Source organism: Myotis nattereri, assembly GCF_964212035.1.
Source record: "Myotis nattereri genome assembly, chromosome: 2".
Taxonomy (NCBI): domain Eukaryota; kingdom Metazoa; phylum Chordata; class Mammalia; order Chiroptera; family Vespertilionidae; genus Myotis; species Myotis nattereri.
The window spans coordinates 193,197,671-193,325,359 of record NC_138076.1 but is presented as its reverse complement, the minus strand read 5'-3'; the positions used below and the strand labels follow the sequence as shown (position 1 = coordinate 193,325,359).

The 127,689-nt window shown below is 41.9% G+C and overlaps 3 protein-coding genes and 1 pseudogene across 18 annotated transcripts; 1 reads left to right on the top strand and 3 right to left on the bottom strand.

Moving 5' to 3' along the window:
• The first annotated feature begins 25,172 nt into the window (after nucleotides 1-25,172).
• On the top strand, nucleotides 25,173-48,339 carry PHC1 (polyhomeotic homolog 1). 2 transcript variants are annotated; one of them, XM_081082941.1, is made up of 15 exons: nucleotides 25,173-25,310; nucleotides 28,185-28,342; nucleotides 29,418-29,528; nucleotides 30,483-30,563; nucleotides 31,081-31,230; nucleotides 31,814-31,969; nucleotides 37,823-38,318; nucleotides 39,962-40,731; nucleotides 41,478-41,625; nucleotides 42,104-42,315; nucleotides 43,118-43,232; nucleotides 45,456-45,564; nucleotides 45,779-45,929; nucleotides 46,332-46,563; nucleotides 47,351-48,339. In XM_081082941.1, exons 2-15 carry the CDS (start codon nucleotides 28,229-28,231, stop codon nucleotides 47,503-47,505), a joined length of 3,000 nt encoding a protein of 999 aa, XP_080939067.1. In that variant the 5' UTR covers nucleotides 25,173-25,310; nucleotides 28,185-28,228; the 3' UTR covers nucleotides 47,506-48,339. The 2 variants fall into 2 exon arrangements, with proteins under 2 accessions (XP_080939067.1, XP_080939066.1); XM_081082940.1 differs by lacking the exon at nucleotides 25,173-25,310 and adding an exon at nucleotides 26,604-26,650.
• Nucleotides 48,340-48,429: 90 nt separating this feature from the next.
• On the bottom strand, nucleotides 48,430-60,983 carry M6PR (mannose-6-phosphate receptor, cation dependent). 14 transcript variants are annotated; one of them, XM_081082942.1, is made up of 9 exons: nucleotides 60,690-60,983; nucleotides 56,306-56,478; nucleotides 55,780-55,981; nucleotides 54,316-54,482; nucleotides 52,601-52,710; nucleotides 52,202-52,332; nucleotides 50,323-50,449; nucleotides 49,739-49,857; nucleotides 48,430-48,747 (listed from the first exon to the last, which is right to left on the bottom strand). In XM_081082942.1, exons 3-9 carry the CDS (start codon nucleotides 55,956-55,958, stop codon nucleotides 48,711-48,713), a joined length of 870 nt encoding a protein of 289 aa, XP_080939068.1. In that variant the 5' UTR covers nucleotides 55,959-55,981; nucleotides 56,306-56,478; nucleotides 60,690-60,983; the 3' UTR covers nucleotides 48,430-48,710. The 14 variants fall into 14 exon arrangements, with proteins under 14 accessions (XP_080939068.1, XP_080939075.1, XP_080939076.1 ...); XM_081082949.1 differs by having other exon boundaries at nucleotides 56,306-56,481; nucleotides 60,690-60,850; XM_081082950.1 differs by having other exon boundaries at nucleotides 55,780-55,959; nucleotides 60,690-60,836.
• An 8,462-nt stretch (nucleotides 60,984-69,445) lies between these two features.
• On the bottom strand, nucleotides 69,446-125,262 carry LOC308513992 (alpha-2-macroglobulin-like; the record flags this gene model as incomplete). Its single annotated transcript, XM_081084028.1, has 36 exons — nucleotides 69,446-71,205; nucleotides 71,548-71,589; nucleotides 73,162-73,264; nucleotides 74,812-74,880; nucleotides 75,555-75,645; nucleotides 77,676-77,803; nucleotides 77,966-78,184; nucleotides 86,970-87,193; nucleotides 89,280-89,460; nucleotides 92,358-92,432; nucleotides 92,707-92,863; nucleotides 94,165-94,252; nucleotides 94,593-94,769; nucleotides 95,225-95,308; nucleotides 99,369-99,420; nucleotides 99,858-99,979; nucleotides 100,337-100,463; nucleotides 101,491-101,719; nucleotides 102,736-102,874; nucleotides 104,778-104,892; nucleotides 107,435-107,599; nucleotides 109,125-109,274; nucleotides 110,099-110,241; nucleotides 111,614-111,677; nucleotides 112,134-112,361; nucleotides 114,563-114,724; nucleotides 116,655-116,764; nucleotides 116,915-117,029; nucleotides 117,780-117,900; nucleotides 118,435-118,519; nucleotides 118,948-119,116; nucleotides 119,392-119,412; nucleotides 121,521-121,624; nucleotides 121,735-121,894; nucleotides 122,717-122,900; nucleotides 125,180-125,262. The coding sequence occupies 36 exons, from the start codon at nucleotides 125,260-125,262 to the stop codon at nucleotides 71,189-71,191; spliced, it is 4,503 nt and encodes a 1,500-aa protein (XP_080940154.1). The 3' UTR covers nucleotides 69,446-71,188.
• LOC308512715 (small ribosomal subunit protein uS8-like) lies at nucleotides 76,088-76,494 on the bottom strand (annotated as a pseudogene). The gene has a single exon. The product of its transcript is annotated as a small ribosomal subunit protein uS8-like (transcript).
• Nucleotides 125,263-127,689: the final 2,427 nt, after the last annotated feature.

Genomic DNA, 127,689 nt, shown 5'->3' with positions numbered 1-127,689 from the left:
AAGCCAGTGAATGGAGCACTGTAACGACCAGAATGACCGGTTGCTATGACACCCACTGCAGCCAGCAAACTGGCCCAATCTGGGGTGGGGCTGACCAGCCAACCTCCTGTGGCCCCTCCCCCGGCTGGCCCTGTTCCCAATTGGCCTCTCCCACCCCATCAAGGGTGGGGAAGCTGCTCAACCACCCATATAGCCCTTCCCCCTGGCTGGTCCCATCCCCGATTGCCCCCCTATCCCAGTTGGGGCTGGCACCCGCCAGCCAATAGCCCATGGCCCCTCCCCCTGGCCCTGATTGGGCCCTGATCAGGGCTGGGCCAGCCAGACCCCAACTATGCATGAATTCATGCACTGGACCTCTAGTAAAAATATATTTCAAAAAACTATAACCAAATCCTTTTGACCCACACTTCTCAAAGGATCATTTTAAAGATTCAGGGAGGAGTCAGTAGAGAATCCTAATTGAGCAGCTGCATATAGTAGTGGCTGTCACTGTAGGGCATACAGTGATTGATATTTCTGCTTTTACCCTGCATGACCCCCCAGTGCTAACTAACACACATGGGAACCCATCATTGTATAAACTCTTCCTTGGTGCAATGGTTTTATTTTGGAAACAGGTTTGGAGGCAAAGGGATGGGGGAAACATGGGTGATATTTAAACAGAGAAGATTCTCTAAATAATTACACTCTTTACCCTAGATATCCACACTCTAATATTGCTCTTGAAGACAATATACTCTGAATGACAGAGTCAGGGAAAAGTAAGTCCATGATGTAGAGATATCTTCCTGTGCCCAGGGCCTCACAGACTATTCATTCCCTGTCTCCTTCACCCAAGACTCTGCCCAGGTCCTCCTAGGAGTTCCCAAAGTGAGAAGAGAAGGGGGACACAGCTAAGCAGGCCACCCCAAAGCTTGCCTTACCCCTCAGGTATCACAGAAAGAGAACAGAGATAACTCTAAAGAACACTTGGTATTATAGTACTTATAGTAAGTACTCAACACATACATTTACTTATGCCAGGTACTTTATCAGGCCTGGTAATGCAAAGATAAATAAAATGAGGTTTTAATCCTCAAGGAGCTCACAAACTGTGGAGGGCAAAAAAAACAAATTAAGTTAAAATTCAGTGTGCCTTGCCAAACCGGTTTGGCTCAGTGGATAGAGCGTCTGCCTGCAGACTGAAAGGTCCCAGGTTCGATTCCGGTCAAGGGCACGTACCTCGGTTGTAGGCACATCCCCAGTAGGAGGTGTGCAGGAGGCGGCTGGTCGATGTTTCTCTCTCATCGATGTTTCTAACTCTCTATCCCTCTCCCTTCTTCTTTGTAAAAAATCAATAAAATATATTTAAAAAAAAATTCAGTGTGCCAAAATATTGGGTGTCTCAAAATAATGTATATAAATACTTTGACTAATTATAAAGGCAGTGTTTGTTAAAATAAATTTTGTCTTCAAAATTGAGCTATCAGCTGTTAAGTGTATATATATATTTTGGGGACACCCTGTATATTGACAGAAGAAAGTACAAAAAACTATGGGAGTACATAGGCCTCATCTCCAAATGCAATCATATTGAGGATTAGAGTCAACATATGAATTTGGGAGGAACACAATACAGTCCATAACACATCTTCAAAGAAATTTTGGACTGACTAATCAGAACCACCAATTTTGTTTTCCGTGAAGCAAACATGAGAAAAAACATGAACTTTATACATTTTTTTAAATTGCATATCTCCTAAAAGAACATTTTAAAAGCATGCGGAAGTTCCCTTGAGTACTTTCAACATCAAGAATTTCCATCTTTGCTGAAACCGGTTTGGCTCAGTGGATAGAGCGTCGGCCTGCGGACTGAAAGGTCCCAGGTTCGATTCCGGTCAAGGGCATGTACCTGGGTTGCGGGCATATCCCCAGTAGGAGATGTGCAGGAGGCAGCTGATCGATGTTTCTCTCTCATCGATGTTTCTAACTCTCTATCTCTCTCCCTTCCTCTCTGTAAAAAATCAATAAAATATATTTTTAAAAAAAAAAGAATTTCCATCTTAAATTTAAATAGTTAAAAGGATTTTATTTCTGGATATTATAATGTTGGCAAGAATAAAACTGTTATATCACTTAAGAAATGTTATCCAATGTAATGTAAAGTCCATACAACTTGTTACCCACTAGCCATTAAAAAATTACACAAATAAGTTCAATAGTCAGAATTTTGACATTGTTCCTTTTTCCCCTTCAGTTTATATTTCCATCCATTTCATGATGGAATTTTCTTTCTAACATATTTTATGCTTAAAAGTTTTATTGATTACCTTATCAAATGTTCTGTAACAAAAATACATACATAACTTGAAGTAGCAAAGAGTTTATTTGTATTTTATAAGACTCAAAGATATTCAAGAATTCTCATGGATTGTCTTAACAATAGAATTATTAAGAAATATAATATGAGCCCTACCCAGTTTGGCTCAGTGGATAAATCGGCCTGTGGACCTAAGGGTCCCAGGTTTGATTCCGATCAGGGGCACATGCCTGGGTGGCAGGCTTGGTCCTGTGTGCAGGAGGCAACCAATCAATGATTCCCTCTCATTATTGATGTTTCTATCTCTCTCTTCCTCTCCCTTCCTCTCCCTTCCTCTCTGAAATCAATAAAAATATATTTTAAAAAAAGAAAAGAAAAGAAACACAATGAATCAAAACAGAACAACTTTTGCCTGGTCAGTGTGGCTCAGTGGTTGAGTGTTGACCCATGAACCAGAAAGTCCTGGCTTAATTTCCTGCCAGGGCACATGCCTGGGTGATGGGCTCAATCCCCAGTAGTGGGTATGCAGGAGGCAGCCGATTGATGTTTCTTTCTCATCTATGTTTCTATCTATCCCTCTTCCATCTTCTCTCTAAAATCAATAAAAATATATTTTAAAAATAGCTACACTAATAAAAGAGAAACATGCAAATTGGTGTCACTCCACTATGCCCACTAGCCAATCAGAGCAACTATGCAAATTAACCCAATAAAGATGGCAGTTAATTTGCATACGCAGGTGCAGAGCGAAGAACGAAGGCTCTGGCCGGCCAGAGTGAAGACTGAAGACTGAAGCCACAGCGGAGAAGCCACGCCTCGCTGCAGCTGGAGGGGAGAAGCCAAGCCTTACTGCAGCTGCAGCGGAGAATTCTAGCCTCAAGGCTTGGCTTCTCCACTGCAGCTGGACCAAAGGCCTGGGTCCCGGGTGCCGGAGGGAAACTGGTGCCAGCAGCCAGGGGAAGGAAGGCCTATTGCATGAATCTTTGTGCAACGGGCTTCTAGTCTATCTAATAATAGGGTAATATGCAAATTGGTTGGGACACCATCATGTAATGACCTATCAGCAGGCTGCATGCGCAGCAGGGGTGGGTGGGCGGAGACTTGCAGCATCGGGGACGGGGGTGGGAGAGGCGGGGCCTGGCGGAGGGCGGCCTGTACTTCCCACATGGCGGCAGCAGCTGTGAGTGCTCCCAATGGCCACTGCCGTATGCCCAGAAGGACAATAGGTTCCTTCTGCCAAGTGGCAGCAGAGCCACTCTGCTGGGAAACCTCCGCATTGGCAGTGAAGGCAGGTGAGCGAGGGAAAGTCCAAGCTCCACAGCTAAGAGCTCCTGGACCAGCCACGACCCCCGTGGCCTCCGGCACTGCGGGTCAGGGGTTCTGAGAAAGGCAGCTCCTTCCTGCAGCTCCTCAAACTCCCAGGCCGCCTCCATCGCCCTCAACGCCCCTCGGGTCAGGGTTGGGAATCAGTGGAGGCCTCCAGGTGTCCAGGCAACCAATATAGGGAATTTCCTCTAGCAGCGGGACCCAGTGACCCAGGGCCCGAGGGAGACGTGTACCCTCCCCTGCAGCCAGGAGAACCCTGGAAGACGCGGTCTGCCCATCACCGGATGAGCACACCTGATTGGTTAAGCACAGGGAAGTTCGTGGCCAATGGCCACTGCCACTTGCCCAGGGCCAGCCCGGGGCTCCAGCAAAATGCCGATGGCCGCTGCTGCTGCACAGGCCCAAGGCTCAGGCAATGAGGCCCAGGTGAGGCTCAGGCAAGTCGCAGTGGCTGCGATGGCCAAGGCTCAGGCAGCCTGCGGCTGGCAGTGGCAGCAGCAGAGGCATGATGGGGGCATCACCTTCCCCTGATCGCTGGGTTGCCTCCTGCAGAAGGAAGCCAGAGGCAGCAGCAGCAAGGGGGTGATGGGGGTGGTGCCTTCCCCTGATTGGCTGGTTGCCTCCCGCAGAGGCGACATCCCCTGAGGGCTCCTGGACTATGAGAAGGGGCAGGCGAGGCTGAGGGACCACCCCCTCCCAGTGCACAAATTTGGTGCAGAGGGCCTGTAATATGCAAATTGTTTGGGACAACCTCACTGATAAGCAGGCTGTGTTCCCGCTCCCTACACCAGCCCAGAGGCATGAGGCTTGCATCCCTGTCCCTGGCAACAGGCCCAGGATGTGAGGCTTATGTCCCCACCCCCTGCGCTGCCGGGAGCCGGTCCATGCTTGCTGTTTCAAGGGACCTGGCATATATGGCATACTGTTCTTAATATGTTTGCTCACCTTCTTGGCACTATGTGTTTTAACCAAGGTCTCTGAGAAAGGTTGTTTCCCCAGGTAGGGATTTTCCCCTGAAGTTAGGGAGGGAATAAAACCCCTCAACTAAGTGCCAGGCGGGTAATTAATCACTTTAACTACCAACAATCATGCTTAAGCTACATAATCTTTACTCCCTGGAATGGAGATAAGAAACGCCCTAACCTTTGTAATAGAGATTGATAGGATTGAATCAACTGGTATAAATACAGATGTAACAAGACAGCAGGAGACAACTAAGGAGAGAGACAGAACCTAGGCACAGAACCTACACAGAACGTTCTCTACAGACAGAAGAACTTCGCTGGAAAGAACATGGCAAAAGATCCTGGACTGAACCTGACTACAGAAATTGGCAAGAGAACCTGACTAGAACCTGGACAGAACCTGGCTGGAGAACCTAGCAAGGGAACATGGCTACAGAACCTGGCTGGAGAACCTGGAGAACCTAGCAAGAGAACATGGACACAGAACTTCGCTGGAGATCCTAAGCAGAACCTCTCTGGAGATCGAGACCAGAACTTGGCTGGAGAACCTAGCAAGAGAACATGGACACAGAACCTGGCTGGAGATCCTAAGCAGAACCTCTCTGGAGATCCAGACCAGAACTTGGCTGGAGATCCTGGCTGGAGATCCTGGCTAGGCTGCTGATCAACTGAACACTGTCTCTGTGTCCTTCCTTCTTCGCCGACTCCGTCTATGCCTTTGGGGACCCCTGGACCCGCTGGGGTTGGACCCCGGCACTGCGCCAGCCCGGGGACTTGAGACTTGTGTCCCCAACCCCGGCAATGGGTCTAGGGATGTGAGGCTTGCATCCCTGCCCCCCTGTGCTGGCCCAGGGGTTCACAGGCACATGGAGAGGCCCTTCCGCTGCAGGCTTGGCCAGGGGTCCACAGGTGTGCGGAGGTCCACAGGCCTCCGCTGTGGCTCAGATTGGGTTCTCTCTCTCTCTCTGTCCCTTCCTCTCTCTTTGTCAAATTAATACATTTTTAAAAATTAAAAAATAAAGCTTATCTATCCCTAGCTGGTTTGCTTCAGTGGATAGAGTGTTGGCCTGTGGACTGAAGGGTCCTGGGTTCAATTCCAATCAAGGGCACGTACCTTTTTGCAGGCTCTTCCCCGACCCAGGGCCCTGGTCAGGGCTCCTGCAGGAGGCAACCAATCAATGTGTTTCTCTCACATCGATGTTTCTCTCTGTCTTTCCCTCTCTTTTCCACTCTCCCAAAAAATCAATGGAGAAGTATCCTTGGGTGAGGATTAAGAAAAAATAAATAATAAATAATAAAACTTATCTAGAAGGAGGGATGATAGTTAATATGACACTAATTTTAGAAAGACATTTAAAAATATATTATTTGGCATTTAGAAAGTATTCCATAAATATTACGTGTTTTTGTGAGGCAAGATCCTGGGCATTTCTTTCCAGGAGTTAACATTTTCATTCTCATTTAGGTCCTCTGCTTTGTCACTGAGGCCCTCCTGTCATCCCTTTCCCCAGTCCAGAGTGAGCTCAGATGGAGGCAGCTTACACCTAGGCAAGGAATGACACATTTAGGCCAGAGAGGAGAGTACACAGTGGTGTCTTCTGCATTTTTTTTTTTACGTGTTTAAATTTTGTTCTGTTTTATCATTTATGTTGGAATAGATAAGACATACCAATGTAAAGATTCAACGGTACAAAAGAACATCTTTCACATCTTTTCTTTCCATTTCCTCTTCAGAAGTAACCTCCATTAGCTTTGTGAAAACACTGCCCAAACACCCACTGGATAAAGCGGGGTTTATTCAGTGAGGGAGGACACTGCATTGAAGGAGCCTTGGTCATGTCTGGGAGAGGAGGACGAAGTCAGGATATTTATGCAGTTTTGGGGACTGGTTTAAGGGAGGTGTCTTTCAGTGTAGGGGTTTGATTAAGACTGGGTGAGAATCATGGTTACGTTTGTGGACATAGTAAGGTGAGGGTTTTGAAAAGTCTTAGAGAATAATTATTTGATAACTGTCTATTGAAAAGCTAAGCAGTTTGAAATAGTTTTTCTGGATGTTTCTGAAATGAACAATACAATTATTTGCAACTTCTATCTTCTGAGCAGGAGTTTCCAGGAATATTAAAGTCCTGTTGATGAAGACAGTGGAAAAGTAAATGCAGACTGCGTGGGTGTTGACGGTTCTCAGTTTCTTGTATATGTTTTCAGAAATATCCTGTGCATATTCAATTTTACATGTGCAAATTTAAGAATCTTTTACCTTATAATGGTTGTTGTAGAAATCCAGAAATTGAGTATGAGATAGTCCTTAAATAATAGCTATCCAATAGCAATTGCTTCGCAGTTATATGCAGTGTACTTTTTTCAGAGCATGCATATTTTAAGCATTTGCATTGAATAGAATTACTGTTTGAAGTATTCTACTACTATTTCCCCCCTCAGCAATTTATTTAACAGATTATGGTTTTGGCTAAACCATTGGGGCACTTTCACTAATTCTTGGTTTCTTCTTTCCCATCATAAAGTGTAGCTACAGGGCGGTGTGGCAGGGGAGAGAAATATTATTCCACAGCACTGAACTAGAAAGGCAACCAGAGAGGCCTTCGTGAAACATATTTGTTGGGCGGTACCGTGCCAGGCACAAGATGAACATAACTATACTCTCTGCCCTTGAAGGGCTTGGAGCTTAGTGAGGAAGGTGAATGCCGAATGTATAGCTATGAGTAGAATGAATGTAGCTAAGGGCAGGGGTTATGGGAACCTAACCTAATCTCAGGGCTGAAGTCAGGATTCTTAGAGGTGATGCTTGCTCTGCAGGCTGAAGGATAAGCAGGAATGACATAGGGATAGCGGTGAGGTATGGAAGGACTGTTCCAGACAGAGCAAATACCTTATGCATCCTCTGGAAATTGAGGTTGTTTTCCTGTTTTCTGCGTCAGGCATTTGTTCTATGCATCTTGTGATAGTGCTTCTAAATATTTTGAAGGGAAGTGTACACATACAATTTCCCAGGTCCAAATCATCATCCTGAATACATGAGAATCTATCCTGTGACTAAAGTCCCTCATCAGTGTAAGCCTTTCATGTTAGCGGTCTTAAGGGAGAGCCAACTCTGGACTATTTCTCAGTTTTCAGGAGATGCAATGAAGATCATTGTCCGAATCCTGGATAAAGTTCAAGAACTGCCCTCTATGGGCAGAAAAGAGAATTACAATTTTTAAAAATTAAAAGTTTGCCCAGCATGTATGGCTCAGTGGTTGAGTGTTGACCCACATGCTTGGGTTGCAAACTTGGTCCCCAGTAGAGGGGGGGCAGGAGGCAGCAGATCTATGTTTCTTTCTCATTGATGTTTCTCTCTTTTTCCTTTCTCTCTCTCTGAAAATCATTAAAAAATATTTTTTTAAAAATAAAAGTTTCGCCCTGGCTGGTTTGGTTCAATGAATAGAGCGTCCGCCTACAGACTGAAGGGTCCCAGGTTCGATTCTGGCCAAGGGCACATGCCTGGGTTGCGGGCTCAATCCCCGGTTGGGGGCGTGCAGGAGGCAGCCAATCAATGATTCTCTCGCATCATTGATGTTTCTATCTCTCCCTCTCTATTTCTCTCTAAAATCAATAAAATACATTTTTTAAAAAATAAATAAAAATAAAAGCTTCTTTAGAAATCACCTAGAAAGATCTCTTCAACTGAAAAAATCAGGAAACTGAGACCCAGAGTGCAGACTTCTTTATGATCCTCAAGACAAGCAGCACAGGAAATCTGAGGGCTACAGACATTGAACAGGTTACAAACTCACAGAAGATCTGATGTGCTGGTAGGTCTCCCCAACAATTAGCTATTTGCAAAGTGTGGGAAATAGAGATGATTTAAAATAAAGGATAAGGTATCCTCGGCACCTGGTTATCTACTTACTTATTTACTTTTTTAACCAGAAAAAAAATGTTACTCTGGAGACATTCTAAACCAACGCCCAGAGGTCTTTTACCTGGGGATGAGGAGTTTCTTTAATTAGGTCCCAATGTTGTTCCCTTGGAGGGACGCCCAGTTCATGTTCTCTGTGATTATGGCTGCCCCCTATGGGAGCTCTGTTTTTCCCTTTATCCTTCTTGGCCACGTCTGGAGATGGCTTTGGATTACTGAGCAGGTTTTATAACTTGGCTCGTTGCCTGCAGAAGATTAAGAATCCAGGAGTCATTTTTCAGTGACAATTTTCTTACCCCACATTCATGGTTTCAAAATTTAGTTAGCTTCTTATCTATTTTACGATTGCCAGCTCCATGTGTCAGTAGATGCATTTATAATTCATTCTTTCAAAACTTAACTCTTTCTCAACTTAACTGTGAGTACTTTAAACCTATTAAGCTTTGGTGGAGAACTAAACACTAAGCCATTTTTTTTTTCTAACTGAAAGAATTTGCTGGGTAATACATTTATCCATCTGAGGTTTTAACAACTAATATGACTACCATACTTTGATTTGATCTTTGCCATACAACTAAGGTTTAGCTGGCCTGCCTTTATCAAAAGCTTTCCTATGGAGACATATGTAATACTTTAAACCAGTGGTTCTCAACCTTCTGGCCCTTTAAATACAGTTCTTCATGTTGTGACCCAACCATAAAATTATTTTCGTTGCTACTTCATAACTGTAATGTTGCCACTGTTTTGAATCGTAATGTAAATATCTGATATGCAGGATGGTCTTAGGCGACCCCTGTGAAAGGGTCGTTCGACCGCCAAAGGGGTTGCGACCCACAGGTTGAGAACCACTGCTTTAAACAATAAAGAATTTTTTTTTTTTTTAAAAAAAAGCTTTCCTATGAAGTTGCCTCTTCCAAGCTCATAAGTCTTCAAACTTATAGACTTGTTCTTGCCCCTACTATTCCTGATTGAAAACTGGCCAGTTCTTTGTTATGGTCATCTCTTGTAGTGCCTTGTCAAATTCATTTAAATGAAGTAACCAAATACATGCTACTGACATTCTATTTTCCAACTTCTAGAGCTAAAAGATCATTAAACAGCTGATCTGACTTTCAAATTATTGTAGAAAAAATAAGAACATATCGTCCCAGACTTTTGGTTTCCACTAAATTTCTTCATCATCTGCTGGCTGGTCCTTCAGCGAAAGTTACATATTTTAGGAACTTAATGAAAAGAGCACCTTCATTTTAGTACCAGAGTAACGACTGGTTAGGTTGCCAAAATGAACAACCTCAAAACTTAGCCCTTAAAGTAAAAATACTTATTCCTCATTTATGTGTCCACTGAGGGTTGGAGAGTGCCTATGTTCTTCATTCCAATAACCGAGGCGATTGAACAGCTGCTACGGTGAATGTTGCTCTATATTGCGGCAGAAGGAAAGAGAGAACAAGGTTAATCCTGTGCACTGGCTCTTGAGACTTCTGCCCAGATGTGATGCATATCATATCCACTCATATTTCACAAGCCACATGGCCATATATGAGTTCAAGTGAGCAGGGAAGTATAATCCTACCATATGCCTGGAAGGAGAAAAATCTGGAACTTTTGTGACCAATCTTAAAGACTTCCTCAATATGGTATAAACAGTAAGAGATTTAGAATTTGATATTAGGGTTTTGACCCCTGTTCTTATATTTATGTTATCATCACAAGTCATTTTGCATATCAGTTTCGGTAACCTCATTTAAAAAATTAGAGAAAGTAGTCCTTAATTCAATGAATGCTTGAGAGGATTAAATAAGATATCACATGTAAAATTACTTAGCCCAATAAGTAATTTCCTTCTTTTCTTCCACTTACTGCCCAGAGATAATGTATCATATGGTTCTAATACTTTTAGTAAAGAAAAATTTGTATGTGTTGGTTGGCTGCTTCAACTTACATCAGTAATTTCCTTCTACCCTACATTATTATAAGCTTTTTGAGAACAGGGTCAATGTTTTAGAGTTCTTCTGTACCTCTTATACTGCCTCGCACAATGTCAAAAACATAATATGTATTAAAATTACACGTGTTGATTATTTGCTCCTGAAAAGTGTCTTACTTCAGTGGGTTAACTCTTAAATAAAGTCTTCAATAAATTTTAACTTTCTCTCCTAGAACTTTTGTTTCATAGCCTTTTCCAATTAATTATTTTATTTTATAATTACAATATCATGGTGACACAAATGATCTTACACTTATTCACAGTAAAAAAATTGAAATAAGGGGAGCTTTTGTGGATTCATTTTACATTTAACCTTTTGACAAAAAGAACCTCAGTGGCCTACAACCTAAGAAACCACTGACATGCTTTTCCCATGGTTGCCAAAGGACAAGGAGGGTCAGTCAGTGGGAAGGTGCTGCTTATCTACAGTGGTTCTTCATGGGATCTGGCTCCGCCCTAAGGCCTTCCAGGAAACCAATCAGAGGCAGAGTTTGAATACAGGCTCACTAATAACCCCCCAAACATAGATGAGACACTGTAATGATGACCTCTCAGGATCAATGGGAAATTAAATGGATAACAAGTAAAAGTCATCTAGCATAGTTAATTAATGTAACTATCTGTTGAAGTTGTCATTTGGCCAGTTTGATCAAGAGATAAGATTCTTAAAGATTGTCCCTCTGATTCCTTCATATTCTGACCAAATCCTACTTCAAACATTATTTTTCTCTTTTTCTTTTTTTCCCCTCTCCTTCTCCCTTTTGCTGACCAGATGGGGACATGGCATTCTTGAGTTAGTATAACCTTCTTATAGAGCTTATCACCATCTGCTTGCACTGTAGTTGTTAATATCAACAATCAATTATATTGAATGCTTTCCAAGGACAATCAATGGACTAAATGAATTCTGTGTAGCATTCACTTAATTCTCATAACAACCCTGAAAAGGTAGATAGGCCCCTCATTTTACAGATAAGAAGAATGAGATTTACAGAAGTTATGTTCCTTGCCCATGACCATGTAAATGGCAGAATTAGTAAGTAAGGAGCATAGTCAGGATCCAAAACCAGAACTCAAAGCTTGTGCTGTTGGTCACATGAAGCAATATATACACTTGACTTTGTTTCCTAATTATATTAAGTTACTTGAAAGGAGTGAACATTTTTTTCATTTTATTGATTTTTAAATTTTTTTAGAGAGACAAATGTGGGGGGGGGGGGGGAAGAGAGAGAGAGAACATGGACTGGCTGCCTACCATACCCACCCCGACCAGGCACCAAACCCAAAACCCAGGAATGTGCCCTGACCTGGAATTGAACCCACTGCCTATTGGTGCACAGAAAAATGCTCCAACCAATGGAACCACACCAGGCAGGGCAGGAGTGAATATTTCTGTTTATCTTAGTATGTTTACAAAACCTAGCACAATACTTTGAACAAAGGGAATAACTAAATCATGGGCGATATTTACTAATTCTCGAAGGGATGTTATGTTTGTGCAGAGAATAATAGATTCAGGTATATGAATTTAGGTTTTCTGAGTGGCACACTCCAAAACGTGCCATATTGGCATAAAGATCATATTGAGCTGAAGGCAACTGAGAAACAGCAGATGCAAGAAAAGCTCTCTACCGCCCGCTGTCTGCCAAAAATCAGGGCATAAATGTCCCTTTGTAAAGGTGTCCCCCTTCCCCTCACCATACCAGGAAGAAAACAACTGCTTCTGGGGAGACAATAAGGGGAAGATGGCACTTAAATGGGTCTGCACAAATAAACCTTCTTAAGGTAATTCTTATTTTCCATTTGTTTCCCCCATATATTTACCTTCTCACAATTTACTGCACCTAGAAGCCCAATAAATTTGTGGGAAAGTGCTTTTCTTTGTCTTAGCACCTTCCCACAAATTTATTGCCCTTGTGAAAATGATAATATAAGCTCCCAGGTCTAACTGCTTTTTGGAATTTTTGGTTTTTTTCCCCCCATGTGCATACAAAATAAAAACGTTCCTCCTATTAATCTTTTTGTCAGCCCAATTTGCAGGCCCTAGCTATAGAACCTAAGAGGGGAGAGGCAAGATTACTTTTTCCTCTCCTACATACTCAAAGCTAAGAAATCAGACTGTTTTTGTGACACTCAGACAGTGAAAAAATCACCTTTAGCAGGACTACAGAGCCATTAGGTCCAGAAGCCATTTCCTGCCTGGGATAAATGTTGTTGCTTTCTCTACTTGAGTCATCATTATACGTTGTTCCCAAGACAAAAATGAGTGACACACTGGCCATTCATGTGATCTTACAGTTGATACTTCAAAAATCTAAACTTGTCTTCATCTATATACATGTCAAGTTTGAATGTATTGGGGAAATGGTTGAATTATAAAGTGTAGAATTACTAACGCTGAGCACATCTATACAGACCCGGGGGCAATACTCTCAAACTTCACACTAATACTCTTTTAATTTTTAAAAGTATTTTTTATAGTATATATTTTTATTGATTTCAGAGAGGAAGGATGAGGGAGAGAGAGATAGAAACATCGATGATGAAAGAGAATCACTGATAGGCTGCCCCTGCACGGCCCCTACTGGGGATGGAGCCCACAACCAGGGCATGTGCCCTTGACCAAAATCAAATCCAGGACCCTTCAGTCTGCAGGCTGATGCTCTATCCACTGAGCCAGACTGGCTACGGCCCCACTAATACTCTTGATGCCAGAATCCATTTGGGCTTACTTTTTCTATTTAGTAATTTTGGTTTATGTGCAGAAAACTCATTCATAGTCAATAATATACTATTCTCAACCTAGCTAGCATTTTGTAAACATATAATGTTGGTCCAAGAAAAACAAAAGCTCAGCATAAATTTATTACATCAAACAAAACTATCACATGTGTGTATTCTATTAATAATACTTCATCTTTCTATGGGAAGTATAGCTTATCTTCCTCTAGCAAGTGTCCATAGGAGATGCGTTTTATGTGGGTGGAGGTGAGAGGATTGGTGGTAGTGTGTATAAAGGATTAGAAAGGTTGCCAAACCGGTTTGGCTCAGTGGATAGAGCATTGGCCTGTGGACTGAAAGGTCCCAGGTTCGATTCTGGTCAAGGGCATGTACCTTGGTTGCGGGCACATCCCCAGTAGGAGGTGTGCAGGAGGCAGCTGGTCGATGTTTCTCTCTCATCGATGTTTCTAACTCTCTATCCCTCTCCCTTCCTCTCTGTAAAAAAAAAATCAATAAAATATATTTTAAAAAAAAAGAAAGAAAGAAAAGAAAGGCAGAGAGGGACAGAAAAAATTTAAAAGATGAAAAAAAATTAAAGATGAAAAATAGCCCTGGCTGCTGTGGCTCAGTTGGTTGAGCATCATCCTATGCACCAAAAGGTTCCTATTTTGATTCCCAGTCCGGGCATATGCCCAGTTTGTGACTTTCATCCCCAGTCGGGAGGCAACCGATCGATGTTTCTCTCACTTGGATGTTTCTCTCTCTTTAAAAATCAATAAAAATATTTTTAAAAATCTTAAAAGATGAAAAAAGACTATAAAATTACAAGGCATAGGTTAGGAAGTCTTCTAAAACATAGGTTTTAAACTATTCAGCTGCCACAGCATGTTCAAGAAATATTATTTTTACATGCCATCCCTACCCTGCCTGACTCATCTCTATAAGGGGCCTAGGATTATAGCTAATTCTGGCTGCCAGTATTAATTTACTCACTTAAGAAAATATAGGAGTACAACCTCAATGGTTAGCAACTTTGTAATAGTTATCCTATGTAATAAAAGCCTAATATACTAAGTGTCTGACCATTCATTTGACTGGTCGCTATAATGCACACTGACCACCAGGGCACAGATGCTCTGACTGGTAGGTTAGCTTGCTGCTGGGGTCTGGCTGATTGGGACTGGGCTGGACATGCCCTGGAGCCCTCCTGTGGTCCCTCCCTGGCCGACCAGCCTCCCGTAGTCCCTCCCCAGCCTGTGGAGATTGGGTCGAAACTGGCAGTACGACATCTCCTGGGGGGTCCTGGATTGTGAGAGGGCACAGGCCAGGCTGAGGGACCCCACCGGTGCACGAATTCATGCACTGGGCCTCTAGTTGATATACAAAACACAAATGCAATTACCTAACAATTGCACTTTAAGGTTCTGTTTTACCGTTGTGCTTATGTCTCTGTGTACTGATACATGCTTAAGGATACCATGATTAGAAAATACTACAAATAACGAAAATGTCCATCAATGTATCTATATTATATAATAACGAAAATGTCCATTTGATATATCAGCACAAGGGAATACTAAGCAATTGTTTTAAAAATATGGCAATGGTACACATTCTCTTATAGAATGATCTCTTAGGTTTATTCTTAGGCTAACAACCTTGGAGGCATGTGTGAGCACGTGCACGTGCATGCATGTGTGTGTGTGTGTGTGTGTTTCTTTTTTCTCACATCCCACATCCATTATGTCAGTGAATCCTGTTGACTCTAGCTTCAAAATTTTTCTAGCATATGGGTTACCATTCTCACCGTCTCCACTGTTACCACTCTTCTACATTGCAAATGCCTTCTGACTGGTCTACCAGCTTCTAGCCTCACCTCTCACGCCTGTTCTTAACACAGCAGTCAGAGGGCTCCTGTGAAAAATGGAAATCAGATACTATTACTCCTCTACTCACATCCTTCCAGTATTTCTAAGACTAAAAGCCAAAGTCAGTTTTTAAATAATCACTATCTGCTTTCTCCCTCCCTCACCCTCTCCTCCCTGGCACTTTCACAATTGTTTACAATGCTGACCTCATCTCCAACTCCTGTCTTTCTATCTCACTTTGGTCCAGACACAATGTGCTTGCTGTTCCTTGAGGGGAGGAAAAAGTTTTTCTCGACCCTCTTAGGATCCCTGGCTGGGTCTGAAAATTAAACTGACAAAGACAGGTTAACCGAAGGAAATCATACAAATGTATTCAATATAATTTTGATGTGACTTGGGAGCCTTTATAAGGAAAGAAAGGCCTGAAGAAATAGCTAAACCTGAGTATATTTATACTAGGTTTGATGAAGACTAGACAGTTGAGGAGAATATGATAGTTCAGAGAGTATGAGGTAAGTACAGGGGAAACTTGGTAAGGCCTGTTTGTTCAGATTCTTCTCAGCATCCCTTTGATGTCAGAGATAAGCATGTTCCTCTTTTCCAGGTATACACAGGGCACATCTCACATGAGGGTTTATGATATGTTTCAAGGGAAAATGGTGGGGAAAAGGTCACCCTGATCTTCCTCTTTCTACTGTTCTCTAAAATCCATTTATCTTAAAAATACCCACCATGCCAAGGAGTCATATTTTGGAGTAGTGTGTCTTGAACCTCATCATTCCTCTAACACAGTGGCACATGATCCCTCTGCCTGGAGCAAATGTATCTGTGAAGTCTTCCCTGACAACCTTATTTAAATTCTAAGCCTCATTTACCAACTCTCCCAACCCCTTTCCATTTCAAAAATTTCCTCAATTGTACTTATCTAACATTCTATAAATTTTGATTTACTTATGATCCCCCCAACCCCCTGCCCCCCCCCCCCCACACACACACACTAAAATACAAACTCCATGGGGTAAGAATTTTTGTCCAGCCCTAACCTGTTTGGCTCAGTGGTAGAGCATCAGTCTGCAGACTGAAGGGTCCCAGGTTTGATTCCGGTCAAGAGCATGTACCTTGGTTGTGGGCACATCCCCAGTTGGGGGTGTGCAGGAGGCAGATGATCAATGTTTCTCTCTCATCAATGTTTCTGACTCTCTATACCTTTCCCTTCCTCTCTGTAAAAATCAATAAAATATATTTTTAAAAAAATTTTGTCCATACTGTCTACTGATGGACATTCATGATAGAAAAAAGTGACTGTCTTATAGCAGTTCCTTAAACTATTTTGGTTAAATCTGAATAAATGGATGAATTAAATGTAGGCTATGAATTAAAGAAAAAAGTCAAGGATGATTCCGCCCTGGCCAGTGTTGTTCAGTTGGTTGGGTCAACCTATGCACCGAAAGTCTCTCAGTTCCATTCTGGGTCAGGACACATGCCTGGGTTTCAGGATCCATCCTCAGTAGGGGGTGTGCAGGAGGCAGCTAATCAATGATTCTCTTTCATCATGGAAGTTTCTATCTCTCTCTCACTTCCCTCTCTGAAATCAATAAAAATATATTAAAAAAAGGAAGGAAAATTCAAGTAGAGTGCTCTGATGGGGAGATTTAGTCTCCCTGACTCTGGCAACTCTTTTTTTTAAAATATATTTTTTATTGATTTTAGAGAGGAAGGGAGAGGGGAGAACATCAATGATGATATAGAATCACTGATCAGCTGCCTCCTGCACGGCCCACACTGGGGTTCAAGCCCACAACCTGGGCATGTGCCCTTGACCGGAATCGAACCTGTGACCCTTTAGCCCACAGGCCAACGCTCTATCCATTGAGCCAAACCAGCTAGGGCTCTGGCAACTCTTAACAGTTTCTTTACTCAGATTTATAGCTATCAAAAAAAAAAATCTAAAAGTTAGAAGTGGAACCTAGAGTTTACCACTGGACTTGATTGAGCCTTTTGCTGACTTTCAATTGACTGGTTACTTTACAACTCTGAAGAAGCAGAGAATTACTCATAAGTGCAAATAGTTTCTGCCCTGTAGAGGAAAAGATAATTCTTAAGGGTACGGTTTGTGAACCAATTTTGAATCCAAACCAACAGTCTTCTCTAACATTCTCTTATTAAATTGCATGTAAATACCCAGTTTCTCAAATGCACTTTGAACTAATTTTAATATCTCACTGTATTTTTCATGAATGGAGTTATATAAAATCTCTGATACATGTTCATTTTATATTTGCATGAGAGTTATTAATTCTACCTTTTTGAAAATTATACTTTAATAGCATTTTTCACCTAACTGAAAAGCTGTCCCTCAAAATGATCCCAAGCACCTACTCACAGATTAGTCGAAGCATGCGATACAATACATTCTCCAGCTGTTAGCCCACAAAAGAGCAATGAAGTTGGCAATTGGCTGAACTTTAGGCAGCACAAAAGGTCTAAGATTAGCTGCTGCTTTTTGAAACAGTGATTAGCTTATGTGTTAGTTTTCTATTGATGCTTTAACAAGTTAGTGGTATAAGACAACACAATTTTATTACCTTACATTTCTGTACATCAAAAGTCTGCATGCTACTGGGTGAAAATCAATGAGTCATCAGGGCTGTGCTCTCTTTTTGGAAGCTCTAGGGAAATCTACCCCCCCTCCCCCTCCCTCTCCGGCAATCCCCAGCTACTAGGCTTCCTAGTTTGGCCTGCCCTTCCATCTTCAAAGCCAATAACGGAAGCATGAGTTCTTCTGACATCACATTACTCAACCTGTCTCTTCTACCTCATCTACACTTTTAAAGATCTTTGTGATTGCATTGGGCTCAGCCAGATAATTGTATATAATAAAAGTGTGATATGCTAAGTGTCTGACCGTTCAGTTGACCACTTGACCAGTCACTGTGATGCGTACTGACCAACAGGGAGCAGACGCTCTGACCAATTTACTGCTTACTGCTGGGGCCCGGCCAATCAGGACTGGAGGAGAGATCTGGACACACCTTGGAGCCCTCCTGCAGTCCCTCCCCAGCTGGCCGGCCCCCATCAGCCCTGATCGGACTGGGTGAGATGTCCCCAATAGGCCCTGATCGCCAGCCAGGCTGAGGGACCCCAACCATGCATGAATTCGTGCACCGGACCTCTAGTCTAGGATAATCTCCCTATTTTCAGGCCATCTTTTTATAACCTTAATTCCATCTGCAGCTTTAATTCCCCTTTGCCTCAGCATAACACATTCACAGGTTTCATGAATGACATCTTTAAGGCCATTATCTGCTTACCATCCTAATATATATAAAGAGCTAGGTGCCCTCACGACTGAATGGGTGACCAGTCACCATGTAGTGCATGGAGCACCTCTCGGCGCCCCCCCTCCCCCCAGCCTCTGAGTCACTCACCGTGAGGGGGGGCTGGGACTGTTGAGCAGTGGTAGCGGGCTACTTTACTGGATGGCCATGAGCTTAGGGGAGCAGTCACCCCGGAGGCAGCGAGTTTCACGAAGCAGTCTCTGGGCGGGGGGAGTTTCACGGAGCAGTCTTGGAGTTTGCGAATCAGGCTAGGGGTAGGGGGCAGGCTAGGGGTAGGGGGAGCCTCGCGGAGCAGGCTAGAGGCTGTGAGCATCGCAGAGCATCCTGGGGCGGGGAGCTTCATGTAGCATCACAGGGTGGCAGAGGCCATGCGATGGAGGCCAGGCTAGGCCTAGGGACCCTAACACACATGTGTGCGCTGGGCCTCTAGTAATTTAAAGCAGAAAAGGGAGAAAACAGACAATTTAGGGAAATAACACATATACATCTCTGTTTGCTGAGACATCTCCCTAGTGTCTTTTGTGGACTGATAACCAAAGCTATTTCTATTGTTTACAAAGTCAGAATGGGCCTTCCATTGCATGTATTGACAATGGCAAATGCCAACCTTCTTTGTACAAACATTTATGTGTTGGCTAAGCATTTTAAATAGACCTGCATCACTCTACTTTCACACTGTGAATGATGTGATGTACTTATGAACTTTGGGGTCAGACAGACCTAAATTTAAATTCTGACTCTATTGCTTACTACTCCCATGAACTTGGAACAATTTGTCTAACCTTCCTGAGCTTTGATTTCCTCATCTGTAAATTAAAGATTAATAATAGCTAACAGAGAAAGATTATTGAGAGGGTTAAGTGCAATAATGTCTGTGAAGCCATGAACAGAGAGAGGCTCTAAGTATATTTTGAATATTTTTTCCCTTTAGACTTCTTCCCAGGGGTTTAGCTCTCTGGGCTTAAGATACAAACCCAGATGGTATAAATAAATCAATTTGTACCTAAGTCCTGGAAAAGTAGACCAAAGACACACTTAAAGTCCCAAAAAGGTAAATTTTGTACACAGGAAAAATGGAATACTCTTTTTAAATAAAATTATAGCAATAAGGGGATCAGAATATGCTGCCCTCAAATATACCACTTGGCATAAATATTATTTTGAGCTACAAGCAATTGAGAATTAACAGATCCAGAAAGAGTTCTCTGCCTAATAAATTTCCCTTTGAAGAAGGTCCCCTCCAGTTCTCCACCCCAATCCCCACCCAGGGATAAGAGCACTTCTCCCAACAACTTAGCATTTTATGCCCTGGAAAGCCCCAAATCTTTTTCATTTCTTAAGAAGGGTATAGAAGCTCCCCTAACAGTTTGAGTTTTCTTTTCTGTGAACACCCATACAAGTAAATATTTATAAAAATTGTGTGCCTTTTCTCCTGCTAATTTGGCTTTTTATAGTTTAATGCACGGACCCTCATTAATTGAATCTAAGAGAATAGAAGAAAAGCGTTTTCTCCTCGACAGTAAATTCATTAACTCATAAACTTATTATCTAATTGTGAGTTTAGAAAGTTATGATGCAGGCTGAAAAAAAAAGTGATTTAGGTACATTTGGTGATGATAAGAAATATACTGGGTTACTAAAGGAAACTAATAATAGCTTGAACTATGTCAGACACTGTATGAAATACTGTACAAACATTTCATTTATTCTAAAAAATACTGGGTGTTATTCCCATTTTACAGAAAGAAAACCAAAGCTGAGAGGTTCATGATTTGCCCTTAATTGATGGTAACTGTTTAAACTGTTGATGCTTTTGTTATTGTCAACCTTACCCTACTGAAGGATGTAGGAGTGTATGTCTCTTTTGAAGGTAGTGATACATGGAATATTGAGTTGAACCTATCAACATAGTAATTTTAAACTTTGGTTCTAAAGAAAGGGAGTATGGTGGGTGTAGGGAAGGAAAAAGCACTCCTCAACCCTTAGGGTCCCTGGCTGAGTCTGAAAATTAATCTGACAAAGACAGATTAACAGGAGAAAAGCATACAAATTATTAAAAGAATGACTACAGGAGTCCTAGCTGGTTTGGCTTAGTGGATAGAGCATCAGCCTGTGGATCAAAGGGTCCTGAGTTTGATTCTGGTCAAGGGCAGGCTCCTCCCCAGCCCAGGCCCTGGCAGGGTTGGTGCAGGAGACAACCAATCCATGTGTTCCTCTCACATCGATGTTTCTCTCTTTCCCTCTTTCTTCCACTCTTTCTAAAAATTAATGTAAAAATATCCTCGGGTGAGGATTAACAAAACACTAACAAAAAGAATTGACTGAAGGAGACAATTTAGGTGACAAACTTTATTTAACACTTTATGAAGTGGACAGTCACCATTAGGAGAGTGCAAGGCAGGAGCTTTGTAGGATAAAGAACAACGAAAAAGGTGGTAATATACAGCCCAGAGTTGGCCTGGCATTTGGGGACTGGCTGACTGGATAGACTGTTTCTGGTCAAGTGGAACATTTGCAGGGACATGAACGTTATGCAAGTTTCAGTTTGCTGGCCGGGAACTCTAGGCAGGAGTGGCTCCATCTTGGGCCTACAAATTTATTTCAACAAAACTTATTGAAGTTGTATGTAACACAAGAGAACCTTCATGAAGAAATGAAGAACCAAAGCAAGTTAGATTGGTGTATTTTTTAAAATATCTATTTTTATTGATTTCAGAGAGGAAGGGAGCAGGGAATAGAAACATCAATGATGAGAGAGAATCATTGATCTTCTGCCTCCTGCATGCCCCACACTAGGGGTCCAGCCCACAACCTGGGCATGTGCCCTGACCTGGATTCGAACCATGTCCTCCTGGTTCATAGGTCACTCAACCCTGAGCCAAGCCCGTCAGGCTAGACTGGTGTATTTTTATGCTGGGTTGGATGAAGTGTGCATAGTCATGAAGGAATATCATAAGTTAAGGAGCATGAGGTAAGTGGATTCCTCTTGGTGTTCTTTTATCTTCAGAGATAAGGATCCTCCATTCCTTCAGGGGAACCTCTCAGAGGGTTTTTTGACCTGGCTTAGGAAAGAAGAGGGAAGAAGTCAGAGTGACTTTCCTGTTTCTACCTTTTTCTCAAACTTCTTCAGTTTAAATAACTAATATATGAAGGAGGTATATTTGGGGCATGTCCTGAACACCATCATGGGTATTAGTGGTGAGGAATGAGAAGTCTCCTTATATGTTTTAATTCCTTTTTTCTTCTTTTTTTTTTCAGCTGAAAGAAAGGAGAGCATCTAGGAAATTAATTTAATTAACAAATATTTTTGGACATCTATTTGCCAAGTATTATAAAATGTTCCCCTTCTACATTCATCTTTTAGTCTTCAATTTTCTCCACTCAAAATTAAGGGGCTTGGATAATTTTAAAGTTCTTTTTTGCTTTAAATATCTAAGAGTCTGTAAATCCCCATTATCTTCATTTCATCTCCCAACTGGACGTTAAAGTGGCATATAGAATTGTGGTGGGATGGGGCGGGACATGCATGATGGTTTACATCCCACACTGCTGCTGGTTAGAGTAAAGGTTTGGATTTCTCCCCCCACCCCCTTCCTACTTCATCCTACCCACATTTGCATAAAAATGTGATCACCCAGGTTTACTTGCTTGGTTACTTGTAAACAGACACATTCCAAGGATACTAATACCTCTAGGGTTAAGGAGCACCTCTTCCTTCACAATTCATTGCACAATGCTGGGCTTAAAAGAGAAGCTTGAAACATTCAATGCTCAGTTGATATACAAAATTACATTAGCCTATTTTCTATTCTATTTCGTTTAGTGGCTTCTAAACAGTTGATTTCCTTTCAAATCCTGATATTTCCTTATTTAGATAAGTTTGCAGGGGGAGGGTTCTATTTCCACTCACCAGATAGAATGCATTTCCTTTTCACCTATTTAGGCTAATGACTTGCAGTGTTATGCAGAGTAAAGAAATTATTTAGCCTCCATTCACAGGAACTATTTGGTTTGAAAAAGAAAAGACTAATTCCAGCAGGATCTTTAAATGAAAATGAGAAAGTTTAGAAAAAATATAAAAAAAGCCAGTTGTGCATTTTCTAGGAATCACAAATTGTTTTGTTCCATTTAGGTGGAGAAGCAATTCCGTACCTGTTTCCCAGCTAATTCTGCCCACGACGACGACTGTCTTATGAATGGAGGTTTTCTACTACTTCACTTTACTGTTGGATACATTTCTTTTTCATGCTGAATTTTTCTTTGGGAAATTGCTTAAACCTATGACCCAGAAAGACTCCTGTGTCTTGGAGAATAATGAACTTGAAAAGAATTACGGCAAAATACAGAGTAAAGCCTCTACATAAGTTAAACCACTAGCTCATAATTAATAAGGCATGCTCTGTGACAGAGTATCCCTAGCCTAGATTTATATCAGTCAGTGAACACAATTATACTTCATCACTAACTTATCACCTGACAGCATCTAAATTCGTAACTTTTAGTAGATGTAGGGGCCGAAGATTCAGGAAATTAAAAAAAAAAAAATCCTTAGAGGTGGGATGTGACTAAATGAATTGGTAGTGGGTTCTGCTCCATATCTAATGGGGCTGAAATGGCCAGGTCCCCATTAGGTATGCAAGTTCCATAGGCGATTGGAAAAAAAGACACTGGTGGCATCAGGACTCCTTATCCTTGAGATGTATTACAGGCCTTCTGTAGACACTTGGTGATAATTCTCCCACGGAACCCATGAAAACACATGAGTAATGTTTCTTGGCCTGCATATCACATAATCGGAAAATTATCTATAGGTACAACTTGTTCTTGGTGCTCGGATATTCAGCGTGGGCTCAGTATATCCATTCTAAGCCTCCACAAGGAAGCTTTCAACTTTGACGGGCCACAAATCTAAATGACGAATGCTTTACCTAGTTTTCACCACTAATTCTCTGCCAGAATCTTTTCCAATTCATCCCCAGCCAAAGCCTGTCATTCACCCTGGCAACATACCCTTTCACCCCCCTACACCTCAGGTCTGCCCTTTTCCAGCCTTTGGCTGCCCTCTTTCTCCCCTCGCATCCTTGTCTGACTGGTTCCTTGAAGCCTGGCAGAGATTCTTCTCTGGCACAAACCTGGCTCCTGCTCATTAAGAGTCTACACCCCCCTCTCTCAATGCAGATCTAACTTATAGACAAGGGGAACACTTCTCTATCTTTTGTGAAAACAAATCACGCCTTGGCTTTTAAAGGCGAGAATAAAGAGTGGGTTGACAAAGAAAACCACCGGATAGCGCAGAGGTGAGAACAAGATATGAGGTTAAAAATAATGAGTGGACTATGCCAGCAGCAGAGGAAGCATCACCCCTCGTTACTAAGCCGCAAGGTGTCCCCCGGCCCCTTCGGTGAAGGTTAACGAGGGCGATGATCTGCGCGCCCCGCGCTGGTGTAACCCGAGCTTCCAAAGCAGCGAGTGGCACATCGCAAGTGCCCTATGGACACTTGCCAAGCGCTCAAAGTTTAAAAGAATAAAAAACGCATACACGACAAAGGCTACCGCCTGAGCAAATGCTTCAGCGGTTCTCCACCTGGGGGTCGCGACCCCTTTGGGGGGGGTCCAACGACCCTTTTCACCGGGTCGCCTAAGACCATCGGAAAACACGTATCTAATTACATATTGTTTTTGTGGTTCATCACCATGCTTTAATTATGTTCCATTGGTAACAATGAAATTGGGGGTCCCCACACCATGAGGAACTGTATGACAGGGTCGCGGCAGTAGGAAGGTTGAGAACCGCCGGGTCGGTGCTCCCAGGCCCAGCCCCATTGTCTACCCTTCGCGCCCCGGCCTTCTCCCCGGTTTCTGTCCTCCTTTCACACCCACATTTCCAACTAAGACCGCGCGCGGACACACAGCCCCGGGAGGACAGACTGGAGCGTGCCATGCGCAGCCAGCTGTGTGGGGAGGCGGCTTGGAAGCGAGGGCCCCCGGCCTCGGGGAGCGTCCTTTCCCGCCTTCTCCGTCCGAGTTGAGGTGAGCGATGCGGCCATCGGCACGCTCCCTCCTTCTGCTCGGCCCTGGCTGTTCTTTCCTGCTCGCTCCTTCCCCGGCCCATCGCTGCCCCGGGGTCGCTGCCTGCCCTTCCTCCCCGCTGCCTGTTGGTCCCTTTGATTCTTTCTTTCCATCCCCTATTCCCAGACGCTCCAGGAAAATCCCCGATGTTCCCCTTTCTCCACGTCACTTCCCTCCCTTCTCCATCTCCCTCCGTTTCTCGGAGAGGTGCCTTCCCCACTAGAGGCCAGCACTCGCTCAGTCTCGCCCCTCCGTCCGCGGAGCCGCACTCGGAGAGAAAGAAGGAGGAAAAAAAAAAAAAAGAGGAGAAAGGGACGGCGAACGAGGGGGGAAAACACCACCCCGGGCCGGCAGCGCGGAGGCCCGGGAGCGCCGTCGCCATGGCAACGGGCGCCGGCAGGAAACGAGGGACCCGCGGAGGGAGGGGGAGGAGGGCGCCGAGGGGAGGGGGGGAGGGGGGCCGGGGGAGGGGTCCACTGCCCCGGAAGCACCTCCCCGCCAGCCCCCTCCTCCAGCCCGGCCCGCAGCCCCCGGCCGGCCGCCCCCGCCTCTCGGCCCGGCAGGAAGTGACAGGCCCGGAGCGCGTCCCGGAGGCCTGGCAGCCCGCGGCCGGGCCGGACCCGGAGCGGCGGGAGGGGCGGGGTGCTGCGGCCGCGCCGGGCGCCTCCCACCCCGCCCTCGGCGCCCCCGCCCCTCCAGGAAGGGGAGGAGGCGAGGGGAGCCCGCCGCCGAGGCCGACGAGCCCCCCGCCCAGCCTGGGGTCCCCTGCCCATGAGGTGGACGCCCCCCGGGAGCCCTCGGGTGCGGAGCCAGGCGCGAAGGTAACCCGGCGCCCGCGGGCTGGGGAGGGGCGGACCCCTGGGGGCTGGGCGGCGCGGGGAGGCTGCTCCGGCCGCCCCGCCGCGGGCGTGTGTCGCCCCAGGTACCTCCCCCGTCCACCCCGGCCCCCCCCCACCCCGGCCTCACCTCCAGCGCCCGGCTCGGTCCTCCGACTCTGCCCGTCCTCGCCTTTCTGCTGCTCCCGTCGCCGTGCGGGATGCTGTCTGTCCGGCACCCTCGTTGCTTCTGACCGCTCGCGCTCCCATTCATTTCTCCTCCTCGGACTTCGGGTCTCCCCTCCGAGCACGCTCGCTGTCTAGTTCGCTCCCCGCTTCTCAGGGTGCGCGGGGTCCCGCAGCCTCCGGTCCCTCGGCTCCTGCCTGCCGCGCCCCTGCCCGGCGCCCCGCGATCGTCAGCACGTCTCCCCGCTCACCCGGGCCGGTGCGCTCCGCGGCCGCTCTGTCTGCCCCCTGCCCCGCTGCGTTCGATTTCTCTTCGGAACCTCCTTGTCATCAGGGTTCTCTGTACCGGCGAGGACCCCGGGCGTCTGCTCTCCCTGTTCTCCAGGTCACTCCCATTTGTTTGGCACGGTCTTCCCCGGACCACCCCCTTCTCCCGCCACCCCGTCCCGCGCCCCAGCCTTTCTGCACGACAGTTTCATGCTTCGGGACCCTGATTCCCTTCAGGTAACTCCTGGTCCGTCGGCCCTGCACCGGGTCCACGTCAGTTCCCTTTCCTAGCCCCTCGCCAGGGGGATCTGTGCTCCTACCCACCCCACCCATCACACCCCACCCATCACACCCACAGACTGACTACCTTTCAGGGTGACCGTGGGCTAGCTGTTCTGGGGACCTCTGATGATCAGCGTCTCACTCTTTCTCCCCCTTTAATTCTGAAAACTTAAAAATTCACCGTGCCGGCCAAACTTTTTGTCGTTTTTCTTTTCTGTGCTTCTGTCTTACAATTCAACATTGATCCCTGAACGACTAGATTTATGTGCCTGGGATCCAGGACTCCCGGTTTTGATAACTAACTGCCCTGGATTTTTATTAAAGACTTCAAAGCCTGTCCCTTTCCATCTCTATACTGTAGTCATGTCACAATCGGAAGAAATTAATAGGAAGGATTGTACTCTGGGGGGAGTGAGGGATCGATCGTATGGTTTATTAGCATTTTCACCTATGAACATAGGAATTAGTGGCCCCCCCAACCCCCCAGCTAGTCAAGGGGTCTCATGTCTCCGAGTCCAGTGAACTGAGTCCCGTGATAGATACAACTGTGCGTGCTGCCTCTAATCCTTACCCACTTTTTTTCTTCACATGCTGATAATGAGGATTCATGGGTCTGTATCTGTTTAGTGCTTTGATATTTTGGCAAAAGATGTGGGGAGAAGATAGACTGGAGTTGAAGCTGATATGATTTCTCCTGTATTCGTCCTGGGTTGTACTCATGTTTTCAGTGACGTTTGCTATTCCTAAATGAAACCGAAGAGATGCGTAGTTCTTGGGGGATACTGACGCGATCAGGTAATATTGGGAATGGAATAACAAGAAATCTCCCCAACTCTGTTTAGTAGGCCAAGCGAATTGATTTTATTTACTTTGTTTGTCTGTTTTGGAGGCAGTCATTAAGCTAAACCCATCATAATAAAACTGTTGACAGCCCTTAGCACAAATCCTGGTTTGATGTTTACATTTGTAAACCAAAGAGTGCTCTGCTGACCTAATATTTCTAGTGGCCCCTGTTCCTCAGAAGTACAGAGTATAGTGTCCAGGTTTAACAAAAGAGAAAAAATAAGAATGAACAAAGACAAACCTTGTCATTTAGTGCTGCTTTGGAGGTATACATGTCTTCTTGTTTCTTTTTTATTTTTTTGCCTGGTTTTTACCAGTGAATGTGAGTGTACACCCCAGAGGGTGGATTGTGATCACTTTAGTAGGCTAAAAAAAAAAAAAATTAAATCTTACTCTCTTAATGATTTTCATTACTGTCTATTTAATGTTCAGTACCTGGGAGTCATTTGTTAAAATGACATGTTCCATTCAGTTGTGAAGCCTTTGCAAATGGGGAAACTGAGGTATAAGAAGGGCAAGTGTTATTAGTAACCTGAGCTGGAACCAGGCGGCCATTTGGGCTCTCTGGGCTGTAGCCTACCTCTCCTACCTCCTAGTTTTATGACTTTCGTGATGTATTTAGCATATCTGTATTTTAGGCCCCCTCCATAAAAGGAGGACAATGAGTACTCAAACTGAATGACACTGCCTTAATCACAGACGTTTTTCTGGTTTTGAAGAAGAAGCATGTGCTAGTGTAAAGACTCCACACTCACTAGGGCAACTTCTTTCACTTCAGAAAACCTCATTTCCACAGTTGTCAGGTGGGGATGTGATTGTTTACCTAACGGCACTGGGAGAGAGAATGTATGTGAAGAGAGAGCCTGGCCCTGTGAGAGGAGGCACCTAGTGGCTTCTTGGTTATTAAGATGATGCTGATAAGAATGAGATAAGCATAAGTTTTAAGCAGATGCAGATAAAAATGAGATAGCTATAAGTTTTAACGGGGAAGATTTTAAATTATTACAAAGTGTTACAGGAATGTAAAGTGGCCTTAGTATTATGAGGTGCTGTCTTACATTCTGGCTGTTTTATGTTAATGACAGCTATGACGGAATATGGAAAGGCTGTTTATTTTGAGACACTGCATAACTTCAAAAGAGGGTGTGTGTGTGGGGAAGAGTGTATTGCAGATTTGGTAGTAATAACACTAGAAATTGTGGATTATGGAAGAAGAGGAAGATTCTTCTATCTAATTTAAGTAACATGAAATAAAAGTTTGAGATCAGGTGTAAATATTAATCCTTGGCTCCTTTTCTCTAGGTCTTGAGTCAGAGCACCAGCCTTGGGGACCCTGGACCACTGTCATGGAGACTGAGAGCGAGCAGAACTCCAACTCCACCAATGGGAGTTCCAGCTCTGGGGGCAGCTCTCGGCCCCAAATAGCTCAAATGTCACTGTATGAACGGCAAGCAGTGCAGGTGAGGCTCAACTCTGAGGGGCTGAGATCTGTGAGCACTGGCTTGGGGTAGGCAAGGGTGCTGGAGGATAATTGCCCTTAGTTGCTTTCCAGGACACTGGGGGAGTTGAATTAGGTGATGACTAAGGTCCCTGCTAGCCCCGAGAATCTTAGGAATTTATAACAATCTGAGCAAGCAAACAGAGAATGAGATTCAGTCTTTAAACTAAGGTGTTATTTTTTGTTTTGTTTTGTTTTTATACCATTCAGTTCATAGAGCTAGATTCTAACCATTTCTCCTCATGGATTGGCAGGTTTTTAATCTTCAGTCGTTTGTATAAATCATTCTGAGTAATGAAGTGTAAAACTCTTTAGACTAAAGCTGTATTTTTAGACAAATAGTAAATCCCACGTTTTAAAAAATCTGGGAATGGGCCTGTTACTTAAATATTTAGGTTACTAGAATAACTATGCACATCATAAGAATAGCTCTCATTATTAGAGAATATTAGTTAACACTAAAACTGAATTACCAGTATCATGTTTATAAACACCCATTAGCATTATACTGGAGCTATTTGAAAATGCCAGTTGTTTGAAAATTTTACCTGATAGAATCTTTCATAAGCTACTACTTACTCTTATTTTTTCATCATTTTCAACCCCTTAGGGCTCTATTACCTCTATTGTACCCCTAGAATATGGTCTTTTATTTTCTTCTCTTTACATTAATTGACATCTCATTGATTTTTATCCTGTCTAGTCCCAATTCTTTTTCTTGCTGTATTATGTATTTCCAGATTCCATTTTGGGAAATAAGCGTTCATGTGAGTTACACTGCTTTACTTTTCTTTATATACAAGAATAGAATAGAGCATAGCAGAATTAATTGCTTCTCCACTTTTTGAGAATTATATGAACTTACTGGTTCTCATATAAACAAATTGGACAAATCAGAAGTTGATGATTTAGCCAGACTCCCATCTTCCTTTGTTTCTCTACTTGCCACGAGTCCCTTTCACAGGATCCCAGCGATGTGTGTAGGATAGGAGTGGGGAGTGAGTCTGAGTGGGCTGACCTTCTCTTTCTCCTCCTAGGCTCTGCAGGCGCTGCAGCGTCAGCCCAATGCGGCTCAGTATTTCCACCAGTTCATGCTCCAGCAGCAGCTCAGCAATGCCCAGCTGCATAGCCTGGCTGCCGTCCAGCAGGTGAGAGGTCAGCAGCCAGCTGGCCCAAGAGGGAAGGGATTGGTGCTACAGGTGGGTAGGGACACACTGCATCCTCCACGAAGCCAAGCTGGAAACAGTCTCCTCCTCCTACGTTCCTCCCTCCCGTAGGAGTGTGAATGGGTCTTAGCTCCAGGGGCTGCAGTAGGAACTGTGGAGAAACTCCCTTTCAGGAGTAGGATGGCTGTGTCTAGACCTGCACTGTGCAGTGTGGTAGTCACCAGCCATGTGTAGCTTTTGCTCAAGATGTGGCTAGTTCAAATTGGGGCTGTGCACTGAGAATTTGGATTTCAAAGCCTTAGTAAGGGAAAAAAAAGTAAAATATCTCAGTAGTTTACATTGGTTACATGTTGAGATGAGATATATTGGCTTACATAAGATAAAGTGGAAGAGGGTATAGGAGGATAAATGGTGATGGAAGGCGACTTGACTTGGGGTGGTGAGCACACCATACAAGATGATATATTATAGTATTGTACACCTGAAACCTACATAATTTTATTAACCAATGCCACCCCAATAAATTCAATAAAAAATTAAAGTGTACTTTGCTTATTTCTTTTTTCTTTTAAAAAATGTGCATACTAGAAAATTACATATGTGGCTCGCATTATATTTGTATTGGACAACTCTGGGTTAGGCTTACCAGTGACTCACGATGGGACCTGACCAAAGGTTCTTCCACCTAAAAGAAAGTGGGAGGAGGACAGCTTGCCTGGCTGTCCCAGGAGGGTTATGTGGGAGTTGTTGGGTTACCGCATGTGGTAATGTGAGGGTTATGGGCATAGTGAGTATACTTGTCCTTGCTCCACAATAGTCTCTCAGTTCTTATTGGAAATGTCTGTTATGTTTTGTGCCTCTGATTTATTACTGGAAGATTCACAGGCTTTTCCTTTGTTTTCTCTGCTCTTTCTTATTTTCTTTCATCTCTAACAGGCCACCATTGCTGCCAGTCGGCAAGCCAGCTCCCCAAACACCAGCACCCCGCAGCAGCAGACTGCCACCACCCAGGCCTCAGTGAGTGCTGCTTCTGCCCACTGAGTGGCTTCTCTCTTTGGGTCTTTGTCTCTGGGTTAAACTTTGTGCAGCTGATCTGGGAGTGTTCATTGAGCCGTCGGTGGTATTTACTGCCCTTATGTAGAGCATGTTTGTAAAAGGCAAAGTGACCCACTTGGATCTGCATGAGTCTTAATGAGGAGGTCTAAGAAAGGAGAAAGAAAATCCTGGGGAAGGAGCAGACATAGTAAAGGGAAGGGACTAATCTCTGGACCCTTCAACGACAAGTAAAATTTGTTCCGTTTCGTTCCTTTGCCTTCTCAACTGTAACGCTAGTGATTAGGCCCAGTTTGTTTACTTTGGTAATACCCTGGAGTAGCCAGGATGACAGTTGTGGACAGGAAGGTATTCATTTCCCCGGACTCTATGAAAGTGAGATATTCTGTTCTTGACCGGGTCACTCTGAATTTATCAGTCATTTACATTTCCTTTTATGTCTCCTAAATCCTCAGTCCTGGTTCCTTTCTGTACCGCACAGATCAATCTGGCCACCACGTCGGCCGCCCAGCTCATCAGCCGATCCCAGAGTGTGAGCTCTCCCAGTGCTACCACTTTGACCCAATCTGTGCTACTGGGGAACACCACCTCCCCACCCCTCAACCAGTCCCAGGCTCAGATGTATCTACGGGTAAGCCACAGACACAACTGCCAGTGTCCCAGGGACATAATGGTTCTGTCCCTGGCGAGGACTTGAGCAAAATTATTTTATTTAACCATAGTTACCCAGCTGTTTTAAGACAAGCTGATCTACTTCTTACTTACTTACCTTTAGAAGCAATGCTCAGTATTCACAGGTAGCCTGCAGATGACATTGAGATCCCAAGTTAGAAGATGCTCACCTTAACATTGACCACATTAGCATCAGATACTCTGATCCTTAGACCTGTGGCTCAAGCACACAAACCCTAAGTGCTCTTAGCCTGTCTGCTTACTGTGCGTAAAGACTTGTTCTGGAATTCTCATTGTCTCAACTTCTTGCATGTTTGCTCTTTGTTCTCAACCTGTAGTTTTGTGCACATTCCAGGTTTTCTTCTGGATGATTCATCACGTATGGAGAATAAGGGTCTCCTGGGTTGGTGTGGAAAGGGGCAGGACTTCGCTGTTTCGTATCTTCTGTTTATTTTGTCTTGTGGTCCTTCCCTTCCGTTTCTTCTGTCTTTCTTCTTTTCCTCTTGTTCTCTTTCCTCTACTCTTCCTCCTCTCCTTGCCAGCCACAGCTGGGAAACCTATTGCAGGTAAACCGGACCCTGGGCCGGAATGTGCCTCTAGCCTCCCAGCTCATCCTGATGCCTAACGGGGCAGTGGCTGCAGTCCAGCAGGAGGTGCCATCTGCTCAGTCTCCGGGAGTTCATGCAGATGCAGATCAGGTCAGTGGCAGCATTGACCTGTGGACGGGCACTGGGGAGGATGAAGGGAACGACCACAGACCAAGGCCCACCCTTCTGCCTCGTTACCACTTTTCAGGATTCTTTTTTTTGGTGTTTTTTTTTTTTTTTTTTTGCCTTTAATTTCTATAGAACTTGAATCCCTTACAACTTTTGAGTTATTTGAATTAGGGAGAAAAATAGATTTGACTGAAAATAGCCCTCTGGATCTGGGAAGTCTTATTTTTAACATAGGGCAGATTTCCTTAACATTTTTTTTTTTTAGCCCTTGATGGCTCAGTTTATTCAGGAAGTCTTTAATTCTCTCTTCTTGTAGTACTGTCTCTGGAAGATGAGGAATGGTTGAGGGAATTCTGTTCCATAGATGTTAAGCTGACATGGCTGAGTTGCTGGCAGAATATTTGATTCCTTCTCTTTATGAGTTCCTGTAGCTCTCTCTGCTTCTGCTCACAGTGTAGTCCCAGTGAAATCTTTCTCACCATTGCTTCTCACTATACCTTATCTCCCTGCCCCCAAATGTGTGTGTGTGTGTGTATATATATATAAAGTGTTAGTGTTGTATACAGATTTTGAGCCAAATTTTTATCTTCTTATGAACGGGATATAAACTGGGCTCTCATAATACTTATTTTTATTTTAGTTTATCAGTTAGCAAGTAAATATTGGGTTTTCTATTGCTGTGCTCAGATGTATATTAGAAACTTAGGAGGGCTGGAAATAAGTATGTGTCAAGTCTTTATAAAGAGCTTGGAGAACCAAGAAGTACAAAAGTAAATTGCTCTAACTCTGAGTGACACAAGTAGAGAAGAGTAGCTGCATTACTTCTCAGTGACTCTTGGGATACTTGAGCAAATTTTTAGAGGACGGGTATGATTTGATTTGGAATAAAAGGAAACTGTCCTGGAGACAGAACAGTAATGTGTAAAGGTATAATTTCACATATGTGACTATGAATTGGGGCGAGTGGATTAAGAGGCGACAACATGCTTGATTGTAGAAAAGGTCATGTTAGGGAGAAATCTGAAAGCCAAGTAACTCCATAGGTAAGAGGGGTCATTGCTGGTTGTTGAATAGCTGATTAATAGGCTAAGGCAAGTACTTTAGAAAGAATCACCTAGAAACATGTGCCTGGAGAAGAAAGAGAAATTAGGGAACCTACTAAGAAATGATTGGGGTCGCCCTAGCTGGTTTGGCTCAGTGGATAGAGCATTGGTCTTCGGACTGAAGGGTCCCAGGTTCCATTCTGGTCAAGGGCCCATGCCCTGGTTTTGGGCTTGATCTCCAGTTAGGGAGTGTGCAGGAGGCAGCCGATTGATGATTCTCTCATCATTGATGGTCTATCTCTCTCCCTCTCCCTTCCTCTCTGAAATCAATAAAAATATATTTTGAAAAAAGAAAAAGAAATGCTTGGGGTCATTTAGTAAGAAGGTAAGACCTTTGTTTTAGACTCTGGTAATAGCAGTAGGATCAGAGGATGAGGTTGAGACTGCTTTCCTATCCAGTGGTTTCATTTATCCATCTGCTTGTTGAGTGTCAACATGTGGAGGGACAGAGTAGTGGTTAAAAATGTGAATCTGATGTTTGGCTCAGATTCCAGCTTCATGACTCAAATAACCTAACATCTTTTCGCCAGTTTCTTCATATATAAAACATCTATGAAATTATAAAGTATATACCTCAGGGTGTATTGTGGGGACTAAATGAGTTGATATATGTAAGTGTTTGAACAGTGTCTGGACATAATGAGTGTTAAGAGTACAAACTATCATTATTATATATCAGACATTCCTTAGCCTTGAATGCCCAAGAAAGTCATAATCCCTAGACTGATAGAGATTACAAATCACTGAAGCACCAGACATTGAATAAATAATCACCTGGATGGTTTGATAATTGCTTCATTAGGAAGTACTGAGTGCTCTGAAAGGGAGTTAATGGAGCCTTGGGAAGGCCTCCCTGAGAATGACAGTTAAATTGGGTCTGTAGAAGTTGGTCAGGTGAAGACATTGAAGGAATGGTGAAGGCAGAGGAATCTCATGTCCAGAGATCCTAGGAGGGCAGGAGTATTATATATTTGAGGAATTGAAAGAAGACCTGTGTTCCTGGAGTTTGGCAAAGAGGAGTGGAGATGATGTTGGAGATGGTCGGAGAAACCTCATCTTGCCGGACCTTGGGCGCTGTGTTTAGAATTTGGAGCTTTATCTGAAAGGCAGTGGGAAGCGTTGGAAGGATTTTAAACATGGAAGTGACATGAGAGATTCGATTTTTGATTTTTTAAATTTGCAAGACTGTTGGCTCCTCTATGGAAGATAAAAGGAAATGGCTTGAGTGAATATGGGGAGAGTAACACCCGTCATAGGTGGTAGTTGTTGAGATGGACAGAAATGAATAGATTTGAGAAAAACTTAGGAGGTTTTTAAAAAAGGAGAACTCATTCAGTGGTAGAGAGTTGATGGAGAGGCCTGAGATGAGCTATGGCACTGCAGAGAGATGGCTGGTAGTGATATTTACGAGATGAATGTTGGAGAAGTGGATTTGGGGTGAAGTTCACTTTTGGAAATGCTGGCTTAGAAGTGCTTGCTACCCAGAAGAAGATACTGGATCAGCAGTTTTTTATATGGTGCCTGAGCTCTGAGTTGGAGGTAAACATACAAGAGTAGTAGGCATATAGATAATTGAAATCAAGAGAGTGTTTGAAATTTCTTAGGGATATGGTATGGATTGAGAAGAGAAAAGCCTTTCAGATGGAGCCCTGAGGGTTAGGATGAGCCCTTAGAAAAGAGAGCAGTTCGAGGTTGAGTAAAGGGTGATGGCTGGCAAAGGGGAGTAGGGAAGAGTGACTGACAGAGAGGCAAGAAAATCTGGATTGTGTGTCATGAAGACAAAGGATCAAAATGGAACAAGAGTGGCAAGAGTCCTTCATCAAGTGCAGTAGAGATGGCAAGAAAGATGGAGTCACCGACATGGATGGGAGCTATTTCAGTGGAGTCATGGCGTGAGGCAAATGACTGGATAGTGGGAATAGTTGCAGTGAATGTAAATAGTTAAGAGTTTAGCAGTAGCCCGGCTGGTGTGGCTCAGTGGTTGAGCATCGACCTATAAACCAGGAGGTCATGGTTCAATTCCTGATCAGGGCACATGCCTGGGTTGTGGGCTCAATCCTCAGTGTGGGGCATGCAGGAGACAGCCGATTGATAATTCTCATCATTGGTATTTCTCTCTCTCTCTCCCTCTCCCTTCCTTTCTGAAATCAATAAAAAATATTTTTAAAGAAAAAAAAGAGTTTAGCAGTAACAGGAAAGAGGATGAAACTGGGGGCGGGGAAGTGGGGTTCCAGGATGCTGATGGAAGGAAGCCAATAGAGGAGAAATTGAAGAGACAGGAGAGAATTGATTATATAAGCTTCTTGAAAAGTAGGAAGGATAGAAGGAGAGAAGGGAGAAGTAAGTGATGGGTGCTTATGCAGCTGAACGTATAGATTTGGTGGTGGAATTGATGAAGCATCATGCTCATGTAATGGTTTTATTGTTTCCACAGGGGTGGGTGAGAGGGGAAAGAAGAAGTGGTTCTCATGTATAGGGAAAGTAGCAATGTTTTAAGTAGCCATTATGGAAAGGAAGCTGACTAAAAAAAAAAACAAAAAACTGTCTAATTGCCAGATAATAAGTGCCCCAGCACCCAATCCTGATGATTCTTGTAAACCATTCTCTAAAGCTATCATCTCTTCTTCTTTGCTCCTATTGCCTGAATCCAGGTTCTTTTCATTTTTCACCTGAATTACTGTACTAGTTTTCTAATTGGCTTCTTGACTTAAGCCTTTCTCTACTTCTAATCCTCTTCCACATTACTGTCAGAACAAGTTTTCTTAGAAAATATATGTTGTTACTAGCATTTTAAATTGTACCTCTGATATGAAGAATTTGATCAATCATAATCCTTGGCTCATGACATTCTCTCATTAATGGCCCATTCAAGGTGCACTTTTATTTATTTACTCAGTAAGTTTTAAAATACAATAAGCAATCCCAGTTTCATCTACTGCCTGCCTCTACCCAGGGTGAGGACATTCTGATTCCTACTAAATTCATCCTTCCCTTGTGTCTCTTTTTATATGGTTTTATTGTATTTACATATAATAAAGACATTTTTATAATGGAAAATTTTAAACATATAAAAAATTTGAATTTCTACATACTTACCATCTAGCTTCAACATTGATGAACACATGGCCAGTATTTTTAGGCCTTTCACACACACACACAGACACACACACACACACACACACACACTCAGGGGTGGGCAAAAGTAGGTCAATAATAACAATAAATAATATAACAAATAAATAATACAAGAATAAACTTTTTAATACTCATAACTGTAAACCTACTTTTGCCTACCTCTGTATATAAAAATAAAAAATAGAATATATAAAAAATACATATTTTATTTTAAAGGTACTTGTGCTCTTCTCAATCCATAAAGTACTGTATGCAGTCTTTGAGAATGCTTTCTTAATAGCTTATTGTCATGATCCATCCATATTGTTGTATGTCATTGTACTTTATTAATTTTGATTTCTATATAATAGTCCATTGTGTGAATATATTATAGTTCATTTATTTTCTCTTCTGATAATGGCCATTTGGGTTGTTCTAGGCACTTACTACTATGAATAGTGCTGCTGTGAACATTTTTATACCTGCCTCCAGTTGTACACAGCAAGGGTTTCTCTTTAGGAATTCCTGGGGTGTAGGGTGTGTGAATGTTCATTTTAAGATATGATGCCAAACTGTTTTCCAAAGTTGTTGGACTGATTTCATTTATATTTCCATCAGCAATGTTTCAAAGAATGGTTTCAACTGTAGATTTCATCATGTTTATTCTGATTAATATTCTCCAATAGCTTCCTGTCATCAATTAGGTACTCATCATTCCTTCTCTCTATTCATATTTCGGAGTACTTACTATGTGTCAGGAACTGTGCTAGGTGCTGGGAATACAACAATGAAGATGATAGATACACGTTCTGTTTCCAAACTGAAGTTCAGACTCTCCTTATTTTAACACACCAAGCCCTTCATGATCCGGCACCTTTCTACCCCACTACCCTCAGCCCACTTTCCTGGTTTCATTTCTTGCTACTCCCTCTAACTCCAAACATAAAGGAAATATTTATAATTTCCAAAAATACTATTCTTTTTCTTGGCTCAATGGTCTTGCAAATGTTACCTATATTTTCAAACCCTCACCTTCACTATTACCGATTGGGCCTCAGGTCAAGCATCACCTGTGTTAGGAAGCCCTCCCTAATCTTTGTATTCTGAGTTAATCTTCCCATTCTGGGCTCCCACAGCACTGTGTGCATACCTGTGCATAGTGCCATATTGTTATTGGTGATTTTCTTGTCTTTCTTTTCTAGTAGAAAGTACTCATTAATAGCAGGGATTGTGTCTTTCATCTCTGCATTCCCAGTACCCAGTGTAATACCTGAAGCATAGTAGGTATTTGGTAGATATTAAATGAATGAATGAATGAATGAATGAATGACTGGAAAGAAAAGGGAAAATCTGAGACACTTTGATGGAATAAATGACTGTACTTGGTGATACATTTGATACTGAATAAAGGAGACTGAAAATAAAATTTGATATAAGAGTTTTTCCCTGGGTGACTGGAAGGCCTTTAATGTATATAATTGGGAAATTGAGCATACAAGTTGAGGTGGGCTGTGGAATATCTGCTGCGATCCTTGCTGCTTCTGAATCTGTCACTGAAATCTTTGACCCTAGTGCCTCTTGTTCACCTTTTCTCAGTCTTGTTCTTCTTGTCTTTCAGGTGCAGAACTTGGCAGTGAGGAACCAACAGGCCTCAGCCCAAGGCCCTCAAATGCAAGCCTCTACTCAGAAGGCCATTCCTCCTGGAGCATCCCCTGTCTCTAGCCTCTCCCAGAGTTCCAGCCAGGCCCTAGCTGTGGCTCAGGCTTCCCCTGGGGCCTCAGGCCAGTCCCTCAACCTTAGTCAAGCTGGTGGAAGCAGTGGAAATAGCATCCCAGGGTCCATGGGTCCAGGTGGAAGTGGCCAGGCACCTGGAGGCTTGGGTCAGTTGCCTACCTCAGGAATGGGGGGTGGTGGGAGCTGTCCCAGGAAGGGCACAGGAGTGGTGCAGCCCTTGCCTGCAGCCCAAACAGTGACTGTGAGTCAGGGCAGCCAGACAGAGGCAGAAAGTGCGGCAGCTAAGAAGGCAGAAGCAGATGGGACTGGTCAGCAGAACGTGGGCATGAACCTGACACGGACAGCTACACCTGCTCCCAGCCAGACCCTTATTAGCTCAGGTAAACGGTCACTTCTCATGTCATTAGTCTCAGAACCATTTGAAAGCTCAGAATACATTTCTTTCTTTGCCTTTTTCTTGCTTCTTGTCACATCACCCTTGATCATATTAGTTCAGGGAGGCAGGAGGACAGGTAACAGATCTTTTCTGTTTCCACCAGGCAGCAATCATTTTACAAGTTGCCTTAGACCCTGAGTTCTTTAGTTTACTTACTCTACCTATTCATTTACCCAGTTCTTATTCAATTGCGTACTATGTTCTAGGAGGGCTAGAGTTACATCTTTGAAAAATAGATCCCCTGTCTTCATGGAGCTTAGAATCTAGCATAAAGGATGAATACTCCTCATCGGTGTTTGATGGTGGTTAGGTGGCCTAATGTAGAGCAGAGGTGACATAAGTGTCCTAGGGCACTTAGGACTAGCAAATAGAGCCCTGGTTTAATATAGTCAACTTGTGCCTGGCTGGTGTGGCTCAGTTTTTGAGCATTGACCTATGAACCAGGAGGTCACAGTTCCATTCCCAGTCAAGGCACATGCTCAGGTGGTGGGCTGGATCCCCAGTGTGGCGCATGCAGGAGGTAGCCGATCCATGGTTCTCTCTCATCATTGATGTTTCGATCTCTCTCCTTTTCTCTCTAAAGTAAAAAAAAAAAAAATACACACACACACACACACACACACACACACACACACACACATAGTCATCTTGTGATCATCTGTGTCAATGATAAGGGTGAAGAAGAATAAATAATATAACAACCCAAATAGTTTATACTTGCTTTCAGACTCTGGTTAGATATAGTTAGGTATGTATACCTTACTTGGTAATGTTTTTCTTTTTACTTGGTAATGTTTAGTTTTACCTTCCTTGTTTCTAGCACTTTAGTTATTGCTACATATGTATAATTTATTTACAAAAGTTAATTATTGGTTGTAGTGCTAATAACTTAGTATTTACATACTATAGCAGTTCTGTTTCCAGAGTGCTTTCATAACAAATATGTTTTCTGGACAATCTGGTAGGCGTATGAGGCGGGGAGTGAGGTTGTCAACTCATTTACAGTGGTGGAAACTGGGTAAAGTCAGAACCTTCGGCTGCTGACTCTGAGACTTCTCATGGTGGGGATCTAAGTTGATGAGTCTTAAAAATTAACATTCATGGGAAGGTGTTGGTATATTTACTTCCAAGGACATTTATTCTTTCAGTGACTGTTAAGTGTTTCTAATGTGCTGGATTAGAGGGATGTAAAAATGAATAAAACATGGACTCAGCCTTGAGGAACTCAGAGTCCAATCACATAGAAGATGAGCCAACTTACTTGACTGAGTTCAAAGTAACAGGATTTAAGTATAGCAAAGAAAATAAGTTAGATACATGTAAGAAATTACTGGAGGTCATTAAATGATTGAACAAGGGAGTTCTTCTCTTGAGATCTTTAAGATTAGAGACAGTAATATCTGATAATGTCTGACTCAGGAAAGAGAACGAATGAGGTGATCTCTTAGGACCTTCTAGGTTGGATTTCCATCCATTGTGTGATTCCAAAACTGAGTACAGTTTGGAAAGGCGATTTTTACTTCCCATAATGATGATTATTTCCTGCTTTTCTTCCTTTTTGTTCCATTCTGGGCGTGGTTCCTATAGCCACCTACACACAGATCCAGCCCCATTCCCTGATTCAGCAACAGCAACAGATCCACCTCCAGCAGAAACAAGTGGTGATCCAGCAGCAGATTGCCATCCACCACCAGCAGCAGTTCCAGCACCGTCAGTCGCAGCTACTCCACACAGCCACACACCTCCAGTTGGCCCAGCAGCAGCAGCAGCAGCAGCAGCAGCAGCAAGCCACAACCCTCTCTGCCCCTCAGCCACCACAGGTCCCACCTACTCAGCAGGTCCCACCTTCCCAGTCCCAGCAGCAAGCCCAAACCCTGGTTGTTCAACCCATGCTTCAATCTTCACCCTTGTCCCTCCCACCTGACCCAACTCCCAAGCCACCCATCCCTCTCCAATCCAAACCACCTATAGCACCGATCAAGCCTCCTCAGTTAGGACCTGCTAAGATGTCAGCTTCCCAGCAACCACCACCCCATATCCCTGTGCAAGTTGTGGGCACCCGACAGCCAGGGACAGCCCAGGCACAGGCTTTGGGGTTGGCACAGCTGGCAGCTGCTGTGCCTGCTTCCCGAGGGATGCCAGGTACAATGCAGCCTGGTCAGGCCCATTTGGCCTCTTCGCCACCATCATCCCAGGCTCCTGGTGCACTGCAGGAGTGCCCTTCCACACTGACCTCTGGGATGACCCTTGCTCCTGTGCAGGGGACAGCACATGTAGTAAAGGGTGGGGCTACTGCCTCCTCACCTGTTGTAGCCCAGGTCCCTGCTGCCTTCTACATGCAGTCTGTGCACCTGCCGGTGAGTGACGTCTGATGGTTTTGAGGGTGCTGTCACTCTCTTTTTTTAATTAAAAAAAATTGATTGATTGACTTTAGAGAGATAGGGATATGTTGCTACACTTATTTATGCATTCATTGGTTGCTTCTTCTATGTGCCCTGACCAGGGATTGAACCCACAACCTTGGCTTGTCAGGTTGACACTCTAACCTACTGAGCAACCCAGCCAGCGGGGCCACTGTCACTCTTAAGAGTGGACCTGTGGCTGAGTAGAATTAGAGCTTCACATAGTAGGGGAATGAAGAGTTTAGAAGGTTTTTATTTGTTCCTTTGTGAGAGATTAATGGAAACTTAAGATACTAATATTCTTTTTGTAAGAGAGAGCGATGTTAATGTATATAATATCTGAACTTCATACTCCTAAATCTGCTACTGAAGTCATTCTGGGTTTTTGGATCTGTACTGGGTTTGATCAAGATAGCTGTAACCACCTAAATAATCTTTAGAAAACAACAGTTCTTAGTTGGGCCATAATGAATCCAGGGTCTCAAGGTCTATGTCAGGACTAATGAACGTTGCATTTTCTTTTGTCCTGAGGTGGAAGTTACACTTCTTGGGAATGACCAGGAATTTTAATGTACCATGAGAAATATACAAATTGGGGAATCTGGAACTAAGGAAACTTTATCTGAAAATATGGAGTATTTATGGTTCCTTATCTTCCTTTACTTAAAACTCTTGATTTCTTTTCTGTTCTTTTCTTATAGGGCAAGCCCCAGACATTGGGTGTGAAACGCAAGGCTGAATCTGAGGAGGAAAGAGATGATGTCTCCACATTGGGTTCAATGCTTCCTGCCAAGGCATCTCCGGTAGCAGAGAGCCCAAAGGTCATGGAGGAGAAGAGCAGTTTTGGAGGTGAGAGACTGTCTTCTGCAGTGCTGTTGGAGTACACAGAGATTAACGTTCTGAGTGAGTGAGCTAACAGATAAGTCTGGTTCTGTAGAGTATGGGTCTGCAGTTGGTGGACAAATGAATAGATTGAAAAAAACAGAATCCAGGGTGAATGAGCAAAGGTGAACATGCAGCCCGGATGATGTGGCTCAGTGGTTGAGCATGGACCCATGAACCAGGAGTCACGGTTCGAGTCCTGGTCAGGGCACATGCTCATGTTGCCGCTCGATCCCCAGTAGGGGGCATGCAAAAGGCAGCTGATCGATGATTTTCATCATTGATGTTTCTATCCCTCTCTCCTCCTCCCTTCCTCTCTCTGAAAAAAAAAAAAAAAAAAAAAAAGGTGAACATGTATTATTGTGGAAGATTAGGCTGGCTTGGCTAATAGAGGGGTCAGTTACGTTATCCCATATCTATTCCTTAATTTGTGTTTATTTTCCAGAGAAAGTTGAATCAGTGACCAGTGTGAATGCTAATACCCCAAACAGTGAACTAATATCCTTGGCACCTGCCCCATCAGCACCACCTCCTACACTAGCCATGGTGTCCAGACAGATGGGCGACTCAAAACCCCCACAGGCCATTGTGAAGCCTCAGATTCTCACCCACATCATTGAAGGCTTCGTCATCCAGGAAGGAGCAGAGCCTTTCCCGGTGAGGGCAGGGCCGGAAGATGGGGCTTTCAAGTGGGGACTTAGCCTGACTGTTGCCTTTTCAAATGCCACTAAACCAGAGGGCTCAGAACTAGTTAGTTACTAGAGAATGGTTCAGTTCTGCTGTTCATTTGGTGAGTTGTAAAAGGAAGGGAAAAAGAATAATATGTGGATCAGAAAATGAAAATTTTGGGAAGAGAAGAAAAGGCAGGAGGTGACCTTGAAAGCTGTAATATTTTATTAGACCAGGGGTCCTCAAACTTTTTAAACAGGGGGCCAGTTCACTGTCCCTCAGACCGTTGGAGGGCCGGACTATAGTTTAAAAAAAACTAGTCGGCTGCTAAGCAACAGGCAGCGGCGGCAAAAACACCCGGCGGGCCGGATAAATGTTTTCGGCGGGCTGCTGCGTGTGGCCCGCGGGCCATAGTTTGAGGACCCCTGTGCTAGACAAACTAGGTTTGGTTTATAATGAAGAAAATTGTGGTAGAAAGTTAATGGACTATTCTAAGTACCACAAGTTGCAAAACTAGAACATAGGTATCCTGATTCCTAGTGCATTCCCTCAACTTAGGAAGGAAAAGGACAAAACAGGGAGCCAGGGTAAGACTCTGTTCTCCAGTGTTTGTCTGAAAAAAGCCTCTTAGAGACTCTTGATTCCCGTATTGAAAATGATTCTCTCTGAAACAGACTTGACCATTAGCTTAGAAATCCAGGCAAAGACTTAATGGTGAGAAACGCTGGGAAAGCTATGGAGAAGCAGAAAGGAATTAGGCTAACTTAACTGTGACCTTCTTCTGGGACAGGTGGGTTGTTCTCAGTTACTGAAAGAGTCTGAGAAGCCTCTACAGACTGGCCTCCTGACAGGGCTGAATGAGAACCAGTCATGTGGCCCCTTGGGAGGGGACAGCCCATCTGCTGGTAAGTATTTACTTAGAGACCTGTCTGGGGAAGGAGGCTCATGCAGATGTGTTTGAAGACTCAGTATAAAATAGTAATAATCAGTTTAAAGTGGGACTTATATAATGTCCATCCAGACACACATACTATATCACATACTAGAATATGTAGAATCACATAAAAGGAATTCCACAGGATTAGGGAGATTTTTATCAGGCTAAAGTAAGCTGTTAAATTGTCTTATGTAATAAAAGGCTAATATGTAAATTGACCAAACGGTGGAATGACCGGTCGCTATGATGTGCACTGACCACCAGGAGGCACACACTAAATGCAGGAGCTGCCCCCTGGTGGTCAGTGCACTCAACAGAGGGAGCACCTCTCAGCCAGAAGCTGGGCTCATAGCTGGTGAGCACAGCAGTGGTAGTGGGAGCCTCTCCCACCTCCATGGCAGTCGGACATTCCCTGAGGGCTCCCGGACTGCGAGAGGGTGCAGGCTGTGCTGAGAGACCCCCCATCCTCTGAGTGCACAAATTTTGTGCACCAGGCCTCTAGTTTAATATAAGGGTATATTTTTCAAAAGATAATCTAAATAAAATAGGATATTTCTAAATCTCCAGTTCTCTTTAGGTTTTATAATCTACTAGAGGCCCGGTGCACAAAAATTTGTGCACTCGGGGGGCGCGGTAGGGGGAGTCCCTCAGCCCGGCCTGTGCCCTCTCTTAGTCTGGGACCCCTCAGGGGATGACCACCTGCTGGCTTAGGCCCGCTCCCCAGGGGATTGGGCCTAAGATGGCAATCAGACATCCCTCTGGCAGCCCGGCAGCCCTTGGGGGATGTCCACCTGCCAGCGGGGAGCAGGCCTAAACTGCAGTCAGACATCCTTAGCGCTGCTGAGGAGGCAGGAGAGGCTCCCACCACCACCGCTGTACTGGCAGCCATCAACCTGGCTTGTGGCTGAGCAGAGCTCCCCCCTGTGAGAGCGCACTGACCACCAGGGGCCAGCTCCTGCATTGAGCGTCTGCCCCCTGGTGGTCAGTGTGTGTCATAGTGACCAGTCATTCCCAGTCCTTCTGCTGTTAGGGTCAGTTTGCATATTACCCTTTTACTATATAGGATAGCAGCCTGGTGCACGGGTGGGGGCCGGCTGGTTTGCCCTGAAGGGTGTCCCGGATCAGGGTGGGGGGTCCCCACTGGGGTGCCTGGCCAGCCTGGATGAGGGGATGATGGCTGTTTGCAGCTGGTCACACCCCCTTCAGGGTGGGGGTCCCCACTGGGGTGCCTGGCCAGCCTGGATGAGGGGATGATGGCTGTTTTTAGGCTGCCCGCACCCCCTTCAGGGTGGGGGTCCCCACTGGGGTGCCTGGCCAGTCTGGGTGAGGGGCTGAGGGTCATTTTCAGGCTGGCTGGTGACTGAAGCTCCCAGCCTCTCCTTTTTTTCTTTTTTTTTTATTCTGGGATTTATTTACCTTCTATGGCTGTCACTGGAACTGAGAGCCGGCTTTAGCTCTGAGGCCGGCTCCAGCTTGAGGCCTCGGCTGCTGAAAGCAGGCATCTGGGTTTGTTTGGGTTCTATAATTGAAATATTGTTGCCATCACTGCCGCTCTAAGCTCCGAGGCAGGCTAGTTGAAAGCAGGTTTCTGGAGCTTGTTTCGCTTCTATAATTGCAACATAGTTGCTTAGACTGCAGCTCAGAGGCCGGCAGCGGCAGGCGGTGAAACTTGGCTTCCTCTATCACTGGAGCAAGCAAGCCTCCTGTTCGCTTCAGCTGCCTGGCTGCCAGCTGCCATCTTGGTTGGCAGTTAATTTGCATATCACCCTGATTAGCCAATTGGAAGCATTCAGGGATATGGCCAAGTTGCATGTTTCTCTTTTATTAGATAGGATATTAAAGACTCTTATTTACATTTCCTTTCTGCTTTTGGGAACTTTTTGGGGGAGGGATATCTTTCTAGGCATTAGTAATTAGTTCCTCTCTCCTGTTCAGAAATGCAGTCTTGGCTGAAATCTGAGGGTGTGATTGGGATAAAATTTGTAATCAAAATAGAAATAGTCTAGCTTAAGGATAGGAAGACTAAAATGAACGTGCCTTTGGGATTCTGGAATTCGAACTTTATGTTTTAGGGTGGTGTAGGTCTTTGGGGGCAAATTCTGAGAGTAATTAGAGTCCAGTTCTGAGCCTACTGATGGTTTGAGCAGCAGCAGAAACCCCTGCAGCTTTCGAGTGATGCCTTGTTTTTCAGAGCTAGATAAGAAGGCGAATCTCCTGAAGTGCGAATACTGTGGGAAGTACGCCCCTGCAGACCAGTTTCGAGGCTCCAAGAGATTCTGCTCCATGACTTGTGCTAAGAGGTACTGGGCACTCCCCCTCACTTTCAGCAGTGGTTTTTTCATCTAATATTATAGCCCTTCCCTAGGATCATCAATCTCACAGCTGATATTTGAGTGTCTCCTTTGTTTTTATAGTCTTCCCCAAATCAGCTCTTAAAATACCAACTCACAAGCTTAGGGTAACAAGGTAGTTTTCTGTAGCACCTTTGATCTCTTACATGTGCCTGACCTGTAGGTATAATGTGAGCTGTAGCCACCAGTTTCGGCTGAAGAGGAAAAAAATGAAAGAGTTTCAAGAAGCCAATTATGCTCGTGTTCGTCGGCGTGGACCCCGCCGCAGCTCCTCTGACATCGCCCGAGCCAAGATCCAGGGCAAGCGACACCGGGTGAGCTGCTGTCCCAGTGCCACCGTTAAAATGGGCCTAAACTGTGTGAGATCACAACTCTGGTTTTGCATTGATTGCCTTACTCCAGATTCCAAGATCCTGACTTTTTTTTCTCTCCTCTGATTACTGGTTTATACATCCATTAATCCTTATATTACATTTGAGTAGGGAAAATCTAGATCATTGGTAGAAGGGGAGAATCAAGAGTTGATAGTTTATACTTGAAAGGCACTTGAGAGTAGACAGGTGACTGACTGGACATTTGCAAATGAAGTACAAATTACCTCACTTGTGGTGAGATTCAGTGTTCCTCCATGCCCGATATGAACCCAAACCCAGGGGGGTTGGGGAAGGCAGAGGAAACTTATTCATGACCTCACTGTTTTTCGGTTTTCTTTATAGGGTCAAGAGGACTCTAGCCGGGGTTCAGATAATTCCAGTTATGATGAAGCACTCTCTCCAACATCTCCTGGGCCTTTATCAGTGAGAGTGGGGCATGGAGATCGAGACCTGGGGAACCCCAATACAGCTCCACCTACCCCAGAATTACACGGCATCAACCCTGTGTTCCTGTCCAGCAATCCCAGCCGTTGGAGTGTAGAGGAGGTGTATGAGTTTATCGCTTCTCTACAAGGTACTGAGGGCCTATCCAAAAGAACTCAGGTCACATATATAGTTTTCCTGAGCTCTTCACACAGGCCTTGAGAACAGGGAACATGACTGACTTTTAAGCAGTAGAGGCTTGAAGGCTGTACTTTTTTTGATATTTATTCAAGTTACTTGCCTACAGGCTTGTCTACTAATTCCATCTGGATTGTCATTCTCTGTTATGTCAGCAATTTCAATGTATTTCATCTCGTATGATTCAGCTTTCTTACCATTAATTTTTGCATAAAGCACATTTTTATGTGATTGTGACACCTACCATGGATAGACTTTTTCAGTGGAGAGGGGGATTAGAAAATAAGGGGCCATTATTGCCCCATTCTCTTCAAAGCAGGAATGTTTATGAGCTGTTCTTGACAAAGGGATGGTTTTCTCCAGAAATCTCCCTGCCCTTCTTGCTATTTGTCTGAGTTCTGTGCTCTTAAACAAGTGTCACAAAGGCTCATTTGAACTTTTCTTGCCAGTGTAAAAGAAAACATTTATTTTTGTCCCCACCCTTTCCCCCTCCTAAGGCTATTTGAATGAGGTTATTTCTCTGGTTGGAACTTAGTTCCTCCATGATCTTGGCTTTCTTTTAAATAGCCAGTTGCCGATTTCCTTTTCTTCCAAAGCTTGTCATCTCATATCTTATTACTGAATTTAGGATACGTACTTTGGGATTAACCATTGCTACGTTTGCATGTTTTTCATCGAGTTTCCCCCTCCTATGTGGTGCTACCTTACACTTTCTCATACATATTCCCATTTTCTTCTAGGCTGTCAAGAGATTGCAGAGGAGTTTCGTTCCCAGGAGATTGATGGACAGGCCCTTTTATTACTTAAAGAGGAACATCTTATGAGTGCCATGAACATCAAGCTGGGCCCAGCCCTCAAGATCTGCGCCAAGATCAACGTCCTCAAGGAGACCTAAGGTGGCCTTCTTGCACAAAGCAGCCTAAGGCAGACACTCCCCACTGTCCAGGCTATAACCTGCCTGGTGCCCGCAGACTTTACAGGGAATAAATATCTTTTCCAATTACATACATCTGTGGAGGGGATTTCTAAGACAGGGAAAGAATGTGCAAGAATTGGTTGCTGGTGCTACATGGTGGAGCTTGGACATTTTCTCTGGGTTCTACTTTATTTTCTAAAATCTTTACAGTTCTTACCATTTTCACCTACCCTAATCCAATCTTTATAAAAATGAACTCTACAGAGAACTAGTACTGCTCAGCCTTTTTCTGGAGTGGGGTAGCCAGGGTCTTAGTTCTCCAAGAAGATACAGTGTGGCAAGGCAAGGAAATGGGTGGAAGGTAGGTGTGCCTCCCCAGTGGGAGGAGGAGGGTTCTTCTAGCTTGACACAAGCGGTAAAATCCAGTACTCCCTCTGGATTGTCGGACTGTAGCTATGGCCCAGTTTTCTTCGTCATCATCCACTCCCTTACTATTGAACGTTTTCTCCTCCATCCATGGCAGGCTCACCAGCTAGTGTAGGCACTTGGCTGGCATCATTCTGTTTTGCTGCAGGGACTAAGTGTTTGGCACACATGTGGCTGTTGTCATTCTTCCTGTATCCTCCCTACTCCCTTCCAATTTATCTGATGTCTTCTACCTTTTTAGTTCCAACTCTGCTGTGTCCAATAGCTTTATAGAACAGGAGTGTGTGGAGCTGAGGTCAGGAGGATAAATGCCTGCCTTAGGCGCTATTCCTTATACAACAAAAATACTCAATATTTTTTTCCTCTTCAGTAAAAGGATAAAAATTGGTCTCAGTTGTCTTACTCTAATCCAGTGTCTTTAGTCTCTACCTTCTTTCACACAAATGACTAGGCCAATGTGTTTTTTTTTTTTTTTTTAATCTTTCAAGTGTTTTTGTACAAAAATGTTAGGGTTTTTTTTTTTTTCATTTTTAAAACACTAGAGTGTGGGGAGGGGTGCGAACAAATAACAAAAAGATGTTTTCTGTAACATTATTTTCCCTGTTTATAAAGAAAAAAGTCATTCCAACAGTATTTAAAAGTCCAAGGATGAAATAATATCATTTTCTCCTCTAAGGCTATAAAAGGCCCCTGCCTGTTGATTCCATCCTCTGGTGCCCCGTGGAGCCAGGTTACTCTTCAATGGCACAGGTTCACTATTAAATAAAGATCAGGCCAGGTTTCTGGGCACATGGCCTAAATAGAAAGGTGGAGAGCATTAAAAACTCCCTACAGAAATGTGGGCAAGAAGATACTTCCCTGAGCCAGAAGCAGGGACAGGCATAGTAGGATCCCACGCCTAGAGCAGAGAATGCAGAGCCCTAGATGTCCTGCTTCTACCTCCATTCCCTTTCCAGAGATTGAAAAAATAAAGTCAAAATGACAAGCCTGTGAAGAAAGTGCTCCCTGTTGAGAAACACTGGTAAGAAAGGCTTTACCGACTTTTACTCCAAGTGGGAGAGATCACTTTCAGTTTCCCTGTTTAACGATCAGACCTGTGGGTTAGGCATTTTGGCTACATGTGAACTAGTAACTGCAAGACCACAATCGAGGGCCAATTACAGCTACAAAGTTACTAAAATGCCAATGAATAATGTGATGGTACCTTATACTCCTCTACCTGGGAAATTTCACTTTTTCCCATCCTAACCCCACAGGTGGGAGAAGCAGGTCTACCACATCCCCAGGTTCAGACCAAATGACTACTTGGACTACAACCAAGTATTGACTGCAAAGTAGTTCCAAGCAGCAGGAACTTACATGCAAATTCTCATGGAGACTATGAGCATGAAAGCAATCAAACCTTGTATAAATAATGTTTCTTTCCTTTTTTTTTTTAATTAAAGAATTCCAGTGTCTCAAAAACTTGTGAAAATGTGTTTGAAAAGGCCAGCAAATCTGCCACATGCTTTTGCTCATAACTAGTCCTACATGTACCTTCCTATACCAAGACATAGTGCCTTTTGTCACAGGCCTTATTATAGTACCTCTCTAGAGGGAAAAACAAAAATAGGGAACAAAGGGAAGGCATTTCTATAGTGAGAAAAGGATGTAAACCAAAAGCAAATTGAAAGCAAGAGCAACATTTAGGGTGAGATGAGAGGCTGCAATAGACTGCTTAAGAAATCTGGCTGAGTATGCTTTGGTTTGGGGGACTGAAGAAGCTGGGCGTATAAAGTGCATTCACATTGGTAGTAAATGATCATCCCTTTCTTCTGACTCCTCCCCCAGCTGATCATCCCCCACACCACGATATGTAGCAGGCACATTTCGGGGTTTAGAACGGCACACAAAGTCACAACCATCCTGTAGGGAAAGAAACAAAGGAAGAAAATGGTCATTTGGAATAACCAACTTTAGGGTAAGGCAGAGCATATTTATGGTCTAAGAATGTGGCAAGCACTAGTTTTCTCCAGGTATAATGAAGAGAAACCCTCAAAGCTCCAAGGATCAGCCTAAATTGAATGTGGAGGGAATAGGAGAAAAATTCTAATTAGGTCTCACCTTCTTCCTATCTAGGCCCCTGAACAGCTATATCAGATTCTTAAATCTAAGCAACAGTGTTGCTCTTCCAGCCAAGTCTTCGCAAGGCCAGACAGTAAGAGGCTATACTACTTAGTACTAGGGGCAACCAACTGCCTTGCTGGGCCCTTTTGTGGTTTTAGCATCCAAGTCCTGTGTCTCAGGAAACCTCAGTCTGGGCAAACCAGGTGGCTGGTCACTCAACCTTGTATGCAGGCTACAGGCCCGGCCAGCTGCCCTGTTACTTACTGCTACCAGGTTGCCAACATCCTGCCAGAAGGCTAAGTGGGGAAACTGCTCCATTCCCTTGGCTCCTACCACCAATCGCTGGTATAGGAACCCCCCGATGATATAGACAGCAACCAGTGATGCAAACCTGTTGAAGAAAGAGCTGTACTTAAAAACCAAGAAATAGTAAAACTCAGGTACTAAGGATAATCTCTGTTCTCATTGTTGGCTGTTTTGTAAGCTGTGTTTTGTAAAAAGAAGGGGGAAAAGGTAGTGAAATTAAATGAAAAGGGGCTGCGTAGCTTCCCTAGAAAACCAATTGGAGCACTGTCAGTCTGAGAAAAGCAAACTGCTCACACAAAAAATGACTGACTTCTGCCAACAGTCACTCTTAGACACATGATTCTGTCTGTCCAAAAGTTCTAATAATCTAATGCAGCAATTTTTAACCATCTCATGGAACACACAGCTATTACTAAAATTCTGCAGCACACCAGAAAATGTATTTTTTGCAAATCTGACAAAAAAAAAGGGGTATAATTTTGATTCATTCATACCAGAGGACTAATGCTGTGTTTGTTGTTTCATTTTTTAAAAAACTTAAAAATAATTTTTAAAAAATCCTCACTGAGGATACATTTAAAAAAAAAAAACTGATTTAGAGAGAGGAAGAGAAGGGAGAGAGAAACATCAATCAGTTGCCTCCTGACCAGGGATCAAACCTCCAACCTAGGTATTTGCCCTGACCAGGAATTGAACCCACCACCTTTCAGTGTATAGGATGATACTCCAACCAACTGAGCCACACTGGCCAGAGCTAAAAAAAACCTGATTTTAGAGAAAGAGGAAGGGAGAGGGAAAGAAAAACAGAGAAACATTGATGGTTGCCTCCTCTATGCACCCCTCAGGGATGGAACCTGAAACCTGGGCATGTGCCCTGACCGGGTTTCGGAATGACCTTTTGGTGCACAGGACGATGCTCCAAGCAACTGAGCCACATCAGATAGGGTGGCTGTCATCATTTAAAAAAAATAATTTATTATTATTTTTTTTATTGATTTCAGGGAAGAAGGGAGTGGGGGAGATAGAAACATTACGATGAGAGAGAATCACTGATCAGCTGCCTCCTGCATACCTCCTACTGGGGATCCAGCCTGAAACCTGGGCATACCAGTATACCCTGACAGGGAATCGAATCATGACCTCCTGGTTCATAGGTCAATGCTCCACTAGTGAGCCACCCCGGCTGGGCTGTTGTCTTTTCTTTATTTGCTAATCTAAGGGAAAAGAGGTCAGTGCCCTTGATTAGTCAGGTATTGCATGTTTTAAAAATTCTTGTGGCACACAAGTGTATCACATGGCACACTGGCTGAAAATTGCTATTCTAATGGATAGTATTAAAAACTGTCCAGCCCTCCAGTAGGGGAAAAAAAAAAAAGCACCTTCAAATGTGAATATTTATTGGGGACAAAACAAATCTCATTTTTAAAAACTTGAATAGTCAGAGGTTAATGAGGATTTTCTCACAAAGTTCTTCACCCTCCAATTCTCTCTCTCCCTCTCCCTCTCTGACACACACACACACACACACACACACACACACACACACACACACACACACAGCTTATGCCCATACGCATCCAAGAAATTATGAGTTAAAAAAAAAGGGAGCCCTGGCTGGTGCGGCTCAGTTGGAGTGTTGTCCCAGTCAGGGCACATACCCAAGTTGTGGGTTTGATCCCCGGGGTTGGGGCTTGTGTGGGAGGCAATCGATCGATGTTTCTCTTTTTCTTCCCCTCTCTCTAAAAATCATTAAAAACATACTCAGGTGAGGATTTAAAAAAGAAAAAAAGAAAAAAGGGAAAGGCTTGGACTGATAAGGGAAAAAAAGAGTACTTACGTGACAAGTAAGATAGAACCCACACTGAGGTGGGAGACCTCTGGGGAACAGGCCAGGCTACTCTCCATCTCAAAGAGGTAGAAACAATCTTGGACTTTGCCTCGCTCCTCAGATACAGGGATAAAATTGTCCTGATGATGAAAGGACAAAACACATTTAAAATGTTTTGACTCCATCTAAATAAAGAAAAAACCCCCACTAAACTCCAAAACATTTGTTTTCCTGGTCCAATAGCCTGTTTTCCATGTATGTTGAAGATGGGTGTCTAGATAAAGGGAGGAATTGAACCTTGAGTTTTCCCTAATCCATCCCAAAGTATCCTGTCCCCTCTGGAAAGTCTCTCCCACCTCAGGTCAGTCCTTTTCTCTCTTTAGGCTCATGTGCCCCAGGGCGCCTCACCGCTAGGGTGTGTCGATTGCAGGAGATCATCACCACTGCACGACGCTGCTCCTTGCCACAGTGATTGTCATATTCATCACCCCCTTTATAGATCAGCATAATCCAATTACCTGAGGAGGGACAAGGAAAATGGAGCTTTGGGGGTGGGGGAAAAGTAGAGGCAGACCTGGATACTGTGGTAAGATGGAATTGGGACATTCAGACAAATTGGTTTTAATTAAAATAACCCTCATCAGTATGAACTCTGTATACTGGAAATGCCAAGCTAAAATTTGGCTTTATGTTCCCTTGCTTTGACAACTAAGAATCAAATATTCATACAAGAATCTTAATTTTCACCTTAGCCAGTTTGGCTCAGTGGATAGAGCATCGGCTGCGGACTGAAGGGTTCCAGGTTCAATTCCGGCCAAGGGCACATGCCTGGGTTGCAGGCTCGATCCCCAGTAGGGAGTGTGCAGGAGGCAGCTGATCAGTGATTCTCTCTCATCATTGATGTTTCTATCTCTCTATCCCTCTCCCTTCCTTTCTGAAATCAACAAAAATGTAAAAAAAAAATTTTAAAAAATCTTAATTTTCCACATTAGAAGTAGGCTCCTGATAGTGCAAAACTAATTGTGATTCATTTCTTAACAATGGTGCACATTTGCTGACCACCTGCTAACATCAAAGGAAGCGGCCCCTTACAATTAGTGGGTGGTGGAGAAAGCCCAAGATTTAAATTAGCCACAGATTAGTTCAAAGTGGATGTTTTTTAAGATTGGGAGGCATTTCTTCTTCTTTTTTTTTCTTTTTCCAGTATTTACTGTGTTCAAATTTCTTTTGCAAAATATTTGATTCAAAAAGTCATGTGAGCTCAATAAGGTAAGGATTCTGCTTCCAATTTTGCATATATGAAAACAGTAAAAAAAGGTGAAAAGATTTCTCAGTCACTAAAGTCAATATGATACGAGTCAAAACCTAGTCTTTTGTCATTTATATTATTTAGCAAATAGCACTGGGGGGATAATTTATCTGCTTAAGGCAGGGGTGGGGAACGCCTGGCTTGAGGGCTGCATAAGGGCAGGGAAATCATTTGGTCTGGCCCCATCAAGGCTTTAGGGGTGACTTAATTAAATGTTTGACCAAATATAGGAGGCTAACTTTTAAATTGATAATGGCCTGCAAATGATATTATAAATATCCAAATGGCCCTTGGCAGAAAAAAGGTTCCCCCACCCCTACCTTAAGGGAAAGAACTAGATTATAGGTGCTCATGTAATCTTTTCCAGCAATAAGACTTTGACTTTTGAGAAACGTTATCACCATCATTATCACAAGTTGGTGGAGAAATTTTTGTAGACTGGTTGGCAAAACTTGATCTCTTATAACTTAACTGGCAAAGTTTGATTAATCTGATGAGAAAAGGTCGTGGTTGATATTTTCAAGCCTAGCATGAAATACGCATTAAGTATTAAAAGGACTCCAGGCTATATAATTCCACTAAATTCTTCTTTTTTTCCATAAGCTTTTCCCTAACTTTAAAACAAACACATAAATGTCCTGAGCCCTGGCTCCAGAGGAGCTGAGCTGTGGGACTAGGTACCCTGTGGTTTATAGTCTGAAGTATGCTGAATCACACATACCATATGATATTCTGAAGAGACGGGGAAGAACATATAGGATTGCCTGAGAGACTGATTTGGGATCAATTAATCAGTCAACAGTGAGAGTCTTACTTCCATTGAAGATGTGAGTCTCGTTGATTCTCCCCACTACTGTCTCCTTCCCGTTACTTTTGTTGATCTGCACCAGGCCTGCCCCGGAGGAGTGGTTACCAGCTTCCCTGCACACCCTGAATCTGTACATATACGTGTCTTGCCCCTGGCCCACAGTGCTCTCAAAGCTGTCAGGAAGGGAGGAGAAAGAAGAAGAGAAGAGTTACTAGCTATGAGCCCTTTTTCCTTTTACCCCCAACCTCTGACCCCCAAAAAAGTGCATTCAATTTATCTGATGTCATGGCTAAATGTAATAGTGAATATTTGCTGAATCATGAAACAATGACCCTGACAGCCTTGCTGCATATTCACCAGAAGAATGATGAATAGAGAGAAAACAGACACAGTACCTAAGACTTGGCATTATCTACTTTAATGTCTCATCAATTAGGACAGTCCATCCTAATTGTTGATGATGATTGATTAAAATACGCCATCCAGACAGTTAGATATTCCTAGAGTATCTCTGCTCTAGACTATGCTAAAATGTTAGCTACCATTTCCCTGTGAATAAGGGTCTATGTTCTTGGGATACTCCCTTGTTCCTTAAAGGTCATCTTCAGATTTATATACCTGAAGATTCTCGACACTGATGATGATGTGTATAGGGATAAATATGCTTATCTGATGCTTCTAAAGTCCTATTTCATGAAAGCATTTAATAATGCTTTTTAAATTCCTACAAGCTGGTCTCTTGGATCCAGCCTTAGAAGCACTACTCTTCTGCATTAGAGAAATGCACAATGCTACTAAAAACTGGGTGAGAATTTGCTCTGTATCATAAAAGCAAGCATGATAGCACCAGCTATCCCAGATAAAGATAGAGAGGAGGTTATTATACATGTATCCCCTCCATATTCAATAGTAATGCCAAAATAAAATCGGTAAGAGTTGAAAAAGATTCTTTTAAAAAAGCCCTTCTTTGCCCTGGTTGGTGTTTCTCAGTGGTTAGAGCACTGACTCACACACTGAAAGGTCTTGGGTTCGATTCCCCGTCAAGGGCACATACCTAAGTTGCAGGTTCGACCCCCAACTCCCTTCAGGGCATGCGTGCATCAGGGCACTTGCGGGAGGCAACCAACGATGTGTCTCTCACATCGATGTTGCTTTCTCTCTCTCCACTCCCTCCCTTCAATTCTCTACAAATAAGTGGAAAAAATATACTGGGGTGAGGATAACAACAAAAAAGCCCTTCTCTGGTGAGTATCACCTCTAACCACCTCCCTCCAAGAGCCCCTGGGGCCCGGGGTACTGCGGGTGGGGTGGGGGAGTTTGGGGTCTGTCGGGTCCTGGGGTCCGGATCTGGGGACTATCTGAAGTTGGAGAGCTGGGTCTGTGGAGGTGGGAGTACCAGAGGTTGTCTGGAGAGGCGAGGTGGAAAAACAATGATTTTCTCTAGCTCTTTAAGGTTCTTCTCATTTTTACCTTTTGTTAAACAGGGGTGTCATCCTCTTCAGTACAGCCAACTCTCTCTCTGATTCTCTGCCCTTTTCTCCTACCACGTCGCAGGTTTTTTCTTCTGCCTGCCAGGATTCTCTTACCGTGACGGCCAGGAGGAGCAGCAGCAGTGGTCCAGTCCCCCAGCAGCTGTAGAAGGGGGACATCCTTTTGGGAGAAAGTATATATGCTGGGAGAAGGGGGGAGGATCAGAAGAGAAGGGAAAGAGATAAAGCATACGAATGTGTACTAAATGAAAGGTATTTTTTAAAACCTTTTCATCTTCCACCTATCACCTCATATTTTACAATAGCCGGTTTTCTTCATTATTGTGAATTTGGTTTTGTTTCTTGTATCTGCCTATTTCAAACTTTTAGCTGCCATCCAAGTTATTACTTTCCTGTCTCCTAATATTCTGAATTAGATTCTTAGGTTTCTAGGCTTCTTCCCTCCCTTCCTCGTCCCCCCCCAAACTTATTTTGAAAGCCTCTTTCTAGCTGACACCAGTGCTCACCTGCTGTCCTTCCTGTGCCCCTTCAGGACAGGGACACAATGTACATTCAGCAAAGAGGACAGTGCTGGCCTTGATGAAGAGTTACTGTCTACAGGCTGTTGTTGATAATTTCTGCAAGGTGTGCTTAAAAAAGAATATCTCAACTTCCAAAGCAGTTTACCAACTCCTCAGTTCTACTGGGAAAAAAGACACATATTTTGTTCTAGAAACTGTCAGAAGGACCAAAAAGGTAAAGAATACTTAAGTACTACCAATGAATGATATTTCGATTATGCAAAAAGTGTAAGAGTCTTTGACATATGCAACAAATAGATTTTAATAGCTCTTTGCCAAAAGCAACATCAGGAAGCTCGTATATATAACCTTCAGTCTAATTCAGTCAGAAAGGAAAAAGAATTCTGACAGCCTGAGTAGAGACATCCTTGCCTCTTTACTGTTCGGTGAAGTTAGATTGCGGTATCTCAGTTAAAGTTTAATACTTTAAACTTTGTCCAGTTCCACTATACCAGCCATGCAAGATTTAATCTTTAACACAAGAATATGCTCCTGGCAGGATCAAACAAGTTTTGCTGGCCACATATTTAAAGGGAAGGGGTTGAGGCCAGAGGGATAGGGGCTCTGCCTGGAACTTGCCATAAACATAGAAAATGAACAGCTGAGAAGTGTGTGCAGGGGCTAGAGTTCATAAATATTACTTAGACCAGTGCCCTCCCTAAGATAACACTGAAATTATAATCTGACACTTGATAGGGTCTGTAACACTCAAATTACACTTTAACACTTGAAAGGGTCTATTTGAAAGCTATGAAGAAAGATATAAAAGAAAGAGACTCAGTACTTTGGGCCCTGTCTTATACTGATACCAGAGGCTCAGTGCACAACATTCGCGCACTGGGTTGGGGGAGGGTCCCCTCAGCCGGGCCTGCTCCCTGCTAAGCTGGCAGGCAGACATCCCCTGAGGGGTCCTCAGCGCTGTCGTGGAGGCAGGAGAGGCCCCTGCCACCACCGCTGTGCTCGCCAGCCATGAGCCCGGCTTCTGGCTGAGCAGCGCTCCCCCTGTGGGAGCACACTGACCACCAGGGGGCAGCTCCTGCGTTGAGCATCTGCCCCCTGGTGGTCAATGCGCATCATAGCGACTGGTCATTCTGTAGTTCAGTTGATTTGCATTTTATGGTTTTATTATATAGGAAGGAGGATATAACAGGAGCACCAGTCTTCCTACATATTTACCAGAAGAATGATGAATAGAGATAAAACAATCATAGTACCTAAAACTTGGCATTATCTACTTTAAAGTCTCATATCTGAAAAATCATCCAATTATTTAATTACTAGAGGCCCAGTGCATGGATTTGTGCATGGGTGGGGGCCCTCAGCCCGGCCTGTGCCCTCTCACAATCCGGGACCCCTTGGGGGATGTAGCAGTGCTGAACTGACAGGCAGCCAGGGAGGAGGCCCAGCCAGGGCCAGGTGTAGCTCCAGACATGAGCCCTGCTTCTGGCTGAGCAGTGTGGAGCACACTGACCACCAGGGGCAGCTCCTGCATTGAGCATCAGCCCCCTGGTGGTCAGTGTGCATCATAGTGACTGGTCGTTCGGTATTAAGGGTCACTTAGGCTTTTATATATATAGATACGAAGAACATTCATTAGGTGAAAATGAGTAGTTTGAAGAAGTCTTCCAAAACTCAAGCTATACAAGTCACAAATTTCAAGAGTTTCTAGATTTCCAGTAAGTACAGTTATCTTTCTACACTCCAGATTCCTGACAATTCTTGGGGGTCGACAAGTCACGTTATAATTTAGTAAATCCAATCGACTTGTTGCTTGTACTGCTCTACAGTAGAAACACGAGGCTCTGTTTCCCAAACTCATTTTATCTATCTTCACACCTAGGACACACTGATTTACCCTTGTAAAAAAGACTTCATTCTGATATCATTAATGACCCTTTAGGACACTGCTATTTGTTAATTTCATAACAGTATCATTAATTTTTCTGATACAAAGATTTAATTCTTTCAAGTCTTTCTCATTTATAATAAAATGCTTCCAATATTACAAGTCTGGACTTTGGTTCCAATACTCTTTAAAATCCTCTAATTCTTTTCCATGCTTGTCCACTACCTTCATTGCATTTTTAGAATAAAAATCTTGAAAATAGGCAGAATTTAAGGTGTACCAATAAGTTTCAAGATAGGAAAATGGAAGCTCTGAGCTCTGAATGAATTTTCTCCACTCCCCTGAACAAGTTTACATTTGACCTATTGTTTCCCATACTCCACTAGGACCACAGATGCATGGAAAGTTGTCTCCCTGACTTTGTGTGCTCCAAACATTAATTCACTTCCGTGATATTAATAAGGTGTTTCCACAGACTATTTATAGCCAGCTATAAAGACCGAGGGTCCCATAAACGCATTGAAGGCAGCAACAGGAAACAGTCTGAGTGCTTGCCTTCTGCCAGGCACTGTTTGAAGCACCTCACATACATTAATTAATCCTTACAAAAGCCCTATGCAGTAAATACAATTACTGTCCCTATTTTACAGATGAGAAGACAGACACAGTAGAGTGAACCAGGTAAGTCTGCCCTCAGAGCTGATGGTCTATATTTAATTGCTATATGCAGACCTGTCTCCTTTCACATCAGTTTTTGTGTGGGATCAGAGAAGGCAGCCAAAGCTTTGCTTTCTTTTTGACAAAGCAAGAAGAGGAACGGGAAGGGGTGAGGCCTCACACAGTTCACTGTACAGGAGGTGGAATAAAGAACTCAGACCTCAAACTCCTACCTTCCCTAAATTAACGCATTGCTCAACACCCAACATGACCGGCTGAGTTACTAAGGAGAAACAAAAGATATCTCTTATTAGATTGATTTAGCATGCCATTTTCCTTATATTCTCTAAAGACCTCATTTAAAGGTTCAACATGCCAGGCTTGCAAGATTTTTCTTCTCAGGACCCAGTTTTCCTAGAGGGATGTTCAAACAGAAAGCTGTGTTCTTTGGCCTCAAAGTCAGTTCCTCGTCTGTTAACAGTTGATGACTTCTTTCCCCAGAAGAGAACAAGGAATCTCACAAAACTGGGAAGGGATGACAGCCAACCGCCCTGCCCTCAGCACCAGCTGAGCTGAACGAGCTTTCACTTGTTCATTGGTTCAAAAAGTTAGGATGAGAATCCATTTACATCCTTCTCCTTCTTCGCTTGGGGTGTGACTACATGCTGGGCTGAGCTGTTCTCTCTGGTCGGTGACATGTGCTGAGTGCTTTATCGCGATTATGTTCCTTAATCTTCACGACCCAGGAAAGTGGATATAACTTCTCCCATCTTAAAAACGAGGACACTGATGCTTTACAGAGGTTACGTTCCTTGCCCCTAGGTCATTTACAAGCATTACATGCCTGCGAAGTTACTGGGGTAATCTGGGCGGTTCACGGCATAAAGGCAGTTAGTTGCTGGGCATTTTCTGATAAACACGGGGGTGCAAAAAGGTATCAGGAAGAGCATGACATCCAAGGGCCAGGCGGCCCCCCTTTAAAGCGCTACAATTAGATCCTCAGGGTGCCGGTGTGTCCGGGTATTTTGGAAGCGTGGGGGCAGGACTGCAGATTTTTGAAAAGTTCCCTTCCGTTTTCTCATTATAGGACAGCTCTACCTGGCCGTGCTAAACAGATCTTCGTCAGCGGGATGCTCAAGAACTAAACCAGGAACTGGGGAGCAGTTCGTCCCCATCACGGAGTCTTCCTCACCCAGGACCAGCCACGAGTTCCATTTTCTCAACGACATTTCCACCGCCGTCGCCCTGACTCACTGCTCACGTCCACACCCGTCCTTCCCGTCCGCCCGCTGCCCCCTCCGCTTTCAGAAGAGCAGCCCGGTGAGCGAGAAGGGCCCGCGCTGCAGAGCCCGAGGGCGAGCAGCCCTGCGCCTGAGGGCAGAGGCTCGCGACACAGAGAAACGCCAGCAGCCTCCCGGCCGGGCTCCCCTTCGCCACGCCGCGCACGCACCGCCGCTCAGACTTCTCCCAGGGGCCTGGGAACCCCAGTTTCCCCAACTTTCCAACTGCCGAGGGCCAATGCTGCCACTCTACCCGCCTCGCCAGGCAGGCCACGATTCCGGTAACTCCTCCGGCGCGCTCCACACCGGGGGACTTTCCTCTCCCCGCCTCCCAAACACACGGACGCTCCCTCCATGGTCGCGGGGGGTCCCTTCCCATCGTTCCCTTCCGACTCCGCGACTCCTGCCCTCTCGCCGACGCCTCCACGCTGCTCAAGGGCTCCTTAGCTGTCTTTGGGGCTAGAACCCTGGACAAGGGAGACTTGGTGGTCCCGGCCCCTGTCACACGACGCCGGGATGTGAGCGCTCACCAACCCCTCATACTCACGTGTCGTGGGCAAAGGGAGTGGCCAAATTTCAGACTCCCAAGGGGAGTCCCTGCCTGGGGCTGGGAGACAGGGCCAGCGAGGGGCCAGCCGCAGACCCCGGTCCCAGGGAGCTTGTCACCCCTGCGTTCCCCACGGCGCCTCGCGGTGCTCCACTCCGGGAACCGGAAACAGGAAGCGCCGGGCGGCAGCTGGGCAACTGCTCCTCCCACTAGACCCCGCAGCTGGTGACCACGGAACCTTCTCACCACCTTTCCCCTCCCTGACCATCCTGGACGCTGATTGGACAGTATCCTGGGCGTCAGGCTCCGCCCTTGTCCTATCAACTCCAATCACTATGGAGATTTTCAAGTTTAGTTCCACCTTTTCGGGTTGCCTTTCTACCAATGGGTCCCAGAATCCCGCCTCCGGGCTTCTCCGCTGGGGGGGCGAGGGGCCGGGGGCGGAGCGGAAAAACACGCTCGTCGCTCGTCACGTGTGGTCACGCGCGATCACATGCCCGGCCCGCTTCCGGGTGGGTCTGCTTGAAGAAAGCACGTGTGAGGGCGGAAGCGGAAGTACGGTGGGGCCCAGTGCTCCAGGCCTTAGTGGGAGTTGTAGTTCCCATTCCAGGTCTCGTCCTCGCGGTACTTCCCCAGGTGATTGGCCGCCTGCGGGAGGCGCTGTTTCGCCGTCTGCCGGCGTGGAGTCTCGCTGTCACCAGTGTTGGTGCCTAGAAGCTGCGAGGAGTGATTGGGTCGTGGCCGTTCTGGCTTTCTCAGCGACAGCTTTGTTCTTTCCTTTCTACAGCCGAGTACCTTGGGGTGTGCTGTTATTTTGTTACTCTTGTCTTCAGCATTCCCTTCCCGGCTCCTGGCATTTTGCGTGGCAAACACTCTGCAATCACTTCTGTTCGCAAGGTTTCTTCTGCATCCTCAACCCACGTTTGTCCATCCTGTGCGCACTTCCGGTGTCCTAAAGAGCAAGGAACGCGTTTTTAGTCTCTGTGCCTTTGCTAAGATCCTTTGCGGTTTCCCTCAGTGTTATTAGCCGCCTGTTGGAGTCCCACTGGTTCCCAGAACTCAGTTCAAATGCTGTCGCTCCCGTGACTGCCTGGGTTCACTCTCTTCAGAATTCTTCACTCCGAGATGCCCGCTCACTGCTTGGACATGGCTCTACTAGCCTGATTTTTTTCTTTTAAAAAATCTTTATTGTTGAAAGTATTACATAGGTCCTCCTTTCCCCCCATGAACTCTTCCAGCCAAATCCTCCCCGCTTCCCGCCCTCCTTCCCAGGCCTTCACCTCCCCATTGTCTGTGTTCTAGGGTTATGTTTATATGCACACAAGTTCATTGGTTGATCTCATCCAACCCACCCTCCCCTGCCTTCCCTCTGAGGTTCAACAGTCTGTTCATGCGTTGGATCTGTTTTTGATCATCGGTTTATTTGGTTCCTTAGATTCCACATATGAGTGAGATCATGTGATGCTTATCTTTCTCCGACTGGCTTATTTCACTTAGCATAATACTCTCCATGTCCTTCCATGCTGCTGCAAATGGTAAGCGTTCTTTCTTTTTTTATTGCCGCCTAGTATTCCATTGTGTAAATATACCACAGCTTTTTTTTTTTTTTTTTTTTTTATCTGCTCATCTGATGGGCACTTAGGCTGTTTCCAAATCTTAGCTTTTGTAAATTGTGCTGCTATGAGCATAGAGGTGCATATATTCTTTCTGATAAGTGTTTTAGGTTTCTTAGGATATATTCCTGAAGTGGGATCACTGGGTCAAATGGAAGTTCCATATTTAATTTTTTGAGGAAACTCCATACTGTTTTCCATAGTGGCCGCACCAGTCTGCATTCCGAGCAGCAGTATACTAGGGTTCCTTTTTCTCCCCATCCTCGCCAGCACTTGTCATTTGTTGATTTGTTGATTTGTCACACCATTCTGACAGGTGTGAGGTGATATCTCATTGTTGTTTTGATTGGCATCTCTCAGATGACTAGTGACTTTGAGCATTTTCTCATATGTCCCTTGGCCATCTGTATGTCCACTTTGGAGAAGTGTCTATGATACGTTTGAAAGTGATAGGGAAGAAAATGTAGACCAGCGGTTCTCAACCTGTGGGTCGCGACCCCTTTAGGGGTCAAACGACCCTTTCACAGGGGTCGCCTAAGACCATTGGAAAACACATATATAATTACATATTGTTTTTGTGATTAATCACTATACTTTAATTATGTTCAATTTGTAACAATGAAAATACATCCTGCATATCAGATATTTACATTACGATTCATAACAGTAGCAAAATTACAGTTATGAAGTAGCAACGAAAACAATTTTATGGTTGGGGGTCACCACAACATGAGGAACCGTATTAAAGGGCCGCGGCATTAGGAAGGTTGAGAACCACTGATGTAGACTGTTCTTGCCTGGTGAACTCCATTTTCTCCGAGAAATAAAAGACAAGGTCACATTGTAAGAATGGAGGAGGAAGTGATAGGTTTGGGATGTATGGAAGTCAGAAGTTTGGCATTTCCACAAAGGGAAATGAGACATCTGGTTAGAGGTGGTTTTGCTGGTCAGCCCTGAGAGCTCAGATGAAGCAAGAGGCCCTACATTTTCAGTGACTTCAGTTGTCACTATTGCATGACTGTTGGCAGCAACCTATGTCAGACTAGTTGTAGCAAGCTGTAGGGGATACTGAAGTGAGGAATATGCTGGATAGAAAAAGATTTGGGAGGAATAGTATATTAGACGGTGAAGTAAGTACTACAGTGAACATTTCTGTTCATTATGGCCCATTTCCCTCTGATAGACTCCTAAAATGTATGCCAAGTTAAAAATGTTACCAGATACTACCAGATTACTTTGTGAAAAGACAGAAGCAATGGATGAGAATATGGATCCTCCCCCCCTTCTCAGTTCCATATGTTCTCAGTTTTAAATTTTGGCTTATTATTATTGCATACGGGAGAGGGGCATGGTATGTCCCAACTGTGTTTTGCTAACTGCTAGTTTGTTTGAGTATCTTCTCAAGTTATTTGTATTTTCCTCTGAGTTACCTGTTGTTGCAAGTAATTTCCTTCTATTATTTGTTTTTAGACATTATGGAGACTTTTTTATTCATGTATTTTAAGTTTTAGTAAAGTCAATCTCTCACACTCCCCTGCTGCCCCCATTGTGGATTCTGGTATTCCCCATAGAATCTCCTACCTAGGATCAGACATACATATTCCAAACTTTCTTTCAAGTAAGTTTATATTATTATTATTATTATTTTGTTTCACATTTTAATCATAAATTCATTTCTGCTGTTTTGAGTGTAGGTCTAACTTGGAATTGAGAAGTATTCTGAGTTCTGGACCAAGGTCCCGGATTATTGTGAGGGAGGGAGCAGGTGTGAGGATAATAATGACAAGAAGGAGCAGAGTCTGGGACAGATGGCACAGGACTCAAAGGAGCTATTTTTTTGTGTGTGGTAAAATATACATGACATAAAATTTATTATTTTGACCATTTTTAGGTGTATAATTCAGTGACATTAATTATTTTCATAATGTTTTGCAACCATCACCACTATCTAGTCAAGGAGCTATTTTTGTTGTTGTTAATCCTCACCTGAGGATATTTTTTCCATTGCTTTTTTGAGAGAGTGGAAGGGAAGGGGAGAGACAGAGAGAGAAACATAGATGTGAAAGAGACACATTGATTGGTTGCCTTCCAGATGCACCCAACCGGGGCTGGAGCCTCCACTGGAGGTGATGAGAAGTCTCGTGTTGTACAGAGAGTCCTTAGACACTCCCCATAGGCCTTTCCAAACTGATTTAGGGACAATTACCAACAGCGCATATAAGGGCAAAATAAAGACGGATTACAGAGGCAAATTCCTTTGTTGTTGTTGTTGTTTTTTAAAAAATTAAAAGCAGTTGTTTTATGTTGTTTGTTTTTTAAAATATATTTTTATTTCAGAGAGGAAGGTAGAGGGAGAGAGAGATGAAACATTAATGATGAGAGAGAATCATTGATTGGCTGCCTCCTGCATGCACCACCCTGGGGATCAAGCCTGCAACCCAGGCATATGCCCTGCCCGGGGAATCAAGCAGTGACCTCCTGGTTCATAGGTTGATGCTCAACCACTGAGCCATGCTGGCTGGGCCAGAGGCAGATTCTTTGAAAGAATTTGTGGTGGAAGAGCTGGTTGGAGTGTTCCCCGCCCCACCCCTACCCCACAAGCCAAGTGAAAAGGGAAGCTAGAGGACACATAGGAGAGCTTGGGCACTGCTTGCTGGACACAGAGTCTTACTTCCTGTCTAGGGGAGGAAAGGTCATCCTGGGGACAAGGTCCTACCCTACAATTGTACTTTATCAGGCATCCAGGGCTCTCTGCCCTGGTGACCCTTCTGTATCTGGCCCATCATCCTTGCTTTGCTCATGTCTTTCTAACTGCCTACCACATATTGATCTGTGTCTGGGATCTCCTAAAACCCACAGAAGTGTCCCCTGGGAAATAATTAGTATGTGGGTATTGTATCAGTCAGGATTCAACAAGAGAAGCGGATTCAGTAGGAAATATATGTTAAGAAATTGATTGAATGGAGTTGGCTTATGCAGTTGTGGAGTTCGCTAGGCAAGTCCAAAATCCAGAGGGCAGGCTGTCAGGAAGGGCAGACTAGCATCTCCAGCAGGGGCTGAAGCTGCTGTCCACAGGTGGAATTTCTGTTTCACCAGGGAAGCTTCAACTCTGCTCGTAAGACCTTTCATCAATTGAATGGAACCCACCCAAATTATCTATGAAAGTCTCTCTTACTTAAAGTCACCTGGTTGTAGATTTTAATCACATCTACAAAATACCCTCAAAGCAACATCTGATTAGTGTTTGAGTAACGGGGGACTGTTTGCCTAGCCAAGTGTACACACAAAATAATGGCCAGATAAAAACCAGCCAGAAAAACTTTGCCCTTTTCTTCTAATCTCTGTTTCCTGAGGGTGGAGGGTTGCCTCACTTCCTTACTGCTGATCTGTTGAAACAAGGATCAGAACTGAGGGAAGTGTAGGCAGAAATTTTGAATAGGTTATAAGATTGACATTTTGATTTATATTGGATTAAAATTTTCTGGTATCAATTTGTACACACAAAAAAATCAGGATAAACCAAATGGTCTTACTTTGGTTTCTGCATGTGTATAATTTTATGTTTTTTTTAAACATTAAGCATTTTATATTCCAATTATACTAACTTGTTTTAATTTCTTCTCTTTCACTAAGTCATCACTTTTAGAACTGATGTGTAATAACCTCATTACTGTATTTAATTTCCCTCTTGTGGTCAAAGCCAATGATTGCAGTAATAATGACAGTTGCTAAAAACTCAGCCCAAGGCTATTTCAGAGGGCACTGAGTTAAGATATTCTTTAGTTTGTGTGTGTGTGTGTTTTAAATGGTCAATCAAGGGTAGAATATCCGCTGTTCAATCACTAGAGGAAAGAATATTTTTTAATTATCTTGATTCTAGAATAATTCATGCATTGTTTTTACCTTAGATATGAAGAGTTCATTTGTGTCCTGTCATTCCCTTTGTCACTACAGTGGGGCCTTGACTTAGGAGTGTCCCGACTAACGTGTTTTTTCGAGATACGAGCCGTCTCTCGGCCGATTTTTTGCTTTGAGTTGCAAGCTAAAATTCGGATTACGTACGAGCCAGCTTCAGATACCCCACCGCTAGTTGGCGCAGCGAATGTCACAGTGATTTGACATACGAGTAATTTGAGTTACGAGCTCCGTCACGGAACGAATTAAACTCGTAAGTCAAGGCCCCACTGTATACATTTTTAAGGTAGAGATCTAGAATAATTTAATTAGCAAGATTGCCTAGACCCTGTATTCAAGGTCACTGCCTGTTAGAATCCTATTATCTATCTATCTATCTATCTATCTATCTATCTATTTTGATTTCAGAAAGGAAGGGAGAGGGAGAGAGAGAGATAGAAACATCAGTGATGAGAGAGAATCATTGATCGGCTACCTCCTGCACACCCCCTTCTGGAGATCAAGCTGGCAACCTGGGCATGTGCCCTTGATTGGAATCAAACCTGGGACCCCTCAGTCTGCCAATGCTCTATCCACTGAGCCAAACTGGCTAGGAAAGAATCGAATCATTCTAATCCTCGAATGATACTGAGTGGGTAAGAAAAAAAAACAAGTAATATTCCATAGCAAGGAAAGTGGAAATATCAGTGGTAGGAAGCTCATTAGTGAAGAAAAGAACAAAAGTAGGTAAAGCAGAAACATATCATATCTATACTAATAAAAGGGTAATATGCTAATTAGACTGGCAGACCTTCTGGGAGACCTTCTGGATGTCCTTCTGGACAAAGCCATTGTGGCGGGGCCTAGGCAGAAGTGGTTAGGGGCGATCAGGCCAGGAGGGGAGGGCAGTTGGGGGTGAGCAGGCCAGCAGGGTGGGCAGTTAGGGGCGAGCAGGCTGGGGAGGGGGGCAGTTGGGGTGATCAGACTGGCGGGGGCGGGCAGTTAGGAGTGATCAGGCCAGAAGGGGGGTGCAGTTGGGGGCAATCAGGCTGGCAGGCAGAGTGGTGAGGGGCGATCAGGCAGGCAGGCAGGCAGGTGAGCAGTTAGAAGCCAGCGGTCCGGATTGCGAGGGGGGATGTCCGACTGCCGGTTGTCCCACAGGGATCGGGCCTAAACTGGCAATCGGACATCCCCCAAAGGGGTCCTGGATTGGAGAGGGTTCAGGCTGGGCTGAGGGACCCGGCCCCCGCCCCCCGCATGAATTTCGTGCACTGGGCCTCTAGTAGTAGTAGTAGTAGTAGTAGTATGAATATCCAAGTACCTTTTTTCTTTTTTTCTTTTTTTTTACTCTGCATTGAGTTTCTCTTAGAGAGGAATGCTGTTTTACTCAAATTTGTATCATACCATGAAATATAAATATTTTGGGAATAAACCTTCTCAGTTCAGGAGATACAAGTAATGATTTGCAATAAATATACCCTTTAAGTACATTTGAAGTCATGATTTCCATATGAACAAAGAAAAAAATGATGGAATGTATTATAATCCTTTTATCCTATTTCCTTTAGCCACACCTCTAATTTCTTTTATATTCTATGCTCTGGATTGATGCTTAATTGACACTAATTATAATGTTTATTCATCTCTGAAACATGTTTTCTCCTGCCCTCTTGTCTGAAGTGGGTTGGAGAGGCAGCATAGTTTGAGGTTATGAGTGTGGACTTGGGAGGCAGACTTCTTGGTATTAAATTCTGGTCTTGCCATTTACTAGCTGAATCACTTTGTGCAAGTTATATCACTCAGTGCCTCTGATTTCTCACTTGTTATAATAGTACTTGATTCATAGGGTTGATATATTAATACGTGTTAGGTTCTTAGAATAGAACCAGGAACAAAAATGACAGCTTTTATTTTATTTTTTCTTAGCCTGGAGACAGAGCTAAGGATGCTTGAATTTCAAAGTCCTTGAGTTTTTAGCTTATACCATCCAAGATACTGTTAAACTAAATCAAATGGAGACGAGGACTCCTAGGACTTCCCCAGAGATCTTACCTTTATAAAATCCTGAAGCTTTGGCACCTCCATCCATATATTTACTCTATCTGAATACCTCCTTGAGCTTATATCTAGTCTTTGATCCTGGCTCAGAGTTCCAGAAAAAAGGTGATCCAGTCTAATATTTGAGTGCTATATATTCTTTCTTCTAAGAAAACTCTTCTACATGTATCATCACCCCTTCAAAGTTTTCAATCTATCATCCTTTATTGATTCTGAAACCCAAGATTAACTGACTATTTATATTAGTCAATGGTAGCTTTGGCTCTGAGAACACGTAACCCCCAATTCAGGTCATGTCCTAGTTAATTATGCTGTCTCCTGTTTAACTTCGTATTTCATTACTTCCCTTTAATGTGGAAAGTCTTTTCTAGTTAAGTTAGTATTTTCTTTTCTTATAAAATTTACTCTTTGACTTTTTTTTAAATTAAATTTTTATTGTTCAGATTATTACAGTTGTTCCTCTTTCCCCCCCCCATAGCTCCCCTCCACTCAGTTCCCACCCCACCCTCCGCCCTCACTCCCCACCCACTGTCCATAGGTGCACGATTTTTGTCCAGTTTCTTCCCGCATCCCCCTCATCCCTTTCCCCGCTAAGAGTAGTCAGTCCACTCCCTTTCTATGCCCCTGATTCTATTATAATCACCAGTTCATTCTGTTCATTAGATTATTCACTTGATTTTCAGATTCACTTGTTGATAGATGTGTATTTGTTGTTCATAATTTGTATCTTTACCTTTTTCTTCTTCTTCCTCTTCTTAAAGGATACTTTTCAGCATTTCATATAATACTTGTTTGGTGGTGATGAACTCCTTTACCTTTTTCTTATCGGTGAAGCTCTTTATCTGACCTTCAATTCTGAATGATAGCTTTGCTGGATAAAGTAATCTTGGTTGTAGGTTCTTGCTATTCATCACTTTGAATATTTCTTGCACTCCCTTTTGGCCTGCAAAGTTTCTGTTGAGAAATCAGCTGACATTCATATGGGTACTCCCTTGTAGGTAACTGACTTTCTTTCTCTTGCTGCTTTTAAGATTCTCTCTTTGTGTTTTGCTCTTGGCATTTTAATTATGATGTGTCTTGGTGTGGTCCTCTTTGGGTTCCTTTTGTTTGGGGTTCTCTGCGCTTCCTGGACTTGTAAGTCTATTTCTTTCACCAGGTAGGGGAAGTTTTCTGTCATTATTTCTTCAAATAGGTTTTCAATATCTTGCTCTCTCTCTTCTTCTGGCACCCCTATAATTTGGATGTTTGTACGCTTGAAGCTGTCCCAGAGGCTCCTTACACTATCTTCGTATTTTTGGATTCATTTTTCATTTTGCTTGTCCGGTTGGGTGTTTTTTGCTTCTTCGTATTTCAAATCATTGACTTGATTCTTGCGATCCTCTAGTCTGCTGTTGGGATTCTGTATAATATTCTTTATTTCAGTCAGTGTATGCTTAATTTCTAGTTGGTCCTTTATCACAACCTCGAGGGTCTCATTAGATTTCTTGTAGGTCTCATTAAGTTTATCAGCAGTTTCTAGAAAATTCTTGAAAAACCTTAAAAGTGTGGTTTTGAACTCTATATCCAGTAGTTTGCTTTCCTCCATTTCTGTCATTTGTGTCCTGTTTCTTTGTCTCCGCATTTTTTATGTTTCCCTGTGTTGATAAAGTGGTTTTCTGTGCTGAATGTCCACTAGGGCCCAGTGGTTCAGCCTCCCCAATTACCTGAGGAGGACACTCTTGGTGCACCCCCTTGTGGTCTTTGTGCATAGTCTTGTTGTAGTTAAGCCTTGATTGTTGTAGGTATCACTGGGAGGAATTGACCTCCAGGCCAATTGGCTGTGAGAATCAGCTGTGTCTGCAGTGGGAGAACTTCTGTGCTGGAGACACCCCTCCGGGGCAAGACTTGCTTCAATGGGGCTTTGGTTCTCACTGAGTCTGCCCCCTGAGTGTGTCCTTTATGGTTCCACTGAGCTGCAAACTGGATGGTCCCACTCTGACCTCTGGGTACACTGGCTCCTGGATCTCTGGGGAGGTGCTAATCTAGCCTCTGCCTTAGGCTATCCAGTAAAAGCCTCCCTGCAGGGCTTGGGCGGGACGGGTCCCACGGGATCAACAGGGCGGGTCTAGCATTTATGGCTGCTCTCAGAGGCTCCGCTGCTCAGTGTCTCAGCAATCGCTGCAAGCCCCTCCGAGAGAAAGCTGCCCTCGAGTTCCAACCGATGCCAGACAGTCCCGCTTCTCCCGCATGAGTCTGGGTCCCCAGAGACTCGCCAGAAACTGGAGCTCAGAGCCTGAGACTCCCTCCCGATTGAAAACGACAACCGCGCCCTCAGCCGCCAGCCCGCTCCATGTGCGCCTCTGTACCTTAATATTTTACTTCTGCACTGCGCCTCCTCTGAGTCTCGGTATGCTTCTCTCTTTCCTTCTAGTTGTAGAATTTATACTCAATCAGCCTTCCTGTGGTTCTGGATGATGTCCGTTCCGTCTTTTAGATGTATTTTTGAAGTGGTTGTTCGAGGCAGCAAACTCCGGTGTTTACCTATGCCGCCATCTTGGTTTCTCCCACTCTTTGACTTTTTGAAGGGTATTCCCATGACCAAACACATTTTACACTATTTTAGTACATATTTTAATATTTTCTTCTTTTCCCTGCAACACCTACAGGAAGCCTACTCTGTACAACACTAAGCCTACTCTAAGAACAACACTGTAACATTGTTCATTTTCTGAAGTCGCTCAGCCCTTGATTGCTATAAATTTTTATTTCATGAATTTTATTTTATATGGAAATGTAATAAATGTTTATTGAATGACTACAGATACCATGATAAAGATTGACTAGAAAAAAAGGTGTATTCATTAAGCTTCAGAGTTATAAAAACTTTTTTCTTCCATGGAGACCTGACTTTGTGGAACAGGAACTCCAGCAAAGCCATTTTCATTGATGTAGTCTTCACTCATTTCCTTGATCTGTGTGTGATAGTGGAAAGAATAAAAAATTAAGATAAACTTGGATTTTCTGATCAATGATGATTCCTTTTCTTACATCTGGGTAGTATAGTGTCTAAGGAAACCAATTAGTATAGTGGGCAACAAGGTCCATTACTTATAATGATCAAATCAGCAATCCTCTGAACTATCTGAGGTTTAACCAGCAGTGTTCTCTCCAAATAAATGCAATTTTCTATAATAAGTTACACCATGAGCAATATGATGTCTATGAAGAATGTTGAGCCAATATTTTATGGAGGAGATTTGAGGAACAAAACAAAGGGGTTCTGACTGCATTTGGAAGGAGTGTGAATTACTTACCTTTGCTGCAAGGAGCATTGTACTCAGCAATTGCAAACTCATCTGCATAAAAACAAAATCATTAGGTGAAGTGAGAGAGATAGAAAACATTTATGGGATATAGGTTAGTGAAATAATATTATGGGAAAAATTGTATTTTGTCAGAAACATCAGCAGCATTCATTTGATGCATTGCTGGCTGCCTTATATTGTTAACTTTTCAAATACAGTACATTATGTTTCCTTTACTCTGTACTCCTGAAGGACAGTTCAATGTTGAACTTATTTAAATCAAATATTGTTGTACAGTTGATTTAACTGAAGAAAAGGGAACTAAATTTCTTACAGATATTTCGTATTAATTGCTATCTTTACATTATAGGCAGTTTCTATAATCCTATCTAATAATAGAGAAACATGGTAATTAACCGTAACTTCCCTACCCTTCCCATTGGCTAATCTGCGAGTTATGGAAATTAACTGCCAACCAAGATGTGGCCGCAGCCAGGCAGCTGAAGTGAACAGGAGGCTTGCTTGCTCCAGTGAAGGAGGAAGCCAACGTTCCCCGCCTGCCACTGCCGGCCTCTCAGCTTGTACTCTAAGAAACAATGTTGCAATTATAGAAACTAAACAAGCTCCAGAAACCTGCTTTCAGCCGTCAGAGCTGGAGTTGCAACAGAGTTTCAATTATAGAACCCAAACAAACCCAGATACCTGCTTTCAGCAGCCGAGGTCTCAGAGCTGGAGCTGAGCCTCAGAGCTAAAGCCAGCTCTAGGCTCCAGTGACAGCCATAGAAGGTAAATAAATCCAAGAATAAAAAAAAGAAAAAAGGAGAGGTTGGGAGCTTCAGTCACCCGCCAGCCTGAAAACGGCCCTCATCCCCTCATCCAGGCTGGTCAGGCACCCCAGTGGGGATCCCCAGCCTGATCCGGGACACCCTTCAGGGCAAACCAGCCGGCCCACACCCATACACCAGGCCGCTATCCTATATAGTAAAAGGGTAATATGCAAATTGACCCTAACAGCAGAACAACTTGGAATGACTGCTCACTATGACACACACTGACCACCAGTGGGAAGACACTCAATGCAGGAGCTGGCCCCTGGTGGTCAGGGCACTCTCACGGGGGAGCTCTGCTCAACCACAAGCCGGCTGAGCTCTGCTCAACCACAAGCCAGACTGATGGCTGCCAGTACAGCGATGGTGGTGGGAGCCTCTCCTGCCTCCTCAGCAGCGCTAAGGATGTCCGACTGCAGTTTAGGCCTGCTCCCCACTGGTAAGTTGACATCCCCCTAGGGCTGCCGGGCTGCCAGAGGGATGTCTGATTGCCATCTTAGTCCCAATCCCCCGGGGAGCGGGCCTAAGCCAGCAGGTGGTCATCCCTGAGGGGTCCCAGACTGCGAGAGGGCACAGACTGGGCTGAGGGACCCCCCTCACCCCACTGAGTGCACAAATTTTTGTGTACCGGGCCTCTAGTGTATGTATAGAAGGCAAAGACAGGAGAATCTGATTTGATAAAGACAAAACGAAGTGCTAAGAACTATTAATGTAATGAATTTCCCCTACATGTTTCTGAAATCTAAATTTCTGTGATCAGGAATTTAATTTGTATGTAAAAATTGCTCACACTCACCCGTCTCATAGTAATCGTAGACTTTCACTATGGCCGGTTTGAGATCTCTTACTGGGATATCTTGGAGAACCGTGAAGGACAAGCTCAGAGTCTGATTTGTCACCTAGAAAGCAAAAGGGAATTAAATGAGCTTTCTTCGCTTTTCTTTGAATGACTTTAAATACTCATTTGTTTGGGGAAAAAACTTTTTAAATTATTATTATTATTATTTTTATTTCAGCTTAATCATCACCCGAGTATATTTTCCCATTGATTTTTAGAGAGATTGGAAAGGAGGGGGAGAGACAGAGAGAGAGAAACATTTATGTGAGAGAGACACATCGGTTGGTTGCCTCCATCATGCACACTGAACAGGGCCGGGCATCGAGCCTGCAACTGAGGTACGTTCCCTTGACCACAATCAAACCTGGGATCCTTCAGTCCACAGGCCAATGTTCTATTCACTGAGCCAAACTGGCTAGGGCAAAACCCCATTAAAAAAAATCAACTAACAGGGTTCTTAAATTGTGCAGAAAGCTCCCCAATTGTTCTTAAACAAATAAAACAATTCATATATCCCCATCAATGTTTTGTTCATAGAGGTGAATGATATATGATTTTTATTGATTGGATAGCTATGTTTATTTTTGAATATCCAGAAATTTGGCACCATTTAATTTCTCTGTCTTGCAGAAATACTTGTGTTGACTCAAAAAGGAATATAAAAGGTCAATAATTGTAACCTTGTTTAAGTTTCATAAATTTATAAATTATAATATTCATCCATCTATAAATAAATAAACTATGTACAACATATAAATATAAAATTAGAGTGGCTTATTGATGGGCTGATCTATTTACTTTATGGTCCAAGTCCTTGCTGAGATTGACAGTATTTTCCCCTTTTATATTGTTGATGTATTATTGATATAATAATTGACAAACCCAATGGTACTTCCTTACATTACTCAGAATAACTTGAGGATATAATAAGCATATTTGGTAGAGAATTTCTTGCTTATAAAGTCCTAGAAATATGACTATCCCAATATTATAATAAGCCATTTCTTTCCATAGCCCCAGATGAAATATAAATAAAGAAGGAGAAGAGAACATGTACTGGAATTAATGTTAGAATTCTCAAATATTTAGCATAGAAGTGATGTCTCAAAAATGTCTTCATTCATTTCCTAGATATCTCCCTTAGAAGGATTATCTTTACTAGAGGCCTGGTGCATGAATTCATGCACCAGTGGGGTCCCTTGGCCTGGCCTGTGGGATTGGCTGAAACCGGCCCTCCAACATCCCCTGAGGGTTCCTGGATTGCGAGAGGGTGCAGGTCAGGCTGAGGGACCCCACCGGTGCACAATCGGGACTTGGGAGGGACACGGGAGGTTGGCCAGTCTGGGAGGTACTGCAGGAGAGCTCCAGGGTGTGTCCAGCCCATCTTGCTCAGTCCCAATAGGCCAGAACCCAGCAGCAAGCTAACCTACCAGTTGTAGCATCTGCCCCCTGGTGGTCAGTGCCTGTCATACTGAATGGTAGAGCGGCCTTAGCATATCAGCATATTATGCTTTGATTGTTTAAACCGAAGACTGGACGACCGGACACTTAGCATATTATGCTTTTATTATATAGTATTTGTTGCAACTAGAGTGGCAGGACTCTCACCTTATCTAGGTAAATCAAAACATGGTTGTTGCTGACTTCTGTTCGGCTCACATCATAAGATCTTTCAAGCTGAAGAACATGAAGACATTGCATATGTTAATAAACAGAAGAAAGCCCCTGGGAAACCCAGAGAAAAGAAGAATTTTTATTACCAAATTATATTAAGCCTGAGGATAATATTTCTTCTAATATTTTTTTTGTAAGTAAAGACAATAATGTTGTACAATTAAAAATAAAAGTTAATTGGGATGTAGGGCTTAATATGGCCTATGTGTAAAGTTGATTCATCTGAAGAAAAGGAACTAAATATTCTAAACTTGGGAGTTGCATATATTTCAAGGTTTAATTCACATTCTATTTTTTAATCAGGAGGTGATTTTTGTTTTTGTTACTTCTTTTGCTTGCTCTAATTTATAGCAATCTCATTTTGTCTGACCTTCTGTAATAGTTATAGTTTATGTCAATCTGTCATTTTCATATATTTTTCACTGGTTTATATGTAGATACTTTACCTTCAAGATTCTGAGCTACATGAAAGTAGGAACCTGTTGACATTATTTTTCTAGTAGGTGTGGCTTCCAGCAGTGTGTTATGCTCATGGGGGCAGCAATACAAACATGCTACATTATATTTCTAAGTTTGGAGAAAGTACCAGTCTTTAATAGAGGTTGATTTAATAGGGTTATAATATATTGTCTCAGTCTATAAAAATATAAAACAATAAATAAAATAGAGACTCCTACCATTTTCACAGTTGGTTTCAGGGGAATGAAGCCAGATACCATCTTCACATCAACAATCGCCATGTTGGAGGCAGGACGGTTCCCAGTGTAACTGAAGATCCAGGGAAGGAAGGAATTGGGGTTTTCTTTGTTATTAAATAGTCTTTTTTTTTTTATTTCCACAGTAAGCACTCAACAGCCCTAAAAGGTTCATGGGAGTCTTCCTAAGTGTCCTACTCAAGTGGTTCAGAAAACTGGCTCTGCATTAGATTTTTAGGGAGCCTGTTAAAGCCACAGAGATCAGGAATACTTCTAGACCTGATGAGTCAGAATTCCACATGTGTGGACTCTGAGGATGTGTGTTTTCAGAAAGCTCTACAAGTGATGCATAACTGGACTTGAGACCTCTAACCTGTGTCAGTTATTTGATACATGTACTTTATCTTAACTTTTTTCCTGAATAGTATCTCCAACCAGGTTTGAATATTCTTGGGTACAGACACATTTTCTTTTTGTCCACTGAGGCATTTCATTTGCACATATGTATGATATTCTTAGAAAAATATTCCCAGGATTTTCCCTCCTTTGTGTTTTCATCTTGCTTCTTCATGGTCCATGATGCCCGCTGAGGTTGTCAGTACAATAAAACCAATTGATGGGATGGAAGCAGGTTTTCCTGCCATTTTTCTAGATCTTTGAGTTGCATATCAAATCTGGGGCCGATTACTCCACAGTTGTTTAACCTGCCTGTGAGGTTCACAGTAATTTTCCCAGCTCTGTAGTCATCAGTAATTTTAAATTTGCCAATGAAACCATGTTGCATCATCACAGTTAGGGACTGGAGCATGACTTTGGAGCGTGGCCTACTAAGAATGTAGCATTTGCCTCTCTTTTCAGCATTGCTGATACTCCTGGGAGCATCAGCCAGGACATTCATGTGCACCCTTATGATGGCACAGAAGGACGGCAGAAGGCGCGACAGATACATTTTTTATAAGCCCTGTAGCTCTTTGAGTACTGTTGTGTGTGTATGTATCTCTAGATCTACATATTTATATATCCGTATATCTATATATCTCCATGTATGTATTTTCCCCAAAACTGATTTTTTGGTATATAATTTGAGATTTAATTATTGCCAGTAGAAATTTTAACTAGAGAGGCATGATTTCCTTCTATTCATGCTTTTCAAGAATTCCTCATCTCACTTTTTCTCCCTGGCTATTTGAAGATTGCTGCCATCATGAACGACACAGTAACTACCCAGACCAGGAAGTTCATGACCAACAGACTACTGTGGAAACAAATGGTCATTGACATCCTTTACCCTGTGAAGGCAGCAGTACCTCAGACAGAAATTCGGGAAAAACTAGCCAAACTGTATAAGACCACATCATCTTTGTATTTGGATTCAGAATCCATTTTGGTGTTGGCAAGACAACTGGCTTTGGCAGGATGTATGGTTCTTGGATTACACAAAGAAAAATGAACCTAAATATAGACTTGTAAGACATGGCCTGTATGAGAAGAAAAAGACCTCAAAAAAACACAAAAAGCAAAAACAAAAAACAGGGAAAGGAATGCAAGAACAGAATAAAGAAAGTCAGGGGGACTGCAAAGGCCAATGTGAGTGCTGGCAAAAGTGAACTGGAGATGGGACAGCGGAAGGAGTAAAGATTCTTCAGTGACTTTATTTGTGGTGACTGTGCAGATTTTAATGAAGGGATTAATAAACCAAGAACTTAAAAAATAAAAAAAATAATTCCTCATCTCTTTCCTGGATAAGGCAAGAATAATATAGGATTTCACTACTGTAGAATAAAATTAGGATGAATCATTACATTATAATGAAATGAGAAATCCAGATCAGGGTCAAGGGATAATGTTCTACCTTTACTTATTATTGAGGGAAATTAATAACCTTTAAATAATGAGGTGTGACAATAATGGATTCTGAAAGTAGAGGAAGGACAATGTAAACCTCATCACTGAGAAATTCTGTATCAACATAAGAACATATTACTTTTTTGGTAAATGTAATACAAACATTCACCATCCCAGTGCTCGGCTTAGTGAGGAGTTCCGGTAAGAAGATTGGTTGTTATATACACAGAATTAAGTGATTCAGTCAGAAAGTCTTACCTGACATTCAGTGAGACCTGGAAGGTGGTGTGGGCTTTGGGTCCTTCACAAGTTTGGGGCAGAGTCTGTACCCCCAAAGCAAATGGGAACTCTTCTTTTTGGGGGAGAATATTATATTTCAAGGATGTCTGTGGAACATCAAAGACAAATATTTGTGTTTTCCCCTTCCCCATTATTTCTCCCAACTTTCTTAACACTTTTTGATTTGTTCCATCATTTCCTGAATTAGGACTTTTCAGGGCAAATGGTTACTATGAACCCTCTGTTCTCATCTGCTCCAAGAGTCTCACCTGGAGGTAGACACACCCTTTTCCTGTTGCTGTCATGCTGTAATCTCCAGGCACCTTTGGCAATGAAATCTGCTGCAGTAACAAGCGGTTGTCGTTGTTCACTTGGAAATTTGTGGAAAATGTCCCTGAAGATTGAATGGTCACCTGTACAGGCTTCCCAGTCCTGGTGAAAGTAGCTGCTCCATATTTGGACAAAGCATGGAGAGCCACCACTGTGTCCTGAGAGAGACAAGTGAGAGAACCTCTTAGGTATGATAACCCTTTGAGGACTCAGAGGCCCAAGTTAACTGCCACAAAAGGGCCTTTGATTTCCTATTTCCCTCACTACTTAAACACTGGAGTTCTAATTTCATTACTTGTTAGAATCCTTAAATAGATGACAGCACCATAATATCCACATAGCTTCCATGGACTATATGCCCTAAATTTTATTTTATTTCTCATAAAATTGATCCTTTTCTTTCTATAAATATATGTGGAATATAAAATGTAGAAAATATACACATAAATTGGAATCATTTATTGACATTAGCTATTTGCCTATATTTTTTTTTATTTTGGTGAATACTATTTTTTATTCATCAAATAGTTTTTTTGTCAAATATTGTAAAACTTAGTCATAACTATGCATTTTTCTTTTGTATTCTTTTTTTATTGTTTAAAGTATTACATGTTTCCTTTTTCCCCCATAGACCACTTCCCTGGTCACGCCCACCCACCAGTGCATCCTCCCCTAGCTTCTGTGTCCATTGGTTATGCTTATATGCATGCATACAAGTCCTTTGGTTCATCTCTTACCCAACCCCCACACCCTCCCCTGCCATCCTTCTGAGGTTTGACTGTCTGTTCGATGCTTCTCTGTCTCTGGATCTATTTTTGTTCATCAGTTCATGTTGTTCACTATATTCCATAAATGCATGAGATCATGTGATATTGGATTATTCTTAAGTATTAATTACTGTACACATTAAAAGTATAGGTTATATATATATATATATATATATATATATATATATATATATATATGAGGCCCGGTGCACAAAATTCATGCACTGGAGGCGGGAGTGGTCCTCAGCCTGGCCTGCGCCCTCTCGCAGTTCAAGACCCCTTGGGGAATGTCTGCCTGCTGGCTTAGGTCCACTCCCCACAGGTATCGGACCTAAGCCAGCAGGTGGACATCCCTCTCGTAGTCTGGGAGCCCTCACTCCTTACTGCCTGCTTGCTTGCTGCTCCTTACCTCTCAGCTCACTCCTCCTTAGTGCTGCTGTGTAGGCGAGAGAGGCTCCTGCCACCACCGCTGTGCTCACCAACCATGAGCCCAGCCCCCGACTGAGCGGCGCTTCCCCTGTTGGATTGCACTGACCACCAGGGGGCAGCTCCTGCATTGAGCGTCTGCCCCCTGATGGTCAGTGCACATCATAGCGACCGGTCCTTCTGGTCATTCCTCTGTAAAGGTCGCTTAGGCTTTTATTTTATATATATATATATATATAAATAATATGTATATATTTAATATATATATACATATATATATTTTATATATATATGTAAAATATATATATAATATACTTTTTTCACTTTTAATGACATATTGAGAAAAACAGTAAAAATAAGTTGAGTTAACACTCTTGAAGCATTTGAAAACTTAACAACTGTGGTTATACCAAAGTTCAGCTGTGCTGCAGCCGCCAAATTAAATTCTCTGCTGCTGAGGTCAGTATCTCAAAGAGCTCTCGAAAGAGTCCTTTGTAACCATGATCAAGGTGATGTTTCAGTTTCTTCAAAGGAAATAATTATAATTATCCCCTTGATTTATTGGCATTTTTATTTGGCTTTTTTTTTTTTACTTGAAGTTTGAATTCTCCTTTTAATATTCATATTTTTAATTCTCATCAACATTGAACCTGGATGACATCCTGAAATTATATATATAAAAGCCAAAGCTACCATTATGACTGGTCGACTGAATGACCGGTCATATGACGATGCACTGACTACCAGGGGGCAGATGCTTAATGCAGGAGTTGACCCCCTGTTGGTCAGTGCTCTCCTACAGCCAACCTCTCTCGGTCACTCCCACCAGCTGGCCAGTCCCAAGCAGCCCCAGTTGCTGGCCAGGCCCAGGGACCCCCGCCATGCACAAATTTGTGCACCGGGTCTCTAGTATATTTATAAGAAATAAATGCTGACCATTCTAACAACATTTTTTAGTTTTTTTCCATTCATATGAAACAATACAACATTAAGTATAATGAAGAAAGCATAGAATGGCATTTTGTAATGGGTGTGTAGGCTAACAGCTAAATTCTCTGAAGATAAAACTTTTTGCTGTGTAATTATTGATAAATTTTTTAGATATAAAGTTATATTGTTAGGATCAGGAGGTTGGATGAATAAAGATAGTTCTTTTTGCTTCTGATGAATAAATGGGTAGAGGAAGCATAAAATGTGTCAGCTTTAAAAGAAACTAGTTAGGGAGCATTCTCTCAATCCCTTGAGATTTTGCTTCTCGGCAATTGTCATCAGTTTGGCTCAAGTAAATTCATAAAAAATTCTTACAGGTTTGGACGTTCCTTATTTTGACATTTACATGGCTTAAGGCAGCAGGATTACAAAGAAGCCCACCAGAACCACCTTGTGGACACAGACCCTTGCCAGTAGGGGCCCATGGTGTCCCACTGGCTCCTTGTGCAACAGTTGAACTTGGATGGGGAAATTGGCCTCTGACAAACAACAGGAACATAGCTAAGACAGACAGAAAGAAAGAGGCTTGTGTAGCCTGCCCCCATCCAAGGAACAGCAGCATCCTGATCACCACTCCCTCTGTCTGAGGAACAGAAGCTGTGTGTGAAGCCTCCCCCCACCAGCCAGAGGAGCCACCACAACTGTGAACAGCAACGACCAGAGGAGCTGCTACCAACTGAGGAGCAGCTGCTACCACAACCACCTGAGGAGCAACCGCAGCCCGAGGAGCCACTGCCACCCAAGGAGCAGCCACTGAATGACTCAACATCTAGATATGGAAATACGATCAAACATGGGTAGACAAAGAAATCCCCAAAGGAAAGAAAAGGAGGACTTGCCAGAAAAGCAGCTAAGTGATACAGAGGCATGCAACATGACAGAAAAAGAATTCAGATTAAGGGTCCTAGAGTGCATAAACCGGATGGAGGAAAAAATCAAAAACTTATGCAAGAAGCAAGAAGAGAGAATACATTATCAATAAATTATGAAAGAACCAACAAGAAATAGAGATGAAAAAATGAAAAAAATCAAAAAATTATGTAAGAACCAAGAAGAATTGAAGAGTGATATAGCTGCAATAAAAAACACCATTGAAAGTTTCAACAGTAGACTAGGAGAAGTGGAGGACCGAATTAGCGAATTAGAAGACAGGGAAACAAAACACACCCAAACTGAACAGCAATTGGAGAAAAAAATTAAAAGACAGGAGGAGAGCCTAAGGAAGCTTGGGACAACATGAAACGAAACAACATATGAATAATAGGGGTGCCAGAACAACAGAAAGAGGAACAAGGGTTAGAAAACCTATTTGAAGAAATAATATCAGAAAACTTCCCAGAGGTGGGGAAGAAAAAAATCACACAAGCACAGAGAGTCCCAAACAAGGTGAATCCGAAAAGACCCACACCAAGACACATCATAATTACCATGGCAAATGTTCAGGACAAAGAGAGAATCTTAAAGGCTGCAAGAGAGAGACGGAAAATTACATTCAAGGGATCTCCCATTAGATTATCCAATGATTTCTCAACAGAAACATACCAGGCCAGAAAAGAATGGACGGAAATTTACAAAGTGATGCAAAGCAAAGGACTGAATCTAAGAATACTCTATCCAGCAAGGCTATCATTCAAAATTGAAGGGAAAATAAGAAACTTCACAGACAAAAAAAGGCTAAGGGAGTTTATCACCACCAAGCCAGCAATGCAAGAAATGCTAAAGGGACTGGTGTATAAAGAAGAAATAAAAAGCTCAGAATGAAAACAGCCACACAAAAAAAGAAATGGCTACAAACAAGTACCTTTCAATAATAACTTTAAATGTAAACGGACTAAATTCTTCAACCAAAGACATCGAGTGGCTGAATGGGTAAAAAACATGACCCATACATTTGCTGTCTACAGGAGACCCACCTCAAAAGAAGGGACTCACACAGACTGAAAGTGAAGGGATGGAAAAGTATCTTTCAGGCAAATGGAAATGAAAAAAAACTGGGGTAGCGCCGAAACCGGTTTGGCTCAGTGGATAGAGCGTCCGCCTAGGGACTGAAGGGTCCCAGGTTCGATTCCGGTCAAGGGCATGTACCTGGGCTGCAGGCACATCCCCAGTAAGAGATGTGCAGGAGGCAGCTGATCGATGTTTCTCTCTCATCGATGTTTCTGACTCTCTGTCCCTCTCCCTTCCTCTCTGTAAAAAATCAATAAAATATATTTAAAAAACACACACAACAAACTGGGGTAGCAATACTTATATCGGAAAAAATAGACCTCAAAGTGAACGCCATAACAAGAGATAAGGTAGGCCACTTCGTAATACTAAAGGGATCAATACCACAAGAAGATATAACCCTGGTAAACATATATGCACCCAATGCAGGAGCACCCAAATACATAAAAATACTCCTGGAAGATATCAAAGGAGAGATCGACAACAATACAATCATAGTAGGGGACTTTAATACACCACTGACATCACTGGATAAATCCTCTAGACAAACAATCAGCAAAGAAACAGCAATCCTAAATGACTCACTAGATCAGATGGACTTAATTGACATCTTCAGAACACTTCACCCCAAAGCCACAGAATATACATTCTTCTCAAGGGCTCATGAGACATATTCAAATATGACCACATATTGGGTCACAAACAAAGTCTCCCCAAATTGAAGAAGATTGAATTCATACCAAGCATCTTCTCAGACCACGATGGTATAATATTAGAAATAAACTACAATAAAAACAACCCAAAATACTCAAACACTTGGAAGCTGAATAGCATGTTATTAAATATTGATTGGGTTACCAATGAGATCAAAGAAGAAATTAAAAACCTCCTGGAAACTAATGACAATGATAACACAACAATCCAAAACCTATGGGACACAATGAAAGCAATCCTGAGAGGGAAGTTTATAGCTCTACAGGCCTATCTCAAAAAACAAGAAAAAAGGATAGTAAATCATCTAACTCTACAACTCAAAGAATTAGAGAGCAACAAAAAAAGCCCAGAGTGAGCAGAAGGAAGGAGATAATAAAGATTAGAGCAGAAATAAATGACATAGAGACCAAAAAAACAATACATAAAATCAATGAAACCAAGAGCTGGTTCTTTGAAAGGATAAACAAGATTGATGAACCTCTAGCCAGGTTCACCAAGAAGCAAAGAGAGAGGACCCAAATAAACAAAATCAGAAACGACAGAGGCGAAATAACAACAGACCCCACAGAAATACAAATGATTGTTAAAAAATACTATGGACAACTCTACTCCAACAAACTAGACAACCTGGAGGAAATGGATATATTCCTAGAAAAATACAACATAACAAAACTCAATCAGGAAGAATCTAAAAATCTCAATAGGCCAATAACTATGGAAGAAATTGAGGCAGTCATCAAAAAGCTTCCAGCAAACAAAAGCCAAGGACCAGATGGCTTCACAGGGGAATTTTACCAAACATTCAAGGAAGAGCTAAAACCTATCCTCCTCAGACTACTACAAAAAATCCAAGAGGAAGGGACACTTCGCAGTTCATTCTATGAAGCCAGCATCACCCTAATACCAAAACCAGGTAAAGACAACACAATGAAAGAGAATTACAGGCCAATATCCCTCATGAACATAGATGCCAAAATCCTCAACAAAATCTTAGCAAATCGGATCCAGCAGTACATCAGAAAGATCATACACCATGACCAAGTAGGATTTATCCCAGGGATACAAGGATGGTACAATATCCGAAAATCAATAAATGTGATACATCACATAAAGAAATTGAGAGAAAAAAACCACATAGTCATATCAATTGATGCAGAAAAAGCATTTGAAAAAATCCAACACCCATTTTAGATAAAAACTCTCAGCAAGGTGGGAATAGAAGGATCATACCTCAACATAATGAAAGCCATATATGACAAACCCACAGCCAACATCATACTCAATGGACAAAAACTAACACCATTTTCCCTAAGGACAGGAACAAGACAGGGATGCCTACTCTCACCACTTCTGTTCGATATTGTACTGGAAGTATTAGCCATTGCAGTTAGACAAGAAAAAGAAATAAAAGGCATCCAAATTGGAAAAGGAGAAGTAAAACTGTCCTTATTTGCAGATGACATGATATTGTACTTAAAAAACCCTAAAGACTCCATCAAAATCTATTGACTTAATAAATGAATTCGGCAATGTAGCAGGATACAAAATTAATGCCAAGAAATCTATGGCATTTCTATACACCAATAGTGAACTTACAGAAAGAGAGATTAAAACAATCCCATTTACCATTGCACCAAAAATTTAAGCTCCCTAGGAATCAACTTAACTAAAGAGGTAAAAGACCTATACTCAGAAAACTTCTGGACATTAAAAAAAGAGATAGAGGAAGACATAAACAGATGGAAGAACATACCGTGTTCATGGATTGGTAGAATCAACATTATTAAAATGTCCATACTACCCAAAGCAATCTATAAATTCAATGCACATCCCATTAAAATATCAATGGAATATTTCTCAGGCCTAGAACGAACTCTCCAAAAATTCATCTGGCATAAAAAAAGACCCTGAATAGCTGCAGCAATCCTGAGAAAGAACAAAGTAGGTGGGATCTCAATACCAGATATCAAGCTGTATTACAAAGCCACTGTTCTCAAAACTGCCTGGTACTGGCACAAGAACATACATATAGATCAATGAAATAGAATAGAGAGCCCAGAAAGTGGCCAGAACCAATATGCTCAATTAATATTTGACAAAGGAGGCAAGAACATACAATGGAGTCAAGATACTCTCTTCAATAAATGGTGTTGGGAAAATTGGATGGATACATGCAAGAAAATGAAACTAGATCACCAACTTACACCATACACAAAAATAAACTCAAAATGGATAAAGGACTTAAATGTACGATGGGAAACCATAAAAATACTAGAAGAATACAAAGGCAACAAAATCTCAGACATATGCCGAAGCAATTTCTTCACCGATACAGCTCCTAAGGCATTGGAAACTAAAGAGAAAATGAACAAATGGGACTACATCAAAATTAAAAGCTTCTGCACAGCAAAAGAAACCATCAACAAAACAACAAGAAAGCCCACTGCGTGGGAAAACATATTTGCCAATGTCATGTCTGATAAGGGACTAATCTCCAAAATTTATAGGGAACTCATACAACTTAACAAAAGGAAGATAATCCAATCAAAAATGGGCAAAGTATCTAAATAGACACCTTTCAAAAGAGGACATTCAGAAAGCCAAGAGACATATGAAAACATGCTCAATGTCACTAATCATCCAAGAGATGCAAATCAAAACAACAATGAGGTACCATCTCACACCTGTCAGACTGGCTATCATCAACAAATCAACAAAGGACAAGTGCTGGAGAGGATGTGGAGAAAAAGGAACACTCGTGCACTGCTGGTGGGAATGCAGACTGGTGCAGCCACTATGTAAGACAGTATGGAGTGTCCTCAAAAAACTAAAAATGGAACTCCCATTTGACCCTGTGATCCCACTTCTAAGAATATATCCCAAGAAACCAGAAACACCAATCAGAAAGGATATATGCGCCAATATCGGTGTGGCTCAGTGGATAGAGCATTGGCTTGCGGACTGAAAGGTCCCAGGTTCGATTCCGGTCAAGGGCATGTACCTGAGTTGCGGGCACATCCTTAGTAGATGTGCAGGAGGCAGCTGATCGATGTTTCTCTCTCATCTATGTTTCTAACTCTCTATCTCTCTCCCTTCCTCTCTGTAAAAAATCAATTAAAAAAAAAAAGAATAGAAAGGATATATGCACCCATATGTTCATAGCAGCACAATTCACCATAGCTAAGATCTGGAAACAGCCTAAGTGCCCATCAGTAGATGAATGGATTAGAAAACTGTGGTACATCTACACGATGGAATACTATGCTGCTGTAAAAAAGAAGGAACTCTTACCATTTGCAACGGCATGGATGGAACTGGAGAGCATTATGCTAAATGAAATAAGCCAGTCAATGAAGGAAAAACACCACATGATCTCACTCATTCATGGATAATAAAGACCATTATAAACTTATGAACAAAAATAGATACAGAGGCAGAGCTGCCTCAAACAGATTGTCAAACTGCAGCGGGAAGGCCGGGGAGGGTTTAGGGGCAGGAGGGAGGGTGGTAAGAGATCAACTGAAGGACTTGTATGCATGCATATAAGTATAACCAATGAACATAAGACACTGGGGGGTAGTGGTGGCGGGGGATTGTTAAGGGCAGGAAGAAAAGGAGACATATGTAATACTCTTTGTAATACTTTAAGCAATAAAACAATTAAAAAAATAAGAAAAAATAAAAGAAACCAGTTAAATGAGACCTAAGAACGAAGAGCTGTTCAAGGAGAGATTATTGGGTTTTGGCTACTATTTCTGGGAACTTTGAAAGGAACTCTTAGAACTTCCAAAAGGTTGGTAGATTTTTAAATTCATCCTGCTATGGTATTGACAGTGGCGTCCCATTATTGCCTTAGGGGAGGTAGAGTAGTTACTGGACAAAAGAGACTGTGATAATAATACAGGGAGGGGTACCAGAATTCTATACATTTTCTGTTTAGCTCTCTTTGACTTTCATTTCCCTTTATTTCTTAGAATTCTAATAATATTTTCCTCATTTCAAAGTCTCATCTTTATGTTGTATTCTTGGATATGTTTATATCTTGTTCAAAACTTTTTGTACCTGAAGGTGAAGTAAAAGGTTTTGGGAAACTACAAACCTGGGTGGAAGAGAAGCCCCCTTGAGAATTCTGTTGCTTTGTGATCCACTTCACAATGTGTGATGCGGAAGTCAGCTCCTCTGAGGTTGGGGCAGGCTGGGCCATGAGGTGAGCCAGGAGCACATAGGATGTCATCTCCACCTCAGCAGAGGGAGCCTGGGGTTGGTAAAAATGTTCCAGTGGTGCCTTGGGTTTCTGAGGTCGTGTCCAGTGAACAGAATTATCTGGGGATGAGAAAAATCAATGTATGAGTGACTGTATATCCACATTTAATTTAAGGTTAAAGTACCTAAGCCAGAGCTGAAATGAGGATTGCATTCCTATAATAATCTCTTGACCTTTATCTGGTTGATTTTCCTTCTATGTAAATCTGAACATGGTTTGTGTTAGCAAGGTTAAGGAGGAAAATGTTGCTGGGATGAGAAACCCATATTCATCTAAGTTTTCAAAAGGTTGCTATAGTTGGGTTGGTGGGAGAGCAAAATTGCAGGGCATGTTCTCTCACTGGTGATCATATTTTTTTTTATTTCTGATATTTTGCAGACCTTATCTGGGGTTTGTTAAATTTTCTATCAAGCCTGCCCTTAGAGGTTTCTTGTGAGGATCATGAATCACTTGAGATAATAGAATTCATACTCATTCGATCGGAAAAACAATACAGTAATCCTTAAAATACCAAAGACGGACAAGGATGTGAAATAATGGGAACTGATTTGCACTGCTGTGGGAAGTGAACTGCTCTTTGGAGAGCAATTTGGCAATATCCAGCAAAGAGAAAGATGTGCTTAGCCTACTATTCAGCAATTACACTTCTCAAAGAATAACTTAGAGAAATTCACACACATGCACAAGGAGACATGTATGTATTCATTGCAGTGTGGCTTGTTATAGCAACAAGTAAGAAAGAAGAAAAGATCCATGAGGAGAGGCACTCCATATAGACCATGACCTTTTATGTATTGTAATATATTGTTCAGCAGTGAATATTAATGAGCTAGAGCCCAGCTGGCGTGGCTCAGTGGTTGAGCTTTGGCCTATGAACCAGGAGGTCACGGTTTGATTCTCGGTCAGGTTATATGCCCAGGCTGAGGGCTCAATCCCCAGTACTATGTGTCATGTACTCTACCAGGAGGCAGCCGATCAATGATTGTCTCTCATCATTGATGTTTCTATCTCTCCCTCTCCCTTTCTCTCTGAAATCAATAAAAAAATAAAATTAATGAACTAGGATTATAGGCACCCATATAGAGGACTTCTACTAACATAATGTTGAACTTAAGAAAAACAAAAGGTAAACAAACAGCTAAGAAAATAAGATGCAGAAATAATCAAAAGTATGATACTGCTTATCTAAAGATGAAAAATGTAAAAATTTTGAATATTATTTAGGGATACATTTGCAATAAAAATATTAAGAAATCCACAGAAATTATAATGAGAAGTTCAGGATAATGATGCCCTTTAGAGTGGGAATGGTATACAGGGAATTTTTCCTACAATGGTAATATTTTATTTCTTAATCTTGAAAGGAAGTATAAAGGTTTTTGCTAATTATTCTTTATGACTTCTTGTATGTCTGAAATATTTCCCAATAGAATTTTAAGAATTAACAATTAATGGCACTGTCGAGGGGGAAAGTTAGAATATGTTTTCTTGAATATCTTATTATCATTTGCATTTTATTTTCTATTTCTTTGACCTCCCCCATATAGACCAATGTTTACAAAGAAGTATTATGTGAGCATAAAAAGATTTGTCAACATTATCAGTCTTGTAAAATGAGCATAGAATACCAGAAGTTGTTCACGTTGCTACTTCCTTCAGTCCTTTCTTATATTTGAGATGATATGATGCACCAGGTAAAGGTTGGATATATATATTAATAAGTGTTATCTTAATCATAGTAGCTCATACTTTTATAGCACTTACTATGTGTCATATACTCTACCAAGTGCTTTACATGGATTAAATCATTTAACTCTGACAAACCACCCTATGAGGTAAATACTATTGTTATCACCATTTTACTGATGAGGGAACTGAAATACAGACAAGTTAAGTGACTCGCTCCAGGTTACATAAGTAATACATTTTGGAGTGGTTTCCAGGGGCCAAGCTTCTCACTATTACAGTATACTGCCTCTTTTTTGATGTGTGATTTGATTAAGAAATCCTAGATTTTATAATAATATAGATTAAAAAAGAAGGAAGTAAGAGGTCACAGGAGGTAGGTGGAGGGGATTTTTGCAATTTAGTAGTATTTGATACAGAGAATGTAGGATGGGAGAAAGATTTCAGGTACGCACTCACCTTCCTTCACTGCTTCCTCATTAAGTGACGTGAGTACTTCATTCTTCTTTTCCTGGTTACCTGCCAGAGCAAAAGCATAGGCCAACAGTGCCTTGGTGTAGACATGGCTTCCATGGCGTCCTTCCTTTGCTGACTTCCAGGCTGACTCCAGGCAGAACATGGCATTACGGACAACAGGGTGCTGTGAAGGGGCGACAAGAAGGGAACTGAGCTGTGTGGACAGGGAGGCTAGCGTTCCCAGGTAAATGCAGACTGTAAACAGAAGTGAAAAACAATTTCAGATGCATTTGTCTATCTATCCTCATTCTTATGGAAGGCAGCTATGCTCACCACTATACCACCAACGCCTTCTATCCTCATTCTTATGGATAGAGAGAATTATAGTTTTTTTAAAATATATTTTTTATTGATTAAGATATTACATATGTGTCCTTATCCCCACGTTACCCCCTACCCCACCCCCTCCGCTCATGCCCTCACCCCCCCCCCCCCCCGTTGTCCGTGTCCATTGGTTAGGCCTATATGCTTGCATATAAGTCCTTTGGTTGATCTTTCCCCCTTACCCCCACCCTCCCCTACCTTCCCTCCAAGGCCCGACAGTCCAATCAATGCCTCTCCGTCTCTGGATCAGTCCTTTTTCATCGGTTTATGTTGTTCATTATATTCCACAAATGAGTGAGATCATGTGGTATTTATCCACTCTCCAGTTCCATCCATGCTGTGGCAAATGGTAAGAGTTCCTTTTTCTTCTTCCTCTTCTTAAAGAACACCTTTCAGCATTTCATATAATGCTGGTTTGATGGTAATGAACTCCTTTAGCTTTTTCTTATCTGTGAAGCTCTTTATCTGACCTTCTATTCTGAATGATAGCTTTGCTGGATAAAGTAATCTTGGTTGTAGGTTCTTGCTATTCATCACTTTGAATATTTCTTGCCACTCTCTTCTGGCCTGCATGGTTTCTGTTGAGAAATCAGCTGACAGTCGTATGGGTACTCCCTTGTAGGTAACTGACTTTCTTTCTCTTGCTGCTTTTAAGATTCTCTCTTTGTGTTTTGCTCTTGGCATTTTAATTATGATGTGTCTTGGTGTGGTCCTCTTTGGGTTCCTTTTGTTTGGGGTCCTCTGCGCTTCCTGGACTTGTAAGTCTATTTCTTTCACCAGGTAGGGGAAGGTTTCTGTCATTATTTCTTCAAATAGGTTTTCAATATCTTGCCCTCTCTCTTCTTTTGGTATCCCTATAATTCTGATGTTGGTACGCTTGAAGTTGTCGCAGAGGCTCCTTACACTATGTTCATATTTTTGGAATCTTTTTTCTTTTTTCTTTTTCAGTTGGGTATTTTTTGTTTCCTTGTATTTCAAATCTTTGACTTGATTCTTGGGATCCTCTTGTCTGCTGTTGGATCTCTGTTTATTATTCTTCATTTCAGTCAGTGCATGCTTAATTTCTAGTTGGTCCTTTTTCATATCCTTGAGGGTCTCACTAGATTTCTTGAGGGTCTCACTAAATTTATTGGTGGTTTCCATAAAATTCTTGAAAAACCTTATAAACGTGGTTTTGAACTCTATATCCAGGAGTTTGCTTTCCTCCATTTCTGTCATTTGTGACCTGTTTCTTTGTCTCCGCATTTTTTATGCTTCCCTGTGTTGGTAGAGTGGTTTTGTGTGCTAGGTGTCCTGTAGGGCCCAATGGCTCAGCCTCCCCCGTTACCTGAGGTGGACACTCTTGGTGCACCCCCTTGTGGGCTTTGTGCACAGTCTTGTTGTAGTTATGCCTTGATTGTTGTAGGATCACTGGGAGGAATTGACCTCCAGGCCAATTGGCAGTGAGAATTGGCTGTGTCTGCAGTGGGAGAACTTCTGTGCGGAAGACACCCTTCTGGGGCAAGATTTGCTTCAGTGGGGCTTTGGTTCTCACTGAGTCTGCCCCATGGGTGTGTCCCTTATGGATCTGAGGAGTTGTAATCTGGATGGCCCCCCTCTGACCACTGGGTACACTGGCTCTTGGAGGTTACCCAGCAGGAGCTATGAAGAGAACTGCAGATTCCCCTTCCTTTTTTGGAGTTTGGAGGTGCCCTGATGAGGCCCAGCTGTGAAGCAATGCAAGCTGCTGTGGGGCCTTGGGCCTTCTCTTGGAAGTTCTGGGTCTATGGCCCAGCTGCAGTTTGTTAGGTAATTTTCCAGTTGCAAAGGGCCAGGACATTCATATGCAAAAGCCTCTGCCGCAGCCTCGGTGGGGCGGGGTCTCAGGGAATCAAAGGGCAGAGCAAGGAACTATGGCGGATTCTCAGCCCTGCCCTAAGGGGCCGAGCGCGTCTCAGTGTCCTGATAATTTAATTGCTGCAAGCACCTCTGAGGGAAAGCCGCCCTCGAGTTCTGAGTTCTGCCCGCTGCCAGACAGTCCAGTTTCTCCCCGTATGAGTCCTGGGTCCCCAGAGACTTCCCGGAACCAGAGTTCAGAGCAGTTGGGAGCTTGTGACTCCCTCCCAAATCAAAAAGACAGCCGCGTCCTCAGGTACCAGCCCCTTTCCGTGCACTCTCGAGCCTCCGTACCTTTGCACTTTACTGCCGCAGCTCCTGACCCTCAATGTGCTTTTCTCTTTCCTTCTAGTTGTAGATTTTCCACTCCGCCAGCCTTCCTGTAAGTTCTGGATGATGTCCGTTTTGTCTTTTTATTGTGTTTTGATGTTGTTGTAGGAGGCAGCAATTTCGGTGTTTCCCTATGCCGCCATCTTAGTTTCTCCGAGAATAGTAGTTTTTATCTGTTATTCTCACATTTATAAGGCAGAAACATAGGCCATATCTTTTTTCTTTCGAATTCATTGTGTGTGTGTGTGTGTGTGTGTGTGTGTGTGTGTTGGGGAGGGAGATGATTAGGGCATAAATAGCCCAGGAGCATCACTGGGAAAGTGTAAATCTTTTTAATGGAGTGACCTACTTCTCTATTGAGCTGGGAAGCATTGAATTGCATAGAAGGAAAGCTGACACTTGGCTTTTAGTAGGGTAATAGTTCACACAGCAAGTTAGTAGTTTCATGGCATCCAGACTCAAGCTTCAGCAGGGGAAGGAGGTGGTACCTACAGTGATGGGAAGAGGAATCTCCAGAAGGGCAATGGTGATATAGGCAGAGAGGGTCTCTTCATCTTCTACTCCACCCTGTAAATATGCACAAGAGAGATTTGAGTAATTTAACTTCTGACAAGACTCTTAGTGAGCTCTCTGTTTTTTACTGTCATGGAATTTATCCTTTTCCATATTCATCCCAATGGGGCAACAGATCATAACCTAAATGCTATCCCCTCTTTCTTGCTACTATCCAGGTTTTATGTTCTTCTGATGCCTTCCCTAAGGAATCCCTAGGTTACTACCCACTCTTCTCATCCTTGATTTGCCTCATCATGGACAAGTCAAAGGTGTGAGGACACTTCACCTTAATGGCATTGTTGAGCAGTGATCCAGAACTTCTGAAACAGCCATTGTCCTTCTGTTTTTGGGAGAGCCAGGTGAGGGCTTGATTAATGTGTGCTTCATTGATGAAGATGTAACGTCGAGCCTGAGCAAAAGTCTTCAGTACAAAGGCGGTGAGCCTGAGTGGGGAGGAAGGGATGATGATATTTATGTTGTTACATAAATGGTTTTACAACCACTTTGCAGCAGTAGGCTTCATAGGACACTGTTTACATTGATATTTGTGAGGAGTCCGAGCTCAGGCCCTTTTCCTAGAACTCAGTCCCTGTTCAGGCACCACTTGTTACAGCCAAAGGTGATCCTGAGTTGGGGGAGTGGGGATGAAAGGATTGAGAAAAGACAGACAAGAGAATGAAAGCTGGGTCTCGATGGGACGCTGCTCCCTGATGAGGAGACAGCATCAGCGCCCACAAGCCGTGTCTTTATTTTATAGCAGATGCCACGAGGCAAAGTAGGGGTGTGACCAAGTTGTTTACAGCATTCTCGAGAGTTTCAACCTCACTTAACTACTTGCACCCGAAATCTATCACAAGGCACGTGGGGCTACGTGTTTGGACCATAGGTTCAAGCTTACAACCATAGCTGTTGGCTATAATTGTGCTGGGAGGGCCCTGCCCTCCAGCTGGGACTTGCATGTGGCAATGAGAGGACCCTGTCCTTTCATTAGTCCGAGACTTGAACTTGGCCAAAGCACTGTAGCCGTGCCCCATAGATATTAGTCATCTAACAGGAATTCTTGTGTATGTAGAGCTCCCATCCCCTTTGAACTGCTAGCTCTAATGAATTTGCTAGGTCATGTATTACCTTGCTGACCCACATCCTCTTTGCTACAGAGAGTCTAAGTACTTCTAATGTTACTTTAAAAGAACATATTTGAGTAAGGCTTTAAATCTTTCTTTTCTTTAGAGATTTCCTTTGGTAGATGGCAGAGTCTTCTCATATACAACTCTTACATGCAATAAAAACCTCTAAGAATACTTTGCGTAGAGATTGAAAAAGTGTTTCATATCATAGGTCCTTTTCATTTCTTTCCTTCTATTGGTGAATTTATTCTCAGTCAATTTGAGTATGATCTAAAAAAACATAATATAATCTGAAGTGAACGTGAAATTATATGATATGTTCATTGGCCATATCATAAAAATGCTCTTATTTATGGGAATAGTTTTTAGAAAAAAATTATTTTAGAAAGAAGACCTTGATGTATTATTAACAGGATGAATTTGGGTGTCAAGTGTAGCATACATGTATTTGAATCTCAGCTTTTCTGTTTATTACCTTGCCAATCTTGGTGTATTTATCTAATAGAATCAAGTATAGGCTTAATAATATATATTTGATAAGGTTACTGTGAATATAATCATGATAATATATGTAAATGAGCTGGCACAAAAATAGCTCAAAAAACTCTTTTTCTTACCAGGTATTGCCTGTGCTCCTGCCATATGTCTCCCCAAACGTACTATAGGAGCCATCAGAGTGCTTGTAGTTCAGCTGTCTCTGGTAACCTGGAGTGGAAGGTTTATGAAACAGTATGAAAGATTGTACATGCTGTAGCCAGAGAATTATCAAAATGCTTTGGCCTTGTGATATTTTTAAAAATTTTCTGTCATATGTTAGAAGGTTCTCAGTCCAAAACATTTTATTGGAGTTTGGGCCCTGGATAGTTACCATGAAATTAACTTTCAGAGTATTCTTTTTTTTTTTTCATAGTATTCTTATCATAAGAACTATCATAGTATGATACGCGAATGTATCATAGTATTGATAAGTAACTCAAGCCTATTGGGAAACCCAGTTTATTAAAGTAATACTGTGAAGTTTTCACTCATTCATTCAGTCACTCACCAGTATTGAGGAAGCCAATGGCCTTGGACTTGACCTCTGGAGTCAGTTGCTGTGTTTCATTTAGATAATTCAGAACATAGATATTAGGAGTGAAGAGGACCATATTCTGTTCTCCACAGCCATAGGGCATTTTTAGGAGATTTTGTGTGTTTCTCATGGCAGAGGCTAATATGTCTCCTAAAGAATGGGAGAGATAGGAAGTCATAAAGCTTATTAATTATAACTTATCAGAATCAGAAATAAATAAATTATTAGCTGGGGTAAAGAAATGAAGATTTTTAGGAAAGGTAAATTTTCCAGGGATAGAAGTATGATTGGAATCAATAAACAAGCCCGAAAAAGGAGAGAAGAAAGAAGTTTAAATTACAATTGTTATTTTGAGAAAGTATTTATGGAAAAAAATGTAGTAGAAACTGTCAATATCTATAATAATAAAATTTTAATATGCTAATTAGACAAGACATCTTTCCAGACGACCTTCCAGATGAAGCTGGGGCTATGAGGGAAGCCTGGGTCCTGGGTGCCAGAGGGAAGCCCGTGCCAGCAGCTGGGGGAAGGAAGGTCTAATCTTGCACAAATTTTGTGCACCAGGCCTTTAGTACTAGATTAATCTACTTGGGCTGAGGACTTACCCAAAACTGAGAAGGAGGCTCGGGCAGAGTCTTCTACCACATTTGGTGGCAGCTTCAGAGATACTTGATCAGGCACCTCAGCACCTAGAGAAAAAAACAAGTCAGTCATAATGAAAACTATTTCTGCTATATATCCTCTTGAAGAGCTCTAAGACCAAGAAGTCAGAACTATGCTTTACCTAAACTTCTGAAAAGCTGTCTCTCTTTGAATATTCCAGTTTTTTTATAAGTGGTCCTCCCCCAGCCACTTTTTCTATTTATGTATAGAGTTGCATTCTAAAAGAAGCATACACATTTACTAGTGCCCCTGATATCATCCTATGGCTGATACAAGATGGTTATCACAAAATAATATATTTAATGTCCATCCCCAACCTCCTTACTCAACAGTTATGACAGAAAAAACACACAAAACCCCCTGATGTATACATAAACAAAATAAAAATATCAAAAATTTCCTAAATTCTATAATAATGCTCTGTCTTAACTTTCACCAAATATGAAAATAGTATTTTTATGGAAGTACTGGACATAGGGGTGGGGCAAAGATGAACAAAATTTGACTCATTGAAAATAAATAAGACGATTGTTGCTGATAAGCATAGATTTGCTGCCATTCTAATGTTGGTGAATTACATGAAGATGAAAAAAAGTGAAGTGTATTTATCTTAGTGCTACATTTCTTCTTTGTAAAATTAATAAAAACTTTTGTCAAAAGGTACAAGGTTTTAGTTATTCAAGATGCATAAGTTCTAGAGGGCTACCATTTAGCATAGTGCCTGTAGTTAACAATATTGTATTGTATACATAAACATTTGCTAATAGGAGAGATCTTATATTAAATGTTCTTATCATCTATATATATAAAAGCCTAAGTGACTGGTCAGTTGATCTGTCGCTATGACACGCACTGACCACCAGGAGGCAGATACTCAATGCAGGAGCTGCCCTCTCATGGTCAGTGTGCTCCCATAGCCTACCTCCCATGGTCAGCCAACCTCCCATAGTCCCTCCATCCAGTGCCAGCCAGTCCAAGGGACCCCACCCTTGCATGAATTCATGCACTGGGCCTCTAGTCTCTATTTATAAAAGCCCAGCGACCAAATGGCAGAATGACCAGAATAACCAGTCGCCCAGTTGCTATGATGTGCACTGATCTCTAGGGGGCAGATGCTCAATGCAGGAACTGTCCCCTGGTGGTCAGTGTGCTCCCACAGTGGAAGTGCCGCTCGGCTGACTGGAATGAGCGGCTGCTCCTGCAGTGGGAGCAGCTGCTAACAGGTCCAGGGTGAGGCTGAGTCTTTGCACCTATCGAATACTTGAGACAATCCAGACTTTGGCCTGACCCCAGCTGATGCAGGCCCTCTAAGGTGTGTTCTGGAAAGAATGTGAGGAGCTGGCATAGGTGGTTGGCAATAGGGGACATGACTGTGGATCCCCTGGGAAGGCTGTCCTGATGGCTGAAGATCCTGGAGCATGGCTGCCCTGAATATCCCCCATGGTGTCAACGACCTGGCATCACACATCAAGGACATTTACTGAGTGGCTTTGGGGTGCAAAGCTCTCCACCAGGTTCCCCAAGGACACAGAACATGCCTTTACCCAAGATATTACCCCGAAATATCAGCTCAGATTAATTTCCTCATTTACACATTCAGCAGCTGCTCAGAGGACGGGTCCACAGCCACTTGGCTGACCCGGGTGAGTAGCTGCTCCCTCAGCAGGCTGATCCCCACAAGCCACGCCCCAACCAGTGCATGAATCCATGCACCGGGCCTCTAGTGCAAAATAATAGAGTGGGAGGAAACTTTTTGAGATGATGGTTAGGTGTATGGTAAAGGTTGTGGTATATAGTTATATCTTCAAACTCATCAAGAAGTCTACATTATGTATGTTAAATTATATTAGTTATATAATTAAATTTAAATTCAATCATGTAGTTAAGTATATAATGTTTTTATGTATTTACTACATATAGTTATATTAATTATGCATACATTATTTGTATGTTAAAAAACTATTACTTAAAAAAAAAAGAAAACTTCTATAAGGAAACAGACATAAGTAAACTAAAAAGACAAACTACCAACCAAAAGAAAAGAAAATATTTGTAACCCTAGCAGTTTGACTCAGTCAACAGAGCATCGGTCTGTGGACTGAAGGGTCCCAGGTTTGACACCAGTCAAGGGCACATGCCCTTGTTGCTGGCTCGTTCCCAGTAGGGGGCATGAAGGAGGCAGCCAATCAATGATTCTCTCTCATCATTGATGTTTCTATCTCTCGCTCCCTCTCCCTTCCTCTCTGACATCAATAAAGAAATATATTTAAAAAAACCAAAAAACCAAACATAGTTATTTAAAAAAGGAAAATAATTGTAACTTATTCAATAGATAGAGTCAGTGTCCTACAGTTGAATCAGAAAAAGGACAAACTACTCCATCAGTTTAGAATAGTCAAGGATGTAAATGCAATTCATAAACATGTACAAATAAGCTCATCCTCACTTGTGATTAGAGAAATATAAGTTAAAACAACCAAATTTTTGGTTAAAATGAAAAACTTTTATGGTAATAGATGATGGTGATCATTGTGGGGAATGTAAATTGGTGGAAATATAAACATGAATTTAAGTAAAAAATTATTTTGTTAAAACTAAGAATATACTTACTGCCTTCTAATCAGGAATTTCACAGTTTGATATCTACTTTGTACACAGGGTGCCTACATTTGTGTATGTATGTACAGATGGGGCAAAAGTAAGTTTACAGTTATGAAAATGTGGAACACAATTTATTCTGTATTATTATTGATCAACTATTGAATTCTTTTCCATAGGAACAACTGCAAATGTACTTTTGCCCCACCCTGTATGTACACTTGCATATATTTATTTATCCATGCATGTATTTATTTATTCCTTTATTCTGATGAGTAGTTGGAAAAAAAGATTTGTGAATGACTATAAAAACCAAGCAGAACTGTGATATAGTATTAAATTAAATGGAACTTAAAGGAGATACCTAGATTTATAATTTAACATGGATAAATTTTGAAGACAAATTACTGAGTAAAAGTAAGCAAGCAAAAGAATGAAACTTACGCCATATAAATACACAAATTTGTGTACACATATTATTTCTAAACATACACGGATGATCATTGAAGTATTAGAAAGGCTGTAAGAGTGACATTAACCTTAATATGAAGTTTTTTTAAAAAAGGAGAATTCATTTTTATATTACACAGGTAATTAAAGTTAGTTATAATAAAACTAACTGATGATTAGCTCTAGATAGATGTATAAGAGTTAAATTAAAATGAACTCAGAATTGGAGGAGAAGCCATGATAAAAGGATTTGGTGATAACACTAAATTCATTTTAATGTATAAATAAGGCTAAACAGCCAAGCAATTATATTTTTAGTACACATTTTATATATTTGAAGTCTTGACAATATAAAAATCATAATGGATAGAAATTAGTAGGAAGACAGAGAAAGGCAAGGAACATATATGTGATGTTGATTTGACATCACTTTGAGGTAAGAACACATTGTGTTGATATATTTCCTAGTGTACTAAATTTTATAAATGTTTTTGTTTAGACAATTCTCCACCAAGATAAAGTTATGTCTTTTACTGTCAGTCCCTGCCAAATGACTGCCAGCGCCTCAGGTACAGGATTGGCATCATACAAATACTGACGTAACAGTAATGGTACAGGCTATGACAACTTCTTCAGGAAATAGCATGTCCCATTATCAAATGCTGTTGGGTGGCCTGAATTTAGCTACTCATATATTGTATTACTAAATAATCAGGAAAATATACCCTTGGCAATATTCTGATTCTACCCACGTTCTACCTATAGCTACATCACGCATTGGTCAGAAAAAAATTTTAGTGGTTGCAAAGCTGCTGTAAGAGAAAAAGACTCAAAATTCATGAGCTATGGATATTCTCCTGATCAAATGACTTGACCTCTCCAAGACCATATTTATCATTTGTCAGATGGGTTGAATGGCTCTTTGGGTCTTACTTAACTAATAGGGTGCATGTAGAAGTAATATATAAAATTCTTTGAGCTTCAAATGTTATACAAACTTTAGTTAATGTTATTTTAATTATTAAGGCTGATTCTTACCTGATGGGCAAAGCAGGGAGTTGAATGTTGCTTCTTTCTCTATTCCTTCAGGCTTTATGTGGAAAGAAAGGAAAATTAGAGGAGAGAATGAACTGACTTTTAGGACACTTGTATTGATAGGGCAACCACAAATTTCTTGATAGTAAAGAGAAGAACTAGAACTGATTTTTCAAGTATATTATATAAATAAATTGTATAAGCAAAAGCAATATGAAGGAGACAGATTGATAGATGAGAAAGTGAGAGGAAAATGTGAAAATAAATTAAGAGAGAGAGAGATGGAAAGACAAATAGAGGCAGATATATATATATATACATATATATATGTATATATATATATATATATCTCAATATCTATAAAAGAATATTATGAAGTATCTCATGACCATATATTTTGTAGCCCTTCTTACCTAAAAGTCATAATCTCAACTGAATTCAGCATTGTTTTCATTAACACATTGTTACCTATATATGGGCAGGCTTACTCACTTCCACTAAAAGGGGCTTGATGATTGTGTCTTTCTTTCCATATTGAGGGACCACAGCCACCTCAGTCCCACACAGTTCTTGAGACTCCAGTGCTTCTGCATTCACGGTGAAATTCACAGCCCCTGAAAGAAGGGCCAGTAGACATGAGCACCACCTCCCCTTTCTTCCATCCTCTAAACCCCTAGATTTAGAAATGTTCTATACTTCTCCCCCTTTTTATGTTGTGTTTTAAAAACATAGGAGCAGGAATAGAAGCAGCACAAGCTAGAGAATAATGATTCTGAGCATTTGAAGTGGAAATGAAGGTGAGGGTAGTAAAAATATCCATCTAGACCTCCTAGAATAAAAGACAAAGAAAAAAAATCCTACCATCTGGGGAAGGGGTGTCTTTGCCTGAGGGAAGTAGAAGTAGATATAAGAATCCCACTGACATACAATCTTTGAGTAGGATTGAGTAGTTTTAGGAATCTGTCCGTCACCTAATGACTTTGGAGTTACTGCCCAGGTCACGGTTTGTCGTCCATTCCCACAGATGCAGTGAGAGTCTTGTTCCTTCTCCCCTGGGACAGCCAGGAATGCAGGAGAGGCTTCTAGGTGCACCCTGACCTGAAATCACATGTGAGACAGAGGCGAGATCAGAGGAAGAAGGGTACCAAAGAAGAATGAGGTGAAATAAAGCATTTTGGAGAGTGGTTAGATTTCAGGTTGCCTAATATTGAAGACCTTATAGGTAGAATTGAACTTGAAATATTAGTATTTTTGTATAACCTGCTCTTTCATGGGACCAGAGGTGAGGAAAAGTCATGATGACATGTGCCGGTGGGAGCTCTATTTCTTTGACTGAAATCTTGACCATTCTCTCAGTTTTCCCAGTAGAGTACACGAGATTGGTAAACAGGTATGATTTCAGTGGATATAAGATGCTCACAAATAATTTTTAATTAATGACACATGAAAAGTTAAATATATGGGAATGTAGAGATTGAAACCTTGAAGAATCTAAGACATGTAAATGACGCCTATTGATTTTTGATGTCCATATCAGAAATCTTCATACGACACAAACTTCCTAACCTTAGAAGATTGTGATGAGTTAGAAACTTGAGACAACATGGGTGGACTTTCACAATAGGATGCTAAGTGAAATGCCAGTCACCAAAAGCTAAGAACCATATAATCTCACCCATATGTGCGATATAAAATTGAAAATCAAGACACAGACAATAGTATGGTAGTTACTAGAGGTAAGAGAGTGGGGGTAGCAAAGGGAGCCAAATATATGGTGATGGAAGAAGATTTGACTTTGGATGGTGGGCACACAATGCAATATACAGATCATGTGTCATAGAAATGTACACTTGAAATCTATGAAATATTGTTAACCAATGTCACCCCAGTAAATTTAATTTAAAAATATTAGAAAGGAAAAAAAAAGGGACTCAGAAACTTGTTTTAAGTTGCAATCTGATATTTGCAGATATCAGCAATTATAGTTATGAATATGCATATGAATATCTAATAGTACTCTTCTTCTGATAAGCACATTTTCCACACAGGAGTTTGATAGTATTCCTAGGAATGCAATTTTAATTTAATTAACCTTTTGTTCAATTTAGGAAAGCGAGGTCCTTACCCGGATGCAATTGGGAAGGTAGTTTAGGACAGTAGCCTTGAGTGTGAAGGCCTCTCCACGGATCACAGAGTAGGGCATTGTGAGTTCCACAAAGAAAGGCTGGAAGGCTCGGAGAGTGGTGGGAAGAGAGAGGCCAATTCCAGTGTCATCGGACAGGCAGAAGGCTCCTGCCTTCCACTCAGTGATGGTATCAGGGACTGTTACTCCTACTTCAGCCACGCCCGATGAGCTGGGGAGGATGGCAATGTGAAGAACAGAAAGTAAGCAGTTAAATAAATCCTTTCTAGGAACCCCTATAAATGATTCTATTGCCATGATTTAGATGCACTCAGAAGAAATACTAATAATGAAGAGTGTAAGCAAGGCTTAAAATAGAATAATATAACTCCTTTTCTTCCAAATCTGATCATTTTAAAGTCTAGTCTATATTAGAACCTCCTATAGACATATAGCTGCAGTATAATCTACTATAGACGATCCTATATAATCCTATATAATCGAAGCATAATATGCAAATCGACTGAACGGCCAAACAACGAAATGATCATCCGGAGGACCACCTGGGACCACGCTATGACACCCATTTGCACCAGGCCAGCCAAGGCGGGTGCGATGGGATTGGTTGGGGCTCGGACATTGCCCAATGAACACCCAGCAGAGAAGGGCCCAGGTCACTTACCTGCGGGCTGTGGCGGGTGGGCGGGGCCTCTCTCTGTGAGGGAAGCCCAGGTCCTGGGTGCCAGAGGGAAGTCGGTGCCAGCAGCCAGGGGAAAGAAGGCCTTCTCTTGCACAAATTTCGTGCATCAGGCCTCTAGTATAGTTATAAACTAAATATGTAATTTGAGATTGTTCTTAAATTTTGATCTCTATTGTTCCACTTGAGGGCGAGTTTATAATTTTCAATTCTACCACTATTGTGTATATAGTTCGCCTTACTGATTCTGTTCTTAATTCAAGAATGCTGACCAATAAAGGGCCTCTCTAAAGTGTTAATTCATGCAGTGCTTGGTTTTATTTAGTCTTCATGCCTGTTTTTTGGACATTTTTGAATTAAATTTGTGCCAAATTTCTTAGCTCTGATGCAATTTATTAGTGAGGTGCCATAGCAGAGGTAGTTATGTCCAATTTCTCCTAAAAACAACAATGTGTCCAAAATAAATACTGGGACTTTGAAAAATTAATTAAAAATTGAAAATTATGAGGAATATCTACTGTTGTATCTTATATATAAAGGAAGTTACTTACTCTACTACCACCAAGTCCCAGATCCACGTCTCAGGAAAGTATTTTCTCACAGTCCCTGTGATAGGCTCTGTGACAGGCTCTGTGACAGGCCCTGAAGCACCTCTTAAATCAACACTGTTGATTCTCATTTCCATTGCGTCTATGGTGGGTGAGGGAGGAGACAAAAACAATAAATATAAAGATCAAGCTTAGCCAAAACCGGTTTGGCTCAGTGGATAGAGCGTCGGCCTGCGGACTGAAAGGTCCCGGGTTTGATTCCGGTCAAGGGCATGTACCTGGGTTGCGGGCACATCCCCAGTAGGAGATGTGCTGGAGGCAGCTGATCGATGTTTCTCTCTCATCGATGTTTCTGACTCTCTATCTCTCTCCCTTCCTCTCTGTAAAAAATCAATAAAAAATATATATTTTTTTTAAAAAAAGATCAAGCTTATAAGAAACTGTGATAAGTGCTACAAGAGAAATAAACATGGTGATGAAATAGGAACCAGGAGAGGACACTTGGGTGGTAAGGAAAAGCTTCTTTGAGAAGGTAATGTTTTAGCTGAATTCTTAACTATTGAAATAAGCTAGGAGTGAAGTGGGGGAAGAGAATCACAAACAGAGAACATAGAGACAGAGGCAGAAAGAGCCTAGCATTGTCTGTGGGGCAGAAAGGAATCCTCTGTGGCTATTGCACATTGTGCAAGTGAAGATTTCTATGACATGGGGGCGGGAGGGGGGAGGAATCAAAATTTCCATTTGGTATGTTTCTCTGTGGGAGAAACGAGAAATCATATCTAGACATCACGGCAGGGGCTTTGTGGAACAGTTCATGGGAGTGAAGGGATAAAGGATTACAAAAAGAGTACCTGGGTTGCAGATTAGATCCTGGCCCTGGTGGGGAGACGGGCGGGATATGTGTCTCTCTCACATCTCTTTCTCTCTCTCCTTCCACCCTCTCTAAAAATCAATTAAAAAAATATTTTCACTCCTCGGGTTAGGATTAAAGAAAAAAAAGCTCTTTATTTCCTTATGTTTCAAAAAATCAGAGTTAGGATCTCTTATCCTGTTTACTATAACTTCAAAGCACACAGGAAAAATATTTGTGCATATATATACTTGTACATAAATAACTATAAATCTGATCAAAGATTATAGAATATAATTTATAAATAATAATACAAATATACAATACTTTAAATTCCAGATAGACAATTCATCATTGAATTTTTTCTTTAAAAAATATTTTTATTAATTTCAGAGAGGAAGGGAGAGGGAGAGAAAGAGAAAGATCAGTGATGAGAGAGAATCATTGATTGGCTGCCTCCTACATGCCCCCTACTGGGGCTCCAGCCCCCAACCTGGGCATGTGCCCTTTACTGGAATCAAACCTGGAACCTTTCAGTCTACAGGCCGATGCTCTATCCACTGAGCCAAACCAACTAGGCCGAATTTTTTTCTTGATATTTGACAAACTCTTTGGTTTGTACTCAACCTGTATTCAACCATGATTTGACAATCAGACTAGAAGCAAATGCTTCATTACTATCTGACTCATCAAAGAAATAGCCCATGTCATTGATAAATGGGTGATTTCAACACGAATATTGCCTGATGTTATTGGGACATTAAGGAACTTCTTCACTTGATTGGCGAGAATGTAGCCCGACTTATGAACATTTCTGTTTCTGTTTATACTGATCCTATGCCCGAAAACTTTCTTTTTGAATGCCACATATTTTTATGTACTAGATACAAATTCTTTATGACTGGCTTTTCTGATTCCTCAATCAGAATCAATCCCTTCTTTTATTCTGCACATATTCCCCTGTCTTTCAACACTTTTCACAATCTGCCATGTGATCTCTTCAGTTTTGCACATGTGGGGGCTTGATGCAATCAAAATTTTTGGGGTCGTATTGCTATGTAACCGTGATATATCTGAATCACAAGTGTTATTTTGGTTAATTTTAATCACATTTTATCTTTTAATAATTCCTTTTATTTGGTTCAATATATTAGGCAATTTATTATTATTATTATTATTATTATTATTATTTTACCTGAATAAGCGTATACTTCGTCATCATCAGGGCTTTCAAAGGTTTTGGCATGATAGTATGAACACACTCTGGGTTTATGGATCTTTGAGTTGGTGAACACCTTTAAACCCATATCCTGTTAAGAAAAATAATTATCACCTAATTAGTACATAAATATTATAAAATATATAGGCACATACTCTTAAAAATTGAAATTAATAAACAATCCAATTAGTTTAATATGAAACTTAAAAATTTTTTTTAAAAATATTTTTTATTGACTTCAGAGAGGAAGGGAGAGGGAAGGAGAGATAGAAACACATCAACGATGAGAGAGAATCATTGATCAGTGGCCTCCTGCACACCCCCTACTGGGGATCCAGCTCACAACCTGGGCATGTGCCCTTGACCAAATCAAACCTGGGACCATTCAGTGCACAGGCCGACGCTCTATCCACTGAGCCAAACTGGCTAGAACTAATACTAAATTTTTAATGTTTACATTTGTAGAAGGGATATTGGTGTACTTACCGAGGTAATTTCATTTTTTTAAAACAATTTGAACAGTAATTATTTTATACTAGAGGCCCGGTGCACAAAAATTTGTGCACTTGGGGCGGGGGGGAATCCCTCAGCCTGGCCTGAGCCCATTTGCAGACCAGGACCCCTTGAGGGATGTCCACCTGTCAACTTAGGCCCACTCCCCAGGGGATCAGGCCTAAGCTTGCAGTTAGACATCCTTCTGGCAGCAAGGGAGCCCTCAGGGGATGTCCGACTAAAGGGTTAGGCCCCCAAGGGAGCTATGATGAGGAAGCTGGGGTGACAGAGGAGCCACGCTTTCCTGCCCCGCCGCCCTGGGTCGGGTCGCACACGGAATAACTGGGCGGGCCAGCCGATCGCTGCTGCCCCACCAGGCTGCCCCGGGGTTGGGTCACACATGGGACGCCCACTGCCCCGGGTGGCAAATAGCAGGCCCGGATGGAGGTGGGGCAGGCAGGATGGCTCTGACCTGCCCTGCCTGCAGTATGCAAATTAGCTGCCATCTTTGTTGGCAGTTAATTTGCATATCGCGCTGATTAGCCAATGGGAGGCATAGCAAAGGTATGGTCAATTACCAGGTTTTTCTATTATTAGATAGGATATATATATATTTTTTAATTTTTTTTTATATATTTTATTGATTTTTCCACAGAGAGGAAGGGAGAGAGATAGAGAGTCAGAAACATCGATGGGAGAGAAACATCGATCAGCTGCCTCCTGCACATCTCCCACTGGGGATGTGCCGCAACCCAGGTACATGCCCCTGACCGGAATCAAACCTGGGACCCCCCCAGTCCGCAGGCCGACGCTCCATCCACTGAGCCAAACCGGTTTCGGCTAGATAGGATATTTGATATTTATAAGTATAATAAGGAAATGAATTTTAGTAAAAAGAAGAAAACTTGACTAATAGTCCCAAATGTTACAGTACTGGCTCTTTGCTAATAGTAGATCTGCTACTTATAGTGACCTTGGAGAAGTCACTTGACCTCTCTATGTCTCATTTCCCTCAACTATGGTATGAAGGCATTAAATAAATAATTTTAAAAATATATATAACTACAGGCCCAGTGCACAAAAATTTGTGCACTCAGGGGGTCCCTCAGCCCGGCCTGTGCCCTCTTGCAGTCTGGGACCTCTTGGGGGATGTCCACCTGCTGGCTTAGGTCAGCTCCCCTGGGGATCAGGCCTAAGCTGGCAGTCAGACGTCCCTCTGGCAGCCTGGGAGCCCTCGGGGGATGTCCACTAGCCAGTGGGGAGGAGGCCTAAACTGCAGTCGGACATCCTTAGCGCTGCTGAGGAGGCGGGAGAGGCTCCCGCCACCACCGCTGTGCTGGCAGCCATCAGCCTGGCTTGTGGCTGAGCAGAGCACCCCCTGTGGGAGTGCACTGACCACCAGGGGGCAGCTCCTGCATTGAGCATCTGCCCCCTGGTGGTTAGTGTGTGTCATAGTGACCAGTCATTCCCAGTCCTTCTGCTGTTAGGGTCAATTTGCATATTACCTTTTATTATATAGGATAGAGGCCTGGTGCACAGGTGGGAACCTGCTGGTTTTCCCTGAAGGATGTCCTGGATCAGGGTGGGGGTCCCACTGGGATGCCTGGGCAGCCTGGATGAGGGGCTGATGGCTGTTTGCAGGCTGGCCACACCCCCTTCAGTGTGGGAAGGGTCCCGCTGGGGTGCATGGCCAGCCTGGGTGAGGGGCAGAGGACTGTTTTCAAGCTGGTAAAACCCCCCAGTGGGGACCCTCACCCCATGGGGGTTTCGCCAGACTGAGTGAGGGGCTGAGGGCCATTTTCAGGCTGGCCACAGCAGTAGGCTGGAAGCAGGTATCTGGAATTTATTTATCTTCTATAATTGAAACTTTGTAGCCGTAAGCAGAGCTCAGGGCTGGCAGGGCAGGGGGAAGCTTGGCTTCCTCTATTGCCGAGGCAACCCAAGTCTCCTGTTCACTCAGCTCCATGGCTGCTGCCATCTTAGTTGGGTTAATTTGCATATTCGCTCCTGATTGGCTTGCGGGCATGGCTTGTGGGCGTGGCTTTTGGGTGTAGCAGAGGTATGGTCAGTTTGCATGTTTCTCTTTAATTAGGTAGTTTGTAAACCTTAGGAACTGATCATCTACAATAGAAGGAATTTACCTGTAGGAAGCTATACATATCTTTTTCATTTGTACTTGACATTGGGGAATAGATGATTCCATTGATGTGGATCTGGTCATGGACACAGTCTACATTAGTTTCCTCCTGTTGATTCAAACTTCCAGGGAAACCAGTGAGGTCCTTTACTGGTAGCAGGTTATAAACCTATACAAATGCAAAAGTTTATTTTTCTTAAGTGCAAGGATAAAAGAAAAGAATAATAACCATTAGTTTTTGAGTATCTTCATTGCTTAGATATTTTATAAAGAAGACTAGAGGCCTGGTGCATGAATTCATGGGATAGAAGTGGAGGGACCATGGGAGGTTGGCCTCTGGCCCTGAGGAAGGAGCTGGCCTTGGCCCCCCTGGGAAAGGGGCCATGTCCACCACCACCCACCCCTTGTTTCCTGTCCCAACCTAGGCCTGAGGGCCCCAGTGGGGTTGGGAGAGGAGGCGACAGTCATCGGGGCAGGCGTTGAAGGAATGGACGCTGATGCCACCATTGGCGCCTCACCACTGCACAGTTCCCTACTTCTTCCCCTCCCCCCCCATCCTTCTCTCACCACTGTGCTGCCACCACAGCAGTTGGGTGGCCCGCCCCCGGGGAAGGCAGAGGATGCGAGCAAGACTGACCCTTGTGTCAAGGGTGACTTTCAATAGATCACATTGAGGGAGCTGCTCTGCTACATAAGAAAACCTGACCCAGAAGCAGGTCTCTACTAGTGGTTTAGCACCAGGGGCTGATGGGGGCTGGCTAGCTGGGGGGAGGGGCCATGGAAGATTGGCTGTGAGAATGCACTACCAGGGGGAAGCTCCTGCATTGAGCATCTGCTCCCTGGTGGTCAGTGCGCATCATAGCAACTGGTCGACTGGTCGTTTCAGTCATTCTGTTCGTTTGGTCATAATGGTAACATATCTATCTATATCTATATATATATATATATATATATATATATATATATATATATATTTGAAAATAACAATTTTAGGAAAAACAAACCCCAAAATATTGCCATCTAAGCAAGGATCATAATATTTTGTTACATAGTTCAAAAGCAAATCTTAAACTCCATGTTAGAATGAAATATAACTATTAAGAGAAATTGAGATCTGCTATACTTGAGACATTGTACAAAGCTTTAAGACGGTAGAGTAAAATGATAGCTTTGTCTCTATCTGATGGTTAGCAACTGACTCAGTGCATAACAAAGTTAATGGACATATGTTCTAAACAGGTACACAAAGAAGTATATATCCTCTAATAGGGTAGTATTTTCTTAGGCATTATTCATGGGAACAAAATGCTCCAGATCTTTACAATACCTAAAACTTTAACTGTAAAATACTGGAAATGATGTTTTCAAATTCATTTGAAAAGGAAGAGTAAGACATATAAAAATGCATTATATTAATAGTAGTATAAAATTGATTAGATTAACAAAGTAAGTAATGAAATTAGACACTTATCCATCTTCCTTCTCTGCTTATTTTTTCCCAAAGCAATCTATATATAGAAAAGCCTAAATGACCAAACAACCAGAACAACTGCTTGACCAGTTGCTATGACGCACACTGACCACCAGAGGGCAGATGCTCAATGCAGGAGCTGCCTATCTACTCAAAAAGGCATTTCTTCTTGCTTGGAGACCCTTTTACCTGGCCCTTCCTGACCCAGGCTGAGGGAACTCACCGAGGACGGGGAGAGCTCTGCCTCAGGCTTCATGAGCAGCACACTTTGGTCCACTGCACGGAGGGCACAGAGCGACTGAGGAGAAGCTGTGACTCGCAGGTGGACGGGCGAGGCTGGAAGACTTACTGCTGGCTTGAAGGTCAAATCCACCTGTGATAGTGGAGAGGAAGATCAGAAAAACAAATTTCCTAACTTAACCATGCATTCATCAGCATTTTCTTTTTAAAAAAATATTTTTATTGATTTCAGAGAGGAAGGGAGAAGGAGAAACATCAATGATGAGAGAGAATCATTGATCAGCTGCCTCCTTCATGCTCTACACTGGGGATGGAGCCAACAACCCAGGCATGTTCCCTGTCCGGGAATTGAACCATGGCCTCCTGGTTCATAGGTCGATGCTTAACCACTGGGCCATCCTGGCTGGGGCACCTGCTTTTTCTGAGTGCTGCTTACATTCAATGCATAAGCACTTAGTTTGACTTTGCGGTGGTTGGTTGGCACTGTGTGAGACCCGAGGCTTTTGGTCCCCTACACATTGCTTTGGTTTCCAAGAATCAGCTAAGCCATTATAATGACATCTAATTATTTTTATAACTTACTAAATTTGAGATGCCATTTTTTCCTTTGATACACAGTGTAATGTTCATTCACTGCAAGCTAGAATGCAAATAGTTCTAGATGCTCTTGTGTTTATCTTTTGGCTCTTTAGAAATCTTAAAAATGTATTTTCCAGCATTTCATCAAAAAAGAAGGGAACAAGGTACTCTGAATCATATCATATGGTAAGGGATAATACATGAGAATTCTGCACCAGGAGTCCAGTGACATGGCTTCTTAATGTGACTCTGCCATTACCTTGCTGAAGTCCTGCGGGAGTTCATTTAACCCCTTTGGTCCAAATGCTCGCATGTAGAAAATAAGAACGATAGGTACCTGTAATTTAATGTGAAAAATTTATGGTATGAAGCACCCACCTTGTTGGCCAGACAGTTTTCAACCTCATATTTTGCAGAATCCCCGACCACTTCCCCATCAGGTAAAATGGCATAGATGAGCAATCGAGCAACTGGAGCGATGTCTGGTTCCACAGGGACCGTCACAGAAAAATGGCCTTTCACTGGAGCATAGAGACAGTGAGAAAGGGATTACGGGTTAGATATATCTCCAGGGCTAACATGGATGGTTTCTATTGCACAAAGCCATTTAGGAGCCTGGTTGGTTAATACCATTGCTATTAGTAGGTGTAATAGATATATTAAACAGCATGTAACAAATAGATGACTATCCCTAATAACTCTATATCTCTAAGAACTCTAGCTTTAGGGAAAAAGAAGCCTTATTAAAAGTCCCCTTTTCTTTCTTAAATGATATATCACCAATTTTAAAGTTCTTATATAAAGTTCTGATGCTATCTAAGCTTATGGAGATATCTTGGTTGCCATTTGATCTAGACCTCACATTAGAGAAGAGAAATAGAAGGTGAACCTTTGAATTATAATATTAAGAGTTTAACACATTGTATTTATCCTTATGTCCTTTTTAAACCTCCATGAACAGCATATTCTATCTTTTATTTCTTAACAGGAACATGGTGCTTCTTTGGAAGTTATTTTTTGATGTCTACATAGATTCTTTAGAGGTTGCATCAGACTTCTGTACATCTTCTGTGTTGCTATGAAAAGGCAACAGGAGAGTAAGTCACTGTTAGTTTTCTAGTAGGTGTTCTTTCAGACCTTCTTGGAATAGGAGAAACCATCAGAGATTTATATTGCTCCATATTTGTTCATGGGAAAAGTCTAACTCAATGGTGGAAGTACCCAATTAAATTCTCCATAACTTGTAACTATCTTTGAAAAGGAAAAATTATGTACAAATATAGGGTGTCCCAAAATTCATGCAGGAATTTTGGGACACCCTATATAAATACCTCACCACAAAACCTAGTACATAGAAAACACTCCCAAATTTTACCTTCAGCCCATTGATTAAAACTATTTTGAAATGTTGTTTTTGCAAAGGTGGTTCATGAATACTTATGGTTTGAAACTTTGGAATAAGAATGGATTATAAGAAACACTACATCTACATTTTAAATAATCTGAACAGAATACACTAAAGGAAAAGACATATTGGGTGAAAAAAGAAACATTTTTCTCCTCTCAACTTCTTCTTTTTTTAAAAATTGTATCTTTATTGATTTTATAGAGGAAAGGAGAGGGAAAGAGAGATAGAAACATCAATGAGGAGAAAGAATCATTGATCGGCTGCCTCCTGAACATCCCGTAATGGGAATCAAGCCCGCAATCCAGGCATGTGCCCTTGACCGGAATCAAACCTGCGACCCTTCAGTCTGAAGGCCGACACTCTATCCACTGAACCAAACCAGCTAGGGGTTAGATGTAGATTGCCTCTATTTGAAACGAATCCTGGTATTTCTGCAGTGTAAGGTTGAATGTGTGAGAATGAGGTGGAATTATGAAAATACTCACTGTCTTCCTGCTTCACAGGCAGTACTTGAAACCCAGTTCGGACAATGCCTCCCTTTGCCATTATCTGGAAAAAACCCCCCCAAAACAAAGGCAATGAAAGGATTTACTTCAATTATTGCCCTCTATGTGACATGCTTATTTTTTTTGAACCCCTGCTAGCAAGAATTAATTAACCCTGTAGGGCAGTGGTTCTCTACCTTTCTAATGCTGCGACCCTTTAGTACAGTTCCTCATGTTGTGGTGACCCCCAATTTCATTGTTACAAGTTGAACATAATTAAAGCATAGTGATTAATCACAAAAACAATATGTAATTATATATGTGTTTTCCGATGGTCTTAGGCGACCCCTGTGAAAGGGTCGTTTGACCCCCAAGGGGTCGCGACCCACAGGTTGAGAACCGCTGCTGTAGGGAGTCAAGCTTTCAGAAGAGAAACAGACTTTCTCAAGAGCTTCATAAATTTTGCCCCACAGACAGCGTTTGTCTACAGATGACTCAGGGCCGTGGTCTGCCTTCTCACCAGGTAATAGAACGTGAGCTCCCTTAGCTCCTTCAGGACCTGTCCATTCAGAACATAATGTGCTTGGATGGTTTGAGTTTGGCCACAGCGCAGTTCATCAGGTATGGTCTCAAGGTGGACAAAGCTCTTGCTGGGAGAGAATACACGAGTAGCAGTGTGATAAGCATCTCTGTGCTCTTCTGTCAGCCATCGGTGGTCATAACAGTGGCTCTCATCCTTGTATTTGACCTAATGAATTAGGAAAAACAGTATTATTGTATAGTTTATATCTCACAGAGAATCAGTGTTCTCACAAAACTGTATTAGTTGACTGTCCTACCTAAGCTAGTCCCGAGAAGTCTTTTGCTCCATAGTAACAAGTGAGAGAGAAGCCCCCTCCTTTTTTGGTTTATCTCTATTGCAGGCATGGTTTGTGCCTTTACATTGAAGAGGTTCCTAGGGTTGCTGTTGATATTTTTGAAGAACATAAAGGGAGACATCCTTTGCTCTGACTAGCTTCCTTGACATTTCTTTGGCCACTTTATTGTGCAGACAGAGACACTATGAAACCTCTTTGAGGAGACTTAAATAATGTCCAAAAACTGAAGAATCACATTCACAAATTGAAGTCTGCCTCATTCATGCTGAGTTGCAAATACGTATTATGAGTAAATGTAATATTGCAAAGTTAAGGTTCTGAGAATACTTTCTATAAATAGCATTAGTTCAAGAGTTGAGGTGGTAAATTGGCTGAAGTCTACCTCTGTCAAGTTGTCTTAGAAGGATTCTTTTTAAAGCTTCTTGTGATTCTGTACTCTTAAGCTCCTTAGATATTATTTGGGATGTATTTCAATTTTTCTCCATGTAGGAGTTGTTAGTTTTTTTTTCTTCTTCAGGCTTCCAGTACCCTCATCTTCACCTCCCAAGTGGCATGAGTGAATCTTTGTTCAGCCAACCATTTTGTTCATATCTCAATGTATATTCCAGTGATAACATATAAATGCTCATTAAACAGAGTAAGCATTTAACAATAATATTTTCATTTTTTTAGGACCAGCACAGTGCCTAGTACAGAGAAGGTATTTGAGATAGTTCTTAATAAAATAAATGAGTAAACATTCAATTTTCACTTATTAAAGGTATAGGCTTTTATGACAACTATTTACAGCTTAATTAATAAAATATTATTTATTCCTCTTTATATTTATATGAGAAATTCCAACAGATATGGGTTTTATTTTATCATTATTACTATGTAATATCTATTGTGTAGCCATATACACATAAATGTATATCTACATCTTCATTGCTGAATAGAGGACTGTATGCTATAAAAAGCAAACTATATGGGTATGGAGAGTGTGGAGGAAATTAGAATAGCAGGACAAAAGTAAGTAAGGACAATAATTTATGGAGTTAAAATGCTAATGATATTAAAATGGGCTTTTACAGCAACAATATTTAACAGTTAAAGGGGCTCACTAGGTGCTTTAATATGTAATATCTTTAATCAATCTCACAATTCTAAGAGTTGTCAATTTTACAGATAAGAAAATGAAGTATAGAGGTTTTTAGTTATTTGCTCTTAAAAAGAGTTTAGACAGGATTTTAATCTTATTTATTTCATTCTGGAACCTACACCGTTTAAAAAGTATTGTGGTAAGAAACACACAACATAAAATTATCAACCATTTTACGTACAGTTTGGTAATGTTAAGTAGTGTGCAATGGATCTTCAAAATTTTTTCACCTTGTAAAACTAAAACTCTACATCCATTAAACAACAGCTTCTAACTTCTCCTTTCCAGTCACAGGAAGCTGCCATTCTATTTACATTTCTATGACTTTGACTATTTAAGATACATTGTATGAGTGTAATTACACAATATTTTGTGTTTTTTTTGTGTGACTGGATATTTCACTTAACGTAATATCATCAAAGTTCATCTATGTTATAGCATGTGACAGGATTTCCTTCCTTTTTAAAGCTGAATTCTATTCCATTATATATATATACCACATTTTATTTATCTTCATCTGTTCAAAGATATTTGGGTTGCTTTCACTTTGTGGCTATTGTGACTAGTGCTGCTATGAACATGGGTGTGCAAATATGCATTTGAGACACTGCTTTCAATTCTTGTGGCTATAATCCCCATAAGTGAGATTATGAGATCATATGGTATTTCCATTCTTAATTTTTTTAAAAATTACCATACTGTTTTCTAAAGTACCATTTAATATTGCCAGTAATAGTATACAAGAAGAACCCCCACTTTTAACCACAAAATCTTTTTAATAAAGTTTTTCAAAGTTGACCTTAAATTGGTTTCTAGTTTCTAGTGTTTTTCTCTCCATTGGACTAAACAAACTTGGAGATCTCATCACTTTAGGTTGCAAGCATTTTTCAAGGCTACTTCATGTTATTGGTAATTTCTTTCCAAGCTTACCCTGACAGAGAGGGAGGAATCCTTAACGTTGGTGGTGTTGATGGAGAACTGCGCTAGGCCAAACTGATCCGTGGTGGCATTGGAGGCATGGTTAGCTTCATTTGCTGTGATGTAGATGAGTTTATTTTGCATGGGGACACCTTTCCCATCCACGAGGCGCACCTGAAGATGAAAAGCTGTGGATCAGTTATATGGCTAATCTCCAATAGGCACCCAACATATTCATTTTATCAGAAGTATTTATATGAGTGCATCCTATATGTTGAACACATTTTCAAGCATTGAAGCTATAGCAGTGAACAAAACAAAGGTCCTTCCACCGTAGAGCTTACAGTCTAGTAAGGGGCAGATGTGAAATCAATGCATAAGTAATATACACTTATTTAGTAGTAATCAGTCCTAAGAAGAAAAATAAAGCAGTATTGTATGGAGCCAGGTGGGTATTTGAAACATCATGGGGACCACTCTGTAAAATACATGATGATCCATCCACTATGCTGCATATCTGGAACAAATACAGAATAATATGGAATGTAAACTGTAATTGAAAAATTAGAAAAAATAAAGCAGTGTAAAAGGATAGAGCGTGATGGAGATCATAATTGGGGTGACCTGACAAATGTACTCTGGGTCTGTGTATCATATATCTTGCAGAGTCACAGAGCACAAGAATCATACAGCATTGAAAAATTTTAACCCACTGCCAAATTCAGTTTAGCTCCTCTTATTGTGTGGCAGACAACTAACTTTCTATGGTGTTGTGTTCTGTATAATAAGTGTACAAGTGAGCAATGAATACATTGTCTGGTATGCTTCTCTAGTTGTTTTATGCATGATATCTGCTTGTCAACCTAAATTTTCAATCTTTTGGAAGGTAGGCAGATTTTATGAGGCACTTGCCATGTAAAAATGTAAAATTGAGAAGAAGCACACCATCCTAATAAAGGCTTAAAGTCACATTACTGTTAATGTTAAACTCAGCAGATGAGTAGTCTAGTTCCTATTGTGAAGATGTTGACTCTTTTCCAGGATAAGCTACTTATTATGGTAGCAAGAAGCACAGGGGCAGACTTGGATCAGTATGTGTAACTGATTAACAAAATCTAAGTTTATCACTGAGCTGTCAGTTACATGTACAAAGAGAAGGATAAAATTCTGACTTTTCTCTTCCAATGAGTCTTATGACTAATGGAACAATTATTTAGCAGGACTAAAATATAAAAAATGTACAATATACCCAAGAAATTTAAAAACATGAAGTGTACTTTCATTTTAGGATGTGACCAAAGTTTCTGAATATGTTTGCTGTCATAACATAATCAAAACATTCTAAAATTTACTCCTTGACTCCTTTGTTGAATCTAGTCCCTCTGTCTTTCACACTCTCCGCAGCTGAAATTTTATAACATTTCCATTAAGAATATGACACACAGTCATTATACATGAGATACACCCAACTGTTATCTCAGACTCCTGGACCCAGAAAGGTCCATTTGCACATCTGCTTATACTAGAAAGATAACAATAAAATATTTCTCTGTAGATCTGTGAGAAAATTTATATTTTTAAAAGTGGGGAATCTTAAATAGCAGTATTTTACCCTTGTGTACACTGTTTTACTTGCACTTATAGAAAAAGTATTATAAACACAATATCCATGAAAGAAATACTAGGTATTGTAGCATCTTTTATGCTCAAAATAAAAATTAAAACCATCTATTCATTCATTGCCATGTGAAATTAGTGTTGGAAGGATAATGTTGGTGGCCACCATGAATTCTGAGATGCTTGTGAGAAAATATCATAAAAATATGAGACTGCCCGCTAAGCTGTGGGAAGGAGATTGAGTGATACCACAGAATGCTGTTCCAGAAGTGACAAAAAAAACTTGCTAATTTTGCGGATGCTTTAGAATGATTCTATAGATTTCATTTACAAATTTACAGAGGAACAGATATATTTGTGTGTGGCTTTATACCTTTGCTTGTATTTATCAGCAGGTAACAATAACCAGGTGTAGTTTTAGCGGAATATGCTGTGCTTATTAGATGATGATGCAAAGTTTGGTTTGTGAACTGAAAAAATACTCCACCTGTCCAAAGAAGGGGATCCCTTGTCTGAAGTGTGGGTCCACTTTCACAAATGAGAGTTGGGTGATAGTTCTTGTTATTTCACTGAGCCCTCTTCCAGTTAACTCCACCTCTGAAAGAAGAAGAAAAAAGAAAGTCATTTTTTGGAAGGACGATCTGCCTGAACTTCTTATCCTACCTTCCCCCTTTCAAGTCATACTTTGGCAAAGAATATAAATCAATGCCCATTTCCTTTTCTCCCATACCCACATGGTACACAAACCTGTTCCTTCTTCTTTGATCTGGGCTTCCACTTCAAGTTCCATTTTCAAACCTTCTCTCTTCATCTGGAAGACCTTGGTTTTTACTTGCTGAGAGACGCAACCCTGGCTGTTTAGCTAGGAGGGGATAGAATAAAATACAAGAACATAATACTAGACAGATCAGGGGTCAGTTAATCTGGTGGGATATTTGGGGGGGGGGCAGGGAATATAATTTAGGTATTTCCTATAAGAATATAATACCTTTAGGGATTGGTTATTATTACATTTTACAACAGTATCTGGTTTATAATTGACAGGTGTGTTCCCCAGTATTTGAGATTTCTTAGTGTGAATGAGATAGAAATGCCCTAAAATTTTGGTGATAAATCTTACTGTAATGGGCGACTTACCCTTCACCAAAATCTGGCTCCCCTTCCATAGGGTACAGCTATGGCTAGAAAGTCGCCGCCTATCTGGGAATTGTGTTTCCTACCTCACTGGTATCTAGGTGGGGCCATGTGACAAGTTCTTGTTCATAGAAAGAATGAAACTGACATTCTTCCCAGAAAAGGTGGTTAAAAGGTATGCTTTCCCCCCCTCTTTCCTTCATACAAATGGATGTTAAAGATGGCTTTGGATACCAGTTATTGAAGTTGACTCAGCTTCCATCATTCTGTGTGTTTGCTGCACCAAGAACATCCATAATGGACAATTATAAGAAATACATAATTCCTACTGTGCTAACCCACTTATTTTAAAACAACTATTATACCTAGCATAGAATTCTCTTATTGGTTGCTATCTTCCTGAGTTAGGATCGTGTTGTGACTCACTGCTTATTAACAATGCCTTCGTCATTAGTCCCTAGAAGAGTTTTCCACCTACCTTCTGACTTAATTTCTCACAGAGAGCTTGTGACTCTCCACCAAAACAGTTAGAAGGATCATAATACTTTCTGCACATGCTCATGGTCACACGTCCTGGGACTGGCTTTCCATACGTGTATCTGTCATAAGAACATCGCCAAATGAATCAAAGTAGACATTGAAAATCCACATTTCTGACCTATTTATATTTCCTCTTTTAGCTAAATTATATTTACTCCCGTCTCTTCCCTCTAATCTGCACTTTTCATTTGCAGGCTCAAACATTATTGAGCACAGTCAAGTAATGACCCTTCTCTTCTAGAATTCTTCAGTGCAACATGCTGAAACTTACTATAGTCTTCTTTTATCGTGCCTTTTTCTCTTAATTTCTAATTTTAATCTAAAAAACTATCTTTTGTAGCCTAGTCTCTGTAAGGACAATTGCCTGTGCCATGATAGTTACAATAATGCTGGTAAGATTGTGAAAGAAAATAAGAAGGGAAAATAGGAAGGCAACAGGAAAGGAAAGTTCTAGAGGTGAGATGATCTCATATATTTCAAGTATTTGTGCTGTCACTGCTCCTAGAAACACTAGCCAAAATATCCCAAATGGTGAGTCTTTTTAAAATAATTTCCCCAAAAAAGATTAATTTAAAAAACCCCAAAAAACTCACAGGCCACACACTGACACATTCACCTCTTCGTCAAAGATAGTGATTATCTTTGGCACTGTTACTTGCACTTCAAACTTGGGAAGCACTGTTGATAGGAGATAAAGGAAGTTTGTGATTAGTTTTCAACTTCTGGGGAATTAGTACTTTCAGGTTCTTTGTAACACTTCCCTAATAATATTTTAGGCTCACGAAGAGGCAGCTCTCTTCTCCAATACATCTACCTTGCTCAAATGCAGACAGTTCGAAGAACAATCACAGACCCCTGTAACCTTACTAAAACAAGGGTGTTTTCAATTTCTTGGAGATGAAAAAATTGCTATAAATATAACTAAGCTATATAAAGTCCTATTCACAAGGCATTAATTGTCTTAATGGGAGTAAGGTATATAATTGGTTCTACTCCAACCCCAGTCTCACCCAGGAAAAGTGAAAGGATTCAAAATAAACTCAAATTCTAGGCCCTAGAAGTTTAAATATGAAGAAAAATATTCCATGATTTTCCATAATTCATACCAAATTCCTCCACGGTGAAGGGGTGCTCTGCCGTTTCACCTGATTCTTTCGTTACCAGCACTTTGTAGGAGCCCAGAAATGGCTCTGATGAGAGCGGAAAGGCCAATTGCTTGAGGCCACTCTCTAACTTGACCTTCTGCCATTGTGCGATGCGATTTCCTTTGGGGTCCTATAGATACATTAATTGAAAATTACAAAAGAGCTTAGAGCATTAGAGACAATTTAGGGAATCTATAGAAACTCTATGTTATCCACAAAGAGGAAAATGGGATGGTTATAAGGAATGGGGAGGGGAGATGAGTTAGAACCATCTGTGTTACATGAGTTTGAAGGCTTCTCCCTTAATGACAAGTTTCTGGGATATTGTAAGAATCTCTCAAATAAGAACATTTTCCCTAAATTTATCACTTTACATGTAATTATGGAATGCTTCGTTTCACTTACCTCAATGGATACTAGTGGAATCTGAGAGAGAAAAGAGAAATAAAGGAGTTTAGAATTTGTTCACAAGTATTCTCAGTTCTGATTTATAAGCAAGGTAGTTTTATCTAGAATAACTTTACCCATAGTAAAACACATAAAATAATTACAGGTTAAGTTTTACAGAACTTTTAACTAATCATTTAAAAGCAATTAATAAATAATGATAAGAACATAATAGGCTCTCAGCAACAAATACATAAATGCACTTACCATTCATTGGGAATGGGATTTAGTAATATTAGTAATATTACTTAAATGTGTATGGCATCCCAGGGAAGTATACTCTTTTGCTTTGAAATTTTTTAGGCTGAGAAGTAAAATACCATAAGTAACTGTAAGTAACTATATAGAACTATAAGTAACTCTGTTCAGACCCAAATATTAAGATGGACCACAGAATTCTTAGGTAGTTCTAAGAGTAAAAAAGAATGACAATAGCTCCTCTGCTATCAATGTTTATTCATTATTAAAAAGTAATATTTATTAAGTGCCTACCATGTGCTGTGTGTCATTATAGTTTCTGGGAATATTACAATGCACAAAAAACAATATATCTGCTTTCACGGAGCTTACTTTCTAATAAGGAATAGATACAAAAGTATATATGTGCAGACAGTTTATATATATATATATATATATATATATATATATATATATAATTAATATACATTAATCTGTATGTATATGAGATTAATTGAGAACTTTCTAAGTTTAATTGAGTGACAATTGGCTAAGTTCAGTACCAAGACAAAAAAACTTAATTACTCTCTTCACCAGGGATACTGTTTAAAATGAGTATCTTACATTATTCTAATGCCAGAAATTACTATCCTCAATACCAGATTTCTGGACTCCCTGATTCTCCCCCAGCACCCAAAACAGACTCCCAACCAGGTTACAAAGAAAATAATGATTCTATATCCTATCTAATAATAGAGAAACATGGTAATTAACCATAACTTCGCTACCCTTCCCATTGGCTAATCAGTGAGATATGCAAATTAACTGCCAGCCAAGTTGGCGGCCAGCAGCCAGGCAGCTGAAGTGAACATGAACATGAGGCTTTCTTGCTTCAGTGATGGAGGAAACCAACATTCCCCGCCTGCTGCAGCTCAGCTCTGAGCTCCGGATGAAACAATGTTGCAATTATAGAACCTAAACAAACCCCAGAAACCTGCTTTCAGCCAGTGCGGCCTCAGAGCTTAGAGCGGCCAGTGATGGCACCAGAGTATCAATTATAGAATCTAAACAAACCCAGGTACCTGCTTTCAGCCGGCAAAGGCCTCAGAGCTGGAGCCTGCTATCAGCTCCAGTGACAGTTATAGAAGGTAAATTAATCCCAGAATAAAAAAAAAGAAAGAAAAAAGGAGGGGCTGGGAGCTTCAGTTGCCCACCAGCCTGAAAACAGCCCTCAGCCCCTCACCCAGACTGGCCAGGTACCCCAGTGGGGATCCCCACCCTGAAGGGGGTCTGACCAGCTGCAAACAGCCATCATCCCATCATCCAGGCTGGCCAGGCACCCAAGCAGGACCCCCCACCCTCATCCGGGACACCCTTCAGGGCAAACCAGCTGGCCCTCACCCGTGCACCAGGCCTCTATCTATATAGTAAATAGGTAATATGGAAACTGACCCTAACAGCAGAAGGACTGGGAATGACTGATCACTATGACACACACTGACCACCAGGGGGCAGACGCTCAATGCAGAAGCTGCCCTCTGGTGGTCAGGGCGCTCTCACATGGGAGGAGCTCTGCTCAACCACAAGCCAGGCTGATGGCTGCCAGTACAGCGGTGGTGGTGGGAGCCTCTCCTGCCTCCTCAGCAGCACTAAGGATATCCGACTACAGTTTAGGCCTGCTCCCTGCTGGCAAGTGGACATCCCCCGAGGGCTGCTGGGCTGCCAGAGGGATGTCTGATTGCCATCTTAGGCCCAATCCCCTGGGGAGCGGGCCTAAGCCAGCAGGTGGTCATCCCCTGAGGGGTCCCAGACTGCGAGAGGGCACAGGCCGGGCTGAGGGACCCCCCATCCCCCGGGGGGGCACAAATTTTTGTGCACCGGGCCTCTAGTATATATATAAGGAGACTCACCAACTCACTCAGGGGGTGAAAATTTTCATCCAATGAGACAACACGAAACTTCACTGAAACAGAAATATTTTTTATCACTAGAAATCTTAAACCAGGCCTATAGGCTGGTAAGACAAACCATTAAGAAATCAGTATTACAGGGCTTTTGATTGGAGAATACGTAGGGGAGGATCTTTCCTTTTTGAAGTTGTCCTGACTGTTGGCCTCTTTGTACCTGTCTGTCCTGGTTTGTAGATAGGTTTGTCTGTCTGGACAAAGATCAGGCTGTCTTGGTTTTTAACCAGCACTGTGGTCTGCCTTCTGAATTCGTGGGTTGCTCCTTTCACTTGGACAGAAAGAAACATTACCTCTTCACTGGATGGAGATCTTGGGACCTGAAATACAGGAGAGATCCGGAGAATCCATTCAGTCTTCAATGTTTCCTCCTCCATCCCTGTTGCACTCCTCCCTGGAGATATTGCCTCTTTTACTTAACTTCACTCCCTCATTCTTATCACAGAAAATTGGCATGGACAGAAATTATTTTTGTTATTTTACAAGTAGGGAGACAGGACATAAGATGGAGGAAAATACCTCAGTAAGAAAGGTCATAAATGAGATTCACATCACCTTATAGATCAGTCTTGATTCAGTTATACACTGAACTTGAGCAAGTTTTTATGTGTGGACAGGGCATGGTAAAAGCATATTTAGGCCCATGAGAAAGAAAACTACAATATTTTATTACTATAGGTGGTGGCATTTTATATATGGGCAACGCTGAAGAGTTACTGGATATTTGTTCATGGTAATTTCTATAACTTTCACTCTTAGAATACATCACATGGTGATGTATTCCTGTCAGCCCACCACTGGGGGCTTATGTTGAATATTGGCCAAGTTTGCTTTGTTAATCTTTTTTTCTCATTTAATTTTAAGAAGTCACCTTTTCCCTTTGTCTAGTGCATGCTGCTTTTTTTTTTTTTTTTTTTGCTAATAGAAACTTTCTTTGATCATTAAGTTGGTTTAAATATGCTTATAAATATTTGTATCTCATAAATTCCTGCATAGATGCTTACTTTCTACTCTTAGTCACTACATTTCATTCCTTTCTGAAGTCCTTGCCTGCCTCTCAAAGCCTTATCTTGACTGAATTCTGGATCTCTATGACCGTGACTAATAGAAACAAGTATATTAAGCCAAACAGCCATACTCACAGTGAAAGAGACACAGTGGAATAAGTCCTTTTCTGCCACCAGGTTAGTGAAGAGGCTCTCATTCTTCCTGAGAGAATCCAAGGAAACACTTACAGTCACTGTCTCATTGAGGTGGCTCAGAAGGATGCAGGCCTTCTCAGGGGTCTCAGTGTGGAGCAGGGAGGGGACCAGCGCCATATACTGCCTGGAAATGGGGAAGTCCAATTAGAGGAGAGGCATTGGTATCAACAGCAATATTCTCCATGAAAATTATGGGTACTATCATTAGTTCTATACCAAGAGATGATGCACTGATAAGTATGAAATTAATCTTTGCTATTGAACAGTATATATGAGAATTATTCCCCTGCCTATCACCAGTGCTATGGCAGTGAATATTTTGCTTGAGGTGAGCCTTAAATAGATTAAAATTAGTAAGTTTACCTTCCTTTAAGAAACCCAAAAATGTAGGCATCTGAATTAAAATTAAAAAATATACTAATTATATATATTTATGTTGTAAATCTATTTTACATTATGATTTTGTAGAAAACAAGCAAGCTTTCAGGTGAGACACTGAAAAACCAATCAATTTACAGAACTTTCATTGAGTATCTTATTATATCTATATCTGTATCTGTCTATCTATCTATCTATCTATCTATCTATCTATCTATCTATCTAATCTATCATCTATCTATCTATCATCTTCAACAGCCCTGAGAAAAATGGTATGGCAAGTACTTGCTTTCCACTTTACAGATGTGGAATCTGAGACTTAAAACAAGTGAGTCATTAATTTAAAGTTTCAGTTGTGGTAAGCAACTAATGAAATCTTAGTGTGTTACATAACCCTGGATGTTTGCATTTTAAATATTTGCTTTTCAACTCCTGGCTAGACAATGCTCCACTCAAAAATGTTCTTCTAAGTGATTGACTTTTGAGTCTTGGTAACTCATGAGCAAAACAGAAACGTTTCCAATACCCTCATATATACTTTTATTGACCCTGTAGTTTTCAAATATTTTTAAATTGAGTTTATTAGGTGACATTGGTTAACAGAACCATACAGGTTTCAAATGCCCTCTTCCACCTCCTCTAGCCCCCTTTCCTTCTGGCTATCACCGGACTGTTACAGCTTAATCCTTTCACCAAGGATTTTTGTTTATAGAACTCATAATAATTTTTAAACAGCATCCAGTCCTTACATATTTTCAAGAAAACATTGAGCCTGCAACCTGGGCATGTGCCCTGACCAGGAATCTAACCATGGCCTCCTGATTCATAGGTCTATGCTCAACCACTGTGCCACAGCCGCTGGGCTTTATGATGATATTTTAAGATAAAACATATTCTTGTATAAGTTTTTCATGGAATTTTAAATATCATAGAAATAAGATACCCAATATAACTTATTTTAAAAATAAATCAATGCTCAGCTGGTATGGCTCAGTGGTTGAGTGTCAACCCATGATCCAGGAGGTCACAGTTCAATTCCTGGTCAGGGCATATGCCTGGGTTTCCAGGCTTGATCCTCAGTAAGGGGCGTGCAGAAGACAGCTAATCGATGACTATCTCTCATCATTGATTCTATCCTTCTCTTCCTTTTTCTTCCTCTCTGAAATCAACACATATATTTTAAAATAAAATAAAGCAACACCAATTTGTTTTAAAAAAAGAAAGAATTGCTTCTAATCATTTGTCAGCTGGTTATTTACTTTAGATCTTCCTTCAGTTTTGTTGAAACAAAAAAATTGTCACCACATGATCTACTAAAGGATTTTTTCACCCTTTCCTAAGAATCCTTTGCTTTCTTAAAAATCAACATCAGTATTTCAAATTGTTCCTTTCTTTGGCACCGTGAAGATTTTTATACCCCAGGACAATGCTCCACAGCAAAAACATTTGACTGAGGGAGAGATTTGTTTTTCTCTCATAAAGTGGAAGATGGGTAATTAAGAAAGGAAAGGTGAGGAAGGATAAATAGCACAGTCTCCAGCAGATCAATATGAATGTGAGAATCTGAAAGCTGATTCCATTGAAACTATCCATTTTTAATGCCCCTTAGAAAGTCCTAGTATATTCATGGATAATTTAGAAATTCAGAGTTCCAGAGAATTTGAAAAAAAAAATAGTTAAGAAAAAGTAAAGAATGAATAAACCAGATTCATAAAATATCATCATTGAAAGAGACCTTAGAGATAAGAAGGTGACAGTTTGGTAAGGAAGACAAATGAATGATATAAAGAAGAATCTAAAATAAAGGAAAGAATTCTTTTTTTAACTCTTAAAAGTGCATTTTAATGAACCAAGCAAGAGTTTAAAACATATATATGTGTGTGTATGTATATGTATGTGTATATATATATATATATATATATATATATATATATATAGTTGCTCCACAGAGTATTTCAATTCAAAGCAGAAAAAAAAAAAAGGAAGAAAAGGACTCTTTAAGTTTATGCTCTATGGGAAACTCACGGTTGTCCAGAAACTGAGGCATCTGCAGGCAGGAAGACCAGGAAAAGGACAATAAGACTTGGATGGAGTTTGTTCTTCTCCATGCTGCTGGGAGAAGGGACCTGAGGAGACCAGACTGTACTGTGCCTGACTCCCTGTAGTTGGTCTGGTCTGAAGCCTTCCTCAGAGCAACCAGGCTTTTTGTTGCTCTCTGAACAAACAGGAAGTTCCACCCCCACCAGATGTCTAAACAAACTAAAAGTCTCTGAATGTTCTCTGGAAGGGTCATTGCGCCCAGAGGCCTAATTACAGTAAAAGGGTCAAGGTTAATTCCTGGTGGGCTAACTAGAATTCTTGGAGGGATAAAACCCACATTCCTGTAAGTGCTCACTTTCTCTGGGTTTTACTATAAAGCAGCTAATCGGCTTTTAAATCCCTTCTCTCTTTTACTCCCTCCTTCCATTTCCCCACAGCACTTTTCATGGCATTCCTCACGTCTTTTGCATGAACAGTTGGTAAGGGAAACAACAATTTAAGCAATACTGGACAGGCTCAAAGTAGATATTTTCCTGCAAGTCAGTGAGCCTGCAAGTCTTCTGTTTTATATGCCTACCTTAAGTGTTGAAGCAGTTTCAGAATTCAGCAGTCCTCTATGGAAATGACAATGGATTCAATGAATCGGTTTTTGACTTAGGGATATCAGTGGATTGCAGATGAAGAGCCAGTCCTGGAAGAATGATAACTGAAAATATTTTCCTGTATTAAAAAAGTGAAAAGATGAAAGGAGAGGTAGCCAGACCTCAAAAACAAACTTGGACCTACTGTGCCTAACAAAGATCTCAGTTGCCTTTACCATCAACTATGGAAACACATTTTGTTACTGACTTTTAAATATGCTGCTCCTTATCATCTTTAATCATATAATCCATGTGTTCATCCAACTATTTGTTGTTTTTTTTTTAAATAAGTATTTTACAGCCTAGTCAGGGTAGGTATCATGTAAAATCATGGAGATAGAATGGGCATTGATACATTTATATAGGCGAGAGATGATGGCATTTTGAACTAGGGCCTATTTACTAGGCTATTCATAATGAGCTGGAAAAGAGGTTGACAGATGTATATTATATTTAAAAGGTAAAATTATAATATACAATGAATATAGGAAAGTGACTGATAAAGAAGAATGTGCTTTTCAATTTTCCTGGCTGGTCACTGAGTGAATTGTGTTGCCTTTAACTGATTGAGTAAAACAGGAAACAGGGTGGGAACAGAAGGACAGGGTGGCGACTGAAAGTTGGAAAGATAGAGTCTAGTTTTAGAAAGTACTTGTGGGATATTCAAGTATTAATATTCACAGGGGTTTTATCATTTTCATCTAGAGTTTAGAGCAGTGTGGTCTAATAGAAATAAATGTGACCTCTTATGTAACTACTTTTTCTAGTAGCCACATTAAACAAACAATAAGAGCCCCACCAGTGTGGCTCAGAGGTTGAGCATTGACCTATGAACCAGGAGGTCATGGTTCGATTCCCAATCTGGGCACATGCCTGGGTTGTGGGCTCCGTCCCCCTAGCCCATGTGTAGGAGGCAGCCAGTCAATGATTCTCTCTCATTGATGTTCCTATTTCTTTTTCCCTCTTTCTTCACACACCAAAAAAAGTCTTCTTTCAAAAAAGTGTCTAATAGGTCCTTTGCCCATTTTTGATTGTATTATTATCTTTGTTCTGTTAAGTTGTATGAGTTCCCTATAAATTTTGGAGATTAAACCCTTATCAGAGATAACATTAGCAAATATGTTCTCACATGCAGTGGGCTTTCTTGTTGTTTTGTTGATGGTTTTTTTCGCTGTACAGAGGCTTTTTATTTTGATGTAGTCCCATTTGTTTATTTTCTCTGTAGTTTTCATTGTTGTAGGAGTTGTATCGTTAAAGATATTGCTACGACAAAATATCTGCTATTTTCCTTCCTATAGCTTCTTCTAGGATTTTTATTTATCCATTTTGAGTTTAATTTTGTGTATGATGTAAGTTGGTGATCTAGTTTCATTTTTTTTTGCATGTATCTGACCAATTTTCCCAACACCATTTATTGAAGAAACTGTCCTGACTCCATTGTATGCTCTTGCCTCCTTTGTCAAATAGTAATTGAGTATAATGGCTTCGGTCAATCTCTGGGTTCTCTGTTCTGTTCCACTGGTCTATATGTCTGTTCTTGTGCCAATACAAGGCAGTTTTGAGAACAGTGGCTTTGTAGTATAGCTTGATATCTGCTGTTGTGATCACTCCAATTTTGTTCTTCTTTCTCAAGATTGCTGCAGCTATTCGGGGTCTTTTTTTATTCCAGATGAATTTTTGGAGATTTTGTTCAATGACTTTGAAGTATGCCATTGGTATTTTAATGGGGATTGCATTGAATCTACAGATTGCTTTGTGTACTATGGACATTTTAATGATGTTGATTCTGTCAATTCATGAACAAGGTATATTCTTTCATTTGTTTATGTCTTCCTCTATCTCTTTTTTTCAGCA

What these genes read in the sequence shown, in the direction of transcription:
- PHC1 (XM_081082940.1), top strand. An exon ending in TTCATGCAGATGCAGATCAG is followed by an intron (nt 31,970 to 37,822) that starts GTCAGTGGCAGC and finishes CTTGTCTTTCAG; the next exon opens with GTGCAGAACTTGGCAGTGAG. An exon ending in TCCAGGGCAAGCGACACCGG is followed by an intron (nt 45,930 to 46,331) that starts GTGAGCTGCTGT and finishes TTTTCTTTATAG; the next exon opens with GGTCAAGAGGACTCTAGCCG.
- M6PR (XM_081082942.1), bottom strand. Translation starts at nt 55,958, where the DNA reads ATGTCCCCCTTCTACAGCTGCTGGGGGACTGGACCACTGCTGCTGCTC. An exon ending in GCAATCGACACACCCTAGCG is followed by an intron (nt 52,333 to 52,600) that starts GTGAGGCGCCCT and finishes TTTCATCATCAG; the next exon opens with GACAATTTTATCCCTGTATC. An exon ending in ATGTTGGCAACCTGGTAGCA is followed by an intron (nt 49,858 to 50,322) that starts GTAAGTAACAGG and finishes CTTTCCCTACAG; the next exon opens with GATGGTTGTGACTTTGTGTG.